Source organism: Lynx rufus, unplaced genomic scaffold (assembly GCF_022079265.1).
Source record: "Lynx rufus isolate CCGP_SWC_20201006 ecotype Redwood Valley unplaced genomic scaffold, mLynRuf1.p SCAF_17, whole genome shotgun sequence".
Taxonomy (NCBI): Eukaryota; Metazoa; Chordata; class Mammalia; order Carnivora; family Felidae; genus Lynx; species Lynx rufus.
In genome coordinates, this window is record NW_025814831.1 from 28,524,731 (window position 1) to 28,667,787 (window position 143,057).

At 40.2% G+C, this 143,057-nt stretch overlaps 2 protein-coding genes and 1 pseudogene across 5 annotated transcripts; 2 read left to right on the plus strand and 1 right to left on the minus strand.

Moving 5' to 3' along the window:
* Window positions 1–16,829: 16,829 nt before the first annotated feature.
* Window positions 16,830–25,349, plus strand: PROX2 (prospero homeobox 2). 2 transcript variants are annotated; one of them, XM_047079860.1, is made up of 4 exons: window positions 16,830–18,152; window positions 22,109–22,216; window positions 23,245–23,439; window positions 24,904–25,349. In XM_047079860.1, the coding sequence occupies exons 1-4, from the start codon at window positions 16,830–16,832 to the stop codon at window positions 25,087–25,089; spliced, it is 1,812 nt and encodes a 603-aa protein (XP_046935816.1). In that variant the 3' UTR covers window positions 25,090–25,349. The 2 variants fall into 2 exon arrangements, with proteins under 2 accessions (XP_046935816.1, XP_046935817.1); XM_047079861.1 differs by lacking the exon at window positions 22,109–22,216 and having other exon boundaries at window positions 16,830–17,582.
* Window positions 25,350–45,786: 20,437 nt separating this feature from the next.
* Window positions 45,787–121,059, minus strand: YLPM1 (YLP motif containing 1). Of its 3 annotated transcripts, XM_047080355.1 has the most exons (21): window positions 120,076–121,059; window positions 110,542–110,778; window positions 109,437–109,616; window positions 107,677–108,671; window positions 88,739–90,859; window positions 85,989–86,109; window positions 78,557–78,977; window positions 78,352–78,444; window positions 77,937–78,132; window positions 77,157–77,275; window positions 75,855–76,009; window positions 72,370–72,432; window positions 71,963–72,082; window positions 71,316–71,492; window positions 71,153–71,236; window positions 70,781–70,864; window positions 68,506–68,586; window positions 65,306–65,357; window positions 60,103–60,233; window positions 46,518–46,700; window positions 45,787–46,202 (listed from the first exon to the last, which is right to left on the minus strand). In XM_047080355.1, the coding sequence occupies exons 1-20, from the start codon at window positions 120,949–120,951 to the stop codon at window positions 46,554–46,556; spliced, it is 6,453 nt and encodes a 2,150-aa protein (XP_046936311.1). In that variant the 5' UTR covers window positions 120,952–121,059; the 3' UTR covers window positions 45,787–46,202; window positions 46,518–46,553. The 3 variants fall into 3 exon arrangements, with proteins under 3 accessions (XP_046936311.1, XP_046936312.1, XP_046936313.1); XM_047080356.1 differs by lacking the exon at window positions 78,352–78,444; XM_047080357.1 differs by lacking the exons at window positions 45,787–46,202; window positions 46,518–46,700; window positions 65,306–65,357 and having other exon boundaries at window positions 60,114–60,233.
* LOC124512644 (homeobox protein NANOG-like) lies at window positions 80,068–81,007 on the plus strand (annotated as a pseudogene).
* Window positions 121,060–143,057: the final 21,998 nt, after the last annotated feature.

A 143,057-nucleotide genomic window follows, 5' to 3' on the forward strand; every position in this document is an offset into this window, starting at 1 on the left:
GCTGGCCCCGAGCTTGGCGCCAGTCTCTCCTGGGACCCCGGGACACCGCGCCTTTCCACCTCTGCACTACCGGCAAAGAGAAGGAGGCTGGCATGGGCTTTGAACTCGGACCTTGGCAGACACGCCTGCCCTATCTTACACTTGAGTGGCCTTGGGCAGGTGGCATTGCTTCCTGAGCCTCGGGTTCCTCAGATATATATAAAAAAGCAAGAGTCACTTCCCGGCCTCCCTAACCCCAGAACAAAGAAGCAGCCCCAAGGAACCTCTAAAGGTTCCCACTGCCCTTTTACCAGACGAAGATCAGCAAGTAGCCTTACTTCTGCAACATCTCCTGATCTTCCCTCGTCCTGCTCAAATTCTCTCCAAGCTAATTGTAACCCCATACATCCTATGCATTTTGGAGGTGGTTCCTTAGTCACTCTATCCCTAGAATACAAACCACGAAATGAGGGACCTTGTCTGTCTTGTTCACTGCTGTATCTCAGCACTTGGAGCAGAGATTGGCATAGGTAGGTGTGTATTAACCATCCTGCGTGAAACCTTCAAAGTGAAAGCACATAGCACCACCACCCCTCTTTAGTTTTCCCTCCCCTTCAATGCCCAAGCCCCTGAATGGTCAACCGTATAGCTCACCTTCCTAATAGAAAAGGTTTCCTACAAGCTTTGGTGGAATTAAGAATGAATGAATGAATGAATGAATGAGCCACTAATGCCTGTTCATGTTGGTTGCTTCAGCTGAGTCATCTTGCCGGGTCCGCAGGCACCTTTATGGTGCCTTCACTCACCTAAACTCTGGAAGCTTCCACCTCAATCCTGCAAGGATTGGCAGAAGCCCTAACGAGAAATAGAGAAAACCTTCTTGCTCAGCTGCTGCCCCTGATCAAGTCTTCAGCATTCGTCACCTGGATTCTTTTAAAAGCTTCCAAAAGGGACCTGGGCCTCCACTCACACTTTCTCTAACCCATCCTCCATGTCAAAGATCCTTTTGAAACACACATCTAATCCTGTCACTCTTATGATTGAAGTTTTTCAATTGCTTCAACCTATCAGTAGGATGAAGTCCAAACTCCTCAGTTTGACCAGGCACCTGATAACCTGGCCTTTGGCTATGTTGTGATCCCCGCCCCCCTGATTTTCACTGATGTTGAGCTTTCGTCTTACCACACCACTGGCAATAGCCCCGGTGTGCTATTTCACTCCTTCCCATCTTGGCGTGGGCTGATCCTACCTCTTAGTTGCCTAGGGACTTCTAATCATCATGTGAGTCTCTTTTGAATCCCTTCCCTAATAATCAGAGTTAACAGATACCTTTTCTGTGCTTCCAAAGCATTGTGCCTGTGTCTCTCCTTTGCATTATAATGTCCTTTTTTTCCTGTCTCCTCTCCTGGACAGAGCAGAAGGAGGAGAGGTGACTCTATTCTTCTGAATCCTGTGCACAGAACACAGTGCCTGCTATGCTGTAGGTACTCAGTAAATATAAATGGAATTACTAAATACTGCCATGCTTATAAGACTTCTGGATGCAGCTAAAGAGTCCCAAAACAGTAATCCCTTGCAGGGTTTGCCGTTAGTATTTCTTCGATAGCTATGGGGTGCCTGGATGGCTCAGTCGGGTTAAGCGTCCGATTTGGCTCAGGTCATGGTTTCATGGTTTGTGGGTTCGAGTCCTGTGTCAGGCTCTGTGCCGGCAGTTCAGAGCCTGAAGCCTGCTTCAGATTCTGTGTCTCCCTCTATATCTCTGCCCCTCCCTCGCTTGTGCTCTCTCTCTCTCTCTCTCAAAAATCAGCAAACATTAAAAAAAAAAAAAGAGTGGAGGAATCTCAAATGCTGCTTCACTTTGTTTTAATGTTTCTTAGCTACTTAATTTTTTACACTTTAAGTAATTCGTTTGAGAGGTTCCTATCTAAAGTTTAGAAGTTCAGGCATAGATGATGTGTGGCAAAGCATTTCTCCTGGAGTTTCAGTGATCACCCAAGTTAATCTCAGATGTTACGGTTTTAGACACCCACATATACGTGCTGGTGCGCACACACACGTACAGCAGAATGCAAAGTCTGTCTCAGAGGATAAAGGTTGAAATCGATTTCCTTGAGACTCATAAATGAGCTTCTGTGAAGTCCAAGTTCCAACCCAATAAGCTCTCACCCTCTTCTGTATTTAGAGCCTCCTAGGACATAGCATCATCTATTAGGACAGGAGTTATGTATGTAAGTTCATAAACTTGTGTTTGTGGCAGAGTTCAAAAGGGAATTTATTTATTTTTTTACATTAAAAAATCTTAATTCCAATATAGTTAACATACAGTGTTACATTAGTTTCAAGTGTACAATATAATGATTCAACAAGTCTATATATCACTCAGTGCTCATTAAGATAAGTGCACTCTTTTTTTTTTTAATGTTTATTTATTTCCGAAGGAGAGTGACAGAGCGTGAGTGGAGGAGGGGCAGAGAGAGAGAGACACACACACACACACAGAATTCAAAGCCGAAGTCTGACGCTCAACCGACTGAGCCACCCAGGCGCCCCTAAGTGCACTCGTTTTTTTTTAAAAACTTTTATTTATTTTTGAAAGAGAGAGATAGAGGAAGAGAGAATGGGTGGGGGAGGGGCAGAGAGAGAGAGGGGGACAGAGGATCTGAAGTGGGCTCCGTGCTCACAGCAGAGAGGTCAATGCGGGGCTTGACCTCACAAACCATGAGATCATGACCTGAGCCAAGGTTGAATGCTTAACAGACTGAGCCACCTAGATAAGCGCACTCTTAATCCCCTTCACCTGTTTCACCCATCCTCCCACCCACCTACCCCCTGGTAACCATCAGTTTGTTTTCTGTAGCTACAAGTCTGTTTTTTTGTTTGTCTCTTCCCTTTGTTTTGTTTCTTCAATTCCACACATGGGTGAAATCATATGGTATTTATCTTTCTCTGATTGGTTTTATTTTACTTAGTATTATACTCTCTAGATCCACCCATGTTGTTGCAAATGGCAAGATTTTGTTCTTTTTTATGGCCGGGTAATATTCTACTATGTATACATATATATTTTCCACTATATATACCATTTATCCATTCATCTATTGGTGACACTTGCACTGCTTCCCTAATTTGGCTATTGTAAGGTTTTTTTAAAAAATATTTTTATTTTTGGGGCGCCTGGGTGGCGCAGTCGGTTAAGCTTCCGACTTCAGCCAGGTCACGATCTCGCGGTCCGTGAGTTCGAGCCCCGCGTCGGGCTCTGGGCTGATGGCTCAGAGCCTGGAGCCTGTTTCCGATTCTGTGTCTCCCTCTCTCTCTGCCCCTCCCCCGTTCATTCTCTGTCTCTCTCTGTCCCAAAAAATAAATAAAAACGCTGAAAAAAAATTTTTTTTAAAAATTTTTATTTTTGAGACAGAGAGAGACAGAGCATGAGCAGGGGAGGGCAGAGAGAGGGAGACACAGAATCCGAAGCAGGCTCAAGGCTCCTAGCTGTCAGCACAGAGCCCGATGCGGGGCTCGAACTCACAGACTGTGAGATCATGACCTGAGCCAAAGTTGGACACTTAACCAGCTGAGCCCCCCAGGCACCCTTAAATTGGCTATTGTAAGTAATGTTGCAATAAACATAGGGGTGCATATATCCTTTTGAATTAGTGTTTTCATATTCTTTGGGTAAATACCCAGTGGTGTGATTACTGGATTATCTGTTTTGTTTTTAATTTCAAAAGGGAATTAAAAAACATTAAAAAAAATTTTTTTTGAAACGTTTATTTATTTTTGAGACAGAGAGAGACAGAGCATGAACAGGGGAGGGTCAGAGAGAGGGAGACACAGAATCCGAAACAGGCTCCAGGCTCTGAGCTGTCAGCACAGAGCCCGATGCGGGGCTCGAACTCACAGACCGCGAGATCATGACCTGAGCCGAAGTCGGCCGCTTAACCGACCGAGCCACCCAGGTGCCCCTAAAAAACATTTTAATTGTAAAATATATATTCAAAAGGGTATATAAATATATGTGTATTATTTTTAAAAAAATAGTAAAAGGAATACCCACATTCACCATCCAGCTTAAAATGGAAAAGCCCTATGTGTCTTTCCCTGCTGGTCCCCCTAGAGTTAACCACTGCCAGGCTCAACTATATATTAACCTAAGCCCTCCCTTCCATTATAGTTTCTATACGCATGTGTCTTAAACTTTAAATTCATTTTGCCTATGTTTTAAATTGAGGAAAATATGTATTTACTTTCAAATTATATAAGAAAAAAATTTTGCTTCTAGAAAGGATAAATAGCTCAGTTATGAAAAACACAATGGAGGAGGCAGCCTACTTTAAATAACACACACAATATTCTTTTCTTTTACCTGAAATCCCCCAATATTCATACGTGTGGTCTGAACTACACACTCACATCCTTGTTTACATATTTTTTAATATTATTGACCAGATGGTAGATGGCTGGGCTATAGCCTATCTTTCCATCTTCTGGACTTCTTAAAATAGAGACTATATCCTATATTCACTTAGTATTAATCATAATACCTAGATTCCATCTATCTGTCCATCTCTCCATTAAGTTTTTTTAGCGTTTATTTATTTATTTATTTATTTATTTATTTATGTTTATTTATTTTTGAGAGAGAGAGAGAGAGAGCAAGCGGGGGAGGGGCAGAGAGAGAGGGGAGACACAGAATCTGAAGCAGGCTCCAGGCTCTGAGCTGTCAGCACAGCTGGAGAGGTCTTGACATTTTTCTTGCAGGTAAGAGCCCCCCAAACTAAGTATACAAGACTCGAATCTACGAACCACAAGATCATGACCTGAGCTGAAGTCACACACTTAACCAACGGAGCCACCCAGATACCCTTCTGTTCAATTGTAATTAATGATAATGGGTGGATGAAACTCAATAAAAATGTAGACATTGTTGGGCCTATTTTTAAACGTAATGTAACTGGGATCACAGCATCTGTATCATTCTGTGACTTACTTCTTTCACTCAACAGTGCGTTTTGAGGATTTACCCATGTTGAGTTGAGCTGTAGTTCATTGATTCTCATTGCCGTATATCATAACATACACTCCACTTCCCAAACTGAAGGAGGAGAAGATGGCAAAATTCAAGTGATGTCTGGGGGTAGGTGGATTTGGCCGGTGAGTTCTCCCCAGCTCTGTCACAGATGGAGGCTTTTGGCCCAGCAAACAGCCTCCCCAACAGTGTTTAGACCTCTGCTAAAAGGAGAAGCCACACAGCCACTCCTTCCCGCACAGCCAAGATGCCATATTTTGGTGCCGAGCCGGTTTTAGTATCCTCAGGATGCTTGAGGCACAGGGAGAATGATGTTCGCTTTGGAGCAGCCTCGCTGGGGAATTTGGAAGCAGAGGTCAGGAGCTCCCCGAAGGCCAGTGAGTGCAATGGGAGAAGCTGGGTAATTAAGTCCCCCAATTTTTAAGAAAAGGCAGAAGAGATGGCATTTCAGGAAGGTCTTCTCTCGGCTGGCTTTTCTGGGCATCTAAGTTGGGGCGGGGGTAGGAGATGGCATGGGGGGGTGGCAGCCAACCAGCTCCGGCCTCTATCTGCATATTCATAAGCCCCCCACAGCGGTTGGCTGCGCTAGGCAGCCCCCAAGGTCCCCACTGCCCGTGGCCGCTGCAGGGCTGGGTCTGTCAGATGGTGCCTTGCACTGAGAAGGGGTGGGCGGGAGGCTTCCCTCACCCGGCCACAGGCACCAGGCCTGCCTGGGGAGGGAGCCAATCACTTCCTGACCATGGCTCTTTGTGCCCCGGGCTGGTGAAGAGCGGGCTGCTCCATCTCCTGGGGTGGTAGACCCCACCTGGCCGCAGAGCCCAGGACTTGGATCTCCCTGAGGGCGTCTTCTCTGTGAGTAATACCGTCCCCTTCCATTTACCTTGCCAGAGCACTTAAAAAAAAGAAAAATGATGGAATGCTTCTTAAGAAAATTTTCAAGTATGTAGAAAAGTGGGGAGGCTAGCCTGGCAATACCCACCACGTAGATTTAATCATGGTTAATATGGTGCCATATTTGCTCCACCTGTTTTTGTTGGCAGAAGTATTTTCGAGCAAGTCACAGGCAGGACGGCAGGACTTTTCGCTCCTAGTACCTCACTCTCATACCCTGATACACATCTCCAGAGCACTTTTAAAACCCTCCTTTCATCAGGTTCTCACACCAGTCTTGAGTGATGGGATGATCTCATCCCCATTTTAGACAAGTGGAAAAGGCAGAAAGTGTGGCTTGAGGACAAATGGCTGTAGAAGAGCCCAGACCTCCTAACTCCCAGCCCAGGGCACCTGTCTGGGCCACAGGAGGGGATCTCACGTCCACAAGTGTTTCGCTAGATAGAATGAGACATTGCAGCCACTTTGTGACCTTGGGCATGTCACTTCACCTTGCTACGCTTCGGTTGCCTCATCCAACGCATGAAGATCTGAGGTTCCCTAGTACTGGTCTGTGATGTTTTCATTGGTTTTCTCTGCTGTCAGCCTAGAGCCTGCTTCAGATCCTCTGTCCCCCTCTCTCTTTCTGCCCCTCCCTCACTCTCTCGCTCTCTCGCTCTCTCTCTCGCAAAAATAAATTTTAAAAAAATTAAAAAAAAAAAAGAAAAGACATTGTGAAGAGTTTTTTTTTACAAAGCTAAACTTATTTGGGTATTATGCCCTTCCTCCTGTTTTTCTTAAAAAAAAAAACAAACAGGATGGTTAAGATTCTTTTATGAAATAAAAATGATGGTGGATTGTAGCCTTATACACTTATTTTGGGGGGCTCTTACCTGCAAGTAAAATGTCAAGACCTCTCTGGCTGGTCCAATTTTTTGTTTGTTTTCCTTTTTATTAATGGTTGACATCTAAAAGTCTGGAAACCGTGCGCTGTGCCAGATGATCCCTGAGTCCCCTGCAGGGCTAAATAAAGTTCCAGGGCTGTGGGGTCTCCCAGACCCGTCCTAGAGGAATTAAGGAGTGCCTATTGTCAGTGCTGGAGACGGCAGGCACGATGATCTGGGAGACCGCACTGTGGTCAATTCCCTTTTACAGATGAAGAAACTGAGAGGAGAAAGAGGCAAAGCTAACTTAGGTAAGAGCTAGTGAGTCTGATCCAGGTCTGACACCCCGTGGATCATCCTCACAGCCACCAATGACGCAGACCCACAGGGTTCTGACTTGGTTGTATTTATGCCTGTCTATGACGGGGTTGTGTGGACTGGGCTGTCGCAATGACCTCCTCTACCCATTTCCACCATCAGCCAATGCAGGGAGAACTGCTCAGGGCTGGACCAGAGACGGACAGGGTCATTCCCAACCCATACCCGCATGGGGATGATTCAGGGGGCTCCCAGAGAATGAAACAGAGATGAGGTTGGACATGAAAACACCTTAGTAAAGTGTGAAAATGCTATATGACCTTGAAATGTGCCCCCACCCCCACCCCCCGAACAAGTTTACATTGACAGCTAAAGTTTGCTAGGCCTGGTAAGTACCTGGATGAGAGGCTGTTCAGGAATACTGTATCATATATAATGTGTGATCACAGCATGAATCCCGGTGGTGGACCCCGAGACCCTGTGACGTCTGCATGGGAGAGGCTGTTTCAGGATAAGGCTTTTCCTCCATGTTTCTCCAATCATCTTATTGGTGGTTATCTGCTAGGCACAAGGCTGGTCCCTTTGGAATCCAGCCGGGTCTAGGAAATGAACGAAAGAAATTCTGCGAAGAGGAATGCGAAGTGTTCTCAACAAAAAACTGGCAGAAACTTTAACAAGGAAATAACAATAAACCTTCTTTCACAAATCTGGATTTAGCGTCAGTGGCAGCCATGAGAATGAACTGGCATCTCTTGGACTTTGCGTGGTGCGTTTTATCTAAGGCCCTCATAGTCTGCCTTGCTTTACTGATTGGTTCTCTGGTGGCCCTGCTGGAGTGTATCAGAGGCGTTCGCTGTTCCCTAAACGTGGGCACAGCACAGAAGGAAAGATACAGCCTGCACACTGCTGGTCTTACTTTAGCTAGGGCTCTGTGGGCTGCCCTTTCCCTCTGCCTCCTTGGGCAGAACTTTGGGAGATCTCAAGGAAGGTTTCTTGGAAGGGTATGGACTCTCAGGGAGAAGGGCTTCCCTGCTACGAAGCGATCTGTGCGGCTGAAAATTCCACGGACGTTAGCTGTCTTTTCAGCCGGTACCCCCCCACCTCCACCCCGGCCTCTTACCACTTCAGACACAGTTTCTTTCTTAGGCCTATTATTTACTTGAAATTCCACTTAACTCTTATTTTACGCTTCCTAGCTGTAAAATCCTACATAACTTTATAGTTATCTCACGAGCCCTGTGGTTCTGTGCTCGTTTGTAGCTCAATTTGCTTCTCTAGTGGAGTTTTGTATGTCTGGTGTCCAGGAATGTATACCCAAGAAAGAGTCAATGAGAGAAAATCCAGGCTTTGTTCGTTTGTTTTGTTAATTTAGTTAGTTAATTTAATTAGTTTTGTTAATTTTGTTAATTTTCAGAGCAGTTTTAGGTTTACAGCCAAACTGAACAGGCAGTACAGAAATTTCCCATACATCCCCTGTCCCCACACATGCATAGCCTTTCCCATAAAGGCAAGTTTTAAATTACCAAGGGCAGGGTGCCTGGGTGGCTCAGTCGGTTAAGCAACCGATTTCGGCTCAGGTCATGATCTCATGGCTTGTGGGGCTCATGGGTTTGAGCCTGGCATCGGGCTCTGTCCTGACAGCTCGGAGCCTGGAGCCTACTTTGGATTCTGTGTCTCCTTCTCTCTCTGCCCCTCCCCTACTCATGCTCTGTTTCTCTCTCAAAAATAAATAAACATTTAAAAAAAATTAAAAAATTAAATTAGCAAGGGCAAAGATTGCTTTTTTTAAATTACAAAGTGAAAACATACCCATTGAAAATATGGAAAATACCGAAAAGTAAAAAGAAAAAAATAGAGAAAAAAATTACCCATTAAAAAATTACAGTTCCATCATCTGTAAACAATTATTGCTAACATTTTAATATATTCCTTTTGCATCTTTTTTCCTTTGTATTTTCAAAAGCATTTTTCTCTCTCCCTACTTACTATATACTATAAAATAATGTTCTATAAACTCTTCCTAAACATGATTTTTTGAAAAATGATTACATAATATAGCATCACATAGATAATACCATACTTTATATTTAATCAGTTTCTACTCTAATGCTGGGATGATCATTTTTGATATAAATCTGTGGGTATGGCATCATTTTCTTGATTTCACTTCTTAGACATAGAATCATTGACTCAAATGGTATAAACATGTTTAAGTTTCATAATACATAGCACATAAGTATTTCCTCCAATAGATGAGAAAAATAAGCCAGATTGCTGAGAATCAGAGGTTCAAATGTTGAGATAATATTTCACCCACCATATTGGCAAAGGTTTAAAAGGCTGGCAATGCCCAGTGTTGGTGAGGATGAGGGCATATGTGTTCTTTTATAGATATATTGGTAAGAAAGAAAATTGGCTATTTAGAAGTATATATACAAACAACGCATGAATAAATCCTTATAAAATTTCAGTTAATACAGAAATATACAGAGTAAAAATCGAAAGTTCTTCTTCAGTCTCTCAACTCCACTACCAATCAGTTGGTACATTTCTGGAGGGCAGTTGAGAAATGAGTATAAAAGTTTAGGGCACCTGGGTGGCTCAGACAGTTAAGTGTCTGACTTTCGCTCAGGTCATGATCTCACGGTTCGTTCTGAGGCTTGCGTTGGGCTCTGTATGTCAGCTCAGAGCCTGGAGCCTGCCTCAGATTCTGTCTCTCCCCTCTTGCGCTCTGTCTCTCTCTCTCTCTCTCTCTCAAAAATAAATAAACATTAAAAAAAATTTTTTTAAGTTTAACACATGCCCAGTCTTTGATCCAGAATTTCTACTTCTAGAAATGCATTCTAAGGAAAAAATAGTGTAAGTTCTAAGAGATATAGACAAGACTGTTCATCCCAATATTATTCATAATAACAATAGCTAACACTTACCAGTAATTTATGATATGGCAGGAACTGGTCTAAAAATGGGTTAACTCATTGGATCCTTACAACAACCTTATAATAACAGCAGGTATTGTGGTTATTTCCCTGTTATTGATGAGAAAGCTGAGGTACAGAGAGGTCACAAAGCTAAGTAAGTGGCCCTAGGGATTCAAATCGAGGCAGTCCGGCTCTGCAGTCCGCACTCTCCACCTCCATACTATCTTGTCTATATTGCTACGCCAGTGACAACATAAGAAAAAAATCTGTCTAATCAAAAAGGAATTTGTTAAATAAATTGTGATATATACATACAGTGGAATATCATCAGCTTTTACAATGTTGTTACAGATGGGTATTCATTAACATGAGAGATCAAAAAAAAAAAAGGAAGTTATAGGACTATGTATTTATAATTCCATTTCAAAAACTGATATAATTAGGGGAAATCATGTAAGTTTTCTGTACACAGAGAAAAAAGTTTTGAAAAAATGACAAGCACCAAAATGTTAACTGTGAATTTCCTTTTCTTTCTTTCTTTCTTTCTTTCTTTCTCTTTCTTTCTTTTCTTTCTTTTCTTTTCTTTCTTTCTTTCTTTCTTTCTTTCTTTCTTTTCTTTCTCTCTCTTTCTTTCTTTCTTTCTTTTCTTTTCTTTCTTTTCTTTCTTTCTTTCTTTCTTTTCTTTCTCTCTCTCTCTTTCTTTTTCTCTTTCTTTCTTTCTTTCTTTCTTTCTTTCTTTCTTTCTTTTCCTCTCAATACATATCTATATTTGGGAAGTAAAATGACTCTTTATTGCTTTCATCATCTACGAAAAGCAGTAAAGCTATTTTTAAAGGGCTGTGGCAGTCGCTACTCTGTCTGTAAATGTGAGTGCGCTGCCAGTTGATTTTTAAACAGAAAGTGTTGCTGCTTCATATGCCACACCCCGGTGAAGGGCTCCGAGTGGCTTGCTGGCCCAGCACAGAGGTTTCCTGTTTCTCAGCTGCCCAGATGCAGAGTTTCCATGATTGTCCTACAGAGATGGGCGTAAACATCTCTGGGTGTCCAACCGCAGTGGTGTTTGGCTAGATTTCTAGTTTCTGGCCTCAAGACCTTCCCGCTGATTGTTGCTTCATTAAGCACACAGACTCCATATCTTACCCTAGTAGTTCTGCCTTCTGGAGCATACGGACTACATGGAACCTCAGAAACAATGCCTTAAATAACCCACAAGGGAGATTTGGTGACATCGATGGTTCTATGCCCTATCTATCTATCATCTATCTATCTATCTATCATCTATCTATCTGTATTGATTTTGTTCCATTTAGATGCTAGAAAGATCTGAAATAATGTACCTCTAATGAAGAGATGAAAATCAGTCTAAATGAAGTGCATACAGAACAATTTATTCAACTGAGTCAGCAAACATCTATTTGGAGATAACTGGCAATCAGGCACTACTTGGAGACACAAGGAGGGAGCTCACAGTCTAAAGGGGAAGATTGATTACTTCAGAGAGGGGGTGACATTTCAGTTGGATTTTGGAAAAGGAATAGGGGTGTGTCGGGTAGAAAAAGGAGGGCAGGGCTTTCCAGGGAGAGGGAAGAGTAAGGAGTAAGGGCAGAGACCTGACACAGCGCCCAGGACAGCTCAGTGGCAATGGTGAGTATTGAGGACAGTGGCTCCAGAGGAGGGGAGGCAGCTGCACCTTATATTCAACAGGCAGCTAGCAAAGACTGATTCCACGGAGGGGCATAAGCAGACCCACGTGTTGGAAAATTAATGCCGATGCCAATGTCACTGAGGAAATGGAGACGATCAAAAGGGAACTTGCACTCACTCTCGTCACCGGGGCACCCACCTGCCAGCACCTGTCCACGGACACTGCCTTCCTCCACCACCATGGATGAACCAAGGGTTCTCGTCTCTAAAATCGATCCCTTCCCATGTATGAAATCTTGCCCCCACCTTCCTACCTAAGGACCAGCTCCAGAAATTCTCCCCCTGTGGCCTACATTAACAAACTTTATCTTTTCTTAAAAATGTTTATTTTAGTTTTGAGAGAGAGAGAGAGAGTGCGCAAGCAGGGGAGGGGCAGAGAGAGAGGAAGACACAGAATCCGAACAGGCTCCAGGCTCTGAGCTGTCAGCACACAGCCCGATGTGGGGCTGAGACTCACGAGCCATGAGATCACGAGCTGACCCGAAGTTGGCGCTTAACTCACTGAGCCACCCAGGCGCCCCAACAAACTTTATCTTTATACGGCATCATTGCCATTAACCTATAGATATACTGTTATTCTTTCTATCTTGAGAAACCCTCTCTTGACCCCATCTCTCCTTCCAGCCACTGTCCTACTTCTCTCCTCTCTGCAAAACTCCTTGAAAGAGGTGTCATCGTTAATGTCACCAATTCCTCCTCTTGTCCTCTGCCGTAAATCCACTCCAACCAGGCTTTTTCTCCCTGGGCTCCACCGAAACGGCTCTGATCAAGATCTTGAAAGCCTCTGTGTTACTAATAATTGCTGTGTGACCTGACCTCTCCCGGCTCCTAGAAACACTTTCTTCACTTGGCTCCCGGGAACTCACACACCCCTAGATTTCTTCCTATCTCACTGCTTGCTCCTTTTGCGCCCTTTATTTATTTAAAAAAAATTTTTAACGTTTATTTATTATTGAGAGACAGACACAGAGTGTGAGCAGGGGAGGGGGCGACACAGAATCCAAAGCAGGCTGAGCTGTCAGCACAGAGCCCGACGCGGGGCTGCGAACTCACAAACTGCGAGATCATGACCTGAGCCGAGGTCGGTCGCTTAACCAACTAAGCCACCCAGGTGCCCCTCCTTTTGCTCCCTTTATTGATTCCCCTCTTACCCCAGGCTCTTCATGCTGCTATGTCCCAGGACTCGGATCTTGGCCCCCTCCTCCTCTCTGTCTACACTCACTCCTCGGAGCTCATCCATCTACATACTGACAGCCATCAACTTTCTATTTCTAGTCCAGATCTCTCTCCACTGACGCCCCAGGCTTATTTACCCCACGGCTTTGTCAATATCTTCATTTAGTTGTCTCATAATTGTCTCAGATTTCACATGCAAAACTGAGCTCCTGATATCTCTCACCAAACCCGTTCCTCTATGGTCCTTCTGACTCAGCTCGTGCCATCTCATCCTTCAACTCACTCAGGCCAAACGCGTTGGAGTCATCATCAGTGATACTTTATTTCTCTTTGCGCTCCGCATCCAGTCTGTTCGCAAATTCCACTGGCTCCACACTCAACATCTATACAGGATCTGATGCTTTGCTACCGTCCTGGTCCAAGACACCTCATCTCTGTGATTACCATCTAGGTCACTGCCTGGAGGCCTAGATGCCTAGAGCCTCCTAGGGCTGTTTCAACCCTTGCTCCCCCACCCCCGGCCTATTCTCCATCTAGTAAAGAATGATCCTTTTAAAACTAAGTCAGGCCATACTGCTTACAACCTTCCAGCGGCTCCTCATTTATCTCGGAGCAAGGGCTAATGTTTTCACAGTGGCCTTCCATTACTAACTTCGTATGTTATGCCATCTGGATCCCTCTGCATGAATGTGAGCTCCACGTGGGCAGAGGATTTTGTCTGTTGCCAGCATTTGAGCCACGTTTGTTGAATGAATGAATGAGTGTAGAAGGACCAGAGTGAGGAAAGGCTAGAAGCTGGGGGACCAGTCATGAGGTATTGGAATTGTCTAGGTAAAAAGTTGAAACCCTGAATCCAGAAACGGTAATGGGAAAGCAGTGGACTGTGGTTCAGAGCCATTTTTTGACCATAAGTGACCAGACCAAGTCAGTGGTCCGGGGAGGAGTCAGAGAGACTCCCAGCTTCCAGCTTAAACAAGATAGGTAGTGTGAGAGTTGAAGCAGAGGGGCAGTTACAGAGTTTGTGTTTGAAAATGTTGAACTGGGGCACCTGGCTGGCTCAGTCAGTTAAGGGTCTAACTTGAGCTCAGGTCATGATCTCGCGGTTTGTGAGTTCGAGCCCCGCGTCGGGCTCTGTGCTGACACAGCTCAGAGCCTGGAACCTGCTTCAGATTCCGTGTCTCCTTCTCTCTCTGCCCCTCCCGCTCACACTCTTTCACTCTCTCTCAAAAATAAATAAACGTTAAAAAAAAAAAAAAGAAAATGTCAAATTTAAGCAGGAGATGTTCACTCAGCAATTAGGATAACCATAACCAATCCCCTCTTCTTTTTGGAAGGTACTTAACTGAAAAAATACACAGCTTGTATTATGGTGAGTTTCTGTGGTTCAAATATCAATTCTGCCAGTTCAGTGGTCATCATTAGTTAGAAAACAGCCAACGGAAGCTTAATGAGTGATCCAGTTATGCTTAGCAGATGGTAAGAGCTAGTGTAAAAATAACTTTTCCTATTATACAAATAATATATATTCCGCGTCAAATGATCACAGGAAGTTAAAAAATGTTTCTCTCTCCAAGAGGTGGTAAACCATCCAAACGGTTGGGATACATTTTTAAAGTTAACGTGAATTAGGCAAGTTATCTGTTTTGTTTTAGTAATTTATAAGTGTCTTACTCAAGGCAAAATCCTTCTACGTACTCCGACCCACGAACCCGGCTTTCTTCCAGTGGCATTTTCCTTGTGACGGACTGGAGCCACCGCCACCTCCCACCCTCGGCCCCGGGCACCAGGAGGGACATTGCTCAGGGCGAGCTTGTGCCAGCTGTGTCTGCCGTGGTCTGGCAGCTCCGGGTGGAGGCTGTGTCCACATCCACATCCAGCGGCTACAGAAGAGCCACGTTTCGCCCCAGGTAGAGAATTCCAGGTAAATTTTAGATCAAAAGTAGGACGAAGCTAGTGGACCCTTTCCTGAAAGGAGTTGCGCAAGAGAAGCAAAAGGACAGGGTGCCTGGGTGGCTCCGTCGGTTGAGCGTCCGACTTCGGCTCGGGTCATGATCTCACAGTTCGTGGGTTCGAGCCCCGCGTCGGGCTCTGTGCTGACAGCTCAGAGCCTGGAGCCTGCTTCACGTTCTGTGTCTCCCTCTCTCTCTGCCCCTTCCCTGCTCATGCTCTGTCTCTCTCTGTCTCAAAAATAAATAAACATTAAAAAAAAGAAGAGAGAGAAGCAAAAGGATAGTGGGAATTTGTAGAGGAGAAATATGAATGTACCTCTTTGAGGAAAGGAAGCATCCCCTTGGCAGACAGAGGAGTCAGTCTCTTACACGGGTCTTTCCATCCGCAGGGAGGCAGCTGAAGTGTGGTTGTGTCAAAGGATTTGGAATCTCAGTAACTGAGAGCCACTCTGCGGCCTCGCTGACCCTTGGTTTCCTCATCTGTAAAATGGGAGAATTACACTGATTCTCAAGTTTGGTGTGAGGTGCAATGAGGTAACGTGTGAATGTTTTGTAAACTTGAAGGCCCTTAAACTTGCCATCTGAGGCCTCCTAAAGTACAGTGTATTTTGATACTTTGTGGGGGAAAAATAGCTTTAGGCAGCCTTTTCTAAACTAGCTGCCTCCTTCTTCCCACACCCTCATCCCAATTTACAACCCCTTATTGTGCTTTTTCTTCCTAGCAGATATCACGACGACCTGAAAATATACTTGTTCGTTCTCTCTCCCTGGGGGAGACGGCCAGCTCCATGAGAGCAGGATTCTGCTGGTCTTGTCCTCCACCGTCGCTCCAAGTGCTCAGAAGACGGCCTGATGCACAGTAGGAGCTAAGGAAATAGTTGTTGAATGTGAGCAATGAATACCTGATCTGATTCTTTCAGGAACAGGACAGTGTAGTGGTCAAACAGCTGGTTCTCAAACTTCGGTTTGCCTGTTTCAAATGCAGGTTCTCCCCTGCCCCCCAGGATGGAGGGATTCTGATTTTGCAGGGCTGGTGAGGGCTACTGAATTTGCTATTTTTTAAAAAAAAAATTTTTTTTCAACGTTTATTTTTATTTTTGGGACAGAGAGAGACAGAGCATGAACGGGGGAGGGGCAGAGAGAGAGGGAGACACAGAATCGGAAACAGGCTCCAGGCTCTGAGCCATCAGCCCAGAGCCCGACGCGGGGCTCGAACCCACGGACCGCGAGATCGTGACCTGGCTGAAGTCGGACGCTTAACCGACTGCGCCACCCAGGCGCCCCTGAATTTGCTATTTTGAACAAGTGCCCTGGGTGATTCTGTTGTGGCAGGCACTAAGGAGGTTACTCTGAATCAGACAGACCTTGTTTTGACTCCAGCCTGCCACTGACTAGTTGTGTGACCTTCCGGAGGTAACTCAACCTCTCTGGGCCTATTTCCGTAAGTGAGAATGACAACATTCTCAGGGATTTGTGACGAGAATTAAATTAGGTCATAGATGTAAAGTTCTTGGCATAATGCCAGCTGTGCAGTTAGCTGCTGCTATTACCTTTATTATAATTCTATCATAATTATGCCCCAGCAAGACAATTCCTCCCTGAAGGATCCCTCTTGGGAATCTCCTCAGAGTAGGGTCCCACCCAGCAGCACAGTATCTCATGGGAGCTGGTGACAGATCCAGAATCTCTGCCCCGGCCCCGACCTGCTAAATCTGGATCTTCATTTTAACAAGATCCCTGGGTTATTTGCGCACGCAAGTTTGAAAAGCACTGCTCAAAATCACATATGCTGTTTTCTCCCTGTCTCTAATTCAGAGTCTACTCAGGTTTGTGAGTTCTGGCATATCAGAGTCTGAATCCTTGACAGCTGCTTCTCGTCCTTCTGAGTGTGGAGGAGGAACCCCCAGCTCCCGCGAGGTACCCCTCTCGTTGAGGACATCGGGAGAAAGAATTCCCTTACAGAGCCACAACCGACCTTCTGAGCAAGAGCCTTGTGAGCCAGGGGATGGATCCAAACTCTGGCCTGCTTTCTCCTCTGTCCCGGACCTGTTCCCACCTGGCAGAACCCTGTATGGAAGGTGAAAGAAGCCCAGCCCCCCGAGAGCAAGGCGGAGACCCCCACTTTCCCTGGAGCCCTGTCCCCAGCTCTAGCTTTGCTGACCCTGACTGGTTTTGCGATGAGAACATCCAAGCAAAGAGGGCCAGAGTGGAGACCATTGTCCAAGGCATGTGCCTCTCTCTTAATGCTCTGGTGCCAGGCAATGCCCAAGCCAGGGACAGTCCGTATTGCCCAGAGAAGGCCCAGGAGCGGAAGAGGAAGCAGAGCCTTCCCACGCAGCAAGGCCCTCTGAAGCCGGGCCCTGTCGGAGACCATGGCAGCAGGAAAGGGGGCCCTCGGGTAAGAGAACAGCTCTATCAGCTGAAGCAACAGCTAAGGCATTTGCAAAAGCACATCTTGCAGGCTGCTGGGCCCGGGGACGCAGCTCAGGACCCAGGAGGCTCTGAGATGGACAAGGGCCCTCTAAGCGTAAAGCAGAGGAAGGGCTATGGATCTAGGCCCTGGGCTATGGACAGTGATCACCACCATCAGGGTTCCCGTGGGGACCTCTCCCGGAAAGAAAAACACAGAGCATCTGAAGTCGAATACCAGTCTGAGGAGCCCAGGTTCCTTCCTTGTGGAGCACAGGATTTGCTGGAGACTCTGAGGAAAGAATTGACCGGGGCCGTGTCCCAAGCTGTAGACTCAGTATTACAAAAGGTACTCTTGGATCCACCGGGCCACCTGACCCAGCTGGGTAGAAGCTTCCGGGGGCTTGTGCCAGAGGGTAGCAGCGAGCCCTCGCCTCCTGAGAGAGGTATCTGTAAAGATCTGTTTCCTTTTGCCACCTTGCCCAGGAGGGCCCAGCCACAGACTGGGGTCCTGTTGCGAAACTTATCATTGGCCACCCCTCTAGATCCTCCCAGGTGCCCTGTCTCTTCAAGAATGATCCCCAGACCCTATCAGGGTCGGCCAGCAAACTGTCCTCTGACTGTGCCTTCCCACATCCAGGAAAATCAGATTCTTAGCCAGCTACTGAGTCATGGACCCAGTGACCACTGGGATAGCAGTCTTCCCCAAGATTCATCTTCCCAAAGTCACTCCTCCCCAGAGTCTGCCCTGCGACCTTGGGGGACAGTCAAATTGCGACCGTCGGTTCTGAGCCAACAGCAGTACCCCTTGCCCTTCACTTCCCCTCGTTTGGAAAGACTGCCCCTTCTTCCCTCGGTGAAGGTGGAACAGGGCGGCCTGCAGTGTGCCCCGGATGTGCTTCCATTTTCTTCAGTCCACATATCCTTTACTAGTAACTGAGGTTCTCAGTGCCACAGCTCAGAGAAATGGGAAATCTGGAAGATGAAGGGAGGTGGGGACAAATAACTCCATGGCGTTTAAATAGCTTTGCTTCCCTGGCGGCCTTCTCACTGTAGCTTCCAGGCCTTCCTTCCCTGGGGCTCATAGTTTTTAGGTTCTGAGAAAGTGGCAGCCACATTTTGGGATTTAAGGATGCTGGGAAGATTCATTTACTTTCTTCTGGGACACATTGGATCCTACCACTACTGACTCTTTGGGTCTAAAAGAGTTTTGTTTTTAAACTCAAATGGGCTTCCAAAATATGGGCTTCCTTCTATGGAAGGAAAAACCCCATAATTCGGTTGTCAGCGGCCTGTACAGCTAAACAGAGAGAGGGAATGACCTCATCTGAAGCATGGCTCCCCCAATCCCTTGGCTGCACAGGCAGAAAAGCCTGCATTGTCTAGGTAATTCACAGGGAAGCTATGAGCGACTAGAAACTTCTGAGGCAGATGGAAAATGGGATGCTTTCCTGAGGGACTAGACTCAAGAGGCAGCTGGAAGGGGTAAGAAGACTTTCGTTTAAGGAACAGCTTCTAAGCTGCAGCTGAGAGAACCAGAGCTTGGGGGCTGGGTAGGTAGAGGGAAGGGGGGCCCCTGAGGGGAGGACTGAGGGGCCCAGGCTGGGCTGTAGGGGTCTGGATCTTATTGCAAAAACTTTGCAACCCTTAGGCAGACTCCACTCTTTCAAATAGTGTTGCCCAGAGTAACCCTCCCTCAGGATATTAATAGTTGTTAAATTAGGAAGAAAGCAGCTTGGGTAAATAGGAAGAAAGCAGCTTGGGTAGGTTATTTCTACCGGTGACTTAAATACTGGTTATTAAACACTGGTTATTTCTACTACTGGGTAGTTCGTGGGACTTCTTAGAGGCTTTAACATGCTGATGTCCTATGTGAAGCTCTAAGAGGAGAATGTATGCAGCCTCAGACTCACATGACCAAAGATCCTCTTCCAGCAAGCATCTCGTGGGAGTGAAGTTCCTGACGACATTATTTTGGATGTTGCATTTTTAGCGAGCTGAGCTCAACACCGCTGCTTCTCATAAGCGGACTGTAATTCGGCCTCCAGAGGTCAACGCATCTGTGGAGCTGCACATCCAGGCGTGAACGGTTGTGTCCTCTTGGCAGAGGGCACCGGGTGGGGGGGGGGGGTAGGGGGGTTGGGGGGGGTAGGTGGATTGTGTTAATGGCCGCAGGATGGGGTGGGACCAGCTCACTGCCACAAAAGGGTGGGCTCTTGTGTCCTAAATGCCACGAGCGCCCTCTGCCTGTCACGAGTGTTGAAACACCCCTAATGCTTGGGCACCGCTGCGTGCTTCCCAGGCAGGCCAGACGGACTATAAAACCAAGGCTAAGAACACCTCACCGGCCACTGCTGCCTCTTCAGGCAGTAGGAAATCTTCTTGGAGGTGTAGAGATTGCCAGGAAATCGCCCCGGCTGACAAAGGCTACCTGTCTGGGCCTTTGGTAAGAGGCCACTGGTTAAGACTCCCTGTTAAAGTCAGGCGGTGGCGGAAGAGCCTGAAGGACTCAGAGCCCAAAGATTCTCTGCTGTACTTCCCTTGGCGGGGGCATGCTGGTATTTCTGGGGGCACCTACTGCGTGCCTAGCCCCGCTCTGTAAAATGAGGAGTGGACTCAGAGTCTGGGGAGGCTGGGGAGGCCATCGACCGGGCCTGGCTGCTTGGAAAGATTTGGGGCTCCCAGGCAGCTTCCTGGTTCCCCAGCTGTCCCCTCATCCCTGTTGCCTATGTTCCAGCATTAGAGATGTGTTCCCGTCGGCCGGGAAAGCCACCGAGCGCCAGCACCCATTCATATTCCCACAACAACCCACGAGACAGGTAGAGCGGGAGTGATGAGACGGTAGGGGGCAGCGTTTGCTGCGCCCGTTCCCTGAGGTCGGCCAACAGTTCACAAGTGAGGGTCCACCGGCACTTAGCCACCATTCTGAAACTCCGAGCTCTGAACATCCCTGTGATTTCTCTCCCCTAAGGTGGATGGGAACATGTTTGGTGGCAAAACCCGACCTGCACTGGTTGGAGGCTATTTATAGACTATCCCACTTAGTGTAAATAGTCCTCCAATTTGCCGTGGCAATGTTAACGTATTGGATTGCAGACTGCTGCCACAGCCCCTGCTCTGGCCGTTAACTGACGTATGGTCTACGCACCATATTACCGTTGTAAAATAATAACTTCTGAAATCCGAACCCCATTTGGCCCGGCGTTTTGGATAAGAGGTTGTGGGCCTGTGTTACGTCACAATCCTCAAGCGGCCACTCTAGATCAGGTATCTGGGAGGCGGGGACAAGAGAAGCAAACTAACTTGCCCAAGGTCACAAGACAGACACATGCAGAGCCAGGATTCAAACCCAAGCACAAGTTTTAACTACTATACTCACATTTTAGAAATGAGGCCCGGAGAATATAAGTGACTTGCTCAAGATCACACAGCTAATAGGTGGCGAAATCAGTATCTGAAACTGGGTCTTTGGACTCTTAAATCCAGGATTCTTTCCACAGCATTTATAAGCCTTTAAGAAGGATAAGAAGTTGGTCCAGTGAGGCAAGGGCAGGGGTCTTCTGGGCAGCAGCCTGGATGCCAGGGCCAGTTGTAACTGAAAATCAGTTGGTTTAGTCTCCTTTGGCTAAACTGGCATGTCCTACTGAGAAGCCTTAATCGTCCTAAAGGTACAGGTCTCCGACCTGAGCGCCAAGGTTACTCTGTATAATGCTTCTCACCCAGCCCCAGGACTGTCCCTGGGAATGCTATGTGTTCTCGTGCAAGAACCTTTATTTCCTTCCCATGCTGGTGCCAGGCAGTCACAACACAGCTCCCTTCTCTTGTTAGAGGGGAAGCAATCTGTTCTCAGAGTGACGTATGGGTTGGAATATCATTTCCATATTTCTGTACGGATTAAGGCTGACCATATAATCACTCATTCATTCCTTCATCCAACCAACATTTATTGAGCACCTACTATGTTCCTAGCACCGGGCTAGGCATGTGGAATACAAAGATGAAAAGATAAGGTCCTTGCCCTCAAGGAGCTCACAGTCTAAATGGGGAGACAAACATGCAGTAAAAATTCCAGGGAGGTCATTGCTACAACAGAGGTTTGTACAAAAAGCTTTGATAGCCCAGGGTAAGGAAGGCCTCATTCAGCAAGGAACTATTTCACAGAGGAAGGGTGTCTGGGCTGAACTGGGAAGGGTGAGGGAAGCTCTGCCAGGCAAATGAGGAGCAGACACAGCCGAGAAGTTCAAGCTTCCTGAGCTGGAGCCAACTGTGCTCTTGTACTCAGGCAGGTTAGGTGTTCATTGGCTTAAACACTGCAAAGGGAGCTCCGAGAATAGAATGGGGACCATCTAGTGGGCTTGTCTCATTTTACAGATGAAGAAACTGAGGCCCAGAAGGGGAATGAAATCTCTGCGTGGGGCTTTGAAATCTGGGACAGACCTGCCATCTTTCCCCATCCTGTTCTGAAAGCACACACACAAAGTACAACAAACTGTATTTGATATCATAAAGGCTGTAGAACTTTCACACATCAAAATGTTTTTTAAATTCTGCAAATTTACTGTACATATATGGTATTGAGCATCTGGAAAGCAAAAGCTTTTTTCTTAGTTTTTAAGTAAGCTCTAGGTCCAGTGTGGGACTTGAATTCACAACCCCAAGATCAAGAGTCACTGGTTTTACCGACTGATCCAGCCAGGCGCCCTAAGAAAGAGCTTATCTGATCAGACAGAAGAATGGAACTAATACACCATTCGCCCAGAAAAAATGAAACAACAGAAAAAAAGAAACCGTCAGGAACAGGACAAGTCATTATTTGGATTAACTGATAAAAATCACATGATAAAGCGGTGTTAGTTTTCCTTGACGCTGAGATAAATCCAGGAGGGCCTAAATCCTGGTCACTTGAAGAAGGCCAAACTCATGTTTTTCTTCACACGCTACCCCAGCTCCAACCTGCTGAAGGCTTATTTCCCTGATGTCCAGGTAAAGTCATTCTTCACCTCTGAAAGCCTCTGAAAAACTCCCAAGAGGGAATGGTTTTGCCCAGTGGGAGGCAAGTCCTAGGTCATCTTATGTGCACCTCAGGTCCCCTTCATGTTGCTGATGGGATCGGCACAATTTCCAGTTCTGGGCTGAGACTCTGTATGAATAACTTTGGGCCACAAAGGTTGGGTATCTGAATTTTAAGCTTTTGACCTGTAGATATACAAACCCATGGGGAGGAAGGGTGGAGGGGAGAGAGAAACATTAGTAAATGGCATTTTTGGCCTAGTGTTTTATCTCTGCTGGGGAAGACTATGAAAAAGATAGAATACGTAAAGGGTTGGACATTGTCACATTTATATTCAAATTGCTGTATTTCAACACTGAATGAAGGTATGTAGACATCAAGCATGATGATAAGGAAAATCAAGCTCTGACAGCTGGAACCAGACTATGCCTGTTCCCTTACCCTGTGTGTTTGGGAGAGGGCAGCTAATACTTTGAATCTACTTCTTTGTGTTTTCCAGATCTTTCCCTCATATTCGGTTGCTTGGTTGACTCCTGCACCAAGCTCTGATTTTGATTCATTCTGCAACTCCAAGGCTGCAATGGCCTGCTCTCTGCTCTATACCCTTATCCCTTCCTTTTGCCCTTGACTCGGCAGAGAGCTCTGGGGCTGCTGTGCCACCTGCCCAGGTGCAGCAGAAGCTGGTACCACACTGGCTTTGACCCGAAACCCTCCCAAAGTCACAGTAGACACCATGGAAATCTTTTCATGGGTAAAAAAGTCATAAATATAGTACATCAAAACAGTATTTTCTAATCGGCATTATAGCTAATTCGGATTTTTCTGTGTACAAGTGAAAAGGCTAGGAAAACGGCTGTGACTTCTTTTTTTAAAGAAAGCCCTTTCTCATGGTGGCTGAAGCCATCCTTATTAAGCCCTATGTTGAAATGGAGGCTGAGAGTTCTGGCTCTGAGCACCTCATGGCAAACATCCGACCTGATGGGCCCTGTTGTTTGTACAGTTCAACCGCTGCATTACCTCCCAGATGATCAAGTGGTTCAGCAACTTTCGTGAGTTTTATTACATCCAAATGGAAAAATTTGCCCGGCAAGCGATTTCAGATGGTGTCACAAATCCCAAAACGCTGGTGGTACTCCGAGACTCAGAACTTTTTCGAGCTCTCAATATGCACTATAACAAAGGAAATGACTTTGAGGTAAGGAAAATCAAGCTCTGACAGTTGGAACCAGACTATGGGCCCCCTGAGGTCTGATGAGTGCCTTCCCTTTGTGATTGAGTTTTCGAGAAGACCTCCTTCCGTGTCTGTCCGCAAATCACCGAGAGCCAGGGCAGCCTAGGGCCAATCTCTGTATCACCCACACAGATGAGATTCAACATCTTTTAGGCAACAGGTAGATATCACAAGCTGAATGTACAGCCAGTTTTCATCTGAAACGGAAGCAGAAGCCAGCCGGGTGTTGTGCCATTTGAGAGTTAGTACTCTGTAATTGCAACTGGCCGTAACTTGCGGAACTTCTCCCCGCAGTGTCAGGAGACATCCGACTACATGCTACGCTGTTGCCGCACCCAGACTTGGCCTCCGTTATCTTTACAACAATTTTTGTTCATTTCATCATTTCGTTCTTTATTCTCACTTGATCAGTTTTATTTGTGGGCCTTTCACGACAAGTCACCTCAGATCCTCTCTCTCTCTCTGGAAATAATGAATAAGCAGTACTCCAGCTTCCGGGTCCTTTGGGGACCTCTGTGAAGGCACGCTGGTGGCACCTTAGAGGGTAAGGTGTAAAGGGTGAGCAAGTGGCCTAGATGTCACCGGTGAGTACTCCTAATCTAGACACGCATTTCCTTGTGTGCAGTGAACAAACAGCTCTGCTGGGCTGCCATTCTGTTCTGCAGGTCACGGACCACCCTTCCCTCGCCTTACCCCTCTCACGTGACTCTGATACTTCCAACGAAGGGGAGGAACGCTGGTATCCACCAGACATTCTGTCAGAACCTGAGCCTCCTTTCTGAGGCTCGTGGGGTCAAGGTGTGTGGACAGGGTGGTGGTGCCACATCTTTGCGTGTGGGGTGGCCATCTGGCACGCGGTGGTGGCAAGCCCTGGGCCAGACTGGGTTTGGAGGACTTGTGGGACTCCCCATCATATACGATGCCAGTCTGTGTCAGGGCCTGGAACATACTGAGTCCCCCTCAACCTGGTGCTTGACTTGGGAAGCAGGAATGGTTCCAAGTCTTTTGGATCCAACCCCAAAAGATGGTGGGATGAGGAAAACAGTTGTAAACTTGGGCGCATGTCTTTCCACATTAGGCACTAAGGAAGAGAATACTAAAAACCTTCGTTGAACCACAGATTTAATTTCGATCAGAGTCCGTTTCTCATTTACTGAAAACGCACCATTAGTAGAATCAGCTTCTCCTCCATAAGGAGTGTCCCTAATATGTTTTTTCCCAGGGCTGTCTCATGGGTACCATCGTTTTAAAGTTTGTATTTGATGAGAGAGCAGGGGATTCTGAGGGCTGCAGAAGTCGAGGGCCGGGAGAGCAGGGATGCTCTTATCAGCCCACCACCCCAGGAACAGGCAGCACTGAGATCTGCATGGTGTCGGTGCTTCAGAGCCTCATGTCTTTTCTTTCTTGTGGGTCTCTTTGGGAATGCAGGTCCCGGATTGCTTCTTGGAAATCGCCAGCTTGACGTTACAGGAGTTCTTCAGGGCTGTCTCCGCAGGGAAAGACTCAGATCCTTCCTGGAAGAAACCCATTTATAAAATTATTTCGAAACTGGACAGTGACATCCCAGAGATATTCAAATCTTCCAGCTACCCCCAGGAGCTGTTTCGGAATTAAGATCTCACAAAGTGAGGTGCAACTGATGAGGTCTTCCTGGGTTTGTCTTAAATGGCAGTCAGTACAGCTGTAGTCATATAAAAAGGGCATAGGGAGAACCACCCCCCCCCACATAGGCACTAGTACCATTTCTGATCATTTATTTCCCTTTTCAGAATCATCAGAGGTTTAATCTCAACTATAAAATATATCAACCACATGTAACAGCATGTTGGTAGCATACTGTAAAAGGAACACAACAGTTTGGAAGCAAAACTTAAATCTCCACTTCACTGTTTCTGGGTGTTGTGACCCTGGGAACTTGCTGGGATCACTGCGTCTGTAAAACCAGATGTGAGGATTAAAAGATAGTAAGTCCTGAAGTACTCTGTGAAATGTTACTCACTACACAAAGGCTAGTGTTTTCCCCAACTTGGCTTTCAGATAAAGTTACCTTTTGTGGGGTTTTTACAGATTGCTGGTTTTAGTTACCTATTTATCGAGCTCCACTTGTTTGCTAGACACTTTCAAATACATTAGCTTTAAGCTTTTCACCCTGAAAAGTAGATATTAGCTTCATTTGAAAAACAACCACACCCAAGCTTTGGAGCTGTGAGGTAACTTGCCAAAGTAGAAGGTAGGGCATTTGGGGTGGCGGGGACGGTCAGGAGTATGGAGGAACCCAAGCCCTTCCGAAGCCAGACTGCATGCTGGACCACCTCATGCTGCTCTGTGATTGCAAACAGACTACCATGGCCAGGAAGTATCCAGCACTGCTGGGACGCTGTCATCTGACAAGCCCTGCCTAGCACTCAGGAGTGCTTCATCACCCAGGATTTCCAGGCGCATTCCAGCATGCCCAACACCAACTTTCTGTAGGACGTGAGTGTTGCTGTTCATTCATTCATCTGCTGGGAGTTTATCAGCAGGACAGCCCAACTAATCTCTAGCTGACCAGTGCAACTGATGCCCAGCCTCTTACGTGCAGAAGAAACTGAACTTCAGACTTGGAAGCTTGGAAACAGCCTTAGGAGATATCTGGCCCACCCAGCTTAAATTAGGAAGGAGGGAACTGAGGTCCAGATAGGAGATCTGCACAGCCTGTGCATAGTCTCACAGACAATGAATGGCATAAATCGGGGTGAAACACAGCATCACACACAGAAACAGAAATTCTCCCACTCCATAAGGAAAGTACAGGCCATGGTCAATCTTTCACAGACTCAGGAGTTCATGAAATCAATGCCGCCCCCCCCCCCACTGGCCCAATACAAATTGTGACGCACTCTGAGTATCCAGGCGAGACATGTGCAAAGCTCAGTAACTGCATCTGTCCTGTGAGCTAGTCAGAGCCAAGTCTTTGTAAAGGTGTGTGAGCTGGGGTGGGGTGTCCTACAGAGTTCAGGCTCTGTCATTCCGAATAAGGGATGTCTGTGACTGTATTAGCTTCCTTGTTTCCCATCTACATAAAACAAGTTTCTATATTCAACTACCCCACTTCCTTGACTTTTTGGGTGGGCTGGATCAGAGGAGATAAAATCCCTAAACTATTGCTCGATGTATCAACAAAAAAAGGTACGAATAAAGAACTTTCTTTTGAATTTTCCCTTACTTCAAACAGCTGAGAGGAAAAACAAAAGTACTCAGCCCAAACTAATCTTCAGGTTGCTTTAAGGTTATTTGTAAGTGCCCTTTGATATATCCAGTTGCACTCAGATGACCTTTGCCATATTTTCTCCCAGAATTTTCCCTTCAAAAATGAAGGAATCTGCCAAATTTAAGTTTTAAGAGTAGGCAAGCATGGAGTATCTTGAGCAAGAACAGTTATCTGTGTTTGGAGACGGCAGAAGAACCCACTTCAATAACTATTGAAGATATTCATGAGAAACAATTCCAAGTTCACATGATTGTCTGATATGGAGCTGCCATTTTCCGTCCCAAACCTGAAATTCATTAGCGTGTGTTTTAAAGATTTAGCCACGCCACATCCAGGGCAGTGAACCTTGTCCCAGGGACCAATTAGATGAAATGTACATGCTCAAATTGAAAACATTTGTGTACTACAGTCCTTCCAGAAGTGTTCTCTAACCACTGACCTAAACACAGAAGAATGTATAAATATACATGCCTGCCAACATAAGAATTCTATCTTTGTTATGTTTTTCTGTTTCTACCAAGTATCTCTCTTTCTCTGTTGGGAACACATTCTGAGCCGTTTATTAAGTTCTTTTAGCTGTCATAACATGGCTAAAGATCTGGCCATTCTTTCCATTAAGGTATATGTGGGTACTGTTCTCTCCCAAATTAGACATTTTCAGACTCTTTCAATGGTAGACATATTTTTATGTCTAATGATCTAGTCTAATTTCATGGGTAGACAGTAGGACCTGGACTGTGGTTTATGATTTTGGCACCACTGGGGAGTTAATACCCTATTAATGATTAAAAGTAGGCAGTTAGTTGGCATTGCATGCAGGAAAAAGTTCACTAGGAACCCCATTTCAAACATGGCTTCAAAGAGGTACACCCAGCTCCAAACCAGATTTGCACAGTGAGGAGGACAAAGGCATCACCCAGGCATATTGATGGTGCCTGAACTGTTTCCTTTGCATCCAAGGAAGAGCAAAGCATAGGGGGTGGAGGTAACAAAGCAATCTTTAATAAGGTTCTGCACCTCAGCCCCATTACTACATGGAGATCTATAGGTCTTTGTTTTCAGTAACAAAATACAGAATCATCAGGGAAAAAAATCTAAAACAAGACATCTCTCGTATAACTTTTACATATGCCTTTAGAAAATATTTTTTAAGTTTACTCCTTTTGAGAGAGAGTGAGAGAGAGGGGGGAGGGGCAGAGAGAGAGGGAAAGAGAATCCCAAGCAGGCTCTGTGCTGTCAGTGGGGAGCCTGACATAGGCCTCGATCTCACAAACCTGAGCTGCAACCAAGAGTTGGACACTTGACTGTGCTACCCAGGTGCTGCTAGAAAAATTTTTTTTAAAAATCCTTATAAAGGTAGCTAAAATTTTGGTAAGCAGTTTCCTGGATGATATCATCTAAATTTTCATAATCCTTGATTCTGATTCTTTTCTTTGTAGTTTCAACTTTTTGCTCTGTAAAGCAGATCAAGTTTTATGATGTATGCATTCAGAACAAAATAGAAATTTAAAGAAACCTTTGATGTTTTCTATAGAAACTCTATTATGCATTTGCATAGATTTCACATAATGCAATTTCATTTTCTCAGGACTGAGAAATAAAAAACAATAATGAGGGAGTTATGGGTAAGAGAGGGATGAAGAACGCATTGGCTAAAGTAAGTTATAGTTCTACCAGGCTGGTGATTAAATTATGCACACTTGAATTTGAGAAGTGCTCTACAACTCTTAACAATTGCTTCAGGACTTGAGGCTCTGGAGGGAAAACATAAGCTTGTGAAAATATAACAAATGTAACACTTCTTATGAAAGTATAAAGACATTCTTGGCCAGATTTAAGTACATATAACACACACTGTAAGGAATGAGCTCTGATTACCTATTTGAGAGTATTAATAATGCATACTGTATCTTGGAGGTAGATCACGGTACCTAAGATTGAAAAATATGTATTAAGTGCTCACCTGTAGAAAAAGATAATTCATGAGCAGTGTATTTTTCAGGGGTATACAATTCCTATTGAAGTAATTCTCTCAGACTATACAAACCTAAGTATGCAGGAGTTGAATACTCAGTCATACTAAAAAGAAAACCCTCAAGCCCCTAGATGTTAGCCTCTAGAGGAAGACGGGAATATCTGAGGAAATGTCGAGGGCAGGTTGAGACAATGAAAACAGTAGAGGAACATCCACCCCAAGCCTCACCAGTTCACACATCCACCTACTCACTGAAGAATCTGCTCCTCCTTCACAAAGAGTCTTTCAGGTCGTTTGGTTTCTTACAATCTCACCCCTTCATGCTCACAGATTTGTTTTGCTATTTCCAAATTCTCCAGTCACCCCTCAAACATGCATTAGGTCCTAGTCTTCCCTTTGAACACCCCATCCCCTCCATTTACTGATTTCTGTGGCTCAGACTCCTATTCCTTTATAACAGCTTCTGGTCTGGAAATTTAGCTTTGGGCAAGAATGTTGTCTGTACCCTAACCTTTTCCCTACCTGATCCTCAGTTATCTAATCTGCTGCCCCACTCCCACCCTCACTTCCCTCTTAACCAATAGCTTCCTTAAGAAGAGATTTCAGTAAAGTGCATGAGCCTTGGAGTGTGGTTTCATCCTGGCTCAAGCACCTACCAGCTATGGACCTCCGCAAGTTACTCTCTCCGCCTCAGCTTTCCCATCTGTAAAATAGAGATAAAATAGTAACCTACCTCACAGCACTGTTCTAAGGTTTAGGTAAAATAATACATGTTTAGGTAAAATAATACAGCACATTCCTAGTGCATGTTATGTTATTACACAGCAGTCATGAACTGTTAGCAAAGTCATGAGTTTGTACTGCTCCACAGCTGAAAAAGAAGTCTTAGCTTAAGAATGGCATGGATGTGTGACATTATAGATGTAAAACATACTCTGAATTTTGTTTTTACTATAACCATGCAGTAAAATGCACTAATACCTGTGATGACAACATAGAACTTAGCTTCAAACTGAGATGTTAATGGTTTCTGAGAGGTAAAGAAAGTCCAGCTAAAAAAAAAAAAAAAGCCTTGTGCTATAAAGTCTCTATGCATTCCCTCATTTACTCTTTATAACAATACTCCTATGTTGACGTGTTTACTTGGCACATGACATGACTACTATTGCTATTTGCTAGTTGGTTACCAAAGACATTGACCTGCTTTTGTCTTTTACAGGCCAATACATTGCAGTCTAACACCCCCCTAACTATAAGCTTAGTGACTAAGACATTATTTCTAAAACTATTCAACTTGCCATCTTTCACAAATGTTTTTGGGGGATGTCTCAATGTCCACTGAATAGACTGTTTGGCTTGAATATTTTCTTAACTCCTGCACAGTTGTTCAAAACATCCTTGTTATTCCACTCCTTAGAAGATTAGATGGGTGTGTAGGGGGATCACATATTGACACAACCTTGGTTTTCCTCTCCTAACATTTAAAATCTATATTCAGGAGCACATTTCTATAAAGATAAGCTTACTTTTTTATTGCAATTAATCTGGCCTTTTTTCTGTTTTTCATTTTATCGTCATTAATGATGATCTTCCTCCTCTGCTCTTTCATGAATGTGGGATTTGTGATTATCTTTTTCAGAATATTTAAGGCTCTTAATGTTTTTTGGCTACTCTGTTCCCAAATAAATTGACTTTTTCAAATCCAGTGTTAGGAGACAATGCTTTGCTGAAGTCTTACTCTTTTAAATCCCTAAGACCCTAAGACCCCTAAGACAGTTACATCTAGTGGGATGTATTCTTTTTATAAACACCCCAAAGCTGCTTTTGCCAAATTACTATCTTGATGTTTAGACATTTCACTTCTCATCACATATCTCATTACTTCATCAGAGCTGAGCTTGCTGGATCCACCAGAGTTTTCCAACCAACCCACTCTAGAACTCTTCTCTCCTCTAGAACTCTTGCTAAAAATAATGTCAGAAATAAGAGTTTCCAAGAAAGACTGGGTTGCAGGTGTTAGAACAAACCACGCATGCAAACGGTTTTGCTAGACTATAGATTTATCAGCAAATCCTGGGAACAAAAAGTTTAATGACACTGAACTTACATTCCTAAGCACCTTAGTTTTGATATACTAGGTGCAGAGACAATTAAAATCCTCACGCCATGTAAATAGTAGATAGGATTATGTATCCTTAAGTTCTGGAGACAGCAATTACCTATAAAACATAAGTGAGGCGGATTTTAATATGTTGACAATGCTTAGAAGATGCTATTAAGTGACTTTCCATTTCTTTATTGTAGAATCATACCTATTCACTTCAAACATACCAGGGCATTTCTCTGGGGGACCGACAGTCTTCTGTTTCAGGAACTAGAAAGTTGCACCATTTATTGAACAAGTCTCAAATGTTCTAAAACTTGGCAGAAGAGGAACTTTTCTAGGATTGAGTCCATTGTTGTTATGCCAGAATTGGTGGACTTGCCCCCAAAATAAAGACCACTAATAGATTTTATGTTTTGGGGTATAAATTTATCATTTCACTTCCTTCACATAAAGTGACCATGATTTTCTTCCTCAAAACATAGTCCTTGAGAAACACACCTTTAATGATGATCACATAAGAAAAGTCACTTTATGTTGCAAAAGCTATGCTACCTATCCCCACAAAGCAGCAGTCCCCCAAAATAAAAAGTCCTGAACTCAAGCTGGTGGGACCACAAGCAAAGTGACTCATTCTGAATCCCTTTACAGTTCTTCAAACCCCACGTGGAACACTGTGTCTTGATCACAGTGGTGTTACATGAAACTATACAGGATGACATTGCATAGAACCACACAGATGCACAGACACACACACGCATACACATGAGTGTTTGTAAATCAGAATAAGCTCTGTGGAGTATTCCAATGTCAATTTCTTGGTTTTGAGACATAACTCTATATGACATTACCATAGGGGAAGACTTGGTGAAGGATGCATAAGGAATTCCCTGCACATTTTTTTTTTGCAATTTCCTATGAATCTATGATTATTTTAAAATACAAATTTAAAACAAAAACCACACAGCCCATGTAGAATCAGAATGTTTGACAGAGTTCTATTGAAGAACTGATGTCCCCTAAGCAAGAAGCAAACAGAAGTCCACACCACCATGAATGAGAGTGCTTCCATAAGGACACTTAAAACCACAACTAATTATCTCAATGCCAAAGCAGGTCAATTTAATAAGGTACCTTCTAGCTTTGTGATTAAATATCAATTTTCATTTTGTTAGGCTTGTTTGGTTCTCTTCTGCATACACAGATAATGAGAACTAGCAGCTAAATCTGCTCTCTTTGTAATCAGAACAGTCATAGAAAAATAGCCTCTCCCTTCTGCCCTCTGCACTTGTCTTCTCCCATCTGTGACCTCCTCTACAAATCAAAATTCTCCTCAGAACTTTCCAGTTTAAATAACACTGTACTGCAACTCATTTCTATTGTTAGGAACCTTCACCACAACTGGGAAGGTTGTGGCTTGTTTTCAGGCCCAGGGACACATACGTGTTTCACATTAAAAGACATTTTAAAATCTTGGCTTTATTTGCTCCCAATAAGCCACATTCTCCCTGTGCCTAGACTGTTTCTTTTCTGTCAAGCACCTTTGGAAACTGCATTAACTCTTTGAGGCTTATGGATTTTATTTTGCATTTAATAAGTTTTATTAATTATTATTGCTATTGGGGCACCTGGGTGGCTCAGTCGGTTAAGTATCTGACTCTTGATTTTGGCTCAGGTCATGATCTTACAGTTCATGGGATCGAGCCCCACGTTGGGCATTGCACTGACAACACGGAGCCTGCTTGGGATTCTCTTTCTCTCTCTGTCCCTCCCCCGCTCATATATGCATTTACTTGTGCACTCCCTCTCAAAATAAAAATTAAAAAATTATTATTAACAAGTATCCTTCCAACACCTCCAACATCTTCCACACCTGCAAAGTACTAACAGACCAGGGCCTTTGGGAATTATTATTAATGAACTTATCTTCATATGGAGATGGAATAAAATTAAACACTTCCTTTAGAACTCTGGTTCTCAAACTTTGCTGCACACTGAAACTCCGTGGTGGGCTTTAAAAATGACCAGTGCTGGGGTGCTTGGCTGGCTCAGTTGGAAGAACATCTAACTCTTGATCTAGGAATTGTGATTTCAAAGTCCCACACTGGGTGTAGAGCCTACTAAAAAAATAAACTTTAAAAAATTAAAAAAAATTACTGGTGCCCCAGTCCCACCTCTAGACTCTAATTGTTATGAGGTGTATATAGCTTGAGCCTTTGGAGTTTTAACAGATCCCCAGGCAATTCTTACATGTCAAGTTTTATAACTAACTGCTCTAGCATATGACTCTTCACGTGGAGCACTATTCGTATTTTGTAATTCTTCCAAACATGCACACATAAAGAGTAATCCTATGCTTATGGAATCTACCAGAACCTTACCAATTATTGGTTTAAGGCCTCCAATGTCAGCATGCTTCCCTGACAATAAACTTTTAGGAATGCCTTTCAAAATCCTGTAGAGGCCTTACTGACACACTCAGATTCACATGTAGTGAAAGCAGAAGACTCTTATGAAAAATAAAACCTCCCCGAAGTACTTTTTTTTTTTTTTTTAACAACCGACTTAGTCATGTTGGGTTCATAGCAAAACTGAGCAGAAGATACACAGATTTCCCATAAAATTACTTGCCTTCATAAAAGCACAGGCCCCCTCATTATTAACATCCCCATCAGAGTGGTACATTTGCTACAAACTGATAAAACTACATTGATACATCAGCATCACTTAAAATCCATAGTGTTCATTAGGTTTCATCCTTGGTGTTGTGCATTCTATGAGTTTTGACAGGTGTAAATGACATGTATCCATCATTATAGTATCATACAGAATAGTTTCATTGCCCTGGAAAACCTCTCTGCTCACTAAACCCTAGCAACCATTAATCTCTACTGTCCTCACATTGTTACCTTTTCCAGAACATCATATAGTTGGAATTACATAGTGTGTAGCATATGATTCTTCTTTCATTTATTAATATGCATTTATGTTTCCTCCATGACTTTTGATGGCTTCACAGCTCATTTCTTTTTAGTGTTGAATAATATTCCATTGTTTGGATGTACCACAGTTTATTTATCCATTCACCTACTGAAAGACATCTTGATTACTTCCAAATTTTGGCAATTATGAATAGAGCTACTATAAATATCCATGCTCAGATTATTATTGGCCATAGTATTTGAGTCCTTTGAGTAAATACCAAGGAGCATGACTGCTGAGTTATATGGTAAGAGTATGTTTACTTTTCTAAGAAACTGCCAAACTGGTTTCCAAAGTGGCTGCATCATGTTGCATTCTCACCAGCAACAAAGAAGAGTTCCTGTTGCTCCACATCCTCATCAGCATTTGGTGGTGTCAGTGATCTAGATTTTGGCCATTCTAACGGTATGTGAGGATACCTTGTTGTTTTCATTTGCATTGCCCTGATGACATATGATATGAATCATCTTTTCATATGCTTATTTTCCAACTGTATATCTTTTTGGTGACCTACCTGGTAAAGTCTTTGGCCCAGTTTTAAATTGGTTGTTTTCTTATTCTTGAATTTTAAGAGTTCTTTGAGTATTTTGGAGAATAGTCTTTTATCAGATATGCATTTTGCACATATTTTCTCCCAGTCTGTGGCATGCCTTTTAATTTTCTTGACAGTGTCGCTCATAGAGCAGAAAATTTAATTTGAATGACGTCCAACTTATCAATTCTTTCTTTCATGGGTTGTGTCTCTGGTGATCTAAAAAGTCATCACCAAACTCAAAGTCATTTAGGTTTACTCCTATGTTTTCTTCTTCTCCTTCTTCCTTCCTCCTTCTCCTCCTCCTCCTTTCTTCTTCTTCTTCTTGCTTCCTCACTCCTTCCTCCTTCTCCTCCTCCTTCTTTCTTCTACTTTCTTCTCCTTCTTTTTTTTTTCAGATGTTTATCTGAAAGAGACAGTGTGAGCATGGGAGGGGCGAAGAGAGAGGGAGATACAGAATCCGAAGCAGCTCTGAGATATCTGCACAGAGCCCGATGGGGCTCAAACCCATGAACCATGAGATCGTGACCTGAGCTAAAGTCAGACGTTTAGCTGACTAAGCCACCCAGGCACCCCTCCTATGTTATCTTCTAAGAGTTTTATAGTTTTATGTTTTACATTTAGTTCTATGACCCATTTTGAGTTAATTTTTGTAAAGGGTGTAAGGTCTATGTCTAGATTCAACTTATTTGCATATCGATGTCCAGGTGTTCTGACACCACTTGTTGAAAATACCATCTTTGCTCCACTGTATTGCCTTTCTTCCTTCGTCAAAGATCAGCTAATTATATTTATGTGGGTCTATTTTGGGATCTCATTTATGTTCCATTTATTTCTGCCTGTTGTCTATTTTGTCTTGATTATTGTAGCTCTGTAAGTAAGTCATGAAGTCAGGTAATATCAGTCCTTCGATTTTGTTCTTCTTCAGTACTGTGTTGGCTATCTTGGGTCTCTTGCTTCTCCATATAAACTTTAGAATCAGTTTGTCAATATCCACAAGAAAACTTGCTGAGATTTTGATTTGGATTGCATTGAATCTATAGATCAATTTGGGAAGAATTGACATCTTGATAATATTGACTCTTCCTATCCATAAACATGGACTATCTCTGCATTTATGTAGTTCTTTCTTTCATCACAGTTTCATAGTTTTCTTCGTATGGATCTTGCACACATTTTGTTAGATTTATACTTACGTATTTTATTTTTAGGGGTGGTAATATAAATGATATTGTTTTTAAGTTCCACTTGTTTATTGCTGGTGCATAGGAAAGCAATTGACTTTTATATATTAACCCTGTATCCTGCAACCCTGCTATACTTATTAGCTCCAGGAGTTTCTTTTGGATTTTCTATATAAACAGTACTGTCTTCTGCAAACAAAGACAGTTTTATTTCTTCTGACCAAATCTGTGTATCTTTTCTTTCCTTTACTTTCTTATTGCATTATCCAGGGTTTCCAATACAATTTTCAAAAGCAATGGTGAGAAGGGATATCTTTGCCTGGTCCTGATCTTAGTAGGAACATTAAACATGATGAAATGTGTTAGCTGTAGGCTTTTTGTAGTTACACTTTATCCAGTTAAGGAAGTTTCCCTCTATTCCTAGTTTACTGAGGGTTTTTATCATGAATGAGTATTAGATTTTGTCAAATGCTTCTTCTACATCTGTTTATATGATGTGTTTTTTTTTTTCCTTTAGCCTGTTGATGTGCAGGACAACATTAACTAATTTTTGAATGTTGCATACCCTCCCACTTGTTCATGGTGCATAATTCTTTTTATACATTGTTGGATTCAATTTGCTAATATTTTGTTAGGGAATTTTGCATAAATATTCATGAGAAATCTGTAGCCTGCAGTTTTCTTTTCTTGTAATGTCTTTGGTTTTGATGTCAGGATAATGCTGGCCTCATAGTATGAGCTAGGGAGTATTCCCTTTGCTTCTATCTTCTGAAAGAGATCATAGAGAATTGGTATAATTTCTTCCTGTATCCTGGGATACAGTGAACCCATCTAGGTCTGGTGCTTTTTGTTTTTGAAGGTTAATAATTATTGATTTGATTTCCTTAACAGATACAGGCTTATTCAAATTGTCTATTTTTGCTTTTTTTGAGTTTTGCAAGATTGTGTCTTCTAAGCAACTGGTCTGTTTCATCTAGGTTATCAGATCTGTGGGCAAAGAGTTGTTCACAGTATTTCTTTGTTACTCTTTTAATGTCTGAAGTCTATGGGCTCTTTAGTGATGGCCCCTCCCTTTCATTTCTGATATTAGTTATTCATGTAAAGAATGTCCTTTTAATAAAAGTTTTCATACCTAAAAAAATGAACTAGACACTCTCATGAGAAGTGGGTATTCCAGATTTCACCAAACCAATACTTTTTTTTTAAAGCAAGGGTACAGTATCAAAACCTGTTATTTTCCAGGATTTTTCAAACTAGTATTAAACAAGATGTGTAATGTGAGAAGATATTTTCATAGCACCTGTGAATCCAGTTGTCATAATTCCAAAGGAAGAAGAGAAAGAGTTGGAAAAAAGAACTTCATGATTAAGAGAGATAATCTTCCCAAATGACAATTTCCCCACCACTGAAACAGCACCTATTCCCAAAAGCTTAATGGTTTTGATCTATGTATGTCTACTACTTTGAACTTATTTTGCTTATCCCTATCAATTCTAAATTTATTCAAAAGACTGAATTCAAATGAGAGCAGCATAAAAACCTGGGTTTTAAAATACCAAGAAAAGAACTTCTTTTGATATCCCAGCCATTAGTTAGGACTCTTTCTAAAACACATATACAGAAAATTATTAGGAGGACATAAAAGGAAGAATTGTTTCCCTATGGCCTAATAATTAAATTCTTCTGTATTTTTCCTGGAAAATTTCAAACTATGTCCCAAAACGGCATTTACAAGAATGTTCAAGGCAACACTATCATGACAGTGAAAAACTGTCACAAATAAGAGAAATAATCTATGTTATACAGATATTATGGAATATACCCATACACATATGTATATTTATATATATGTATGTGTGTGTATATATGTATACACAGACATAAGGGTCTGCAGACAACATGTAAAGAATATCACTCATGTAAAAAAAAAACAATAAAACTATATCCTTATAGGTACATATATATGTGTATAAATGCACAGAAAAAGGTTTGGAAAGCCACACTCCAAAACGATAACAGTAATTACCTCCAAAAGGTTTGTTGCTCAATAGGGATTCTAGTATTATCTGTAGTATTTTAATTTCTTTAAATGATAAGAATGAACGAATTCGTACTTTATGGCTGAAATGGGTTTGAAAAAGATAATGCCCAAAAACATACTTTAAGAAATCAAACATAGCAAAAGTATACCCACCTTGACACTGACAGGTGCCAACAAAGAAGCTTTAATGACATTCATCCTCTTTCCCCAGTAGAAATAGTAGGAAGCAATGGAGAGTTGTGAGCAGAACATTCTGGTTAAATTCACATCTGAGTATGGCTGCTCAGCTGCTCCACTTAACCAAAGGGAATTCTTGCTGTCTTCTTTCTCTGGGATAGGTGTGTGCACACTATTTAATTGTGCACACACAAGGTGCTTACCTACCATCTTGATAAATGGAGGCACAGAAAGGATGTGCCCAAGGGGGAGGCAAAATACATGCATCCATGTAACAGCAAGCAGTGGACAAAAAATAACCTACTGCAAATTCAGCATTAGTGTATTATGTATATTGTATGTATTGCTATCTGCCTCAATGAAACAGAATTGCTCATTCCAAAATATCAGTTACAAGATACTGGCCAAAATATTTACATACTATGTATGTAGTAAACCTGATGTTTCTTCTCCTATGGACATCTTCTTTACAGTAATTGTCTTTCAGACATCTTTTATGGTGTATGTCAGAAGTCCCAAAATGATGGCCTGTTGGTAATATGTGGTCTCCATAGTATTTTGAAAAGGCTGTATCACATAAAAATCCAGCTTTCAACTTTATCTTCATCTGGTAACATTTGGTCTACCTTGCTTCATGGCAACCACTGGCTGGAGAAGAACTGTCTCACTGAGATAGGGCAAGTACCCTGCATCATCCCAGTCCCTGCCATGCCCTACTGCCTCCCCAGGCTGAGTCAGGTACCATTATCATTCTGCTTCCATTGTTGTTTTTCACACAGGAAAGAAAATGAACACTTGTACTTCTACATCTACTAAATGTGGGAAAACTAAAGATACACAGCAAAAAATGTTTCAAGAAAAATTAGAAAGAGGACATTTTTCCATGAGAATGAAGAATATTCCTACATGTCTAGTTTGTAAACAAAGTATGTTCCTGATGAAAGAACCAAACATGTATGTTCCTGACAAAAGAACAGAACATGCCATTATGAAACCATTAGCCAATTCTCACTTATCTTCCTGTCCATAGCAGGTATTTGAATTTTAATGCCTGGTTTATAGAATACTTATGGATATACCACCAACTGGAAGATACAGAGGCAGTGAAAAAGCAAACTCAAGAATTAGAGTTCTGTGAATTATACATATGAATTAATTTATATTTAAATTTAATCACATCAACTCTAAATATGCTTGTTGAGCACCAACTACACATGACAGGTATAGCATATTAGGTGTTACAAGGATGGAAGCGGAGCAAAATATAGATCTTGCCCTCTAGGAGCTTGCATATGGGAATGGGAAGAAAGAATGGGATGGGGAAGAAAGAACAGACAGGTATATAAGCTACTCTACTAGAAAGATAAATTGAGAGGAGACCATAGACCTACGGATGGATACCTAGATTGCTTCTGTATCTTGGCTATTGTAAATCATGTTGCAATAAACACAGGGGTGCATCTATTTTTCCATTTTCTTTGGGTAAATACCCAGTAGTAGAGTTACCGGGCCATAGGATAATTCTATTTTAATTTTTTGAGGAACTTCCCTGTTTTCCACAGTGGCTCCATCAATTAGCATCCTCATCAACAATAAGACAGTAATAACACTGTTTAGTGACAGATGGTGATCACACTAATTGTGGTGAGCTGTTGAATCATTATATTACCCACCAGAAACTAATATTAACACTGTATGTTAATTCTGCTTAAAAAAATTAAATATACCAAAGCTACATGCAAAAGAGAGCGAGCGAGAGAGAGAGAGATCATAGGACAAATCAAACAAAACCCTGTGAGAGACGGAAGGAGGGAGCAAAACAGGAAGCTCAGGAAGAACACAGCTTCAGGTAGAGGGTAGCATGTGAGCCGGGCCTTAAGATACAATTTCTAAAGGAAACAGGAAATTTTAGGGACAGCGCCTACAGCGTAGTGTGCATGTGGTAAGAAGGGTGGAAGAAGAAGCTGGAGGAGTAGTTGGGATCATGTTACTGACAGACTTAATTACCAAGCTGCTGAGTTTGTCCTTAATAAGATGGGTAATAGGGAACTTCCAAGTGAAGTAGGTTACGATGCTTGTCACTGGAGCTGGAACAAACGGGTTAGTTATATTACATAAGAAATCACAAATTACAGAACACAAAATTACTTCTAGGAGCCATCTGAACAGCAAAACATGATTTCCTCTACTCTGTTCTTACATAGTAAGTAATTCAATACTTGTCAAAATTTTAAGCTTCTGTCATTAAAAACATTAAACAATCTAACAAATAATAAATGAGACTTCAAGTGTATAGGTATACCTGTGAGAGTGCAAGGAAGATGATTTTAGAGGTAACCAACTGAATTGTATTGTTCCTGATAGATATGTTTACATCAGAATGCACTTTCAGGTCCACAGAATTTAGAAAACACACACATGTGCACGTGCACACAACACACACAATACTGGAGCATTCACCACCTTAGCACTTATGAAGGCCCTCAGAAAGAAGGTATCATAGTAAGGAAAAAAGAAAGTGCCGAGTCAGGGATGAGGAAACCCAAGTTCTAGGCTTGTTTCCCCATCAAGTAACTGTAAGACTTTGACCAAGTCAGTGGTCTTCTCTCGGCCTCAGAAACTTCATCTCTAAAATGAAGGGACTGGACAGGAATGAACCCTAAGGTCTTTCCAACCTCTTCTCTAAACATCAAGAGTTTCAAACCGGCAGCCTTCAAGTCTGAAATGGCAGGCGAACTGCACAGGCCAAAGCATTTGCCAAAAAACCCCCTACCAAACTAAACAGAACCCAAAATAGGTTCCTAGTGCCCAAACGCCGATTTCACATAAAAACCCTGATTTTTCACTTCTCTTGAAAACCCAGAAAATCTGGCAATGGCCCACGTCCCTAGATGGCCACAATCTGCTGTGGCTAAGCAGGCGCTGCCTCCCCTGTAACTGGACCTACCTTGTTCTCCAGTTGGCCAGTCTCCACCCTCTGACTCACTCCTTAGTTACCTGTCCGACTCTGAGTAAGTGTGTGACTACTGCCATGCTCGCGGGAGATAGCCTCTCTGTTCACTCTACAGATACATGAGCCATGCACCAAGCTAGCTAGATGCTGTAAAAGAAATAAACATTAGACATACTTAAGTCAAGAATTAGAATTCACTGTCAGAAGTAATAGGTGTGAGGGGGATTTCAAGTTATGGTGGAAGAGATTATTTCAATTCTTGAAATACAGAAGAGGGATCTGTAATCTAGCTTAACGTTGTCAAAAACAAGAATGTGAATATTTGGTAGGCAGTTTAAGCTTCTTAAGTAGAAGACTCAAAGTCAAGTCCTTTCTTATATAATAAACCATTAAATCTACAAACTCTTCATAGGATCACAAATGCAAGGTCCTGCTGGCGGGCAGAGGGCTGTGCCTAACTGCAGCTCAGCCCCAGCCATGGGGATGCTCGTTGACTAGGGTCTAATGAAAGCATTGGGGCCTAAGAAGTGAATCAGATCAGTCACTGAAAAGCATAAATATCCAGAGGTACAGAGGAGAGAGGCATAAGGATTTAACTCTCAGTTATGTGTGGCCCAGGGAATCATCAGAGTCTCTGGCCCTCTAAGATGCATCATGATTCTTTGCTTTGTCAGAATCCTATCATGCAGGGCTTTCCAGGAAACAAGGTCTGTTTTTGTCATTTCATTATTGTCATTTCTCTTGACAGGTCACCATTATGCTGTGCTGGCTCTCAAGCACCTGTCACTCTCTGAAGATGTCTATGTAAAGGATGCCATTGGTAGTATTCCTTCATTGCTAGAAATCAGGCAAGTACAGGAAGTGGCAGAGTGATGATGACATACGAAATTCAAAATTTATAAGAGCAAAGACAGCACGGATATCCATCAACGAAAACTTGGTATATTAAATTACGATAAAGACATACGATATGCTGCAGCTGTAAAAGGGAAAAGGGATGGAACGCTACTAAGCAATAAAAAGGAACAAACTACTGATACACATCATAACTGGAATGAATGCCAAAAGAATTACATCAAGTAAAACAAGGCCACAAATCCAATCCCAAAAGGTTACATCTTATATAATTTCATTTACATAACATTCTTTAAATGATACAATTACAAAAATGGAGAACAGATTAAAGTCTGCCAAGGATTAGAGATGGGGGTGGGAGGAAGATGGGGGTGGACACACAAACCCACCCATGTGATAAAACTGTAAAGAAATATACCTATACAATATATATCCCATGCCATGAAAAGAACAGAAATATAAATGAAGCAATTGCTAACATTTTTCAGCAAAGCTCCTTAAAATAAGAAGGTAACTTTGGGAAACTAAATAGGGGGGGAGAGAGGGAAAGAGAGCGAGAAGGAGGGAGAGAGGCAGAAAGGGAGAGAGAGAGAGAGAGGGAGGGAGGGAGGGAGGGGGGGAGAAAGGGAGGAAAAGAGACCGGGAAGGAGGGAAGGAGTGGGCGAGAGAAGGAAAGAGAGAAAGGAGAGAGAGGAGAAGGGGGGGGGGAGGGAGAGAAGAGGGGGAGGGAGACTGAGAATGGGAGTGTTCTATAGATGATCTGAATGACTTCTAAGACATACTATTAGAAAGAAAACACAAAAATAAGGTGCTTTGTGTAGCACTCTACCATCTGAGTAAACAAAAACAAAAATGTTAATAATCAACGCTTGTCCACAGAATTATGTCTGAAATGAAACAAAAGAAACAGGCAACACTGGTTGCTTCTACAGATGGGATGGGAGGAGGCTGAGGGTTGGGATGGGAGATTTTAATTCACTTGCCCTTGAACCTTCTGAATTTTATGCCACATGGATGTATTACTTATTCATAAAACTACTATTTTCTCTTTGAATATATGAAAATCAAGACAAATCAATGCTTCAGCGCTTTCACCTTTGTACACACCTGTTGTCTGGTAACTGCTTTCTGTTACTACTTATCCCCTCCTTGGTGCATATTAACTAACCTTTGCACCTAACCTCTTAAGATTCCATACTGGTTCGGAAAATCAGTTTCATTGCTTACCTGAAAATGCTTCCGAAGTATTACTCTCCCGACACACACACGCCACACCATTTCACATGGCATAGCTCAGTTTATAAGAGCTGGCTATAAAAGATGACAATTACCTTCAAGCCAAGTGAAAATGTCAAATTTCTAAAGCACATATAAGTACGAGTCAAAAACGAATTAACGATGATGATGACAGCTACCAATTTTTTTTCACCTTTTACTAGGTGCTTGGCACTGTGCCAAGCAGCTTACAAGCATCATCCATTTACTCCTCACTGCAACCTTTGCTAGGTGAGTTTTGTTACTGTCACTTTATGGATGAGGAAATGGAAGCTCAAATAGGTTAAATGAGTTGCTTAAGGTCACATGGCTTCTAAGAGAAGAACTTGAACTTGTACCAGGGTCCGTCGATACTAAGAATGAGGAATCATTCTCGTATGGCTTAGTAAAATTCACCTCAGTTTTGGTATTTCTAAACTGTATGTGAAGCAACTATATGGTCTCTTTGTAGCTGACAACCTGTTGATTTTACGGTCCCACCAGTAAGACAGGCTGTAGACACCACTATTACCAAAAATACCTGAAACTCGCACAGTCAGCAGGACAAAATACTTAACGAAAAAGCCTACCTTAACATAAAATACCTAAGAGAAAACCTAGTTTGAAAGTTTCAGCCAGTCCAACTCAGAATTTAATACTTGGTTTGCTCAATCAACAACTGGAATTCTTTCACAAAGGAAGTAAATCCAACCAGGAAATTTAAGACCTTTGTCTCTGTCAATAAACTTCTGAATTAATCACTGATATCTGACTCAAATATAACTTCTCAAAAATTATGTGAATCCAAGTCAGTGTCAACCAACAGAGAGTGTGTAACTGATGGCTTCTGATCCATGTAATCAATTACAATGTATTTTGAATATGCCAACTTAACCCTAAATAAATGATTTCTAAATAGAAAAAATTTCTGCATCTCATCAAGCAGAACTGAATCACGGAAATGAGATTTTTCACAATTTAAAAGGTCTGAAACATTAAAGATATGAGGAACTCTCCCCAATATCAGATTATTATTAAGACACCAGACACCACAAAAGATTTTAAATCAACTTGATAGGATTAAAATAAAAAATTTAAGACACATACCAAGCAGCTTTCGGAGATAAGGAGAACTATGTAAATAAAACAACAGTAAAATGCTAGCACATAAATGGAATCCAAGTTTGGTCCCCTGTATTCCAAGGACATCTCTTAATAAACTTAAAATATTTGTGTTATCAAGGTATTTTCTACCAACACGAAATTTCTCCAAGATATTCTTGGGTGTTCTATTCTGAGTCCAGTGATAATGCAAATTCAAGAATGTAATAGTCCTTTAGACTAGCAAAATCAAATATCAACTGACAGTCTCTATTACTTTCTTTTTGGGGCCTCATCTTTTTTTCATTAATCTTCTTTCATTGAAGTTATTTGTCAGACCAACTTCCGAAAGTAGCCAACATTCTATGTTTATCCCCTAAGGTCATGTTAATCTGTATCTTCTACAGATTGTTTCCTCTCCCCTTATCCCCTTTGGTATAAGATCACAGACACAAAGCCATGGCTGCAAGGCAAAAATATGGCAGGTTTATGGTGATTCACAGGTGATTACCACTTCTTATTTCATTGGCATTCTGAATACTGTTAGAACATAAAATGGTTAAGAAAACTAAAGTAAGACATTCTCTGTAAGAACATATACATCTCCAATGTCTTCTGAACTAGAGAACACATTCTGGAAATACTGTCTTTGATAAGAACAGGCATTTGGTAGATTCAAGTGAGTCTCTGTACAAACAATAATTCTATTGGCTATCTTGTGATGGACCGTCACTCAACGTCATAAACGCAGCTGAGAAAGACCAGTACATAGAAGTCTACTGTCAGCCAATAAGCAACCAAAGTTGTTAAATACTACAAACAGTAGGTGTTATTTAATGAAACAAATTACACGTTCAATATTGACTTGTTAAAAGCCTCTTACATGTAAACATTCAGAATTTCAGAGAAGATAAAAAGAACAGAAAGTTGTGAGGATTCCCGTTAAGTTGGTCTTCAGTACTGTAATTTCACGTTCTTGACACCCAAAGCAGTACTATTCGAATGCTAATAAATATCATCTCTGGTCACACGGTATTTAATGTAGGTCATAAAACTAAAAGGTTTTTGTCTGTAGCCCAAAAGCGAGTATTTCAAAATATTCAAGCCTTTTGTGAACACATTTAGAACTTGCAGAGTTGGATTACAAAGTGGAAACGGTGTTTGAGGAGGAAGGCTCTTCTCTAGGTCTTCTCTCATGCTAGAAAATGATATTTTTTTGCTTTGCAGAATAGAAGAGGGAAAAGAATGTTTTTCTGTTTTTAAATTGGAATGATATTTGGGTTTTAGCACCATATATTTCTAGGTTCCACCTGGTACTATCCACAAGAGGGGAAATTCTGTGCAGAAGGCCATGCTTTCCAATCATGAGCAATCTGGCAAGAACCTGAAAACTTGAAGGGCTTAAAGGCTGCCTGCCAGAGGGCTGCACATCTCCATACTCCTTCCCTGAAATCTTGATGCAAACATCAGTTAATTCAAGTTCAGCAATAAGGCAACAAGTTCCTGAGTTCTATGGAGTACATCAGTTTTGTCCACCAGGAGTCAAAGCCAGATGAGGGAAAAATAAAAACGTAACGGGGCATGAGGCAACAGCAAGAGGATCCAAGTAATAATAATAATAAAAAACAATAAAACATCATGCTACAGAACTGATGTGCTCCAGGGAACTGATGAATATTTGCAGTTGTCTCTACTAGTCTTCAAGATGCAAAGATAAAGAAAGCTATAAAACAAAGATTACGGAGACTTCCTTGTGTTTACAATATGTGCTATGTATTATATTGAGCTATATAATATTCTATAGGAAAGAGGTTTTGGGATGTTCGGCTAGCACGTAATTAGAACACACCATATTAAAAAAGCAAAAAAAAATAAAATTAAGAAAACGAGAGAAAGGGGCCCATGCTGTATAGCCCATGAATCTCATCGGCTTTATCGTGAAAGTTTATTGTTTTTAATCCTAGTACAATCAGCTACCAGTTACATACAGTAAAAAACAAAAACAGCCACAAAGCAATGATGATAGAGATAGTCTGTGACATTGTACAGTGGAGGAAATATTTTCTGTTGGAATCTTCCAGCAGACCCCCACCTGGCTTCAGCAGTTAAGCTATCACTCCCTCCCTCCCCAAAATCGTTAAAAAGAAAAATCAATGTCTTGCTTGGGTACAGCAAGATTCTAATACCTCTTGGGGACACTGGAGAACTTTAAAAAACTAAAGTGGTAGAAACAAAACAAAAACTGAAACGTGGAAGGCAAGGTGACACACAACGAAGCTCCATGAGGCCGTGGCTTCAGATCACCTCAAAGCGAACCACCTGGAAAGAAAAGAAAAGGCTGTCATGCCAGGAGATAGCAGGTAGAAAAGTTCAGTAGACTTTAGTATCTCAACACTCTACTCCTCAAATCTACAGAATCTAAGCTTTTCTCAAGTCTTACGTTAAGTGAGCTGAGTTGTAGAAAACTGCTCCATTTTCCAATACCTTGCACTGTAAATGTTGGCAACTAGCACATACTTAAAAACCAAAAAATAATACGAGAAGCATTTTTAGCAAAGCATGCTGTCTCCTTTATCTCAAACCCTTCAAAACAACCACACAGTAGAGGCTATTCATATGAGTGTGCAATCTTACCTTAGAGGAACAATGACTCCGTTCAAAAACTAAGTCTCATATATATTTGGTTCGATTGAGGGCTTTTTCAGCCAGGTGACCACTTTCATCTGTGATCTTCTCCCAATCAGTCTGTCCGACCACAAAACCTATGGCCCTTTTCCTATCTGCGTCCTTCTTTTCTTCCAGGTCTGCCCATCTCACCTAAAAAGAACACAGCATTAGGCTGGGCTTTAGGAAAAATAAATAAGCAAAGGGCCTCTTCCCTCGCTGGATAGTCTAAGGGGTAGGTAACTAATTTGAAACTAAGAATTAAAAAAACATTGGAGATTAACTGGGGAGAAGTGGAGAAAGCCACATGTCTTAAGCTACAGAAAGGAAACTCTCTAGTCAGTCACCAAGTCCTAACCCTTCCAGCCCCTGGAAAGTTCAGCTCTCAGCTCAGTCCTGGCCCCTCCATTATCCTCTGTGGCTCCTTTCTGGTTCACTGACCTCACTTCTTCCTCTGCTTAGTCTTCCTACCTTACATGCTCACTCCCTCCAATCCATCCTCCCAGAATGATCCCCAAATACACACAGTCATGACTCTCACCAGCTTTAAATCCGCCCCCTGCCTGAAGAATAAAATTCAAGCAATAGGTCCCTCTGGATCTGGCCCTTCTACTCTCCAGTGGCATTTCTGGGCAGTGCCTACAGCTTTTGTATAAGTAGTACACAATTATTTCTGGCTCTCAGAGCACAATGGGCCACTTCCCACCTCTGTAACCTTGCATATTCTAGCCTCCCTTCCTGAAACGTCTTTGCCCTAACCCTGTCCATCTGGCATGAGTCTAGTCATCAATCCTTGCTTTGTCTCTCTTGTTCTTTGCCAATCAAATAATTAACCATTGCTTCCTTAGAGCTACTTCTGGGTTTTGACACGTTTACTTTTGAACTTTCACACTATTTTGCAATGATCTACTTATAGACCTGCATTCCCTAATAGACTATGAATACCCTAGGTCAACTGAGTTTTATTTATCTCTATACAATAATTATTTCTTGAAATTTAATCTTAGAAAACAGGGAGAGAGTATTATCATTTTCATCCATGAGATAAAGAGATGAAGAGATGGACTCAACTGATATCATTTGGATATCAGTTATAATATTATAACTGTGGAAAAATTATAACTATAAATGCATAGCTCAGGGATATTTCTCATTGGCAGGTATTCTGACATTTAAAAATGTAAGGAGATACATTTTAAATTTTAATAATATATCAAATATAGATTCTTATATTAACAATTAAAAGAACAAGCAGATATATCACATTCTGCAAAAGTTGAAACACCTGAGAAACTATGAAACTGTGGACATAACACCAAAGTCTGCAGAGACTGTATTTTCAATATAGCTTGTGATTTATTCTCTGTGACAAGGAATGGGAACCAGAGCATGCATACTTCATGTTCTTCACACTGGACATGGAAATGCATCAGGGCTCTTAGAGGCACACTGACCTTCCGTATTACTATTTACCGGACTGGTAATGAATCCAAACAGCAACCACTCGGCCAAAGAGAGGATATGTAGTAATAGCAGTGGGGAAAAACTGATACCACCCAACTCTTTTTAAAGTAGATTTAGTGCGTGGAAAACCTAAATTTCCTTCATGGATTTTAGTAAAAAAGAAAAAAAAAGCCTACTTAATGTGGGCTTTTTATACAGACGTCTCTGGACTTCCTACTATGTATTTATGCTGATTATATTTATTTTGAGGGACTCATACACTCTCTCAGTTGCCCTTGGGATCAGGGGGATACGTTTAGCAAAAGATGACTATGGCTGAGGAGGATGAAGGATGGACAGATGGACAGACTGGCCAGTGAACAAAGAAATGTTGTAACCAGTCCATAGTACATCCTTGACACAGAGTTAAACACACTGGTCAGTGCCACCCTGAACAAACTAAGAGCTAATTTTTAAGCCTGCAGTATAAATTCTAAGTCTTTAAAACTCAGATAAAATAAAGAACACAGGATTAAAAGAAAAAGTATGTAATTATTTCTTAGATAAGCAATATGTTTTAGCACAAATGCCCACAATTTTAAGTTGAAATGAAAATGTTTTATTCGTATCGCTAATGTATACTGGTGCTGTATTATTTATTTACATGGTAGACTCTTCCACTGGAGGTCCACTCCTTAAGAGGTCTCATCCACAGACCTGACAGACATTCAACATTGTAGAATGAGTGAATGATTACCAAAACACTAAATATATAAGAAGCAGAATAGGGGCGCCTGGGTGGCGCAGTCGGTTAAGCGTCCGACTTCAGCCAGGTCACGATCTCGCGGTCCGTGAGTTCGAGCCCCACGTCAGGCTCTGGGCTGATGGCTCAGAGCCTGGAGCCTGTTTCCGATTCTGTGTCTCCCTCTCTCTCTGCCCCTTCCCCATTCATGCTCTGTCTCTCTCTGTCCCAAAAATAAATAAACGTTGAAAAAAAAAAAAGAAGCAGAATAATGACTTTCAATTAGAAATGGTTTCTTAAATGTCAGTGTCCGTCCTAATCTTCCTAGAGGTACTTTTACTGAGATTTATAATCTTTTTTGCCACTTATCTTAGCCATTAAAAAAATGTTATAATACAGAAAAATCTTGACTAACACTCAAAGGCTTGAGGTACATATATTTTATCCACTGTCACTAAAAGTATCTATAAAATGTAAATGTCCAGCAAATAAGGGATCTGTTCACCTTCTACAGATATCAAAGAAACACAAAGTCACCTTGACCTGCCATTTTATGCCCAAGTAAGCAAGCAAAATTTTTAAAAAATTGTATTTAAAAAACCTAGCCATTTTGGTAAAACTCTAGTATGATCAACTCTACATAACTACTTGTTACAGTGGACATTAATCCTAGGAACATATCTGGTATTTGTAAAAAGCTGAATTAAAGGAATCAAGAGACCCCCGCAAATGAATAAATTATGAATTCTGCATTTGTTGCTACCCAAAGGATCTCCTTGTAGTCTGATTTTCGTGAGTGGTTTGAGAGTTAAAAACTATTTGAAATGAGGATGTGAGGCAGGGGAGGAGAGACAATGATAAGCCGCTTAAAGAACTGGGATGTGGGGTTAAGAAGATGGCAGCAAAGTAGGAGGACTCTAGGCTCACCTCGGCTCATGAACACAACTAGATAACTAGCAAATCATCCTAAATACCTAGATATTGATCTGAAGACTGGCAGAACCAACTGCAACAATTAAAGGTAGAGAGGAGGCCACATCAAAGAAGGCAGAAAGTGCAGAGACAACAGTTTGGGAGAGAAATGGATGGTGGCCACTATGGTAGGCAGGGAGCAGTGGTGGGAGAGAAGGGTGCGAGACATACTAACACACTGGGGAGCATCCGGGGAAAACAAATTCCCACAGTAAGAGAGCAAGAGGGGCCAAATTTCATGATTTATGGCAACCAGCGTGGAGTTTTAAAGGTCGGCAGGCTTGGCTGGAAGAGAGCCCTTAGGGCACTGCCTTGTTCTTAAAGAGAAGGCAGGCAAACATACAGCATGGAAAGAGCGATCTGAAGAGCACTGGGGAGGTTACTTGCTCATCTCAGAGTATGTCCCAGAAAGACAGAGTTCACTGAGAGACCCCTCTGGGAACAAAGAAACTGGCCCGCGCCATTTCTCAACCCTGCCCCTCAGCACAAGCATAGGACTGCCCGTGGGAACCAGTGTAAAGTGCCAACACTTGCTACCTAACTTGCTTAAACCAAGCCCCACCTCCCTGTGCTCTGGTAGAACTGCCTCTCCCACTCACACTTGCCTCAGTCCCAGCATGGTAGGCTCCCTCCTCCAGAAGACCAGCCCAAACCCTTGCTCACAATGTATCTCCCCATGTAGGAACTTTCTGGAGCCTTGGTTCTGGCAGTGATGGTGACAGGTCTCATTTCACAGACAGATCAGAGCACATATAATTAAAATGCACCACATTATATAGTTAAAACACACCACATTTAGGCCAGGGACCAAACGTTGCCCACAACAGACAAAGAAAGCCTCTGCAGATGACTGGCCTGAAGGATAAAATGGCCAGGACAAAAAAGCAGAAGATACGCAAAACACACTGGACACACTCCCAGAAGCACCAGGCCCTAGGGAACAGAGGATACCACAAAGCAGAGCACTACAGGACTTCTTCTTCATAAGGCCATTACCCGTAAGAATAAGAGATATAGTTGACATTCCTAACACACAGAAGTAAGCACAGAGACTTAAAATGAGAAGACAGAAACTTACCGCAAATGAAAGAACAGGACAAGGCCTTGGCCAGAGAGCTAAGTAAAACAAATATTAGTAACATGCCTGATAGAACATTTAAAGTAATGATAATAAGGATACTTACTGGAGTTGAGAAAAGAGTGGAACACATGAGTGAGACTCTTAACACAAAGATAAGGAATAACAAAGATATGAAATAAATGAAATGAGAAACATGGTTAATAGAATAAACAGCAGGCTAGAAGAAGCAGAAGAATGAATTAGCAATCTAGAAGACAGAGTAATGGAAAGTAACCAAGCTGAACAAAAGAGAGAAAAAGAATTATGCAAAATTAGAACAGACTTAGGGAACTCAGTGACTTCATCAAATGTAATAACATTCATATTATAGGACTCCTACAAGAAGAGAGAGAAAAGGGAGCAGAAAACTTATCTGAAGAAATAATAGCTGAAGAATTTCCTAATCTGGGGAAGGAAACATATCCAGAACCAGGAAGCACATCAAAATCAACAAAAGCAGATCTACACCAAGACATATTGCAATTAAATTGGCAAAGTGTAGTGACAAAGTTTTAAAAGGAGCAAGACAAAAGAAGATAGTAACTTACAAGGGAAAACTTGTAAGGCTAGCAGGAAATTTTTCAGCAGAAACTTTCTAAGCCAGAAGGGAATGACATAATATATTCAAAGCGCTGAAGGGGAAAAATCTGCAGCTGAGAATACTTTATTCAGCAAAGGCTATCATTCCCAAGAGGAAAGGCAGTTTCCCAGACAAACAAAAAACTAAAGGAGTTCATGATCACTAAATGAGGCCTGTAAGAAATGTTAAAGGGAACTCTGAGTGGAAAGGAGAAACCAGAAGTGACAGTATAAAGGTAGGAAAGACAAAAGCAGTAACAATGAATTTCTATAAAATATCAGTCAAGGAACTCACAAACTAAAAGGATGTAAAATATAACAACATATACCAAAAACGTGGGGAGGAGAGGAGAAAAGAATGGGTTCAAACTTAAATAAGCATCAACTTAATATAGACTGCTATATTCAAAAGAGATGATATACAAACCTAACGGTAACCATATATCAAAACCATTAATAAATATGCAAAGAATAGAGACAAAGAAATCCAAATATATCACTAAAGAAAATCAGCAAATCAGAAAAGAGAGAAAGATAAGAAAGGATAAAAGAAAATCTCCAGACAAAACCACAAAACAAATAATAAAATGACAAATACATATTTATCAATAATTACTTTGGGGGTGCCTGGGTGGTTCAGTAGGTTAAGTGTCCAACTCAGGTCATGATCTCACAATCGTGAGATCGAGTCCCATGTTGGGGTCCATGCTGGGCATGAAGCCTGCTTAAGATTCTCTCTCCTTCTCTTTCTGCCCCTCCCTCACACATGCACACATTCTTCATCTCTCTCAAAAAAATTGTTTTGAATTTAAATGCATTAAATGTTCCAATCAAAAGACATATGGTGACCAAATGGATAAAAAAAAACGAGACCCATCTATATGCTGCCTACGAGAGACTCATTGTAGACACTTGCAGATTGAAAGTGAGGGGATGTAGAAACATCTATCATGCAAATGGATGTCCAAAGAAAGACCAAGTAGGGGCACCTGGATGGCTCAGTCAGTTAAGATCTGACTTCGGCTCAGGCCATGATCTTGCAATTCATGAGTTTGAGCCCCGCACTGGGCTCTGTGCTGACAGCTCAGAGCCTGAACCCTGCTTCAGATTCCATGTCTCCCTCTCTCTCTGTGCCCCCTCCCCCCACGTTCACATTCTGTCTCTCTCTCTCAAAAATAAGCATTAAAAAAAAAAAAAAGCACAAGTAGCAATACTTACATCAGACAAAATAGACCTAAAAAAGACTGTAACAAGAGACAAAAAACACTATATAATAATGAGAGGGACAATCCAATAAGAAGATATAACAATTGTAAATATTTATGCACACAACAAGGAAGAACCTAAATTCATAAAACAGTTAATAACAAATATAAAGGAACTAACTGATAATAATACAATAATAGTAAGGGACTTTAACAGCCTACTTATATCATTGGACAGATCATCCACAGAAAATCAACAAGAAAACAATGGCTTTGAATGACACACTGGAACAGGTGGATTTAACAGATATATTCAGAACATTCCATCCTAAAACAGCAGAATGCACATTATTTTCAAGTACATATGGAATATTCTCCAGAACAGATCACATATAAGTCCACCAAACAAGCCTCAGGAAATTCAATTAGATCAAAGTCATATAATGCATCTTTTCTAACCACAACACTATGAAACTAAAAGTCAACCACAACAAAAAAACTGGAAAGAGCACAAATATATGGAGGTTAAATAACACGCTACTAAATAGCGAATGGGTCAAACAGGACAAAAAAGAAGAAATAAAAAGGAAATGGAAATAAATGAAAATGAAAACACAATGGTCCAAAAACTCTGGGATGCAGCAAAAGTGGTTCTAAGAGGGAAGTATATAGCAATACAGGCCTACCTCAAGAAGCAAGAAAAATCTCAAATAAACAACCTAATCTTACACCCAAAGGAGCTAGAAAAAGAACAACAAACAAAACCTAAAATCAGGAGAAGAAAATAAATGATAAAGATTAGAGCAGAAATAAATGATATAGAAACTAACAGATCAATGAAAGCAGGAGCTGGTTCTCTGAAAAAAAGTCAATAAATTATATTGATAAACCTCTAGCCAGACTTATTAAAAAAAAAAGGGAGAGATGAGTCAAATAAGTAAAATCACAAATGAGAGAAAAGAAATAACAACCAACACCACAGAAATACAAACAATTTTAAGTGGATATTATGAAAAACTGTGTGCCAACAAATTGGACAACCTAGAAGTGGATAAATTCTTACAAACATATAAACTACCAAAACTGAAACAGGAAAAAACAGAAAATTTGAACAGATTGATAACCAGCAAAGAAATTGAATCAGTAATCAAAAAATGTCCAACGAACAAAAGTCCAGGACCAGATGGCTTCACAGGCAAATTCATTTAAAGAGTTAATACCTATTCTTCTCAAACTATTCCAAAGAACAGAAAAGAAAGGAAATTTTCTAAATTCATTCGGTGAGGCCAGCATCACCCCAATACCAAAACCAGATAAAGACACCATTAAAAAAAAGAACTACATGGGGCGCCTGGGTGGCGCAGTCGGTTAAGCGTCCGACTTCAGCCAGGTCACGATCTCGCGGTCCGTGAGTTCGAGCCCCGCGTCGGGCTCTGGGCTGATGGCTCAGAGCCTGGAGCCTGTTTCCGATTCTGTGTCTCCCTCTCTCTCTGCCCCTCCCCCGTTCATGCTCTGTCTCTCTCTGTCCCAAAAATAAATAAACGTTGAAAAAAAAAAAAAAAAAAAAAAAGAACTACAGTGAAGAAATGGGCAGAAAACATGAATAGACATTTCTCTAAAGAAGACATCCGGATGGCCAACAGGCACATGAAAAGATGCTCAACGTCGCTCCTCACCAGGGAAATACAAATCAAAACCACACTCAGATATCACCTCACACTAGTCAGAGTGGCCAAAATGAACAAATCAGGAGACTATAGATGCTGGAGAGGATGTGGAGAAACGGGAACCTTCTTGCACTGTTGGTGGGAATGCAAACTGGTACAGCCGCTCTGGAAAACAGTGTGGAGGTTCCTCAAAAAATTAAAAATAGACCTACCCTATGACCCAGCAATAGCACTGCTAGGAATTTACCCAAGGGATACAGGAGTACTATGCATAGGGGCACTTGTACCCCAATGTTTATAGCAGCACTCTTCAACAATAGCCAAATTATGGAAAGAGCCTAAATGTCCATCAACTGATGAATGGATAAAGAAATTGTGGTTTATATACACAATGGAGTACTACGTGCCAATGAGAAAGAATGAAATATGGCCCTTTGTAGCAACATGGATCGAACTGGAGAGTGTGATGCTAAGTGAAATAAGCCATACAGAGAAAGAAAGATACCATATGTTTTCACTCTTATGTGGATCCTGAGAAACTTAACAGAAACCCATGGGGGAGGGGAAGGAAAAAAAAAAAAGAGGTTAGAGTGGGAGAGAGCCAAAGCATAAGAGACTCTTAAAAACTGAGAACAAACTGAGGGTTGATGGGGGGGTGGGAGGGAGGGGGGGGTGGGTGATGGGTATTGAGGAGGGCACCTTTTGGTATGAGCACTGGGTGTTGTATGGAAACCAATGTGACAATAAATTTCATATACTGAAAAAAAAAAAAAAAAAAAAAAAGAACTACAGGCCAATATCCCTGATGAACACAGATGCAAAAATCCTCAACAAAATACTAGCAAACCAAATCCAACAATACATTAAAAAATGCATTCACCAAGATCAAGTAGGATTTATTACTGGGTTGTCAGGGTGGTTCAATATTTACTAATCAATCAATGTCACATCAATAAGTGAAAGGATAAGAGCCATATGATCATTTCAACTGATACAGAAAAAGCATTTGACAAGGCACAACATCCATTTGTGATAAAAACACTCAACAAAGTAGCTTTAAAGGGAACACACCTCAACATAATAAAGGCTATACATGAAGAACCCACAGCTAACATCATCCTTAATGGGGAAAAACAGAGTTTTTCCTTTAAGGTCAGTAACACTCTCACCACTTTTATTCAACATAGTACTGGAAGTCCTAGCTACAGCAATCAAACAACAAAAAGAAATACAGGGCATCCAAATCAGTAAGGAAGCAGTAAAACTTTCACTATTTGCAGACAACATGCTACTACCCAAAGTCAGAAAGACTCCCCCACGGGCACCTGGGTGGCTTAGTCAGTTAAGTATCTGACTTCAGCTCAGGCCATAATCTCACAGTTTGTGGGTTCAAGCCTCGTGCTGGGCTCCATGCTGACAGTGAGGAGTCTGCTTGGGATTCTCTCTCTCTCCCTCTCTCTCTCTCTCTGCCCCTCCCTGACTCACGCATTCTCTCTCTCTCTCAAAATAAATAAAATAAACTTATAAAGGAAAAAGAAAAGAAAGACTCCACCAAAAAACTGCTAAACTAATAAATGAAGTTAGTTAAAGTCTCAGGATATAAAACCAACGTACAGAAATCTGTTGCATTTCTCTAGACTAATAATAAAGGTGCAGAGAGAGAAATTAAGAAAACAATCCCATTTACAACTGCACCAAAAATAATAAGATACCTAGGAATAAGCCTAACCAAAGGAGTGAAAGACTTGTACTCTGAAAACAATAAAACACTGATGAAAGAAACTGAAGACAACACAAAGAAATGGAAAGACGTTCCATTCTCATCAGTTGGAAGAAAAAATATTGTTAAAATGTCTGTATTATCCAAAGCAACTTACACATCTAAATGTAATCCCTATCAAAATACCAACAGCATTTTTCACAGAACTAGGACAAACAATTCTAAAATTTGTATGGAACCACAAAAGACTCCAAATAGCCAAAGCAATCTTGAAAAAGAAAACCAAAGCTGGAGGCATCACAATCCTGGACTTCAAGTTATATTACAAGGCTGCAGTAATCAAAACAGTATGGTAACAGCACAATAATAGGCACAGATCAATGGGACAGGATAGAAAACCCAGAAATGAACCCACAACTATATGGTCAATTAATCTTCGACAGGGCAGGAAAGAATATCCAGTGGTAAAAAGACGGACTCTTCAATAAAACGGTGTTGGGAAAACTGGACAGCAACATATAAAACAGAGAAACTGGACCACTTTCTTTACATCACACACAAAAATAAATTCAAAATGGATTGAAGACCTAAATGTGAGACCTGAAACCATAAAAATCTTAAAAGAGAACACATGCAGTAACTGCTTTGACACAGGCCATAGCAACCTCTTTCTAGATAGGTCTCCTTAGGCCAGGGTAACAAAAGCAAAAATAAACTATTGGGACTACATCAAAATAAAAAGCTTCTGCAAGCAAAGGAAACAATCAACCAAACTATAAGGCAATCTATGGAATTGGAGAAGATATTTGTGAACGACATATCCAGTAAAGGGTTAATATCCAAAATATATAAGAAACTTGACACCCAAAAAATGAATTCAATTAAAACATGGGCAGAAGATATGAACAGACATTTCTCAAAAGACATACAGATGGCCAACAGACATATGAAAAGATGCTCATCATCACTTACCATTGGGGAAATGCAAATCAAAACTACAATGAGATATCGCTTCACACCTGGCAAAATGGCTAAAATCAGTAACACAAGAAACAACAGGTGTTGGCAAGGATGCGGAGAAAAAGGAACAGCTGTACAGTTGGTGGGACTGTAAGCTGGTGCAGCCACTGTGGAAAATAGTATGGAGGTTCCTCAGAAACCTAAATTCTAAAAATAGAATTACCCTACAATCTAGCAATCATACTACTGGGTATTTACCCAAAGAATACAAGAACATTAATTCAAAGGGATACATGCACCCCTATGTTTATAGCAGCATTATTTACAATAGCCAAATTATGGAAGTAGCCCAAGTGTCCAGCGATTGATGACTGGATAAAGAAGATGTGGTATATATATATATACACACAAACATACACAATGGAATATTATAAAAAGGAATGAAATCTTGCATTTGCAAAGACATGGATAGAGCTAAAGAGTATAATGCTAAGCGAAATAAGTCAGAAAAAGACAAATACCATCTGATTTCACTCATGTGGTGAATTTAAGAAACAAAAGATGAAAGGGGAAAAAAAAAGAAAGACAATCAAGAAACAGACTCTTAAGTACAGAGAAGAAACTGATGGTTACCAGAGGGGAGGGGGTGGGGGGGTATATTACAGGTGACGGGGATTAAGGAGTGCAATTGTCATGATGAGCACCAGATGTTGTATGAAAGTGTTGAATCACTATATTATACACCTGAAACAAGTATTATACTGTTATGTTAACTGGAATTTAAATTAAAACTTAAAAAAGAACTAGGATGTGCACAGCTCACGTCACTTTGTCCACCCAGCTTATGAAGTAAACAACGTGGGATCACATACTCTGTAGAGTAATAGTTATTTGACGAAAAATAAACTAGAGAAAAATATTTCTCATTTGAGATTATGCATTGTCACTGTACTATACCAAATTATTATTCTCAAGGAAGAGCTATTTCTTTTTTTTTTTTGAGAGCCTGTGCATACGAGCAGGGGGAAGGGGAGAGAGAGAGAGAAAGAGAGGGAGGGAGGGAGGGAGGGAGAGAGAGACAGAGAGAGAGAGAGAGAGAGAGAGAGAGAGAGAATCTTAAGCAGGTTCCAAACCCAGCATGGAACTGACACAGGGTTCAGTCTCACGACTGTGAGATCATGACCTGAGCTGAAATCAAGAGATGGACCATGATTAACCGAATGAGACACCCAGGCGCCTGCAGCTGTTTCTGCTTCTGTTGCTCCAACCTTAAAACTGGAATAGGATGAATCCATGCAAGTAGTGCCTGGGTGGAGCTAGGCACATATAGAATGCCACTAATCTCCCTTTCCCTTCCTCACAAGCCACATACACAGAGGTGGGCCTAGGGACTGTATGAAGTATTTAAAAGAGCTTTTGAAAACTGAGGTGCTTCGTAATGTTATCCAATGTCATGATGTGTTACTGGCATTTTTATTTTCTTACAACAAATACTCTTTTAATATTAAAAGTACTGAAGAAATTCATAAAAAAGAAATGCTGTGTAAAGATAAATGATACAGAACCTCATCTTCTTTTTTGTTTAGTAGAGAGAGAGAGAAGAGAGAGAGAGAGAGTGTGTGGGGGTATGGGGCAGGGGGGGGGGGGAGAGAATCTTAAGCAGGCTCCACACTTGGCGTGGAGCCTGATGACATGGGGCTTGATCCCATGACCCTGGGATCATGACCTGAGCCAAAATGAAGAGTCAGATACTCAACCAACTGAGCCATTCAGGTGCCCTAATACACAACCTCATCTTAATTAAGGAAATGCAAACTGAGATACCATTTTTGTTTTACTCATCAGATGTCAAAAGTTTAAAAGTTTGATAACAGCACCTTTGGTGCAAGGGTGGAAAAACAGGCATTTACTTACAGTGGGTATATAAACAGGTGTAACCTTTTTAGAAAACAACCTCACAGTATTTGTCAAAATGATAAATCACACTCTATAAGACTGCAGCTTTAGTGCTAAAAATCTACCCTAGGGATATACTTTCAAAACAATATGCATATGCACTATGACTTTCACCATAGTGTTTATATTAACAATAAAATGAAAATAGCCTAAGTATCTACCAATAAAGGGCTGGATAAATACCTCAACAACCAAACAATGGAGACTGGGCAGCTATTTGAAAAGAATGGTAGTTTGTATACACTTATATACAAAAATCAAGACATAGTTAGAAAAGGCTTATCTGGATCACACATAATATGGTATTTTTTGCTTCGTTATTTTGTTTTAAAAGGATATACATAAACGTCTATGTGGAAAGCCTATGCAATATCCTGGTTTCATTTCTCTGCTCCTTTTCACAGCAAAACTTCAAGAAGTTGTCTACCTTGGCTGTTCTATATTTCATTTTCCATTCCTTCTTCAGTCAGCTCCAAACTGGCTTGTGCCCTTCAACTCTCTAAGAAAACCTGCCTGATTGTTGATCAATCATCAGCAATCTCCATGTTGCCAAATCCAATAGCCATTTCTCTGCTCCCAATTTACTTGTCTTCTCTGTATCATGTAACAATTGACTACTCTTTACTTCTTGAAACATTTACCTCTACCTGAACTTTGAAATTCTGGAGTCCTGAGTTCTATTATCATTTCTAACTTAAATGGTCTCTCACTGAACTTCTCATGTTTTACTCTGTAATTGGACTTCCCCAGTTTTCTCTGACTCAGTAAATGGCACCACACACATGGAGTGCTCATGGCCAGAACCCCGAAGATTCACCTTTGAGTCCATCCACTCCTGGACTCTCTAGATCTAATCCATTAAGATATTCCACAGATCGTCTTCCACACTTTACTCTGTACTTAGCTTTTCTGCCCCAGACAAAACAGCACAAGCGGCCCCTTCAAACTCCTTTAAGGTTGACAACGTGCTAGCCACGTGAGATTCTGTTTTTCATTTTTTAAAGTACCTATACATTTTTAATCTGGTAACTTGTAAGGTCTGACTCATTTTTTAAAAATTTGTAATATGATAGAATATAAACTAAGTCACTCTAAAAATAGCATTCATATTCTTATCTGCCTATAACTCTCCAAAACCAGATGCCTAATGGGGCCCGTCCCCTATTGGAAATTATTGACAAAGTCTCTTACCCTCTTCTTCCCAGGCTCAGAAGCACGAGTGTCATAATCATCAGGGAGCTGAAGATAATCCTCCATTCTGCTGGCAATTGCCTCCCAGTCACGTTTCCTTTTAGTACCAGTTCTCAAGCCATCCAACTTGTCTGAGGGACAAACACAGAGCCGCAGCATTAAGGGAGAGTGTGAATTTGCACACAACACACAACTAAAGGAAAAGAAGTCTGGAGCACTGTCAGAGGGCACATCCACATTTTTGAGGGCAGCATCACTTGCAGATCCAACTATCTTCTTGGCGGAGATAACACCAAGTTCTGTGCAATTTCCATCGTTTATTTGATGTTCATACTGGCAGGCATTACGTTACGATGTTGGTTTAAGTAACAAATACAGGCAGAGTAAGGAAAGTCACTGGTCTCCTGGCCTCCCTGCCCCTGCCCCCCCCCCCCCAAGTCACACTTCAGCTCTCATGTCCTGAAGGAAAATGCAAAGACGGGTTTTTCTAAAAACTCTTTCTTCTCCTTTTTTTTATTTCCCCTTTGACACAATATTAACACCACCCATTTGATCAGTAATCACATGTGATACTGTGTCATACGAAAAGCAGGTAGTACCAACAACTTAATGAGCCAAGCTAACGTTTAAAGGTTTTAGATGAACGGTTCCTTGGGAACGGTTGTACGAGGATTTGCCGTTAAGTTAATGTTTCTGAGTAAGATGATTGTACAGATCGCCCTTTTCTTTGTTTATATTATGAAATGCTGTTGACCATTCTGAGGCTAAGAACTAGTCAGCCAAAGTGACCACATCTAAATTTTCTTTCTGAATCCTCAATCTGAGAGGGCTGGGTTTCCTAAGGGGCCCAAACTGTAACCACTTAAATGAATGGAGATTGCAGATTCAGAAATTAGGAGATAGGAGTTTAGGTGTCTGCAAGAAGAACACGCGATGAAAATGTGTAGTGTTTTCCATTGGTTATTAATACTGATTTTGAATTCTGTATGTAGAATATCATGAGCTATATATATTTTTAACTACATTGAAGCACTGAACTTTGGAATCATCTGCGGTTACACACACACACTATTATTAAGTCAATAAAAGAAAACCTACAAAATGTCAGAAATACACAATAACCACACCTCATTAAACTCCAAAAAGGGTGCAGAGTGTATTAATAGAAGTCTTTTAGGCACCAAGTTGGAGAGAACTTGATATGAAAAGAAAAGCACAATGGAAGCCGTGGCAGGAGGGAGGGGGAGTTTATGCTTCAAATGTAAAAGATTCACACACAACTAACTGTACCATACCATACAGGCTTCAAAAACCAGTAAGATTTCACATATTTGGCAAAGCTTTTATTTCCTAAAACCCTCCCCGATAAAAGCAGTATTACTGAAAAATCGTCAAGGCAAACTACAACACTGTACAAAACTCAATAAATTTTTATCATATTGCTTTAGAAAATTTTTTAACATGGATGAGTTCAACAGAAACAGTTTCCTAATCTCCTCTGCAAATCACATGCTGTACCAAATGGCTCTATTTTCATGTATGACAGGCCATGATATACAAATGCTTAAAGAAGTGACCCCTTGATTGCACAGGGATGTAGATTATGGTATTATAAACCCAATGAAGTCTCACAAACAATAGAACTGTTCTAGTTCAACAGTCTACAGTATTACCAGAAGAGTAGGTCAACAGACTTATTAAATACACCTCAGAGGATTTCCAAACTTAAGATCAACTTTGACGTTAACATACTTCAAAGGAATAATTTCGTATCTGAACCCCTGGAATGGAGCATGGCCAGGCAGCATTGCAGAAGGGCAGTTTGAAAACTGTAAGAACTGTGCCTCATACACTGGGTATGTGACAGGAGTTACAGACCAGGAGTCCCATATGTGTAACATGGAAGATCAGAAGAACATAAGAACATGAACTACTAGTCTGAACACCCTTGTTCGTAATGTTTAATTTGAAATTTCATTGTGCACACATGTTTAAAGCTTCCTTCTTGGGGCTGAAGAAAGGTTCATACCTCTTCCACATGGCATCCTGGAAACCCAAACACATAGACGTATGGCATAAGGTGAGGGAAGAGGAATCTGGGGTGTTAATTACAGCAGACGGCTGGTATCCCATACACTCATACTAAGGATTTTCAGAGGTTTCAATTTCAAAAATGAAGTTTTACGATGAAGATGAAGGTTTAAATACCCAACTTGGCAGGTCACAGAATTTTCCCACATCTTCAGAACAGTATATATTATTATAGCACAACAGAAAAATTTTGTAGACATACACGTATGCATTTTCTAAACATAAATGGTGTTTCTGAAAATCTGTTCATGGTAAACACACAAGGGTTATGTGCCTATATGAATAATAATTTCATTCCAACTGTGAAGAGATGATATTGCCTGACATGTAGAAGGCCAATACACAATAACTCATAAGCAGAGACAAATGACAGATGAGAAAAGTAAAAGTACTCGGTATGGAGAAACCTAAATTAGGGTAACAGTCTCAAACCTTCTTTCAGTTTCTCACAATTTGAGAAACCAAAATCACATCATTGGAATTTAAGTAGCTTCAGTGCTGAACCCCAGCATCCGACGTGGCATGTAACACCCACCCTTGCATTAGGGTGCCTGTGTCCCAGCTGAGAAGGAGCCAGTCAGGTGCAAGTGAAGTGGGCCACAGGCGGTCTTTAACAACTCCATGACACCGATGCTGGATGTATTTCAGGCCAGTTCTGAATCTTTCTAGAATTACACCACTTCCAATTTAACACTCAAACATTGGCTGAACTGCATACTGTACTTAATTAACACAGATCAAGAATCTGCAATGAGATTTAACCAGTTGCATGAAAGGTAAACGAGCACTTTCTCACTGGCAGACTCATTTGTAAATCAAAACGCCTCAGTTACACAGATTTATCACTTCTGGCTCAGTGTGTTACACTGATGAAGCTTAGTGTGTTTCCATCCAGCATAGTCATGTTACCAAAAGGAATTTACGAATGTTGGTAAAGTACCTAGAAAAATAAATTGTACCCTGTAATCAAATCTATTAAATTTGTTAAGATAAGGAAGGGCACTGTAAATAGGCTGATTCTCGGGTGAAGAGCCTCATGTTTTAGAGAAGAATCTTCTTCTCATTTGGCTCCATGGACCAATCTCAAAGAAGCAAAAGCACTTTCAAGAATGCTCACACTCAATTTGCCTTCCTCCACAGGTAGATTAGCTCTCAAAATAACACCGTGGTGCAAGATGCCAGTCATTACATAAAACATCACTGTCACTCTTACTAAAATAGCAGCAGCAAACATGTTAGGATTTATTTTCTAGATTCATTACTACACCTTCAGTGCCTTTAACTGAATAAGTAAATAAAAATGATTTAACAAATCCATTTCTGGAATTAACTGCCTAACACTCTCTCTTTAAGTTGGAGTGAATTTGTATAAAATATATTTTCTGAGAAGCAAATGGTAGGCCAGAATTTTTTCCAGAAATCAGTACCAAGTTTAATATCATATATTCTTGAATAGTCATCAGAGCTAAATTCCATTTTCCTTTCTCTTTAGAAATTAGAAAGAAAAATAGAAAATGGACTAGCTCAAGTTTAAAAAAGTATTATCCTAGATCATGTATTTGTAATGCCTGCGAACATTACACGCTTGGCTAAAATATTTATCACTTTTACAATCCTGTTGTCTCTTTATTATGATCTCTTTTTGCCCCAAAAGACAATTGCTATTTAGAGAACCAGAAGAAGGAAATGATCTTACAGTCTTACAAGTTATTCTCAAAGTACAGAACTTCAAACAGACTTAATCTAATATCACAATAAGCAGACCTAAGCATTATTATTTAAAAAGTAATTTGTGCCTGTTATTTTCCTACATATGTAATTGCACTTAAACATTTATAAATGCTTTGAAAGTTTAGAGGAAGAGATCATTGACTAGGATTTCCCAAGGAGGGAAAACTAGCATAAGAATATGTCAGTAATCACATATAACTTTCACATATGATACAGTAGAAAAAAATTCTAGACTGTGTAACAAAGTACCTCTCCCAATAATGTAGCAACAATGAAGTTTATGGAACTGCTTTTTACACAGGGCCTAGTGAACCTCAATTGCCCACGTGATCACGTGAGCAAAATAAAAGGCAAAACTTATGCGGTTGTGTGTAAAATGCACTCCTCTTACATCAGAAACACAATGTGTCCCCAACAGTGAAGCAGCTAAATGACGCAGATTTCTTCTAGGAACTTAAGATATTTAGAAGGCTACTTCAGTTTTGGAGTAACAGCATGATACCAGGAAGAGAAACGCAGAGACTGACAGTCATACTACATACATTAGTAAGGTCAATCTTCTAGAAAGTCCTCATCTCATTTTCTTAGATTATTTATTAATACATCTGAAATCGATGTGTTAAAGGATTCTCTTTAAGTGAGGTGAAAAAAGTAAACAAAAAAAAAAGTTTTGCAGTTATGACCATGAATGAAATATTGGGAGGAAAATCCACTGGATATGTAGGATGTTCTGCTTGACGGGATACCTCACGTTAAGCAACTCCAAGTTTTGATTTAGGCAATCATTTTAACCAGTTTACCTTGTAATCTGGCGCTAAAAACAACTTGAAGGAAACTTGACTCTTACAAAGCAGGCTCCTCAAAAACCTAAATTATAGATCTACCTCCCCGCACCCAGAAACTCTAATCTATTACACAAGGAAAATAACTGCCTTTAAATTAATGTTTAAACTTCAATATTTATTATTCCTACTACTATTATTACCCAAAGTATTCACAATCAGGTTCAACTTTGGCCTGCAGTTAAATATTCTTTTAAAAAAGCAGAAATCTCATCGCACCAACATTTCTGATTAATATAACAGAACGGATTTTACAAGTGACAGCATTTTGTTGCTAAATACATCATACTTCCGCTTACTCTAATACCCTGAAGTGGTACTGAAGGCAGTTCCTCTAAAATACTCTTCTTTCACTCTGTCCCAAGATGTAACTAGTTAAACAAGATGTAGCTAGCACAACAGACTGAGGACGTAAGGTAGGCCAAGAATCTTGGCTTAAAGCAGAAATTTGGGAGAAATTTGTTCTTCTTACAGCAGAAAGATCTATGACCATTACCATCAGGTATCACATATAAAAACAGGAAAAAGGAAATACCCACCTAGCTTGGCCTCAGATGTGTCCATCTCCCATTTGCTTTTCGGAATGTAACCCTAAATCGCACACAGAGAGAAGCTCGAAGGGTTAGAAAGAGACACATACATGCATATCACTGTTGAACTGGAAAAGCATTAAAACTGGGAACGGATTCAGTTTCCACTCACTAGTTACATATATATATATCTATATATATATATCCTTAGGGAAAACATAGTCTCATTATCTCTGAAGAAACTGAATTACCAATTCACCAAACTTCCCTGCCCAGATTTCAGAGTAGTCACTTCAGAATAGTATCATGAAGGCGCTTTGAGGCAGCTACAGTTCAGGACACCCGGCTGTAGTCTGAACAACAGGTAAACAGTAAATATGGAGAGGACGTACGGTCGTTTCTGTGCTAGTATTAATATCATTCAGAGTAGCAGAAGACTTCTAATAACTAGCTAGCTTATTTTCTAAATACAACTGCAATTCTCAAGTGATAGTAGCCATGAGGTACAAAGAGTGTTCTTCAAGACAGCTACTTTATATTTCAGTGTAACTTTACTCAAAAGAAAGAAGAAAACAATGGTATCACTGAACACAACTATGAAGTTCCAACTTCATTTAAAAATGACTCAACCCATTTACCAGTTAGATCTTACAAAGGCTGGTTTCACTCAATCAATGTGAGAGCATTTCTTCTGCGTCAGTTGGAACCCAGATTATTATTTTCAATGTCTTTTAAAATGATATTTTCCTATTATACGAAAAACCAGAAATCTCCATAGGCAATTTATATTTTATTTAATAAAATAACTGGGTAGTTTATTTCAAACAAAGTCCCATAAGATTTTCAAGTTTTCCAATGTACCTATTTAATTATGTAAGTAATCCTTTTCGTTTATTCACCTAGCAAGTGTATGGTGAAGATTCCTCTTTTCCTTCATTTGGACCCTGTTCTCAATTAAACCCTAACATACAGAGCTTTAATATTAGGACTTACTGTACAGAACAGACTCATCAAAGGTGTCAGCATCTTCTTGTAAGAACTAATATATCTACTACTGGGAATATTCAAGGTCATGGAACAGACTGCCACAAAGGTAAGGTGGAAAGTGTGTTGAACGTTTCATGACAGTAACTGTTGTGTTAGAGTACTGGAGCATCAGAATTCTTCCAGGAAATCTATAGGTTTTGTACATTTCTAGTGTTTAAGTCAAACTAAGAATTCACTTTCAACTTATTAGGTAGTACTTCAGGTTGTAAGTCATATCATCTTTCCCAAATACATTTCTAGAACAAACCAAGACAAAGCTATGCTGAAGTGATGGTGCTAAAAGTACTGATGAAATCTGTACAAGTGATATCTCAAAAATCATCTGAAAACCTTAAGCATCACTAGAATAATATATCTATAAATTCTGAGTCATATCTACTAAATTCACTAAAGCACTAAAGAAGGAAAAATATCATACCAATGACCCCCAAAAAAGATTCTCTTAACCAAGAAAAGTTTGGATTTCACCCAGTTGCATTGATCAGCACAGAGTAGAAAATGCCAAGTTTATTGAGAATTCAATGAAAATGGTCTGAATGACATGAGACTTGCTCTTAACCCTTTGGTTAAAATTCTCCAAGAATCTTTTACTGTTGGAATAGAACCCAATAGTAGAAGATCTGGATTCTGCATTTTTGAATGGGTTAAGAGAAGTTTTATAACATAAAGATAAGCAAAATGAGTATATTAATTTCCTTCTGCTGGAACCACCCTGTTCTTCCTTACAACTGTATCATCTTCTCACTGCTTGAAATGTTAGGCCATTTGGAAATAAAAGAGATAGTCCAGCAGGGTAGAGTTTTAAGGCTTCTTTGCCATGTTTCTGGTGTAAAAATAGAGTATTTACAGCGTGTTTCACTTTTCAAAATAATTAGTACATTCAATGAAAAGTTCCAAGCTTTGATCTACACCTACACAAATCAGATGTTATGAACCATGTCCTGAACTGAAATCTCCACAAAAGGAAGACGGAGCTTCAGAAAGCTAACATTATAGAATTCTCACATGATCACTTCCTAGTACACACGCTGCAAGGAGCTAACGAGGTCATTAGCCATATTCCAGAACAGCGTGGACCTTTAAATGAACTTCCTGCCTACATTTTAGATCATATATGTCAAAAAACAACCTAATTAAGAAAAATATTTTGTTTAAAGACAAAAAAACATACTGAGACTCAAATGCCATTATCTTTAAAGCTTATTTTTTAATCCGCATATGAAATCTAGGAATGTAGAGGTTGACACCATCTCTATGTACACACAGTTTCTTTTCAGAGTCCTCTGTATCACACATGGGTTTGATGGGACCACTTCTTAGAGAGTCTGTATTCTCTAGGGGTAGGAATCAGGGTTCTCGCTTTGTACATTTTCAGAAGAATATGAGAAGCAGCTTTAGCAAGGGCTGAAGTATTAAATAAAACAAATAATGTTTTGAATTAAAAAAGACACACTCTTTCAAGGCATTGCTAATCTCTGTGTCTCATTAGCAAACACTGAAAAGTAACATAACTCTACAGGTCGCGTATTTTTCAATGACAGGGTAAGGCAAACATCTCTACAGAAGTGTGATCAAAAGCATTTACAGTAGGTACACGGGAACTTTGAACTCACACTACAAAGCCTCTAATCAGCCTAAGCAAAATGCATTGCCTACACAGTCAAATCATTTTCCCCATCACTCAATAGGATAAAATGCAGAAGAACAAATCCAGCAGTCAGTGGCAACCCTCTGCCTCCTCATTCTAGAAGATCTTCTGCCTCAGTTGACAGAAACTCAATTTTGAAATCTTGTAGCAAAGACGAGACAATTATGCATATGTTGGGTAGGTTGTACCACATATCTGCTGGAATGTGAGAATGCCCTTTCATATGTAATTGATTTTCTTGAAAAGTATACTCCCCTAAAGCCACCCATAATAGATGAGTGACTAGGAGGGTATGTTTCTTAGCATTCTAAAATTTTCATGTAACAGTACAGTAGAAGGTTCTTTTGGTCAGGGGAAAAATAAAAAGTATCCAAAAATCTCCTTAAAGATGATTATGGAAACTTTGACCATTAAGGTGCATATCAGCAGCAGTAATCTGATCACAGATCTGAGATTAAACCCTTAAGGATTTTAATAGAGACACTTTGTTCAAAGTGGTTGGTCTGTCTCCTACCAGTTCGCTTTCCTCTTCCTCTGCATCTTTCTTTTCTTCCTTCTGTTCTTCAATATTTGCATCAAAATCTTCCATCTCTACCTACATTATCCCAATAAAAAGCAATGAGTTAACATTTAGGAAAATGTTGAGTTCCTTATTGAGATCTCAAACAAGCACAGGTGCCCAGAGCAAGGCAGCACAGACTCACTGTTACACCCTAAGGAAGCTTAAATCCTAAACTTTGAAACAGAACTTATAAAAGACAGAATGATATTCCTGCTTTTCGTTTTCTCGGGCTATCCATCTTTATAATTCCCTATGAATTTGAGAATAATAATCTATTCTAAGCTGATGATTACCTGTTTGGAATGCCTATGGATTACTAAGATTTCTTTCTAAACCTTTAGCAGGCATTTTTCCAATCAAGTAAAACATGTGTATGATTCAAATTTCAAAATGTAAGAAAGGACATAGTGAAAAGTATGATGATAGTAGCCTGGCCCAGAATGGAAGCAATGCAAACAGAGAGGAAATGGATAAGAAAAGTGTTTATAAGGTAAACTTGACAAAACTTGGAGCCTGACTACATGGTGGAAGGATAAGGTTGAAAGTTGGTAGGACAGAGAATAAAGAGCAAAGGGTAACACAGGTACTAAGAGTCAAGGTTTCGGCAACCAAGTGATTGGTGGGTCTAATTACTAAGATAGAGAATACCAGAAGAGGAACAGGTTTGTATGATTTACATACTGGATAGGCTGCATTTGAGATGCACTAAAGTAGTATATGTTTTTTGGTAGAGAATTTGGAAAACAATGGTAGAATTATAAAAATCACCCATAACCTCTCTACCAAAACGTAATTAGTGTTACGATACTGCTAAAATTCATTCCAGTCTTGACAGTTTAATATCAAGGGCACATATGTGGCAATCGAAGCTACCAGAAAGATTATCTATATCAAATGTGCAGAATGATAAGAGCCTAAGACAGACAGAGCCCTAAAGAACTCCAACATTTAAGGGCTGAGTAGCAAGAAAAGCCAGCAAAGGAGACTGAAACGGACGGCCAGAGAGGCAGGAGGAAAACTGGGAGAAGGTGGACTCACAGTAGCCAAAAGAAATATGTTGTCAAGAAGGTGGACATGGGTCAACTAAGTCATATGTGGCTGCAAAATTAAGAAACAGAAGTGAGAATTATCTACTGTCATGGAAATCTTTCATGAGAAAGTCTCTGGAGAATGGCTGGGGCAGAAACCAGAGGAAATGGGTTGAGGAACGACTTTGGGGGATAAAAACACATAAAAATACAATGATAACATTAAGTATAGAAAACCCTCATTCACAGGTTGTCAAAGCAAACAGAAGTACACAACTGATTTAAAAAAAAACAACAAACCTCTCTCTTCTTCCATGATATAACTGATATAGGCAAAAATTATCAATGAGTGATAAATCTTTTGAGGAACAGGATATTAACAAGGTATCTAATTACAGATTATTACAAAGGGATAAAGGTAGAAAAATTTGATGGATACCACCTGAACCAAGTGATCAACATTTCAATCATCAAGAATGAAATAAACTGACATCACATGGCTTTTAATATGATGCACTAAGGACCCCGCATCACTTATGTAGCATTCCTGGTAATGTTTAACTTAAAACTAATCATGTGGAAACACCCAGACAAAACCCAATTGAGGCGCGTTCTACAAAACAAATGGTCTACACTCTCGAAAAATTCTTTGTTTTTCTTGACGATGACATGGCTGAGAAAGTATTTTTTATATTAAAGGACCAGGTCCTAGATTTTTAAAAATAGCTCTAAAGCACATTATGGGAACATCTGGTGAAATATGAACATGGACTATATATGAGATAATTCAAGAAATTTAATTTAGGAAATTTGTACTACTTAATACAGTACTTTATCAGTATTAAATTTCCTGAATTTGATAATTGAGACTTCTAGTTCTGTTAAGAGAATGCCCTTGTTCTCGGGAGATACCTACTCAAATACTGTATTTAGAGGTGAGGGGTTAAAGGTTATGAGGTTTACAACTTAATTCTTAAACGGTTTCACAATAACAGTGATAACAGTAGAAGTAAGAAGACCTATCTCTCTGTGTAGAGAAAAATGTGGCAAAATATTAACAATCAGTAAATCTCAATGAAAGTTGAATAGGTGTTCTTATATTACTCATGCAACTTTTCTGTAATTTAAAATTTTTTTGAAATAAAGCAGGTGTAAAAAAAGGTCCCTTTTGCACTGCTTTCAAGGCAAAGGACACTTACCTCTTCAATAGCAGCATCTTGCAGCAGAGAACGAATGTCCAGACGCATCATATGACGAGGTGCAGTTTCCCAGTGGTCAGCCATCTGTTGAGAGATTCAGGAGGTCAAGTTATCTCGGGAAACTACTCCAAGAAAGACCAAGTGACCACCTAAGACAAATTTCACTGATACTGTGAAGTCTAACAGGCTACTTCCAGGAAGAGGTAGGCCACACCTCTTTCACTTAGATACAAAGGATAAGAAACATTTACTAAAGAAGGTAGAAAAGATTTTCTGAAAGTAAAGGAGATAAACAATTATTTCCAGACAACAGTGATCATACAAACAAAATGAAGTTTGGAATACAACACCTCCTATGTTTTCAAAAATCACCTTATTTATTTCTTTAAGCTTTCTTCCATGAATATTTCTCTTGCCACAAGTCTGGTTATCTGCACTCATTTCAGCCAAATATACCTAAGCAAGAATGAACAGTGATTAAGCAAACAAATGTAGCACTTACATGGTAACACAAAGTACTCTACAGTTCTTTTACCTCAAATCCCTTGGTTTTTGCTGCGCTCCAAAACTGGTCAAAATGTCTAACTCTGTCGTTGATGGCATCCAGGATGATAAAGGGGAAAAAGCCATCATCCAGAGTCTTTTTGAAAGTTTTGAACATGCTGGTCCGGTAGGTCTCCTCCATCTCAGCTTCATATTCATATTCCATTACCTAAGATACCCCAGAAGAGATATGGAGTTAGCAAAGACAAAGAATCTTCCTAAACCTCTTCCCTAGTTACCACCAGGATAGAGATAACTTTGTAGTCTTTCCTTCACACGTAAGCACTAAAATTTGTGTTCAAAAAAGAGAAGTCTTTCTTTGTCTTCAAAAAAGCCACATCACTGGGGCGAGCGGGTGGCTCAGTCAGTTGAGTGTCTGACTTCAACACAGGTCATGATCTTGCGGTTCATGAGTTCAAGTCCCGCGTCAGGCTCTGTGCTGACAGCTAGGAGCCTGGAGCCTGCTTCGGATTCTGTCTCCCCGTCTCTCTCTCTGCCCCTCCCAGGCTTGTTCCCTCTCTCTCTCTCTCTCAAAAACAAAGAAACATTAAAAAAAAAAAGCCACAGTACTCTCTGAACATGTTTTCCTTCCAATACTATTAATGAATCAAGATGTAATCTGAGAGGAATATGCCATACCTTCTTTTTCACTTTCTTTCCAGAATCTGGGTCTTTTTCTTCTTTTTCCACTTCAGTGATGAAGTAATCATCCAAGCTTAGGACTCTGGGTGCAGGTCCTCCAAATTCTACCTCTTTATCCTAAGAATCATACAGTCAAGAGAGTTAAAGAGCATTTATAGAATATATTAATGAACGTTAATAACAAAGTTCCTTCTCATGGCTAAATAATATGCAATCTCGTGGATTCAAATCAAGCAGAGGCAAAAATACCTGTTTAAGCAGAACAAAATGTTTATGGGATAGCATCTCCCACATGGGCCAACAAGAATGGATCAAATGAGAAATACCTGGATTGACACCATGCTGCTTGCATGAAGGCAAGTGACTAACAAAAGCAACCAATTCTCTGGCTTTCCCATACTCACTCGAATAAGTTTTGCAACATGTGTCTTTCCACTGCCAGGCAATCCTCTCATTATAACAACAATCTGAAACACAATGAAAAACCAAAAAAATCACTCAGAGAAGATATTTTTTACAATGAGGTCTTACAGTTAAGTGACCTATCATTCTCCGGATACACCATATGACAGACCATGAAACAAACCTTAGCAAATTTGAAAGGGTAGAAATAATACAAAGTATGTCTCTGAACATAACGGAATGAAATTAGAAATGAACAGTAAGAAAAAATTTGAGAAATTCACAGGTATGTGGAAATTAAACACCATACTCCTAAATAACCAATAGGTCAAAGAAGAAATTTAAAAATCAGAAAATACTTTGAGATAAATAAAAATGCCAAAACTTACGGGATGCAACCAAAGCAGTGCCTATAAGGAAGTTTATAGCTATAACTGCCTATATTAATAAGAAGAAAGACTCAAATCAATAACCTAACCTTCAGATACTAGAAAAAGAATAAACTAAACTAGAGCAAGCAGAAAGAAGGAAATAATATTAGAGCAGAAGTCAATAAAATAGAGAACTGAAAAACAATAAAGAAAAATCAATGGAACCAAAAGCTGGTTCTTTGAAAAGATCAACGTAATTGACAAACCTTTAGCTAGTCTAAGAAAAAAAGAGAAAATATTCAAATTACTAGAATCAGAAATTAAAGGAGTGACATGATTACCAACTTTATAGAAATAAAAAATGGTTATAAAGGGATACTAGGAGCCATTGTACAGCGACATATTAGACACCTCAGGTGAAATGGGCAAATCCCTAGAAAGACAAAGGGCAACAGAAACTGACCCCAGAAAACACAGACAATCTGAATAGATCTGTGACAAGTGAAGAGACTGATTGAGTAACCAAAAAACACTACCTACAAAGAAAAGCTCAGAGGCCCAGATGGCTACATCACTGAATTCCAACAAACATTTAAAGAACTCTTTACAAACTCTTCCAAAAAATAGAACAGGAAGGAACTCCCTACTCATTTTGTGAGGCCAGCATCTCAAATCAAGCAGATACCCTGATGCCAAAAGCAGACAAAACATCACAAGAAAACTATAGATATCTCTTATGAATATGGATGCAAAAATCCCTAAAAAAAATGCTGGCAAAAGGAATCCAGCAACATATAAAAAGAATTATACACCATGACTAAATGGGATTTATCCCAGGGATGCAAATTAACATCCAAAAGCCAATTACTGTAATTAATATATCATTATCAACAGAATAAAGAAAACAAAAATCACATATAAAAGAATAAAATCACACACATTAAAAAGCAAACAAACAAAATCCCAATTAATGCAGGGAAAGCATTCAACAAAATTCAACATTATTTCATGATGAAAACATTCAACAAACTAGGAAGGGAAGGGAACCCTCTTCAACCTGATAAAGGGCATCTACTGAAAACCCACAGCAACAGCATACTTAATGGTGAAATACTGAAAGTTTTCTAAAAACAAGAATAAACATAGATGTCCACTCTCCCCACATCCATTCAACACTGTACTGGAGGTTCTAGCCAGACAACGAGGGAGTTAAAAAAAGAAAAAAAGGATTCAGATTGTAAAAGAAGAAGTTAAACCTTCTCTATTGGCAGATGACATGACCTCATATATAAAAAATCCTAGGGAATCCACTAAAAATTAATTAGAATAAAAGAGTTTAGCAATGTTGCAGGATATAAGATCAATATACAAAAGTCAGTTTTAGCTCTATACAATTGAATAATACAAAAACGGAATTAAGCTAACTATATCAATAATAACAATAAAATGTGAATGGAAAACATGATCCAACTACATGCTGTGCTTTCTAAAGGAGACATGCTTTATTTTGTATTTTCAATTTTTTACTTAAGTTCTAGTTAGTTAACATATAGTGTAACATTGGTTTCGGGAGTAGAATTTAGTGATTCATCATAACCAGTGCTGATCATAACCAGTGCCCTCCTTAATACCAACGCCTATTTAGCCCACCCCCACCCACCTCCCTAAAGGAGACATACTTTAGATTCAAAGACAAATAGACTGAACATTAAAGGATGCAAACAAAGAAATCATACAAACAGACAACCATAGGAAAGCTAGAATAGCTATACTAATAATAGATGAAATAGACTTTACAACAATGACTTATATAGTCATATGTAGTCAAAATATTTGATGGAAATCTCTAGCATCAGTTTACTGAAACAGAATCTAAATATTCTGCAATATAAATTTAAGAACGTATGCATGTGACACTTGTCAGAATGGTTAAAATCAACCACACAAGAATCAACAGGTGTTGGCAAGAATGTGGAGCAAAAGGAACCCTCGTGCAGGGTTGATGCGAATGCAAGCTGGTGCAGCCACTGTGGACAACAGTATACAGGTTCCTCAAAAAGTTAAAAATAGAACTACCCTAGGATCTAGCAATAACACTACTGGTATTTACCCAAAGAATATAAAAACATAAATTCGAAGGGATACATGCACCCCTATGTTTATAGCAGTATTATTTACAATAGCCAAGATATGGAAGCAGCCCAAGTGTCCATCAACAGATGAATGTATAAATAAGATATGGTATATATATAACATACATTTATATATATATATATATATAAATACACACACATACATTTTTATATACATATATAAATTACGGAATATTATTTAACCATAAAAAAGAATAAAACCTTGCTATTTGCAATGACATGGATGGAGCAAGAGAGTATAAGGCTGAGTGAAATAAGTCAGAGAAAGACTAACACCTTATGATTTCACTCATATGTAGAATTTAAGAAACAAACGAGCAAGGGGAAAAAGAAAAGAGAAACAGAGAGAGACAAATCAAGAAACAGACTCTTATGTATAGAGAATAAACTAACAGTTACCAGAGGGGAAGGGGGCTTGGGTGGGATAGGTTAAATAGGTGATGGGGATTAAGGAGTGCAAGTGTTATGATGAGCACTGGGTGATGCATGGAATTGTTGAATCACTATCTTGTACATCTGAAACTAATGTAACACTATTAACTAACTGGAATTAAAATTAAAACGAAAGAAAACAAAATAAAGAACATAAATATTTGGGGGTCACAAGGAAAATAAGCCCAAATAAATCAAGTCTCCTAATTCTCCCTTTTTTTGTTCCACATACCATAGAACCAAATCCACTTCCCCTCCTCCCCTCTTCAAAATGCAATTAATGAAGTTCTTATGAATTGTTTTCTAAAATTTTCAACATCTTTTTTTGCCAAGCAATTAAGTTCTAATTTCTTAAATTCTATAGGGTAGGCAATTTATGAATTTATATGATGACTTGTAGATGATAAAATGCCTTGAATCTGATATTATTACCATGTCACAGAAAAGTAGAGAAATTACGTTCAGGGTATTAAAAAGATCTCCTGATAGCTTCTGATTTGCAAGAAAGCTAGTCAACTACACAGGACTCACTCTCTCAGGTCTGCTCTCTCGGCCAGGTGGTTTCAAAATATCATCTACGTTCTTAGATTCGGGTTTCTTCTCAACCCGTGGGGCTGGAGGTGGCTGGTGGCTTAGTGAAGGAGCTGGCAGGGGCATTCGTTCCTCTGGATAAGTTCTTCGTTCTCCTAGGATTTCAGCAATTGAACAAAATTACTATTTATATGGTAATTATTTAAAATTTTAACTCTCTTCAGTCATCCTAAGGTAATAAAATTCATGATGATTTGGAGGCCACTTCTAAACCTTAATCAGAGAAAGTTTAAAGTAATGTAAATTTACATTTCTTGAAATCAAGAAAATGAAAAGATTTAGGTATATGATTTTGGGCAAATAGAATGTTCTGAAAAATACTGACTTCATCTTTGTTTGTATTAAATTTAGGGAAAAAGTTAAGCAACAGGACATAGGAGAATAATACTTTGCCGATAGTCCCAAGTATGACTTACGGTCTGTCTATAACTTCTGGTTTTACAGTTTTTTTGTTTTTTTTTTTTAATTTTTTTTTTCAACGTTTATTTATTTTTGGGACAGAGAGAGACAGAGCATGAACGGGGGAGGGGCAGAGAGAGAGAGAGACACAGAATCGGAAACAGGCTCCAGGCTCTGAGCCATCAGCCCAGAGCCTGACGCGGGGCTCGAACTCACGGACCGCGAGATCGTGACCTGGCTGAAGTCGGACGCTTAACCGACTGCGCCACCCAGGCGCCCCTGGTTTTACAGTTTTAAGAACAAGAGTTACTAGCTTAGGAAAGCTTGTTCTTACAAATAGGTATGCATTTTTGGTTTAGGTGTATAACAGTGAAAAACAAAAAGCAACCTAAATGTCCAATAATAAGAGTCTTCTACTTTATCCACTCAATGGTATATAATAGAACCATTATTATAATAGGTTTACATACAGAAAAATGTTACATATCACTGAGAATAAACATGATAAAGAAATTCTATTTACACTTTGATTACAACTTCATTAATACATACGTGAAAAGAGAATGAGAAGAAACATACAAAATTATAGTTGTTGTGGTATGGTAGGAGGTGGGATTATAACTGATTTTGTTTCTATTTTCCAAAACTTCTTTAATAATACCAAAGAACAATTTGTGTTTTCTTTCATTAATTACATTGCTATTTTTGATGATAATGCTCCCATCTCTGATAAATCAGTGCATTCATTTTATTCTGAAAGTTTAAATCCACAGCTATAGGGGGAAACATCTCCAGTGGTCTGTATTCTCAACATCCTCATAGTTAATAAGGCACTTGTTCTACCTCCAAACATGGATGGTCCTTCGTAGGCTGGTCGGTCAGACTTCCGGTCGTAGGATGGCCTATCAAATCCCCCTCTTCTAGATGAGGAATGGTCTTTTTTGTCTCGATATGACTGAGTCCTAGAGGTGTAACAGGAAGTACTTTAGAAAATTAAAAAAAAAAAAATTACAATGCAATACCACTATCTGCCCAATTTTCTCCATGGGTAGCTACTACACATAGTCAATATTTTTATTTTTATTTTGCTTTTCCTTTTATTTTATTTTATTTTTTTGAGGGGGGAGGGGCAGATAGAGAGGGAGAGACAGAATCATAAGCAGGCTCTGTGCTCAGCACAGGGGGGCCCAACACGTGGCATGATCTCACGACATGACCTGGGCTGAAATCAAGATGCTTAACCGACTGAGCCACCCAGGTGCCCCACTTTTCCATTTAGATCTGCCTTGCACACAGACGTCTAAAGGGCTCATGAACTGCAAAAATACGTTGTTGACCTACTAATGAAGTAATGACTGTACCTTTATTGACAATACTATTTCCTTTCCTTACAGGCTATCTCCATCTCCCATTTAATTCTCTGGAATTCAAGCTCATAAAACTCAAGCATCTCGTTTCCTGCAGATTGGTCTGGAACTGCTTTTCCTTCTCCAAATTACACACACATGTATGAGAAGTATATACATCATTTACCAAATTTCCCTTAGATACAATGACTTTTGCTGAACTTAAGTCTATGGTAATTTGTACACCTGGCAAAAAGGTATTTTTCATAACACGTACCTATCATCTCGAGGTCGGCGTTCTCTATCAAATCGATCCCGGTCATAGTCAATAACACCACGATCCCGTTCTCGGTCTCTGTGTGTCTCTCGATCCCTTTTGAAATCTCGATGATCTGCCATGACGTTACTTTGACGATCAAAATAAGGCTCACGGTCTCTGTCTCTATCATAACGATCACGTTGGCCTGCATGTTCTACAAAAACAATTAGTACAAAGTAAGAGCTATATTCCTTTTCTGAAATAAAAGCAAAAAGGTGCAAATCTAACTTTAGAGCTAGTATAAATTATTGTCCTAAATTCAACTTATGAATCTTTCAGCTATATTAAAGGGAGGCCCAGATAACCTTATCAAAATCACATGATAATTAGGTCCTAAAAGGTTTAAAAATACTGATCTCTCTGGGACTCCTACCTGTCTCAAAAGTTGATCTTTCAGGTAGTGGATCTGGGCGCAAAGTTATTCTTTCTCCATAGGGTATCTGTTCAACTTTATTAGTGGACATATCTGGTGAACCAAATCAGGGATAAAACACTGTAAGAATGAAGCCTAAAGAAGACAAAGCTGAAGCTCACGATTTCCTGAGAATCCCAAATACAAAGCTGTCACCATTACTCACCTCGGCCATGGCCATAATCAACAGTCTGCTGCACTGGGGGTGGTTTGGACATCGGTGGCAGACCCATAGGCATTGGGCCAGGAGGGGGGATGGGAGGGTGAACATGTGGGGGTGGTAACACTGGAGCAGATGGGATTGTTCCAGGTTCTGGTTTAAATTCTGAATTCAGTCCTTGTTCATCATTTGTATCCCAGAGGCCATAGAAAGAATCTTCATCCCAGCGCTCCTGTTCCACAGCTGAGGTCTGTGGCTTTATTACTGGCGGAGGAGGTGGAGGTGGAGGAGGAGGCGGTGGTGGTGGTGGTATTGGGATAGGCGGCCTGGTCACAGGAACAGATGGTCTTGCTGGTGGAGCAGAGGGTCTTACAATTGTTCCTGGTGGTTTACCCATAGGAGGGGGTGGTCTATAGGCCCCTGGAGGCTGGAGAATAGGGTAAATGGTTTAGTGAAGGAGCATACCATCATGTTCTCACACGTCGGTAGAAATTAAAACCCGATTTTCCGTCCATACAAGAAAAAGTTCTTTTTCTTTTTAAAACCTTTTTGTGTCTTAAAATACACCATTGGAGGGGTGCCTGGGTAGCTCAGTCAGTTAAGTGTCCGACTTTGGCTCAGGGTGTGATCTTGCAGTTTGGGAGTTCGAGCCCTACATCGGGTTCTGTGCTGATAGTGCTGAGCCTGTTTGGCATTCTCTCCCTCTCTCTCTGCCCCTCTCCCACTAGTGCACCTTCTAGCTCTCTCAAAATAAATAAACTTAAAAAAATAATAATCAGGGGCGCCTGGGTGGCTCAGTCAGTTAAGCATCCGACTTCAGCTCAGGTCATGATCTCGCGGTCCGTGAGTTCGAGCCCCGCGTCGGGCTCTGTGCTGACAGCTCAGATCCTGGAGCCTGTTTCAGATTCTGTGTCTCCCCCTCCCTGACTCACCCCCGTTCATGCTCTGTTTCACTCTGTCTCAAAAACAAATAAACGTTAAAAAAAATTTTTTTTTTAAATAATAATAAATAAAATAAAATACACCATTGGAGAGAAATATGCAAATCATGTATCTAATAAAGGAACTGTATTTAAAATTTGAAAAATTACTATAATTTAATAGTAAGACAAATAATAGAAAAAAAAATCAGCAAAAAATTTGGAGATTTCTCCAAAGAAGATACACAAATGGCCAATAAGCACTTGAAAAGACACTCAACATCATTAGTCATTAGGGAAATAGATGATGGTTGCACAGCTCAGTACATTTACTAAAAATCACCTAAAATGGGCAAATTATATGGTATGTAGATTATACCTCAATTAGGTTATCAAAAATTGTCCTCGACCTTTCGTTAGATTGGACTGGCTGGCTCCTGCCATTGCGGTGGTGAGCCACTTCATTCCCATCCTTCTGACACTCTTACATCTGGAGATCTTCATATTTCTCTAAGTTCTTCCACCTCAATATGTAAACTGGGCCTTTCTTATAATCTTGCTCTCTTTTTTTTTTCCTTCTGCCTTCAGTTCAGCAACATGATTGTGGATCCAGTTCAGGCCCAGTGCCCTCCTTGCCCTGAAGCACCCAATTCTAGGGACTCTTCTCCAATGCCTGAGATTTATGGGCCTGAAGAAAATTATGCATCCTTGCATGTCATCTGCTGAGATACCCTACACGGAGACCGTCTCTCCTCTTCCTTCCTCCACGGTCTGCTTATTCAGGACAGCTTCGTTTCTTCCACCAGTCCCAGAGTAAAACCACTACCCACTTTTGTAGAGGAGAGCACAGTGAAGAAGGAAGATATGGCCCAGGGCAAGAAACAGAAGATCAGAACCGTGTTCTCTCAGACCCAGCTATATGTACTCGATGACAGATCCCAGAGACAGAAATACCTCAGTCTCCAGCAGATGCAAGAACTTTCCAACATTCCGAACCTTAGCTATAAGCAGGTTAAATCCTGGTCCCAGAACCAGAGAATGAAAGTAAGAGGTGGCAGAACTGGCCAAAGAACAGCAACAGTAGGACTCAGAATGGCTCAGCAACTGCAGAATACCCAGGCTTCTCTTCCTATCACTGGGGATACCTGACGAACACTTCTGGAAACCTTCCAATATGGAGTAACCAGACCTGGAACAGCCAGTCTTGGAGCAACCATTTCTGGAACAGTTAGACCTGGTGCCCCCAAGCCTGGAATAGTCAGCTCCACAACTGTGGAGAGGAATCCCTGCAATCCCAGATCCAGTTCCAGCAAAATTCTGTCAGTGACTTGGAGTCCATCTTAGAAACTGCTGGGGAAAGCCATAGTGTAAAATGCTTTAATAAATATTTTTTGATATTAGTTAATTAATTAATTAAATATTAATTAATGTTACTTAATATTTAGCACTTTATTAAAGTGCTAAGCATCTTAGTACCCAGCAAGTAATAGGTTTATTCCCAAAGTACTCTGTGAACACACAGCCTGAAGATGTGTGACATGATGAGTATATTATTCAATCTCAGTTTGGGCAGTGGCTGTATTACTTCTCTTACGATTTGTCTTTTAGGGTCCTGTATCTCTGCCTTGATATTGTATCCCATTATGCTTATTGTTTCAACTGAGAAGGTACGATTGGAATCTAATCGAAGAGGTTTCAGTAGCATTGGCTGCTATGGACAGCATGATAAAAGATGCTTCTGGCTACAAGTAACTAGATATAACACTAATTTGGATATCTTTAGTTTCTAGAATCCAACTTCAAGAATAGGAAGTAAAAATACAAAGACAAATGATGAAGGATTACTTGTATTTTCTGAGTTTGTGAGGCTTTACTTATTAGTAACCTCAAATGTTATGATGAAGGGTCAAACTATAATATGCTTCATTGGTTTCCTCTGCCCCCTGTGTTATTTTACTACAACTCCTAATTTCTTCGTTATTCTAGTTATTTGTAGAAAGAGGTTTTGTATTTTAATGTATCATGGTAATAGTATCAGTTTGGCTGGTTGGTTTATAGGTTTAAGTACAAATAAATAAAATACCCACTTAAAAAAATTGTCCTCAACACTATCACCCTCCCACCAATGTATCACCCTCTCTTTTTTCTCCTTACTTAAAAAGTAGGGTGCTAGCCACTTGAGATATAAATGTCCCAGGCCCACCCTACATCTACTGAATTTCTGTAGGGGGAGAGCCTGGCATTAATTAAAAACCAAAACCTCCATGGGTAATTCTGTTGTCTGGTTGACAACAGTAGTCTGTGGCAAGACTAGTACCAACACACAACATCAGCACCAGGAAACAACAAAACAAAGAAACTGAATGGGACATTTAGTAACCTCTCCAAGAGGAAGTGCCACTGTCGTGTGCAATGTTTGCATTTGTCTTCCCAAATCAATCACCGAATGTCAACAGAAATGTGTATTAAGGAGACAGTAGAATCTCTTGACAGATAGGTCCTATCTACTCAACGCTGAAACCCAACTGTCAAATTTTATTTTAATCTCTGCAAGCCTGATTCGAACACTCATTATCCTTTTCTCTTAGTTCGTTGTTTCTGGTTTGTTTTTCATTGACAGCTATTTTAGACCTTAGAGACCCAACAACATACGTTACTTACCTATTTACTCATGTATGGGCTGTACTTTAAGAACAAACTTTGGGTAACAAAAGGGATTTGGCCATTATGTAAGGAACATTGTTTAACTAGAGGTCACTACAACCCACAGTAAAAGACAAATGGTTGCTACCTAAGGGAAACATTTGATTGTAGCACTCTAAAAAATTGCTAATATAGGACAAAAACTATGGTGTCTGGAGTACAGCTATCCAGACCTGTTCCAAATATCTTAAGAACTCTTCAGATTATGTCTATAAATAAAAGTGTTTTCTTTACACTACACAGTGAAAGCAATAGATACATTCGTAAAAAAAAAAAAAAATCCCTACAGTATTTACATGAGAATTACTATCTACAGTATATTAAGAATGGGGCGCCTGGGTGGCTCAGTTCGTTGGACATCTGACTCTTGATTTCGGCTCAGGTCATGCTCTGACAGTCCTGGGGTCGAGCCCAGCATTGTGCTGATAGCACAGAGCCTGCTTGGGTCCTTTCCTTTTTCTCTGCCCCTCCCCCATTCATGTGAGTGCTCTCTCCCTCTCTCTCCAAATAAATAAACTTAAAAGAAAAAGAGTAATATAAATTGGTAAGAAAAAAAACCTTACAAGTCAAACAGACAAATGGATAAAGGACAAAAATAGAATTTTTACAAGAAGAAATATAATATGGAAAAATACTCGTGTTCACTATCAAAAATGCATATTAAAACATTTTATTAAAGCTACTAAATCGACCAAAAATATCAAGTAGCTGCTGCTTGCAAGGCTCTAGCATACATTTTATACAACTATTTAAAAAAAATGTTTTTTATGTTTATGTTTGAGAGAGAGAGAGAGAGAAACAGTGTGAATAGGAGAGGGGCAGAGAGAAAGGGGCACATAGAATCTGAAGCAGGATCCAGGCTCTGTGCTGATAGCTCAGAGCCCAACATGAGGCTCGAACTCACGAACCACAAGATCATGACCTGAGCCAAAGTTGGATGATTAACAGACTGAGCCACCCAGGAGCCCCTTTATACAACTATTTTAGAGAGCCATTAGCTATATTCCAGGAATCATTAAAAATGTCCTTATTCTGTAACTGAAATATCCTACTTTGGGATTTTGGGGATCTTAAAATTTAAGAAGTTATCTATGGGACCCGGGGTGGCTCAGTTGGTTAAGCATCTGACTTTGGCTCAGGTCATAATCTCATAGGTCGTAAGTTTGAGCCCCGCGTCAGACTCTGTGTTGACAGTTCAGAGCCCAGAGCCTGCTTCAGATTCTATGTCTCCCTCTCTCTCTCTCTCTCTCTCTCTCTCTGCCCCTCCCTAGCTCACGCTCTCTCTCAAAAATAAACATGAATTTTTTTTTTTAAATAAGTTACCTAGAGTAAGAACTTGATACAAAGACATTCACTGAAGTTATACTAATAATAAGACTGAAGGATTAGAAGCAAATGTCCAAAAGAAGTGGAATAGTTTTAATAAATTATGCATCAAAAGTAATAACGTATGTAGGAATATGAAAAATGTTTTTTATTTGTTAAGTGAATAAGGCAGAAATGTGGAACTATAATCTAGAGTTTCAACTATTTGCTAAGAGATACAAAGATAAAAGACACAGTTCCTATTATTAGGAGCTCTGTTTAGAAGGAAAGACAGACAAGGTAACAAACAAAATACAATAGGATAATGGCTATGACAGAAGCTTGTACAAGATGTTACAGGGGTACATGTGAAGGCAACCATCTTACCCAAGGGGAAGAGAAGATACAAAGCTGACTTCTAAAAAATGAACAAGAATTAACTAGTTGGAGAAGAGGATAAGAGAAAGAAAAGAAACTCTAGGTTTAGAGAACAACATGTACGTGCAAAGGCATGGGGAAGTTAAGAGTCTGGCACACTCGCACAGTTGTAAGAAGCTCCACGTGGAAGGAAGGCAGAGTGGAAGGGAGGAGAAGAGCAAGTAATGGTAAGCAGAGGTCAAGCCAGCTCAGGAGAAACATAAAGGGTCATGCAAAAGACTTTAGATTTTATCACGTAAGCAGCGGGGAATACAGCATTCTAAAGCGAGGGTGCACGCAACATGGTGAGATTTATGTTTTTAAATGTCCATTTTGGGGTGCCTGGGTGGCTCAGTCAGTTAAGCATCTGACTTCGGCTCAGGTCATGATCTCATGGTTTGTGAGTTCGAGCCCCACGTGGGGCTCTGTGCTGACAGCTCAGAGCCTGGAGCCTGCTTCAGATTCTGTGTCTCTCCCTCTCTCTGCCCCTCCCATGTTCACGCTCTGTCTCTCTGTCTCTCAATAATAAATGTTAAAAAAAAAAAAAAAATTAAGTGTCCACTTTGGCCAGAAGTCCCATCAGTGCCGCCTAAGGTGAAGTGTAGGGGTACAAAGTGGCACTAGAGAACTTTTTGGGGTGATAGAAATTTTGTTCTTCTTTATATTTGTCAAAACTCAAACTGCAGGCTTAAAATGAGTGGGCTTAAAGTGAGTTAAGATATGTAAACTGTACCTCAAAATTTGATTCAAAAATACAATAAAATAATCACTCTAGCAGAATGGAGAATGGATCAGAGGAGAATGAGATGGAGAGATGAATTGGGATGTTTCTGAAATAATCTAGGCAAGAACTGATGAAGGACAAAACTGAGGTTGTGGGGAAGTGGAGGACAGTATATTTGAACAATATTAAAAAGGTAGTAAAATCAATCAAAAGAATGACTGGATACGGAAGGGCAGGACACAGTAAACAGTTAAGGCTGACTTTCAGGTTTCCAGTTTGGGTGAGTAGGTGATGGTGAGGAGAAAGAACAAGGTTAATGGAAAATGATACTGAGGTCCATTTTGAATATGCTGAGTTTGACAGGAGACACATCCAGAGAGAAACGCTGGAGGCAGACAGATGCACACACAAGTCAGGAGATATGATATGGGGAGGCAACATCATGGTGGTCATTGGTGACAACTATGTAATCTGTTTCGTGTTAGACTATGTGTTATGATGAAAGGGCACACTGAAAAGTGAAGAGTTAATTTCATGAAATGATTTGGGTTTTCCCTCTCATTGTGTTGTTATAAAGTTATTTGCATGACAACATTTTTAAAGGTCATCACTGGCTTAAAGGTAAAATAACAAACAACAACAACAATGAACGCAAAACAAAGGGAGAACCTGATCGCACAAACCTTTCACAGAACTTTACTGCCTGAACTAGAGCATGATGTTTGATCCCTTCCCTAGCTGAGGAACCAGTAGCCCAAGGCAGTGGGGAGACTCTGAGGCTCACAGGAGGCGGGCTCATAAGGGGCCTCTGCACTGCCCAGATGAAAAACAGGACCACTTCAACAAAAGAGATTATTAGAAAAATTCTACACTTGTGTGAACATGAAGCCATGTAGCTCAGGTGTGCTTGGTGTATTTATCAAAACCTAGGGGGAAAAAGTGGCTGTCATACTTTTGACCACATTTAAAAGATTTTCAAAGGCCAATTACCATTAGCATTTTACTTTCCCCAAATTTACATTAAAAAAAATTTTTTTAACGTTTATTCATTTTTGAGAGACAGAGAGAGACAGAGTATGAGCGGGGCGGGGGGTGGGGGGAGGGCGGCAGAGAGGGAGACACAGAATCCAAAGCAGGCTCCAGGCTCTGAGCTGCCAGCACAGAGCCCGACATGCGGCTCGAACTCACTGACCATGAAATCCTGACCCAAGCTGAAGTCGGACACTTAACTGACTGAGCCACCCAGGCACCGCAAATTTACATTTTCTATAGAGGAAATTTATACCTATTACAATGGAAAAAAATCAAACAACATACAAACATACAAAGTAGGAATCATTTCATTTCCCGAGCACACGTTTTTCCATACCGGGTACATTCCAGGCCTTGAAGATGCATTCTGCAACCTCGAGTCCTGGGGTGGCAGATGGTCAGGCATCTGTGGCTCAGACCCAAAGTCTTTCATCTTCTGAAGCTGTTCTTTCTGTTCCCTGTGAACAAATAAAATTGCCATTGTACATTAAGGCATGTTTACTCCAGACCCAGTGACTACAACTGATATCAAAGACAAAGAGATCTTAAGAACCCTGTTCCAAAACCCTCTATGGTGCCCCCAGGGCATCTCCAGGGTAACACTCTCTTGCCTTTATGTAGCTAACTGACTAGTCTTCTACAACCTATAAATGACTATAAATTACTAAACCTATTCAAGGACAGGTTCCACAACCTGCCTCATTAGTCTATTCTAAAATAGCATCTACTGGTCACCTTTTTCTTTCATTGAACAAAAAGTTCTCTCACTATTTTCCTCGTTCAATACTCTCTCGCTAGATGAGAGGTTGCAAACTGGTGGCCAAATACGGCCTACAAAGTTTCTTGTTTGTTTTTTTTTTAATTGGCTTTCCCATCAGTTTTTAAAATCTGAATTAGCTGCTGTTATTTACGAAGCAAAATATTTCACATATAAATTCAAATTGTAAAGAGATTTGGTAACAACGGGTCTATGTCCCCACATGCCAACAATCAGCTGACCGGAGTGATGGCCGTCCACTTTAGATGAAGCGGGTTGCTATAGTCCTCACCACACTCGGTAGAGTTAGCCTGTCCCACTTTCACTCATTATAGTTACCTGTCTGGTTCTTGTGGGTACTTCAGTTTATGGCCCAGTGAGAGCTAATGTCAGTCTATACCTTTAAAAACAACACTTCATATTCCTAAAAAGGATTCATGGAACTCTTCATGCTTTTCTTGAGTTCTCTGGTCCAATCCCTTCCTTCCTTCCTTCCTTTTTTTTTTTTTTTTTTTTTGAGTTTTCCTTACAATGCCCACCATAAACAGGTGTACATCTACTACAACCTCTTTAGACTTTTTACAATTTTCTTCCTACACTGGATGTAGTGCCCCAAATGGACACAAACTAAGGGTCAAAAAAGTTTATTTTCTACCTCATGTAAATCATATTATGACTTCACACCAATACAACATAGCTTACTTGTATTCACCTATGATAATTCTTATCCATCACTTCATATATTTTAGTTATGCTTATGTTGCCTAGAAAGAGCTTAAAAAAAGGATGATGAAGAAGAAGCACCTTTTATCAAAAGGTTTTCTATACCAAGTAATAACGGATGAAAAGGAAATTTTAAAAAGAAAAGGAAAGAAAACTTGGCAGTTTGGGAACACTAACCAGCTTCGTGTTCTCCATAAACAAAACAGATTTTAGAGCTGGACAGACTGGGTTCAAATTCTGGGTTTGCCACTGATTAGCCAAGTGGACTTAACCTCTCTGAGCTTTAGTGTCATCTGTGAAGTAGGGTATGTCTACTTATCATTGCAGGCCTTTGAGATAAAAGGATCTGAGACAGGAAGACTGAGACAATGTAGGCTAAATTATTAGCACAGTGCCCAGCACATGGTGGGTGTTAAGTTAAAGGCGTCTGTTAATTTAAAAGTGAATGGTGTGGTAACTAAACGTTCTCTATCATGCTTTCCACATCTTCTTCACGAGTAATCTGGAAAAGTAAAATCTCTCAGAGCGTATCTTCTATAGACAGAAATCTGTTGTGCTGCCCGAGGCACCGGATGTTTCATCTTTACCTACAGGGATTTTTCCTCGTTGTACTTTGCTAGTCATAAAGCTTCAGTTATGATTTCAATCGGTACAATCCACAAACATAGACCAGAATTGAAAAATGAAGGAAACACAATACACTGGAATATGTTAAAACCTAACCATTAATTTATTTTCTCAAAACATTGCTCATTCCTAAGAACTTACTCAAAAAGCTTACAATCTATCAATGACTGCTAAATTCTTATCTCAGGACATAGTTGGTTTAGGGATTGAATGAACATACACAAAGTAATCAGTATTCAGTACAGTTCCTGGCACACAGTAAGCATGCAATGTTTCATCTTCTTCTTCTTTTTTTTTTTTTTTTAATTGTTACTCCCTGGGAAGCATTAGATAGATACTTATACAGAGGTGATTTTAAATCAAGAAATCCAAATTTTATTCTCCATTTCACAAAGAAAATATTTGATTATGTAGAAATAAGTAACATCCTCAAGTAGAGATATCTGCTTTTAGTTATAAGGAAAAGATAAAACACCCCAGAAAGAAAGTATCAGCAGTTAGCCAAATCTGAGGACGCTTTCAGGTAAACCATTCTGAGCTTCAACAGAGGAAAAACCTTACAGCACTTTCCAAAGTTTTATCAAAGATACGTGAATATGAAGTCTATAAGATCTAATACCAAAGAACAAAATGCCTCCTGGGGAAAAAAAAGGATGTTACATATGAGCTCTGTGAAATCCAGAGCACTGGAGAGTTGAAGTTTGACACTGAAACATGTACAGGCATGATATGTCAGCAACACATCTATAAAAGCCAAGAATGGCTACCAAACTTTCACATTTCAGGACATAAGCTTACAATTAACACAGTTCCAAAATACATTTCCTAACCCTAAAGCAGCACTGAATGGCCAGAAATATAAATTAAAATTTACAAGAACTTGAAGCAAAACGATTCCATTCACATACATCGCATCACTTTAAAAAAGAGCAGTCTGAATGCGGTTTTGACTAAAAGAAAATCTTAAGTAGTCAACTTACCGAAGCATTTTCAGTTCTTGTGCAGCTTTCAAAATGATTTCGTGCTGCCTCTGACTGAGAACCATTACCCCTCCAAGGCCTTGGTCAGAGTCTAAGTTTGTATCCGACCCCATCATTTCAGAAGAATGATGTGAGGAGGGCATATGTTCCGCCATGGGGGAATGTCTATCCACATCAGATGGGTACCATCTGTCTGACAACCGTTCTCTTTCCCAGTCCATTCTGTCAGGGATATAATCTCGCTTTTCCCGCCATGTATCTCCTCTTTCTGGATACTCTCGGATCCTCAACTCACCCCTATCACGAAAATCTCGATCATACCCATGGTCTCGATTTCTTTCTTCTCTCCATCTATCATCCCGATATCTATCCAAAGGTGGAAGAGGTGGGAGGGGTGGTAAAGGTGGAAGAGATGGAATATCCCGTTCACGAAACTGTGATTCTTGTTCATCCAGTGGTCTCCCATAATCTCTGTCCCACTCATTATCCAAATTTCTATCATACATATCCATGGGTCTTCCAATCCGATCCACATCCCTGTCCAAGTCCCTGTCCATTTCCCTGTTGTAGTCCTCATCCATATCCTGATCTCTCTCCCAATCATCCCACCAAGGGCCTCGTCTATCTCCATCATGAGATCGAGATGGTGGTGCTGAGAACCTGTCCTCTCTGTTATATGGGTCTAGTGTATCATCTTGATAGTCACGTTCGCATTCTCTCCAGTATCTCTCTCTATCCCAGTCATCAAGTCTTTCTCGTTCCATTGGAGCATTTCTACCATCTAATGGGAACTCTTCATGCCCTCTCTCTTCTCCATGATTCCATGGAGCTCTAGGAGGCTCATCTCGGTGATATGGATACATTTTTTCCCCACCATCTCCTGGTTCTGGTCTAAATGGACCTCTGTCACGACCAAAATCTGGTCTTCCCAGTCCCCTTTCCCTACTGCCAGGCCCTCGAGGTGGTCCCCTCTCCCTACTCCCAGCTCTTCGTGGTGGTACTCTTTCCCTACTCCCAGCCCTTCGAGGAGGTCCTCTCTCCTGACTGCCAGCCCTCCGAGGTAGTCCCCTTTCTCGGCTGCCAGCTCTACCCCGGTCCTGGCTGCCTTGCAGACCACCTGGCATTTTCTCCCGACTGCCTCCTGGCCTCACCAACCCTCTGTCCCGGCTGCCTTCTCCTCTGCTCATCTTCTCTCGACTGTCTTCTCGTCTACCCATCATCTTATCACGAAAGTCTTCTTGCTTGACCAACCCTGGGCCACGGCTGATTGCCTGACCTCGACCTCTATTTACTAGTCCTTTATCCCGTGTGTCTTCCATTCTGCTTTGCCCAGGACCTCTGTAAGATGAGCTGCTGCCTCGATTGCCTTCTAACCTATTATCTCTGTTATCTGGCCGAGGCAGCCCTTTATCTTGGTTGTTTTCTGAATGGGGCAGACCAATACCCAAAGGCTTAAAATCATTATCTGCAGTTAATGATGATGATGTTGTCACTGCTGCTCCTCCCTCCATCCCCCCTGGTTTTGAGGGAAAAGTAGATTGAGTAGGTACAGGTTTATTTGCAAGGGGTACAGGCTGAGTAACAGCTTGGGCTTTGTCCATTTGAGTCTCCATACTTTGAGAATTCTGGTCCCAATTAGAAGGCTCTATGGGCCCTTCCGAGACTTCGCTTTTAGGTGGCTCTTGTTGAGAGTCGCTTAGATTCTCATTTGACTGAGCCGCCTTGGCATCCTTTATATCTGCAGCAATGGAAAATGTAGCTGACTGCATTTTAAAATTCTTCTGCTGGTTACTATTGGTGTCTGCTAATGGTTCTTTGTTTCCTGAAAGAGGTTCTGCTTGTGACTTAGGTTGCTGCTGATGTTGCTGTCCAAAAGCTGGCTTGGGGCCTTTCCACTGTGGTCCACTCTGTCGAGGACTGAGGGATGTATTGGGGGTAATATAAAACTGAGATGCTGGCCCCCGGGGAATCATTCCCCATTTGCTTTTAGTGCCCTCTGTTGGGTGACCTTCATATCTGGGTCTTGGCCCATCGGGGCGATTTCCTTCAAAACGAGGCCCTTTGGGTCTCGGTCCTTCACACCTTGACCCTAAATCCTCAAATCTTCGAGGACCATCAAATCTACAAGTAAAACAAAAGATATTACTCAAGACAGTAAAGCAGAAAAAAAAATATTCTCCATGTAAGAATATTTAAGGCAATCTTGCCTTAGAATCTGTTTACAAAAATGACTCTTTCAGTCATTAAATAAATCCTGAGGTATCTATCTTAGAATCGGTATGCTAAAGTGGCAGTGCTCAGAAGGTCTTAGGACAGGCTTTGGAAATCATGTCAGTATTATTATCATCCACTCCAAAACAACTCCTGCAGCAAGTCACTGATACACTAAATTGTTAAAAAGCAATCATAAGTATTGTGACTTAGTAGACAGAAAAGCCCACTCATCTTAAATGGGGGAAAAAGTGCCACGGCTAACTCTGAGAGTACTTTGAGAATTAAAATATAACTAAAATCTAAGTAGGAAACAACTAACAAGATAATATAGGATGATTATAAATATTGTTGGAGCTAACATTATCACCTGGACTACTGGACAAAAATTCAAAAAGCCAGTAGCCAGCTATAGCTTAAGAATGTGCCCTGATATTTTAAAGTCTGGACAGTGCCCTGACAATTTGCTACGGACCCACTCGCCCATTCAGAAAATATTTACATTCCTTGTCTGTCTAGCTATACTACACCTAGGAGATATACAAATAAAACGTCATCTGTGCCTCAAAGGGTTTACAATCAAGGAGAAAGAGAATCTAAGTATAAATAAATGCCCAAAGGTGTAATGACAGAAGTCTATCTGCATACAACAAGGGCAACAGAGGAGCGGATGGTCAATTCTACCAGGGTAAGGGGGGAGGGGGTGCTGTCCAATAGAGGCTTTATATAATAGATGATGCTTAAATTAAGTCTTGAAAGACAAATTCTCTGAGGCCAGGCTAACAGAGTGCATTGGAGATAAGGGAAATGGGTGGCAAGGACATCTAAGGTTAAGGAAGCATTATGAGGAAAGGCAGAGAAACACACACCAGCAAAGCAGTCTGGAAGTGCAAACATGGCTCAAGCAAAAAGAGTAGGAAAGCTGGGAAGGGAGTGGAAAGGTAGGGAACAAAGAGATAAGGTAAAGAGTAGGCAAGAATCGAGCTCCAGAAGACCTTGTACACTCTGTGTGGCAGGGACTACTGGTGCTCCTCTAATATGCATTCCCCCTTTTCCTAAAGTATCTGAGCTTCTTCATTCTTAGCTGGACACAAAGCTAGCGAGACTAAAGATTCTCTTTCCCAAACTCTGCTGTAGCTAAAACTTATAGACATGTTCTGGCTGGGCTGACAGTGAAAATGACCGACAGCTTCTTCCGGGTTATAGCCTCAAAGGGAAGGGCACATCCTCCTCTTCACCATCTCCTTTTCATGCTGGCTCTGACATGGTGGTGAAGCATCCTGGACCATGTAGATAAGGGCAATATACTAGGGGATGAGAAGTAACAAATCAGAAGGAACTTGGATTCTTGACACTGTAGAGTCATCACAAAAGTGCTAAAAGAGAATAAGTCTTTAACTTATTAAAGCGTAGGACTTCAGATCTCTGTTACCACCAATGAATTAATTCAGCTGGGTAAGAAGTTAGGAATTACCTAATGAGACTTAGAGCCACTATAGATGGTCTGATTTTTAAAAGATTCCTCTAGCGGAAAACAAGCAGATAGGTAGGAGAAGTTTACCGTAGGTTGTTTCTACAATTTGAGTAAGTTAAAGTGAAGCCTGTTCTAAGGCAGTGACTGATATGAGGATGTAGAGAAGGAGATAAAAGTGAAAGATGTGAAGAAAGGTAAAATGGATAGGACTTTCTAACAAGTGAAATTAAAATGATAATAGAAAAGGAAAAATTTAGGACAATTCCAAGTTTCCTGGCTTAGACGACTAAATGGATGATGATGCCTTTCATGTTTTTAATGAGAAACAGAGAGTTTTTCTTTCATTTGTTTGGGAAATCAATGAAGAATGCTAAATTCAGTTTCAGGAGAATATTTATTTCCTATCCCTGTTGACATTAGGCTTTTTGCTGGTCTAGAAGTCTTAGTTTCAAAGGAAGAATGCTTCCATCAGGAAACACCACAGTAACTCCATTAAATTCAACTTGAGACTGCCACCTGGCTACTTGGGTTCTGAATAAACAGGCCAAGAAAGAAGTAACTACATTGGCTGGTAGTGATTGGTCCTGAGTTGCAAGGGGAAATTGGGTCACTAGTACACAATGAGGGTACGGAGGAAGATGTCTGGAACGGAGAGCCTCTAGAACACCTCTTAGCGCTTTCATGTCCTGTGATCAAAGTCAACAGAAAACTACAGTAACTCAATCCAGGCAGGACTGCCAAGAGCCCAGACCTTTCAAGAATGAAGGTTTGGGTCACTCCACTAGGCAAAAAACGAGGACCAACTGAAATGCATGTTGAGAACAAAGGGACTATGAAAGGTGTAGTGGAAGAATATAGTTATAAATACAAACTATGGTTACATGACCAGTTGCAGAAAGCAGGACTGTAATAGTTACAAATATTTCTTCCTTAATTTGATACTATATGTTTAAATACATACACATGTATTAGTTATATGTCCTTGGTTGATCGTTCTTTGTCATCCTATAACATTAGATGTATTAATAATAGTTAATTTTATATCTCAGAATTTAATTTTTTTTAATGTTTATTTTTGAGAGAGAGAGGGAGAGAGACAAAGAGAGAGAGAGAGAGAGAGAGAGAGAGAGGTGCAGCGCACAAACAGGGGAGGGGCAGAGAGAGAGAGAGGGAGACACAGTGTGAAGCAGGCTCCAGGCTCCAAGCTGTCAGTACAGAGCCTGATGAGGGGCTCGAACTCACAAACTGCAAGATCATGACTTGAGCCAAAGGTGGATGTTTAACCAACTGAGCCACCCAGGTGCCCCTATATCTCAGAATTTCAATTACAGAGTATCAAAGAGAGAATGTGAACCAGCTAGGAGAAGAATGAAGATTTTCCCAAAGACAAAAAGATGAAAGGGACTATATATCCTTTTCTGGGAAACAGGTAAGAATCTTTTTTTTTTTTTTTTTTTTAAGTTGTTCAGGGATAAATATTTCACATCAGATGAAAAAATCTCTTTGTGTCCCACCCTAATCAGAAACACATAAGGGAACTCTATGAAAGGTACTATAGGCTAGCCAAGTTGACACCACACAGAGTCACCACCAGGAATGTCAATATACATAAATTGACTATAAACAGAAAGGGGACCGCCAGCAAATGGTTTTTAAATTCTGGAAGACAAAGGGCAAACATGAGTGGTAACCTATGCAAGAAGAAGCTGGAGTTTAGAATGCTGGTAGAAGGAGATACAATCAAAACGGGGCTGGTCTGCCCACAGAAACCCAGGGAGAGTCAGAATTCTCAGATACCAGAGGTGCTGGGGAAGGACAGGGGTAAGACTTGGGGCTAAAAATGTGTAAATTAAAATCTATATTCAGAACCATCAACTAGACTTTCTCTGGGATGAATGTCCCTATATTCTTGAATCCGAGGGTCCTCTAACATTGGCAGTTCTCTGCCCTACCACATAAGCAAGGCCTGAATCTGCTGACTGGGCGCATCAACAGTTGATGAGCGCCTCATATGCACACAGAGCTTCCAATTAGCTTGTCAGTGACCCCCGCTCTTAAATATAAATGGACAACCAAGGATCACTAGAAACTTGAGGAATGTCTCCAAAATGGAAGGAAGAGACCAAAGGTAAACGGGTCATAAATCTGGAGAAAAAACAGAGATAATGCAAAAAACAGAAGATAACTTTTAAAAAAACCCTCAAATAATATCCTCAGAAAGATTCATAATGAGATACTGTAAATATAAATCAAGAATAAAACTTGATCAGAACCAAGAAAACTGCACAAAAATTTAAAAATTCTCCAAATAAAATGCAATAAAAAGATTAGAAGTATCTCAGAAAGTACAATCAAATGAAAAAGAGACAAATATAATCAACCCTGCAGGTCCAAAAACCTACTAATGAGGAGTTCCAGAAAAACAGAAAACAAGAAAAATAAAATTAATGAAGAAATAGAAAGATTTAAGAGTTAAAAGACTCTAATTTTCAGACAGAAAAGGTCTAGCTTAGTAAATAATAAGTATAACTATTAAAACTAAACAAACAAAAAAACCACTATAAAATTTTGGAATACCAGGAGGGAATAAAGTTTCTAGCAATAGGGAGACATCATCTAAAAAGGAAGAGAATCAGAACAGTATAGCACCTATATTGACTGGCAGAAGAAAATAGAACGGTGATCCTAAACTTTTGAGGAATAATTATGTTCAACTTTACTATACAGTACATAAATGGTGTTAAACAGTATGGTACTGGCATACAAACAGACACACAGATCAATGGAACAGAACAGAGCGCCCCCAAATAAACCCATGTGTATATGGTCAATTAATTTATGAAAAGGAGCCAAGAATATAAAATGGAGAAAGGACAGTTTTTTCAATAAATCATACTTGGAAAAGTGAAGAGTCATGTAGAAAAGAATGCAACTACAGTGTTATCTCACACTGTACACAAAAATTAACTCAAAAGGGACTAAAGACTTGAACGTAAGGCCTGAAACCATGAAACTCCTAGGACAAAACCTAGAAAAACACCATAGGTGTAAGCTCCTTGACACAGGCCTTGGCAATGGTTTTTTGAATCTGATATCAAAAGCAAGGAGAATAAAAGCAAAAATAAACAGGTGGGATGACATCAAACTATAAAGCTTCTGCACAGCAAAGAAAACCATCAACAAAACGAAAAGGCAACCTACCGAATGGGAGAAAATACCTGCAAATCTTATAACTGATAAGGGGCTACTGATCAAAATATACAAAGAACTCCTATAACTCTAGCAAAAATACAAATAATCTGATTTTAAAATGGGCAGAGGACCTGAACAGACATTTTCCCAAAGACAATGTACAGATGGTCAAGAGACACATGGAAAGAGACTCATCATCACTCATCAGCCAAGAAATACAAATCGAAACCACAATATCACCCCACACCTGTGAGAATGGCTGTTTTCAAAAAGGTTAGAAATAATAAGTGTTGGCAAGGATATGGAAAAAAGAATCCTTGTATATTGTTGCGGGGAATGTAAACAGGTGCAGCCACATGGAAAGCAGTATGAAGGCTCCTCAAAAAAGTATAAGTAGAACCCTCAGATGATCCATCAATTACACTTCTGGATATTTATCTGAAGAAAACAAGAAAACTAACTTGAAGAGATATATGCATCCCATGTTCACTGCACATGAGTTACAATAGCCAAAATATGGAAACAACCTAAGGGTCCATCAATGGAAGAATGGATAAAAAAACTGTGGTGTGTGTATACATATGTATGTATGTGTAACACAGACACACAAACACACGGATATTATTCAGCCACAAAAAAGAATGAAATCTTGCCACTTATGACAATATGGATAAACCTCAAGGGTACTATGCTAAGTGAAGTAAGTCAAATACTGATTTCTCTTATACGTGGAATCTAAAAATAAATAGATAGATAGATAGATAGATAGATAGAGAGATAGATAGATAAAAGCCAAACTCATAGATACAAAGAACAGATTGGTGGTTGCCAGAGGCAGGAGTGGGCATAGGAGAAATGGGTGAACTAATTTTGTTTTTAGTTTAAATAAATTAAAAAATTTTAAATGCTTGACTTTAAAGTCTATACCCAAATTATAATCAAGTGTGAGGTTAGAATAAAAACATTTCAGACACACAAGACTCAGACAATTTGCCTCCAAACCACAATTTCTTACTAAGTTACTTGAGCATGCACTCTGGGAAAAAGAGGCACTAAACCACAAACAGGAAGCCATGACATTCAGTAAACAGTGAATCCAATCCAGGAGGGTAATCAAGGGAAATGCTGGAGTAACAGCCATATGGCAGATCTTGAAAGCAACCAAGCCGCCAACCCAGCCAGGTGAAAAGCAAGAAGATGCATAAATATGGGAGAGAGATCACCTCAAGAGAAAAAGAGATGGTGCTTTTGGGACTAGGGTTGGAGAATTATTTTAAAGATTTTTCAAGAAGACAATTGGAAATTCTAGAAAAGTCATTACACTAAAGGAAATATAATTATAACACACTGCTTATCTCTACAGTGGACATTGTTTACTTATCTAAAAACAGTGACATGTATTAGACATATGGGGTTAGAGTAGTGGAAGAAGCAAATCTCTGTTAGAACTGGGAGTAAATATATAATGTTTAAAATGTGGAAGTTCAAGAAAGCAGCAGCATATTTTTTAGTGACAGGAAGGTAACTACCAAAAGAAACAGCTAAAGAATGAAAAGATGTCATTAGAAAACACATCTAGGGTGGCTTGGGGCAGTGGCTGGCTGTTTTTCTTGATTTCTGAAAACTATGTATGTACCACTTTGATAAAAATGTAAAATGAATTTAAGTGACACAGAGAGATTAGCCCTAACTGGGAGAAAGAAGAGCTTCTTCTGAGACTAGAAGAAGAAAGATGAGGATAATAAGGTAAGGTAAACACAAGGGTGGGAAGTGAGTTTCACTGGGCCTGAAAGTCTCAATTTCCTCTGGGAGGCAGGAATCTAAATTAAAGATACAAAGCGAAAGAAAAATGTTTGTGGAGACAACAGTGCAGATGGTCTCTGCACAGCAGTGAAGGCTTGGCACAGCTACTGTTGGGCACAGGGACAGGAGCTGACTAGAGACTTATCAGAGGACACACCACAATACTAAAGAGGGAGACCACTTATCTACTTATTTAGCTATATATGATACTGTTTCAGGGCTTGTGAGGGTTTCGTTCCATTTCTTGAAGTGCCATTTATTAATTCAAAGTGCCTGGAAAAACACCTTAGATCATTAAAGTTGTGTAAAACCATCTGCTTTGGATTCAATTCAGCAATGATCAGTTCATGGAAGTGCTAAGAGGAGACTATTCTCCACAAGGTAGAGTCAGTAAGAACCCTTGTCAACTCGTTACCTAATATTATAATCAAATTTTGAATATAAACAAACTGCCTTCCTAACCAATTTGTGAATGCCTTGAGAATTTCATCCATAACTGAGACATTCCAGCATAAGTAACAGTTACTGAACATCTGTCAGGCACTATGTTAGTGCTGGAAATAAATGGATACTTAACTCAAGGAGTTCATAGTCCAAGGGAAGAGTGAGACAGGTAAACCAACGATTTGATTTACTTAAAACTTAGAACATAACTTGATAAAACGGAACACGATGGCTGGCCTTGTTTACAGAGGTATCCCCTTTGTCTGACTCACCAAAGGATTTCAACACATAATTACTGAAGTGCTCCCTGCACTAGGAATTAGTAAAGCAAAAACTGGCAGGAAAGAGAACAAAGAGAAGAGCACATATACAGAATGGCCAGAGGGAAAGATAAAGGAAGGAAGAGGCACTAAACGACGTACAGATAAGGAAAAGAGAACATGGTGACAAGGTTGTAAAAGGTAATTAACTCACTACTGCAAGCCTCATGCCTGCACATATAATATGCAATTTCCATGACAGGATAGGGTACTTTGCTTTCAGATTAAATTGCTGATCAACAGCCAAGGGTCATCATTTTATTTTTATTTTGGGGGTCAGAAAAAAACCAACTGAAATATACTTTCAACACTACATATAAATGGCAATTATTTATCAATACTGCACTTTCAAATTTTCAAAGTTCAAGGATGTAACAAAATGTTAGACTATCAAAACCTTTTGTATTCATAAAAGAATTTTAAAGCCTTTGGAATAAATATATTAAGAGATACTCAATTTTAAAATATGCACAAAAATTAGCCATGTTTACATTAATACAATGAAATGCTATGACCTTTTTAACATATAAAAACATTTGAAATAAAGTACAAACATAGCATATATTCACTAAATACAATCACAGAAAAACACATATATTGCCCATTGGTTAGATGAAAAGTAAAACAAATATTTGGTGTTTAAATATTTAGAAAATTTGTATACAGTTAGGTATTTCATAAACTTCTAAAAAACAAAAACCCTAAAGCTAGGTATGAAAACATTAGAGGTATGTATAAAAATTTCACGATTTAACATAAAAAATAGACCCCAAGTGGGTATAAAAACTTAAGAGGTATGCGCAGAAATACAAATGTCTTATTATCACAATATTTACATAAACATACTCAAATCAGCTGACCATGGGAATTACAAAATATTAAATTCTGGAGTCAAATTCCTGCCCTTTTAGTTTTCATGCAAGATGATTTTTCTAAGTATTTTCTAATATGTATAACTAAAACCCTAAAGTCAAAACTCTCCCTCCAAAAAGTAATTGCTATAAATAGGAACAACCATGGCAAATGGAAGCACAGAGTAAAATTGTATTGTTTACAGTCCCTTGCTAATCCAAATAAGACAGCTACAGAATAGAAGAGGTCCACAATTATAATCCGAAAACCAATCAAAAAGTATGTATGACCAATCAGGAGCCTAGATATTACAAAGATGTCAATTCTTCCACAAAATGGTCAACAGATTCCATGCAACGCTCATCAAAATTCCAGCAGGTTTCTGAAAACTGACAAGCTGATTCTAAGCATTACATGGGAAACAGAGAGGACCAAGAATAATCAAGACAATCTAGATCAGGGGTCAGTAGACCATGGCCCCAGGGCCAAATCCAGTTAAGAGTGATCTTTTACATTTTTAAATGTGAAAAACAAAAGGAAGAAAGAAAAATAAGTGATAGAGACCAAACATGGCCTGCAAAGCCTAAAAATACTTACCATCTGGCCATTCACAGAAAAAGTTTGCCAACCTCTGATCTAGAAACACAGAACTGGAGGACTTACACTAAGAGGTATCAAGATTTATTACAAAGCTACAGTAATTTTTTAAAAAATCTTTTAAAAGTGTTTATTTTGAGAGAGAGGGAGTACGAGTGGGGGAGGGGCAGAGGGAGATGAGGAGAGAGAATCCCAAGCAGGCTCCCTGCTGTCAGCCCAGAGCCTGATGCAGGGCTTGATCCCATGAACTGTAAGCCAAAATCAAGAGTCAGACACCTAACTGACAGCCACTCAGGCGCCCCTAAAGCTACAGTAATTAAAACAGTATGACACTGGTACAATGATAGAGTCTAGAAACAAATCCATACATATGGCCATTTGACTCACAATGAAGATAGCATGAAGTAGCAAGGAAAAGATGGGCTGGGGTCAACTAGATAGCCATATGAAAAATAATAAACCATGATCCTTACCTCATACCTCATTAACAAATCAATTCTATATGGATTGTTGATTTAAAAATAAAGGGTAAAACGAGACAGAAGATAAAATAGGATAATATATTTATGGCCTTGGGGTAAACAAAGATTTCTTAAACAGGACACAAAAAAGTACTAACCATAAAAGACAAACGGATCGATAAATTGGACTGCTAAATTAAAATCAAGAATTTCTATTAATCAAAAGACACCACGGGCGGCTGGTGTCTCGGTTAAGCATCTGACTTCAGCTCAGATCATGAAAGCACAGTTTATGCATTCAAGCCCCACGTTGGGCTCTGTGCTGACAGCTCAGATTCGGATGCTGAAGCTCTGCTTCGGATTCTGTGTTTCCCTCTCTCTCTGCCTCTCCCCTGCTCTCTCTCTTTGTCTCTCAAAATTAAATAAACATTAAAAAAATAAAAAATAAAAAAGACACCAGGGGCATCTGGGTGCTCAGCTGGTTAAGCCGTTAAGCATCTGACTCTTGATTCTGACTGAAATTATGATCTCAGGGTCATGAGTTGGAGCCCTGCATTGCATTGGGCTCCTTGCTGGGTGCTGGGCATGGAGCCTGTTTAAGATTCTCTCTCACTCTGCTCCCCCATCCACCTTGCATGTGCACACACACATGCATACTCTCTCACCAAAAAAAAAAAAAAAAAAAAAAGACACCATTAACCCTTGGGGTTCCCTCTGGGTTCAGATCCTAGTTTTAGAACGTTTTTTTGTTTTTTTTTTTTAAGGTTTCGTTTGTTTGTTTTGAGAGATCACACGCACGTGTACACAAGGTGGGGGGGAAGGCAGAGAGCGAGGAAAAGACACATAATCCCAAGCAGGCTCTGCACTGTCAGTGCAGAGCCCAGTGCTGGGCTCAAACCCACGAATCATGAAATCATGACTTGAGCCAAAATCAAGAGTCAGATGCTTAACCAACTGGGCCACCCAGGTGCCCCAAGAACTGTTTGTTTTTTTTTTAATAGTTCTATTATACTCATACCTGTCAGAGAGGCTAAACTCAACAGCACAAGAAACAACAGGTGTTGGTGAGGATGCAGAGAAAGGGCAACCCTCTTACACTATTGGTGGGAATGCAAACTGGTGCAACCACTGTGGAAAAGTGTATGGCACGTCCTCAAAAAGTTAAAAATAGAACTACTTTGTGATCCAGCAATTGCACTACTAGGTATTTACCCAAAGAATACAAAAATACTGAAATGTATTCAAAGGGGTACATGCACCCCCATGTTTATAGCAGCATTATCAATAATAGCCAAACTATGGAGAGAGCCCAAATGTCCAAAGGTCCATCAATAGATGGATAAAGAAGTTGTAGTGTGTGTGTGTCCATATAACAGAATATCCCTCAACTATTAAAAGAATGAAATCTTGCCATTTGCAATGAAGTGGATGGAGCTACAGAGTACCATGCTAAGCAAAATAAGTCAGCCAGAGAAAGACAAATACCATATGATTTCACTCATATGCGGAATTTAAGAAACAAAACAGACGAGCAAAAAGAAAAAAAGAAAGACAAACCAAGAAACAGACTCAAATACACAGAACGAGCTGATGGTTACCAGAGGGTAGGTGGGTGCGGAATGGGTTAAATAGGTGATGGGGATTAAGGAGTGCACTTGTGATGAGCACCGGGTGGTGTATGAAAGTGTTGAATCACCACATTGTACACCTGAAGCTAATATTATACTGCATGTTAACTAACTAGAATTTAAATAAAAACTTTTAAAAAATAAAAAATAAACAGCTCCATCATAAGGATTGAAACTTTGTGACTTTTCTCTCATAGGCTTCCCCAAGAACAAAGAAGCTTTACTCCTTAAAAAACAGAATGAAACTTACATTATCTTGCAATTACTATATGGGTCCATTAGAACCTTTCATAAATCTAAGACACATTATGGGATCCTAAGTGACTTTTTCTCTGAATCTTAAAGCATTCTGCAATTTCCTTACCCTCAAAATCATTACTCATCATTACTTATCAATTATCCCCATCTATGCTAAAGAAGATGAAAATACAAAGACAATGAAGGAATGATGGACTCGCCTAAAGATGAGGCAAAAGTGAAATAAGCTGTCACCTCACCCCGCTTTGTATTGCCCAAAATATTACAGCCTACTTTTAGGCTTCACTGAGTACAATTGAGAATTAAAAATTTTTCATTTCCTGACTATAACAGCAGAGAAAAGTGAGAGAGAAAGCTGTGTCCAAATCAAAAAATAAACACAGACACAGAAGGACTCTAAGCTCTAATAAAGATGTGACATTGATCATGTAAGTAAAATCTCCAACTGTAAGTCCTCAGATGACAGTATCCTAGATGAATATTCTCAAATTCAAGATTTGATGAATGAACAATATATTTCTAAGGACAGAAAGGAAATGTAGTACTATCATCCACTTAGTTATTAAACTGCAAGGATGTCACCACATAATATTTTGTGCCAAGAACCTGGACCATTCTGCTTTGCCAGAAATTCAAGTGACAGGATTATTTCATCTTTTATGTTTATGTTTTGTGCCAAAATTTACCTGATGCAGGGTTTTGCTCTTCTAAAATTTTTATTAAAATTTTGAATAAGCAGTTTTTCACTATCCCTTTGTTACTTCTGTACATTATTTGTAAAATTACTTTAAAATTTCAAAAATAAAAATGGCCCACTGGATCTAGGTGATACTTTTTTTGGCATACTGAAGATAAGAAAGAAAAAGGACTGCACAATGAGAAAACAGTCAAGACAATCTAGACACAGGATGCTATCTCGTGTACATAAGGAACTCCTACAAATCAGTAAGAAAAAATCATAACCCGATAGAAAAATGGGGAAAAGATTTCAATAAGCATCTCGTAAAAGAGGAAATCCAACTTAACAATAATCAAATGGAAAAAGAAGTTAACCTCATTTGTCATCAGGGAAATACAAATTAAAGCCATAGTACAATACCACTAGACATCCACCAAGATTACTGTAATTTAAAATTTTAATAATACCAAGTGTTGATGAGGATGCAAAAAACAAACAAACAAAAAACCCCAAAAAACTGGAACACAAAAAACCTGCTGGTGAGAATATAAATGGATACAATCACTTTGGAAAACTGTTTGACAACAACTACCAAAGCAGGACCGCACATACCCCATGATCAAGTAATTCCAATCCTTTGTACATTTCTAAACAAAATTAAATACACACACACACACACACACACACACACACACACACAGATGCACCTAAAGGGACACATACAACACCAAAAGACACAAAGCAGCATTCTTCATAATAACCAAAAAACTTAAATGACTATCACTATGAAAACAGATAGACTGTGGTAAATTCATACAACAAAATACTGTAAAGCAATGGGATGAACAAACTACAGCTGCACAAACATGGATAAACCTCACAATAACATAATGTCGAGTGAAAGATGCTAGACTCCACCGAGTATGTACAGTATGATTCCATTTATACAAACTTCAAAAATAGGCAAAACTAATCTATGGCATAAAAAATCAGTATAGTGATTATCTTTGGGGCAAGGGAAAATCAGAAGGGGCATGAGGAGGACTTTTCAGACACCAGTAATTTTTATTTTTTGATCTCGGTACTGTAACATGAGTGTGTTTCCTTTGTCAAAATTCACTAAGCTGCACACCCAGGATTGTGCACATCTCTGTATGTTACTCTTCAATAAATAAGTTTTACGATTGAAAAATAAAAGGTTCTAGGAAACCAACATCCACTGACCTAATAGATTCTTGGAGCAGGGCAGTCTTCTAGAAGACTTGATGAATCCAACAATACACACACATACACACAATTTCAAAATAGCTGCTCCAGATGCTCAACAATGTAGTATGATATTTACACATGATGCAGGTCTATCACTTGCCTTTTGGAAACCTTCAGTTTTTTTAAACAGCAGCCTAAATCTGGATTTTGCAAAAACTCTATCTTAACAGTGGTTATTTAAAACTTCTCTTAAGTTTATTTATTTATGAGAGAGACAGAGACAGTGTGAGTGGGGAAGGGGCAGAGAGAGAGAGACTGGGAGAGAGAGAGAGAGAGAGAGAGACAGAGACAGAGACAGAGACAGAGACAGAGAGAGAGAGAGAAAGAATGAATGCCAAGCAGGGTCCGTATTCCCAGCACAGAGCCCGATGCGGGACTTGAACCCACGAAACCGTGAGATCATGACCTGAGTTGAAACTGAGAGCCAGACACTTAACTGACTGAGCCACCCAGGCACCCCTTAATCGTGTGTTATTTCAATAGTGTGTTATTGGTAAATCAGTTATCTGTGTTCTGCATTCTTGTTTTTCTACCCAGCTGTGTTAAAAAAAACAAGGCAAAACAGAGTGGTTTACCGTATCAGTTATGTGTTTATAGCAAACTCTGGATTCAACTAGTAAGAAAAATTCACAAGTTTCCTTAATAGTGTGGATTATTTCTACCTCATTCTCTTTCATTCACCAGTGTCCACTGATATGTTTTTTTTACTTACACAAGAGAAAAAAGAACTATGCTTGGGAAATAGTCACAAACTACACTCAATATGAGCCCAGAGAGCAAAAGCAGAAGAATAATAGAAATGGAAATGACATAAGCTAGACTGGGGGAAGGTTTTAAAAAGAGGGTAGATGTGAGCAGGATCCAATTCAAAAACAACAACAAAAAAAGCCATCCTTATCTAAGCTGCAGGCGAAAAAGCTGGAGCGGAACATACATCTAAAAGCAATGTAATCAATGTTTCTTAAGATTTCAGCAGGCCAGAATGTTGGCCCAAACCTAACCAGATGACGTGTAAAAACCAAGTCTTAGAAAAAGAGAAAAACAAAACAAAACAAAAACTGCACAAGTTCAGGATGAGAGAGACCTGGTTTAATAACAGCTAATGTGAAAAAGACCAGGGAAGCCAAATGGGTGTTAAGCTCAACATAAGCCAACGCTGTGAGAGTGAGGACCAACAAAAGCAATTTGTTTAGTTATCCATTTATGTTCTTCATAGCAAAGTTGGTAATGGGTTCTATGGCTCCCTGCGTCTGAAGTGTTTGCTCTGAAGGAGACTGACCAAAGGCCCTTCACAAGACAATGAACAACGTAGCAGGAGGAGGCTAGAACCAATGTTAGTGTGAAAAGAAAAGAAGAATCTGAGTTTATGTGACGGCAGAGAAGAGCAGGTAAGGCAGGATCGGGGAGACAAGAGCGTGGCGTTTAAATAACTGTAGGGACACACTATAGTAGGGGGACAGGGTAATTCATTATGTGTTGCACCACAAAGGCAGATCGAATCAACAGGCAGAAGTGACAGCAACACATTCAGGTTCACTCAATATAAATAAACTTCCCCCAAACCTGTCAACACCTTATATAGTGGTACGCCTGATCACAGTGCCAGTGTTTAATCAGAGGCCATCAACCACTTGTCACAGGAAGTAAAATGAACTTAAATGTGGATCAGAAGGCCTTGGATTCTAATTCTATCTCAACCATTTACTAGCTACGTCATCTGAGGCAATTCATTTATAACCTCTCCAAATCTCAGCTTCCTGTCTATGTTTACTTCATGAGATCACGGAGAAGAATAAATCAGGTAATAAGAAGTAATAGTAATAGGTGCAAGACCCAGGATGACAGCACCATATGCAGCATATATACGAGTTGCTACAGAGGAGATACTGCACTAGATAGTTGCTAAGATCCTCCTAGCACTGAAATTATTAAGGTACCTTAAGGCAAGAAAAAACTTAAAATAGGTGCTAAATTTACAACAAGATTTGGTAGGCAAGACAGAAAATATTAATATGAGAGAAAAAAAGAGAGCAGGAAATCTGTTTCACAAGGTGTTAAGAATGTACTTTTCTGATAGCAAATTAGTCACCAGATCTAAAAGGCAATGCTTAATCCAAGAGATAAGAATACAAATTAAAAAGTTACACATTCCAAATAAATCAAGACTACAAAATGCACTTGTAACACTGACAGTATGAATATCACTGAATCATGGCATGAAACACAGTGCTTAACTAATAGTGCTTTCACTTTGGGGACTCTCCGGACTCTGCTCCCACTGGGTGTGGACTCAGGCTCTACTTTCCCAGTTACGTGATATTGAACAAATTACTCAAACTGCTCAGTCCCAGTCTGTAAAGGGTAAATGTAGGGTATGAACCTGCCTAGTTCACAGGCTGCTGAGAAGATTCCATGAGATAACATATGTAAAGCCTCTGGCAAGGCTTCTGGTACCCAGAGGAACTCGTGTTAATTATGTGTTGCACCAAAGTGGCAGATCTAGAACAGGTAGTAGTTACAGCAACACATTTAGGTTTAACGCAAGAAATAAACTGTCTAGGAAACTGTCAACACCTTATACGGTGGAGTTGCCTCGCCTCTAAATAGCTTTGACTTTGGATGGAGTTTTGCACCATGTTGTTTTCAGAGTTACAAATTTGGGGAACAAATGATATATTTTGTTTCCAAAGGCTGAAATTAAGTTTAAATTAAAAATGATAATGTAGATACATTGACCCTGAGGTGAAAACTTAATCAACATACTAAGTGGAAAGAGCACGTTTACAAGACAACATACTCAGTACGATCGAATTTTTCTGATGTATATGTTTTTAAATTATTGTTTCTAAATGGTGAAATTAGGGGACTTCCTTTTTAAAATGTTTTTCTGTACTATCTAGATTTAGTATAAGGAATATGTATTTCTATCACAATTTTCAATTGGAAAAAATACGATTGAAAATGTTTTTCTATAGGAAAATTAACATTTAGGTCAACTTGGGTAGAAGAATGCTCTTCTATAAACTTGAAAAAATGAATTTAACACTTTTTAAAAAGCAAAGAAGAAACTCAGAAACTACTAGTTAATTTTTCTGTGTGCTTTTCTAAATAAAAATGTGGTTCAGACAAAAGGAAAATATCTCCCAGATTAAGTGAAATATACAGGAAATAAGCTCCATGGGGGCAGAGATTTGTCTGTTCTATTATATTCACTGCCATAAGCACAGAGCAGGAATCAATATTTGCTGAGCAAATGGATAAAAGTCCTATTTACCCTTACACTAAATTTTGTTACTTTATTTCACTAGAATATTGGCTTATTCATTTTTATCTCCAACAGCTAGCATATTATCTAACAAAGAGAAGTTACCAATTCAGTTATTTGTCAAATTAAAAAAAAAAAGATAAATAAATTTAATAAATATTACTTTTATAGCTAAAAGGTCAATAAAAAATTGGTAAGCATTACTCTGAAACATGACGTTCACCCTGAATTATAATCTTTACATATAGAATGAAAGCAGTGACATCAAAGAAATGGGGCATGTTACTATTTCTAGATTTTATTATGTCACATCGAGTAAGTGAACAACACTAACATTATTAATTGTAAACCAGGAATATATATAAAAGTACAGAGAGAATATAAAAATCATATAAAAAAAGCTCTTTATACCAAGGCCTACCCAGCCTAAATCAACAAAAAAGCCAAGCCAAACCAACCAATTATCCAAACAAAGGCAGACCTACCTTGGGCCTCTTGGGCCTTCCAAGTAACTGCTTCTAGGAGGATCTGGAAGCAGTCCACCTGACCTCACTGGCATGTCCTTGACTGCAGTGATTGGCTGAGATGGAGCAGCTGAAGACTCCCCAAGTCCTTGCTCAGATGAGAACGAACTATATGGCAGAGTAGACTTGCTCAGAGGGGCTTTAGAATTCACTTGTTCTGATGGGCTAATAGCTGATTGCAGTGGAGGATGGTAGGTTGAGGGTGGGGCTGAACCAAAAGACACAGGAGTGGGAAGCAGTGCTGGTCTAGGTTTCTCTGGAACCTGTGAACTCTGAGAACTGGAGGCGGGTGGAACTGGGGCCGTTGCTAACTGAGGAGGTATCCCTTGTGGAACCCCAGGGGGAGGTAATCCTGGAGGAGGTGTGGCTAAAGACAATGGTGGGAGGGGCAGGACAGGTGGAGGTGCCGCTGAGGAGAGAGATGGTGGGGGAAGAACCGGTGGGGGCCCTGCAGAAGAGAGGGAAGGTGGGGGAAGAACCGGTGGGGGCCCTGCAGAAGAGAGAGATGGAGGCATCACAGGTGGGGGCACAGAGGTTGGGAGAGAAGGTGGCATCACAGGTGGGGGCATGCCAGGCGGTGGCACTGAAGCAGGCAGGGCAGGGGGCATCACTGGTGGTGGCAATGATGGAGGCAATACCGGAGGGGGCATTGTTGGTAGAGGTGGAGGCATCTGAGAATATGGAACAAAAGGAGGTGGCATTGACATGTTCCCCATATACTGGTTCTTCATGTTCTGAAATGAATTGACTTTCTCCTGGAGATAGGTCTGAGTCGCTTTCATATGTCCCTGCCATGTTTTCCACTGCTTCTCATACTCCTGAAGCTGATCTTTATGAGGATAAGAATGGAGCTGCTCCTCCCACAGCTGAAACTCCCGCTCCCACTCTTGGTAGAGATGTTGAAACTGTTGCTGCTGCATCTCATAATGCCGCAGCTGCACGTCTACAGACATGGTCTACGAATAAAGGGGTAACAATTATTCAAGACATTCATAGAGGAGAATTCATCAAAAGTTAAAATATTAATGAATCCAGGGCATTTGAAGTCTTAGGAAATTAAAACCCTAGAGACTTTGGGACACTAAGGATAAGCTTGTTACATCTCTTCAGTGATGATCTTTCTTCCTTTGACTCGTTTCTGTAAGTTATCACCGAGATGGAGAAATCAACTAAATACCAAAGCAAATACCTATCTCAGCAATAATTACTTTTCAGGTTTTTAATATTACCGTGGATCATTTTAAGAACTTGAGAAATGATCCATTATTATAGACACACAGACACAAGTTTGTATCTTCAAGATACAAGAAAAACAAGTATCTTTTATGGTGTATTTCCTTAGGTTTTTATGGTGGTTGCTTTGATCTTTCTGATGGATTTTGGCTTGTCTGTCACTGTAGTGATTTGTAGGCAACCTGAAGCTATCTGGTAAGAATCTCTGGCTCTTAAGATCCTCAGCAACAGTGCTCTAACATCCACCTCAGCTGACATGACCAGGAGACTCCACAATACCTGCCCCACCCCAAGAGCATTTCCATAAAACCATACTTCCCAAATCCCTGGTGATGTGACATGTAGCTAACTACCTGGGCCCTCCTTGGAAACATCTATCTGTCAGTATTTAGCATCCTTCCTTCTTCATCTTAAATCTCTCTCAGGAATAAGAACTCCTTTAAATGACTTGGGGCAACTTCCCACGTGTCAGCGGAGGAAGCACTTGCCTGCATGTGCGGCGGCTGCTGTATAATCTGCTGGTACTGTTGCAGGATCTGCTGTAACTGAGTGTGCTTCTGCATTATTCCCTGATACTGGAAGCCGACTCGATGTTGTTGGTGCTGCTGCCAGTGTGCTGCCGCGGCCTGCAACTGTTTCAACCGGGCATCTTCTTCCGGGTCTTCAGACTACAGTTAAGAGAGAATATATTCTTATGTAAGTAACAAATCAGCAACAAAACTAACAAGAAACCTGAATATTTTACAAAGTAGTATACTATAAAGTCCAGAACCCCTACAACCCTGGCTGACTGAGAAAAGCTTTTATTTTATGTTTAGATAAAAGACCTGGCTCTATTTAGACTACGGGTTACAAATACTAATACAAAGGAGTTTATAAATTCCACAGTCTTCATTGGAATAATAATCCATCCCGCTGACCCTAAGTAGGGCGATCATTTCCCCCAAAAAGCAAATTTACAGCTATGTCCTTTGCCCTCTAGGAGAAACCTTTTTCACGTTAGCCACTTTTCACCAATAGACGACAATGTACTCATTATGGCTCAATAAAGTTTCCACACGGCCTCTGGGAGAAAAGGTGCCTTTGGATCAAAGTGAGAACTTTCCATGTGTCAGTTAATATGTTAAGTGACAAGGATTATCACATTTCATGCTTCAACAGCTCTGTAAGATAGCTACCACCCATTTTGCAGATGAGGAAATTACAGCACAGAACAGTTAACTAACTTGTGCAGAGTCACCACCAGCAAGTGGCAGTGCCTCGACTACAGCCTGGGCAGTCTGACAACAGAAGCTGAAGCTCTTAAACACTGCCCTGTGCTGCCAGTATGAAAACACCCTGGTAGCCCGTTAGTCCTTAGAGACTCTCAGTTCAGAAGAGTGTCTAATTCTTTATTCACTGAAACCATGAAAAAAATGCCTTTTCTAAACTTGATCAGGCATTCAACTGATTATTCCGTAACAGAATTCTACATGTACTTAAAAAAAAACATACATAATAACATATATCCGTTTTGACAAAGGTATATATAAATGAATCAGGAAAAAAAGCTGAATAATTTAGTAAACACCAAGTAATTAATTTTATGGTTACCTGGGGTTCCTCAGGTGGGAGAGGAGGTGGTACCTCCTCATTAGGAGGTGGTAACGGGGGCTCCTCAGATGAAGGGGGTTCTGGTACTTGACTGGTGGCAGGTACTGTAACTTCTTCTTTTACTGGCTCGGGGGCATCCTTTGCTAGGACAGGACCTTTTTTGTGTCCTGGCAAATGTACTTTTGTCCTCTGCTGCAAACTAAGCAGGTGCTGTCGATACCAATACTGCTGCTGTTCCTACAACAGAAGCCATTTTTAAGAATTGTAATTAACAATCCTACATATCTGAAACTCAGTGTTGACAGAGACCTGCGTTGGTATCTGTGTTCACAGGTCTATATGTAAGAAAAGGCAAAGCTGGACTGAGAAAGGCACATAAGTACACAAGATCTTTCCATTCCTCCTCTAAATTTACACATTTAAGTTAAGCAAATATATTAATTCAACATACTTCTCTACTCTCTCAACACATACGCTTTTGGAAGTGAGAGCAGTCTTTTTGATAAATGCTTTCAATATTCACAGCTGCTTGTTTTTAATCTGCCATTACTTGGTGTGGATTTATCAAGGAGTCTTGTAGTTAATGAATATAACCAAGTACTTCTGTCTCTTCTCTGCCTTCTCTCTCTCCAGTGCTCTTCTCTCTTTTAAACACCTGTTATATCCCAGTTATATACACATAAATGAGAATATACTGTGTTTTAGAATGCTATTTATTTTAAATTTTTTTTTTCAACGTTTTATTTTATTTTTGGGACAGAGAGAGACAGAGCATGAACGGGGGAGGGGCAGAGAGAGAGGGAGACACAGAATCGGAAACAGGCTCCAGGCTCTGAGCCATCAGCCCAGAGCCTGACGCGGGGCTCGAACTCACGGACCGCGAGATCGTGACCTGGCTGAAGTCGGACGCTTAACCGACTGCGCCACCCAGGCGCCCCAAGAATGCTATTTATTTTAAAAGTCTCAGCTTTGTCTTCCAAATTATACTTCCAATAATTCAATTTTCTGGAAGCTTGTTTTATGCTTCCACTTTAAAAAAGTTACAACAAAAACAAGTTTAATGCAGAAATAATTAGAAAATACACCTGATCCTCATTATTCATGGCTTCCATATTTGCAAATTTGCCCACTTGCTAAAATTTATTTCTAACTCCCAAATCAATACTCAGGAATCTTTGGCTATCATTTGTGGACATGCGTGGCAGAGCAGTGAAAAATCTGAGTTGCCTGCCTTGCACATTTCCTGCTGTGACAGAACAAGGCCATGCTCTGCCTTTTTGTTTGGCTCTCATACTGTAAATAAGTGTCCTTTTCATGGTCTATTGAGGACCACATTTTTCAGATTTCTGTGCTTTTTGTTGGTGATTTTGCTGTTTAAAATGGCCCCAAGTATAGTGTGGTGTGCTGTCTAGTGTTCCTAAGTGCAAGAAAGCTGTGACTGATGTGTTTAATACAGAAAATCTGTTGTAGATACTAACTTCATTCACACCCATGTGTTATAGTGCTATTGGCTGTGAGTTCAATGTTAATCAACAATATACATTAAATAAGGTGTCATTAAACAGGAACACATATAAAACAAGGTTATGTATTAACTGGTTGGTGAACATGAGACCAAAAGCTCATAGGAACCTAACCCTGTATTTCCCCTGGGAGCAGTGGTTTAGTATTCATTAATTCAATGTTCCTGGTCACTTTTTTTGCCAGTGTTCCTGGCAACACAAATAAGGAGAATCAACTGTACAAATAAGCAGTAACTGATGAATTAAATTCAATAAAAAATCTCACCACGCAGACATAACTACAGGATCTTCATTTTCCCAGTATTCATTATATAACTCCCTATGGTTACAAGGTTGCATAAGGAAAAAAGTTGTCATAACACTAAAATATTCACTAATGTAATACCCTTTATAGTTCCATAATTAACAACAGCATGCATTTCTACTATAATTATAAAGGTGCAGGATTTTACGAAAGTGATGTTGGAGAACTTTGGAACTCATTACTGATAGCTGAGGATCTAGCCTAAGTCCTGTCAATTACAACCAAAACATTTTTTAGAATAAGAACTGCAAAAGAGAAGGACATGAATATTAAAGGTTGAAAACAGCTCCTGGGAAAATTGATAAACCCCTACATTTTTTTCAACATATCCAAAACCAAAATACAAGATGATATATAATACTGCCATACGACTTTGCAACAAAAATTATAGTACAGAAACCAAATCAACACCAGTCTTTGTTCATTCTAAGACTCAGCTATTCCTAGGGCGCCTGGGTGGCTCAGTCATTTGGGTGTCTGACTCTTGATTTCAGTTCGTGAGATTGAGCCCTGCATCAGGCTCCGCACTGAGAGTGGAGCCCGCTTGGGATTCTCTCTCTCCCTTTCTCTGTCCCTCCCCTGCTCACACTTTCTCTCTCCCTCTCTCTCAAAATAAATAAACAATAAAAAAAAAAAAAGACTCAGCTATTTCTTATGATTTTGGGCTTTGTTTTTTAAGATTGTGTTCCAAGTCAAATTTTTTACTTTTTACAATAAACTTTTGGTTCCTGTGTTAAATGGATTCATTTTCCTTAGATTCAGGGGAATTCACCATCTTTGGATAACCAGGATTTCCTACATTGTTAATATTTTATTGTACATCCTCTTTAATTTCCCACATGCAAACAAGATGCATAAAATATATACATAATATATACTCTTTTCTCACTAAACATAATGTTTTGTTATCTGTTTTTTCACTCACAGAATAGAATTTTCTTGGGAGAGAGTTGTCTCATGTTTTTCTTATATCCTATCTGGTGCTTACACATACTGCTGGAGCACAGGAGAACGTCAACAAATGGTTATTGATCAAATGAAGATCAATAACCATTGATCTTCTAGGCCACTCCTTTCTATGACCTGAACCTTGCTTCAAACCATTGGGAAGAATAAATTCCATCTCACTAACTACATCTTGCAGTCTGGGTCATGATTGGGCCTTTCTGTTTTTAATTACCATGCACATAATCATCAGCTCCAGGGATATAATTACTCTTCCTATTAAACATAAAAACAAAACAAAAAAACAGGACACTGACCATGCAGGTGACAATAATGTACCATTAAAACATTTTCAACTTTCTTCCACTATTTGATGAAAACAGCAACAGTCTTATCTTTCAGCTTAAAAATATTAATAAACTCAGTCTCTTTCAAGCAGAAGTTAAAAGTTTCCTTTAGTTTTTAGTTGCTTTGAAAGCATCGCTAAAAGATACAAAGACACAAACCACCTTACATCAACTAGAAGCCAATAGCTACAGACTGTACAAGACCTAGATTCTAAATCAATTTATACCCATCTTATTATCAATGTTTCCTAGACCTAGTCTAGGGTGAAGAACCTTGTTGGAGGGGCACCTTGGTGGTTCAGTCACTTAAGCATCTGACTCTTGATTTTGGCTCTGGTTATGATCTCAGTTTGCAAGATCAAGCCCCACTCTGGGCTCTGTGCTGTCAGTATGGAGCCTGCTTGGGATTCTCTGTCTCTGTCTCTGTCTCTGTCTCTGTCTCTCACTGCCCCTACCCCACTCACGGTCTCTCTCAATATAAATAAACCTAAAAAAAAAAAAAGAAAAAAGAACCTTGTTGGAGCTTGAGTAGTTGTTGATGTACTGATAGCATGCATTGTAGGTCAATTTCAATTTCTACTTCATATGAACACAATAAGCAGAAGCCAGATCTAATTCAATCTTAGGACTAGGCTTTGGCACATTTTTAAAGCTCTACAAATGAGCATCATTCAGACATGTCCTCAGGGACTCCAAAAGAAGGGTGTTTTTAGCTCTATTGTAGAAAGGAATAAAACCTGTCTGGACTTCCTAATGAAGCCAAAGCCAAACTAGTGGTCAGTTCTTCTGGTTGTTCCATCGTATCAGACAACTCCATCTCACATGGGATGTTAGTTCATAGGTAGAGGAAAATCATTGCACATGTCACATTCAAGAAGAGACTGAACGAAGACAATTAAAAAGGATGTAAGAACTATTTGTCACAAATATCATTACCAAAAAAGATGCGAATTTATTCAACACTTACTGACCATTTGCTGGTACAGTAATGAACTATGTGCTAAATGATTTTCCAAGCAGGGAAGTATAAAGCAAGAGAGTGTGTGAGGTGGGGAGGGGAAGGAGAGACACAGAGAGGGAGAGAGAAAGGGGGAGAGAAAGAGAGAGAGAGAGATGTTTTAGAGATTAATTTTAGAAGGTTGCCTTTCCTATCCAGGTTATTATAAATGCCTATAACACTAAATGTCCTTTGTCTTACATCCTAAAGCAAGGGGTAGGGAGAAATCTGGTAAAATAATGAATTGGTTTTCCATCTTTTAGATTTATTTAAAGTGTTTATTTTCAGTATTCTTGAAGTGCACATTCTACTCCAGGAATCTTAGTCCCATCTAAAAAAATTAAAAATTAAAAAATAATGCTCCTTTACTTCACCTCTTCCTCCAGCTACTGCCCTCATTCTCTCTCTCTCTCTCCTTCAGTCAAACTTCTTGAAAGAGTTGTCTATACTCACCATCCCCATTTCCTCACCTTCCATCACTCCTCAAATCAATGCAATATGGCTTCAGTCACTATGAAACTGCTCCTGCCAAGGTCAACAATAATCTACATGTCAGTAAATGCAAAAGATAACTCACGGTCTTTATCTTGCTTGACCTCTCAGTGGTAGTGACACAGCTGACCACTCCCTCCTCCTAGAAACAGTCTTCTTTGCACTTCCGTGGGACTGCACTGTCCTGACTTTCCATCTATCCACTTGGTCTTTCTTCTGTTGGTTCCCCTAGATACTGAGACTCTGCGGGGCTAGGCTCAATATCCTTTAAACTCTATCCTCACTCTACACACACTCCTCAGGAGACCTCAGGAGGAACTAACATCCCATGTGAGATGGAGTTGTCTGATACGATGGAACAACCAGAAGAACTGACCACTAGTTTGGCTTTGGCTTCATTAGGAAGTCCAGACAGGTTTTATTCCTTTCTACAATAGAGCTAAAAACACCCTTCTTTTGGAGTCCCTGAGGACATGTCTGAATGATGCTATTTCTGTGCCCCAAATACCATTTTTATGCTGATGACTCACAAGTCTATCATGTCTCCAAGGTCTCGATTCTAGACTCTAGACCTGTATCTAACTTCCAATTGGACATCTCCATTTGGAATCATGTGTCTCAAGGACCTCAAACTTAGTAGGTTTAAAACCAAACTCATGCTTTCCCCTCCTCCCCAGACCTGCTCTTCCCCCTCTTCCAGGTTTTCCTATTTTATTAGTAAATGGGACTACCATGTACCTAAGCAGTCTATTCCAGAAACTCAGGAATCATCCTTGCCACCTCCCTTTCCACTACTACTCAATCTCCAATTAGATTCTAGTATACAAATACTTCTCCAGTCTTTCCACTTGTCTCTATCTCCACTATTTACCATCCAAGTCCAAGCCACTATTATCTCTTGTCTGGATTATTCTAAGTGCTCTCTCTAAATCACCCTTGATCTTTTCAATTGCACTCTCCACACTGTAAGCACAGTGAGTTTTCAAAAATGCCAATCTGTCACATTTGACTGTATAAAATCCTTCAATGTCGTCCTACTTCCCAAAAGTCCTCATAGGCCCACCCTGATCTGGTTTGTGTCTACCATTCACACCCTGAGCTTTCAGTAAGCCTTACTTTAAATGCTATCTGGATAATTCCCACTCATTCTTCAGGTTTCACTTAAATATCACTTACAAAGGGAAACTTCTTCAACTCAGTTACAGCTCTCAGCTATATCCAATCATTTACAAAAATATTTGTTCTTCACCTACTATGTGCTAGACCCTGAGCAGGGCACTGTAAATACAATGGTGAGCTTAAAACAAAAAAGCAAAAAAAAAACCTCACCTTTTCCCACTCCTCATCAAACAGTCTAGTGATATTTTAGGCATATTTTACAATTCCACAGCACATTGTGCTGCTCAGAATTACCTATTAAATGGCTTGTTCTTCCCATTGGAACAAGTCAATGAGGGCAGGTGCTATGTAAATTTTCTTCACCATTTCATCTCTGGCACTAAACTAAGGAAGGTACTTGGTACATAGTTGCTACTCAATAAATAGCTGAATTTTAAATAAATGACTAAAAATTCTAATCAAAGTCAACAGCTTTACCTAAATAAGTTTTGAGAATAAAAGGATAAAGTCACAATTTATGAAATAAAGGCTAGTATGCACTTTACCTAGCCAGTCCTTTAAACATACAGAAAAGTTAATGCTTCAAAAAAGATACATTCCATTAAATCATCAATGCTTTACTCTGAAAACTAGAAATTAAATGGAAGCATATCAAGCACTTATCCTGTCTTTCCTATACCAACCGTATTTCTAATTAAATAGTCCTAATTTATGAAAGCTTTTCTTTACAGAATTCCATATAGAAAATGAAGAAATGACAGAAAAAAAATTACGTTATAATCTTTAATGGAGAAATAATTTACTCAGGCAGAGACTATAATGGATGAAACATTAGAGGCAAAACTGATGGGAAGGTTTACAATGGAGGGACCAGACTGTTCCTCCCGATCAATCTTGGCACCACTAATAGTGGGACAACCAGGCATTGTGTGTCTCTTGATGGGATGCAAATGAAGCACACAGGACCATTCCGGTTATGCAGCACACTTGCGAAAAGAAAGGTGAACTTAAACCTAAGTTTTCAGAGTTTACCAGAACTGTGAAAGAGAATGCAACAGCTCAAATGATTGGAAAACTATGAGACAGCAGACAAATCCAGAATGCAGGACATTCTACAGGACCACTGAGATAGATTTCTCAAATTCAATGGCATGGGAGAGAAAAAGAGAATAGAAGAGACTGGTCTAGATCAGGAGTTCTCAACTGAGGGTGATGTTAACCCCCAAGGGATATTTAGTAATGTCTGGAAACATTTCTGTTTCCCACTGGGGGCTGCTACCGACATCTAGTAGTTAGAGGCCAGAGATGCTGCTTACACATCCTACAACACACAGACTGCCCTCCACAACAAAGAATTATCCTGCTTCACAGTGTCTATATTGGATCCTGATTTGAACAAACCAATAAAACATGACTGAGTCCACTGGGGAATTTTAACATGGATGATATCAGAGAATTATTTTAAATTCCATTAGTATGATGAGATAATAGGGGAAGTCTAAATGGGTCAGGTATTAGATGATACAAAGAAACTGTTGCTACTTTAATAGGTGTTATGATGTATTTACCTAAGAAAAGGTCCATTTTTTTTTATGAAAGATGACTAAGAATGTAGGGATGAAACAACATGAGATTTAAGATTTGTTTTAAAATATTTCAGCAGCAATAATAATAAAAAAGTATAGATGAAGTAAACATGATAAAATCTTGATAGTTGGTGAATCTGAATGATGGGTATATAGGGGGAACCATGCCATTGTCTCTACTTTTGTGTATGTTTATAATCTTTCACCATAAAAATTTCCAATGACATATTCCAAAAGTAAAGTATAAAGCAAAGAATAATACATGTGCAGAAGGGTTCATTGTAAGAGATTGGCACTGGCATGAAGAAAACCTTTATAATCTAATAAATCAAAGTATCCTAAGTCTAGAACATGATAACTTTGTAGCACTGTCCTAGGTGCTACAGAAGATTAAAACATGAGTGAGATAGTCCCTGTCTGCAAGGGACTTACAATCTGAAAAACAGAACCAAACCAGGTGGGTGAGCTCAGGGATGGCTTCAAAGAGACCTGACATTTGAGATGTACCTTTAAAGCAATACAACTATCTAAGCAGGGAGAGAGGGCTGAGGAAGTTGGGATGAATTCTAGACAGAGGGAAGGAAGCCTAAACAAGCTTACAAGGTCCTTCTTGGTCCAACCCCCACACTTCTCAAGTCATCTTCCACTTTTTTTCCCCGGATCTCCACAAAAAACCGGAGGCAATGAATACTGAAAGCATTGAAAGAAGTTCAATACAAACAAGGGTACAAAGGCAGAAAAGCAAAACCAGGAAACCAGTGTTCATGGTATTTGTATTAAGGACTGGTCTGATTCCTCCTCCTTTCCCTCCAAAAACAATTCGTTTGTCTAGTAAACAGGAGGATACAGACGTCGTACTTTGGCTTGGACTACCTCTGAGAGTGTTTGACAACAAAAGCACTGGTAATTTCAGAATGGGTTGGGAACGGGGGACAGAAATGTTGTCTCTATTATAGAGGAATCTGAGGGAAATAACCTGGTGGGATGGTACTAATTTGGTATAAGCCAACAGAATCCCTTCTTCTATTTTACTCCAGCATTACAAGAGTTTTCTCCTGATGATGTGCCAAACACAACATCTTGCTAACTTAAAACAACTTACTTATGTTCTTAATTTCTAATGCCAAACCACCACAAAATTAGAGTACCATATCCCTATTTTTTGGTAATCTTTTATATGTAAATCTCAGCTTGTAGATTAAAAGACTCCTTTTTCATTAGGGAATCTAAGGTGGATTAGTAATTGCTAAAAGTGTCTATTTCAAGAAATCATAACAAGCTATCTACTCTTATCTATAACAAGTTATCATAACAAGTTATCTACTCTTATCTACAAATTATCTATCTATATTTACTTTAGTTCTGTCTTTTTTCTTAAGGGAGGAACTCATTTATTACTGCTATCCTAGATATCTTTGCTCTGTAGGAAGAATCACTTAAAGAAGTTTAGAGGAACAGCTCTCTCATAAAGGAAGAGATATCACTAACTTTTTTCCACCTTGGCCACATTCCACAGCAGTTACTCTGGAGTGAATGGTAACAGTGCAATGCAGCAAACTGGCTATATCTTACAACTTTAAGTGATGTGAGAAAAGGATGTATGGGTCCATTCCTCAAATTACCAAGATACTCCCAAAAGGGTAAAAGGTGAAGAGACTTCCTATGGATTGCATATGTATCTATAAGCATAATTAGGATGCTTCTGTTAGAACATGACTTCATTCTTCATTTGCTAACACCTTGTAATTCACGTAGCTGAGAGCTATCGGTGGCCCCCTAAATAACTTTTTAAAGAAGCTAACTGGCCATAAGGTTCATATGCACTTCAGGTATCAGCCCTTTGGGAAGCTTCTTTTTTATGCTGCCTCTCAAATGGCAATTTGAGTTTAAAATACAATTTTAAAACAAAGCGCTTTGCGAGAGCAAAAAAATCTAGGAGGTCAGTCAGAGGAAACCAAAGAATACATCTGAGAAGTAACTCTTAACCCACCTCACTACTCCATGGTGTTTAGGAACATCTTCAAGAACTGTTCTTTTAATAATCCACATTTAGCTACTTGAAAAGCTGGGATGTCAGACTTCTGACTCTCAAGGAATCCTTTGGAGTGTAAATTAGCTACTCATTGTGCTGGAATTAGCCTAAGCACTGGTTAAAGCACTGAGGCCTGCTCACTTAGGGCCCTCTAGGTGAAAGATGCAGTTCAGGCAGATGCTTTCTTACCTGTGGAGTCATTGTTGAGGGATCTGGCTCAGGGGCAGCTTGCTGCTGTTCAGCACTCTTGTTCTTGGCCCCACTCTCCAAAGGCTCTTGCTGGACAGTCGTCTTATTCCCAGAAGGGGCGGACGGTGGTGGTGGAGCTAATAGTTGGGATTTAGCATGGCCCTGGGAGGGGCGGGAAGGAGATGCCTGAGAAGGGGGCAAATAGGACTGGGAATGGCTCAAATAGGATTGCGAGGAGGAGGAAGAGGAAGAATAAGAGGGGGTGGGCGCCAGGTAGGATTGGGAAGGTGGGGACTGAGAAGGGGACGGCTGAGCGGGAGGCAGGTAGGGCTGAGACGAGGCCGGGGGATAGTACGAGGGTGGTGGCTGAGGTGGGGGCATGTAAGATTGAGACGGGGGCATATATGACCCCGGCGGTACAGGGGGAGATTCAGGGGGAGAATCCAGCTCCATGGGAACCAAACCAGGAGACCCGTCTCGTTGGTGGTGGAGCATCTGGTGTTTGTACTGCTGCTGCTTCTGATAGCTGAGGGCCGGCCCAGGTGGCGGGGGCATCGGTGGCGGCGGTGGCTGCCAGTCCCCGTAGCCGCCCCCCGGCATCACCGGCGGGGGCGGCAGGGGGGGCGGAGGAAGGTGATGGGGCTGGAGCACGCACTGCATTTGCTTCTGGTGCATCTGCTGCAGCTGCTGGAGCTGCGCCAGGTGCTGCTCGCGGAAGCTCATGAAGCCCGAGGAGGAGGGGGCCGCGGGAGTCGTCGAGCTCGAATACCCGGGCCCCGGCGAGGCCTCAGGAAGCGCCACCGGCGGTGGCGGCGGCGGGACCGGCGGCGGCGGATAGTGGCTGCTCCCGCCATACCGGCCCCAATTCGGGTACATATCGGAGAAGGCGGCGCAGGGCTCGTCCCGGCGCCGTTACTCGTCGCAACCGACCTCCAGGAGCTGCGGCGGCGACAGCGACAGCCGGAACTCGCGGTGCCTACAGGCCCCGGAGCGTGTAAACGGAGCGCGCCAGTGCGCCGGCGCTACCGAGCTGGGCCCGCGACCGGGAAGGCGGGGACGGCACGGGGGCGACTACGCCTGCGCAGTAGCCACCGAGAGGAGAACAAAGGCGAGATAGAGCGACCCTTTGCTTGGAGACTCTCGGTTGCCATCTTCCTTCGGGTTCGGATAATGTAGGCGCGAGTAGAATGTTCTCATAGAATCGAGGAACCATAGAGTCTCACAGCCGAAAGCGGTGGTAGAGATCGTATCGCTCCACGGGTTCATTTTTGAATGGAAAAAAAAAAAGGTTCCATTCACAATAGCAACAATCTCAACAACAACAAAAATGCCATGAAACAAGTAGCAATAACTCTCATAAGAAATATGTAGAATTTATATGAAGAAAACTACAGAACCATACAGGATCATATCCGACGGGGATAAGTTAGACTTGAAATCATGGAGAGGCTTACCATGATCCTGAATGAAAAGAGGAAAAATTGTAGAGATGTCAGTTCCTCTCAAATTCAATGAATAGATTCAGTTCAGTTCTAACAAAAATTCCAATTAGGAACGAATCTGTGAAGAATAGAAACATTCTGAAGACAGAACGTAAGACTACACCAATATATGGTGCACACTTACATGAAAGGTAACATCTGCAGTTATTGTAAAAGGTGAGAAATAGAATTCCTTAGAATAACTCAACACATAAAAATTCACGTTGGGGAATCTCAGCTAAAGCAAAGATAGCAAAAACCAGATGCAAAGATTGTCTAGAGAGGGTGACCTAGAAAATAATCCAATCTGTCAGCAAAATACTCAACTTTGGCTTGAGTGAATTACTGAAAAACAAGGCTGATACACCCTGAATTCTGGAAAGAAAAGAAGAACCTAACTCTGAGAACACTAAGTGTGTCAGTGTGTCAGTCGTGCACCACTTAAAGATTCGACCTTTCTTCCATCTTAGCAAACCCAGATCTTCGCCTCTCTTAGGAGGTGGATGTGAGTAGAAAGTGGGGCATCCAAGGATCTTTCAGAGGGGAGAGCTTTTCATTCTCTTTTTACTTTTTGAAGTATACCATATATACATGAAATTAAACATCATAAGTGTACAGGTTAGTGAATTTTCACAAACCAATCACACTGTGTAACTAGCACCCAGATCAAGAAACAGAACATTAGGGCCAGGTCAGATGCCTGCCCTTGTGCCCCTTCATCTCTCAAAAAGAGAAGAAGAAAAGAAAGAAAGAAAGAAACAGAACATTATCCAACTCATAAACCCCACTTACTTGCAATTTTAATATTTGCTATTGAAATTCTCTTTTGAAAAATATAAAAATACAAGTTATTTACCATAGTAATAGCCTAAAGGAGAATATCAAATGATCATTGCATTAGATGAAGAAAAAGAATATGATAAAATTCAACATCCATTCATGATTTTTATTTTTTTTAATTTTTTTTTCAAATGTTTTTATCTGTTTTTGAAGGAGAGAGAGAGAGCATGCACGGGGGAGGAACAGAGAGAGAGGGAGACACAGAATTCAAAGCAGGCTCCAGGCTCTAAGCTGTCATCACAGAGCCCGATGCAGTGCTTGAACCCACGAACTGTGAGATCATGACCTGAGCTGAAGTCGGACGCTCAACTGACTGAGCCACTCAGGTGCCCCGCCATTCATGATTTTTAAAAAGCTTAGCAGACCAGAAATAAAAGGGAACACCCAAATCTTATGAAGAATATTTACTTATTTTAAAACAATTTTTAACGTTTATTTATTATAGAGAAACAGAGCATGAGAATGGGAGGGGTAGAGAGAGGGGGAGACACAGAATCCAAAACAGGCTCCAGGTTCTGAGCTGTCAGCACAGAGCCTGACGTGGGGCTCGAACCCACAAATCACGAGATCATGACCTGAGCCGAAGTCGGATGCCCAACCGCCTGAGCCACCCAGGCAACCCTGAGTATTTACTTATTTTTAAAGTTTATTTATTTTGAGAGAGACAGAGATAGCGCGAGTGCACATGCTCACACACGCGCGCGCACACACACACACACACACACACACACACAGGGCGGGGGGGGAGGGGCAGAGAGAGAGGGAGAGAATCCCAAGCAGGCTCTGAGCTGTCAGCACAGAGCCCAACACGGGGCTTGATCTCACAAACCATGAGATCATAACCTGAACTGAAATCAAGAATCTGATGCTTAACCGAATGAGCCACTCATGTGCCTTGCCGAAAGCCAAGCTATCCAACCAGCCTGACGGCAGGGCCTGGGCAGTGGACGGATTGGGACTGCATGGCGGCCCACTGAAAGTGAAGCTTCTTGTACTCCTGCTTTTATGTAATTTGGCCTTAGCATTGGTCAGGGCAGCCACCCTACCAATGAAAGTACCTGGGGATTTGTCAGTTGGGGAATTGCCCACGACAGGCCCCCCGGGAAAAGAATCATTGGGGAAAGAAATAAGATTCCGCAGGGAAATTTTGCGGCCCTACATCTAGCCCTTGCCACCCCCTATAAAGATTCCTCTACCTAAAGGAAGGATAGCCCCATACATTTCCCAGCCAAGGAGGGGACAAATGGGTTCAAAATCCCCACTCTGGGAACAAAGGAATGTATCTATGGATACAAGTTACTCCAACCCCTAGGCCCACGTGGCCCCCAGGAGGCATTCCAGATGATAATTGGACCTGGTGGGTTAAGGTACAGAATGGTTCATTAGTTCCTCCGTATACATTGTCTCTCTGGGAACGCATAAGGCATGGGTTCCCAGTGCCCTCTTGGCTCCCTCCCAGCACCCCAGACCAAAGCGCATACCTTTGTTGCTTGTACTGCAAATGGTTCAAAGGAACAATTAAGAAGTCATATCCCAGGGTGCCTGGGAGGCTCAGTCGGTTAAGCGTCCAACTTCGGCTCAGGTCATGATCTCGCGGTCCATGAGTTCGAGCCCCGCGTCGGGCTCCGTGCTGACAGCTCAGAGCCTGGAGCCTGCTTCGGATTCTGTGTCTCCCTCTCTCTCTGACCTTCCCCCATTCATGCTCTGTCTCTCTCTGTCTCAAAAATAAATAAAAACATTAAAAAAAAAAAAGAAGTCATATCCCTGTAAATGTTCCACTTGAGGTGTTGAGAGATAGATGACCTTTCATGAAAATAGCAGGGCAAATGCTTTATAGACAAACATAGATACATAATGAAAATAATATGAAGAAATTAATCAATAAGCAAAAGGCAGGAGGGAACGTTACAAAGAAATAACCATGAGGTTCCTTAATGGGTGATTACACAAAGGAACATTTTTAGAATTAGGTAAAGCCGAGAAACATAGATGACGCACGCTACAGGGAAATTGCTAACAAATATAATGCCACATTTGCCACAATAAAGCGGCCAGTCTAACACATTGCTGTTGTCTGTGTCCACTTGTTAGTTTCACTGACGCCGTTCATCCTTCGGGACCCCCTGGACCTGCTGGGGCTGGACCTCAGCAGTGCCTCAAGAGTATTTTTTCTAATGTTTATTTATTTTTGAGAGAGCGGGGTGGGAGGGGGTGGTACGAGAGGCAGAGAGAGAGAGAGAGAGAGAGAGAGAGAGAGAGAGAGAGAGAGAAACCCAAGCAGGCTCCACGCTGACAGCAGAGAGCTGCAGGGCTCGAACCCACGAACCGTGTGATCATGACCCGAGCCAAATCCAGACACCGAACGGACTGAGCCACCCAGGTGCCCCAAGAGCACTTATTTTTAAACACTACGACAAACATCATACTTAAGTGTGAAACGCTGCAAGTTTTCCCACTAGGATCAACAACAGATGCCCACGACCATCACATCTGCTGTGGACTGAATTGCGTACCACCCTCTCCCCGCCAAAAATGTGACTTGGGAATGTGACTTTACTTGGAAATAAAGTCGTTGAAGATGTAATTAGTTAAAATGAGATCATCCTATAGTAGGGTCAATCCAATATGACTAGTGTCCTTATGAGAAGATGGCCATGTGAAGACACAGATATGCCCACGTGATGCTGAAGGCAGAGATTGGAGTTATGCAGCTGCAAGCCAAAAAGTGGAACAGATAGAATTCTCAGACACTGACGGCGCACGTGTAAACTAGGATGACCATTCTGAAATACTATTTGGTAGCATCTACTAAAGCTGAACAGACACATGTATGGCCCAGGAATCCCACTACTAGGCATATAATGCCGCAATAATGCATGTAGATGTTATACAGAAGGCATGTTCACAGCAGCACTCCTTGTAATGCCTGAAAACTGGAAAGCAACCCAAATTTCCACCTAGATGAGAATGGATAATGGAATTGTGGTATATTTATACAATGGAATACAGAACAGTGAGAATGAACGAAGTATAACCACATGCGACAACTCAGGTGAATCTCACAAACATAATGTTGAACAAAAGAAGCTAGGCAAAAAAGAATATGTCCTGTATGCGTTCACATATATAAATTCAAAAATATACAAAATTGATATGTAGTGTTAGAATTCAGGATAGACCGTTGGGGTGAAGAGATAGTGACTGAAGGGGGGCGTGAAGACGTCTTCTGGTAACGTTTGGTGTCTTGATCTGGGTGCTGGTTACATGGGTGTGTTTAGTTTGTGAAAGGTTCATCAAGCTGTGCCACTTAGGATTTATGCACTTTCCTGTTTGTATAATTCAATGAATGTACCTAAGAAAACCCTGAAAGATGGAAGTTCAAGAGAATATTGACCATATAATTGGCTTTACATATAGTTCAAAAATAGGCAAAATGAAATTGTAATGTTAAAAGTGACACCAGTTGTTGCCTTTGGGGAGAAGGAAAAGGGTAGTGACTGGAAGGGGGTACAAGTAGGGTTTCTGAAGTGCTAACAATGTTCTATTTCTTGAGCCAAATAGTAATTACACAGATATTTGCTTTGTTAAAACTTATTTAGCTGTGTGTTTATCCTTCGTGCTTTCTTGTTTGTATGATGTACTTCACTTTTTTTTTTTTTTTTTTTTTTTTTTTTTTTAAGTTAAAGAGGTGCCTGGGTGGCTCAGTCAGTTAAGCGTCCGGCTCTGGCTCAGGTCATGATCTCACGGTGCGTGGGTTTGAGCCTCGCGTTGGGCTCTGTCCTGACAGCTCAGAGCCTGGAGCCTGCTTCAGATTCTGTGTCTCCCTCTCTCTCTCTGCCCTCCCCTGCCTGTGCTCTGTCTCTCTCTCAAAAATAAACATTAAAAAAAGGTTTTTTTGAAAAAAGGTGGGAAGGAGAAAAGTGATATTAGCAGAAAGCTGAGAAAGATGAGATTAGGTGGAGGGAAGTGGAAAGGTTTCAGGGCATAGTAGGTTCTAGCTGTCGTGACCACCATCCCATCTCTCAACCACCATTCGTCTTTCAGCACCTACTTGGGAGACAGCACCTTTGTTTAAACAGCCCATTCCACATTCTTTCTCCTCATTGTTTCAAGATAAAGATCCAATTGGGCATTGTTTGAGATGCGATAGAAATCCTATGCCCTAGATTCTTACTCTCAGGGAACGAAGATATAGTTGGCTACTCAAACCTTCTAAGGCTGCACGATTTTCAAAAATCACAGCCGCCTTTATGATACAGAACCCCTATCTATACCAGTAAAAGAAGCTTCATTGTGTAATGCTCTCCTGGTGACATTTTAATAACACTGATTTCACATTATGTGACCAACCCCAGGCCAATTTTTCAGAGATAAATTTTTACTAATCTAGCATGAAAAAAGCAAATAACAATAAAAATATAAAGTGCTCTGGGGCATCTGGGTGGCTCAGTTGGTTAAGAATCCGACTCGATTTTGGTTCAGGTCATGATCTCAGGGTTCATGAGTTCAACCCTGTGCTGACAGTGTGGAGCCTGCTTGGGATTCTCTCTCTCTCTCTTTTTCTCCCGCCACCCCTGTGCTCTCTGAGAGAGAGAGAGAGAGAGAGAGAGAGAGAGAGAGCGCTCTTATTCAAAATGAACTAAGGGATGAATTAAAGCACAAATCACACAGAAGGTTTTGTGTAGGAGATTCCAGAGGGGGTTAGCTCTTAACTGTCAATGCTGTCATAGTCAACTTGCATGAGTCTTCTCTGGAATATTTTATAACCCAGCTATACTTCTGTCTTTTATGTTTCATTCTTGCTGTTGCTAGGGGGACTTGAGTGAGGGCTGGGAGGTAGCACTTGATTGGTTAGTGGTTTGAGGTCATATTCTGATTGGCTGATGGCTTACATGCCATTTTGAGGAATAAAAATCTCTGCTAGCTCGTGCAGCATGTCCTGTTCTAAACAACAAGATCTAGAGGCAGATCATCTACTGTTGGACCTATGCATCCTTCGGCAGGCATTTCATAAGGATTTTGGATGGTGTCTAGACTTAGAGTAACCTGGTCATGTGTAACCTAGGCAACGTTAGTGTTTCTTCCCCTCCCTATTACCATGGAGTCATGTTCTCATTTTATCCTAAAGAAACCCATAGGTGTTCCTATGGAATCCCAATTGCCATGTAGACAGTCCTTTCAACCATTCCCAATGGATCACAGTTTAGGCGAGCCCGGACCTTGAGGATGGTTGTGTCCATTACAGTTCTTTGGATGTTATCCATAGCAACAGCTGCAACTTAAAAAAATGTATTGAAAAGATACTGTGGAAGTCACAAAATAGACCAAAAGGTCATTTAACTAGATCTAGCAGTAGGAAGAAACCAAGGCAGGAGCTATTGTACCATCAAAGCTCTGAATTCTATAAGAAACAAAGTTCAACTCTTTCTTTTTTTTTTTTTTTTTTACACCTTTAGCCATTCAGTGCCTTTTCAGATATGTGGGATGGCGAGAGGAAAGATCTGGAAGAAAGAGCCTCCAGTGTCCCCCTCATCTTCTATAGTGAAAAGGCTGGGTACTTTGATCTCATCATAGCTGCACACAATTGGGGAGAATGTAGCACTCCAAAAACAGAGCAAAACAAAAAAGTTTGGGTGCTGTTAGGAAGGAGGAGTGGATGCGGGCAAGCAAAAACAACAAGCATTCACTACCCTGGACCTCTGTTGTCAGGCAAATATTCTTAAAGACAGGAGCATAAAAAGGAGTTAGGCAGTATAGATGAAATGCAAAAAGAACATCACCAAGAAGATCTTAAGAACAAATACAGGCACTTTTAGCAAGGGTAAAATTGCGAATGACTTTAAAACTGAATAACTCATGTATTAATTAGGATGCAGACTAAGCTGCTGTAACAATGAGACACTGAGGTATAGTGGCTTAAACAAAATAAAAGTTTATTTTTCATTTATACAACAGTTCAGAGGTAAGCAGCCCAAAGTTGTAGTCTTCAACATAAAGCTTCCGCCTCTAGGTTCAAAGTGGCTGCTCTGGCTCCTGCCATCAAATCTGCATCTAGCTAATAGGCAAGTAGATGGATTAGGGAAGCAGACGTTTAAGGAGCATGCCTTTTAAAGTCATGACCCAGAAGTGATACATATCACTTTCAGTTACATCCTGTTGGCTATAACTTAGTTGGTTGGCTCTGCTTAGCCTCAGGAAGGTTTGGAAACCAGATAAAACTCATTAGATATATTATTAAGGGAAGATGAAAGAGTGAATACTGGGGACAACTGGCAGTATCTGCCACACTGACGACACCAAGTTCTAATAAGGCTGTGGAGCAACAGAAACTCTCATACACTGTTGATGGGAATACAAATGTGAACTTAAAGAGTAATTTAACAGTATCTAACAGAACTGAAGACACATAATGCCTTATGACACAACTTCACTTCTAAGTATATATCTTGGACTAGAGATACTTTTATACATATGTACAAGAAGGCATGTAAAAAAAAACCGCAGCCCTGTTTGTAATAGCAAAACTTGGAAACTCAAAATCTAGAGGAGACTATCTAGAGGAGAATGGATAAACAAAATGTTTAATATTCACACAAATTTCATGCAGCAATTAAGGCGAATGAAGGACAGCTAAATGTATTAACATGGATGAATCTCACAAACTTAATTCAGAAAAAAAAAGACTATACATAATAGGAATATACCCAAAAGAACTAAGGCAGAGATGCGAAGAGATATTTGAATACCCATGTTCATAGCAGCATTATTCATGATAACCAAATGTGGGAGCAACCCAAGTGTCCACTGACAGATGAATGGATAAACAAATGTGGTTTATACATACAGTGGAACATTATTCAACCTTAAAATAAGGAAATTTTGACACATTACAACAGAGATGGATCTTGAACATTATGCTAAGTGAAATAAGCCAGTCACAAAAGTACAAATACTGTATGATTCCACTTAAATAAGGTACCTAGAATACTAAAATTCATGGAACCAAAAGATAGAATCATGATTGATAGGGGCTGGGGGAAGAGGAGAATGGGGAGTTGTTTGATGGGGACAGAGTTTCAGTTTGGGAAAATGAAAAACAATTCTGGGGTTGGTTGACGGTGATGGTTGCACAACACGGACGCACTTCATGTCGCCATACTGTATACTTACAAATGGTTAAAGTGGTAATTTTGTGTATTTTACCACATTAAAAAAAACTTCAAATGATTTCGTTTATAGGCAGCTCACAAACATACACCTTACAAACATATTGTCAAGGTATTCAAACAATGGGTAAAACTATAGTGAAAATCAAGAGGATGACAAATACAAACACAAAATCCCGTTACCTCAGAGGTGGGGTGGAGTTGGGAGAAGTGAATGTCATCAGGCAGGATTACAAGGAAGGTTCAAAGTTATGGGTAATGTTCTTTTTCTTAAATTGGGATGGGGTGCAAAGGGGTTCCATCTTAGTAATCTTTTACCTTAAATATGCTCCATATGGGCCGTATTTTATGTTATATTACATTTCATAATTCGAAGGCATATATATTTAAATATATAACATAAACCTATACCTTCAAATGCATATATTATATATTTTAATGTGGAAAAATTAAAGGCGAATGGAGAAATATTAAAGTGGGTTAATTGAGGAAAAATTAGAAAAAATTATTAAGACACTTGTTCTATACTCTAAAACGTAGCTTCAAGTTGTGTAATCCCACCTCAGTCAAGTGTTTGAGAATTAGGTGTAGTGAATACTACTGTTTGCCTGCAGAACATCCATTTCCTTCGTTCTTCCTTCTTAATAAGATTCCAATGTTGTTCAGGTGTTCACATCTCCCATTATGTATCTCATGTCACTCAGAAAAGCCAACCATCTCCAGCCCTAAGAGTAGGTCCCAATTAGTTTAAGTCCATTGTGATTAGATCATCCCATTGGCATTTACTGGGAGGTTCTGTAGGAACCTAATCAGCATGTGATATTTCTTTGGCCACCCAAGGGTTGGCATCTGCCCAAAGTTGGTACAATCATACTGAAGCAAAGGATTTTTATTAAGTGATTGGGAAAGAAGCCCTCTTTCCTTCCAGTGGATGCGAACAAGGAGCTTCTGGCTGTGATTGCTGTTTGCAGCCAACTGGGGGCTTTGATGGCAAAGCCAACAGAAGGCAAAGTTGGGAACTGAGGGATGTAGAGCTTCAGATCTGATTGTACTGCGCATAGAGCTGCACTACCTTTGAAATTCCTGTTATTGAAGATGCATCTCCTTATTGTTTGCACTGAAAGCACCCTAACTGAAACCCGGATATATACTCTAAGGACACGTATGGAAACAAGAGTCTCAGATACACAGTTGGGCCCCATGGAAACTCAGAAACTCCACTAGGCACTACAAGAAGGGCCGCACCTGTGGGCCTTACAGAGATCGGAATGTGTATCAGGATACAAATGGTGCTTGGGACCCAAAGTAGATGTAGCTGTCACTCCCTCAGCATTAGAAAGTTCTTGATCAATTCCTACCCCAGGACTGGTGTTAGATGCACCCCTGCTTTTATGTATGGCTTCTACTCTGGCTATAACTGTTCAACTCTTCATGTCTTGAGACCTAAATTCCCCCAAGAGAGGATCTACTTCCTTAGGCAGAGGTACTAAAGTACTTAGGTATCTTAGCAGGTAGAGTACGTAGGAGGTACTTCCTCCAGTTTTGAGTGCTCCTCTCCTGTCCCAAGTTAATGCTGGCCTTCATGTTCTAGATTCCATCCCTCGATATTATTCCGTCACTTACCTTTTCTCTCCACTATATGTGTCACTTATCTTTTTCAGTACTTTTTATTTTGAAAAATGCCAAACCTACAGAAAAGTTGTAAGAATAGTAAATAAGTAAGAATAGTAAATAAATAGTAAGAATAGTAAGAATAGTAAATAGTAAATAAACACCCTCTACCATTCATCTAGGCACACATTGGTTAGTGTTTTCGTACATTCTCCCTCTTTCTCCTTCTTTCTCATCTGTTTATGATCTATCGTATCTATCTATGCATCCATCCATCTTTCCCCAAACCTTCAGTTACTTGAAGATACTGTGACCCTTCATACATAAACATTCAACGTGTATTTCCTAAAACAAGGGTATCCTTACATGTATCTACTATATAATGTTCATAAGGAAATATAACATAAATATAATTGTATTATCTAACCATCAGTCCATATTTAAATTTCCCCAATTGTCCTAACAATATCCCTTATGGCTTCTTTTTTTCTTTTAACTCAGAGTCCAATCAAGGATCACACATTGCATTTCATTGTCATGCCTTGTTAGTCTCCTTTGATGTAAAATAGTTCACCAGCCTTTTTTTGTCGGTCTGTCATGACATTGACATTTTTTAAGAATCCAAGTCAATTATTTTGCAGAATGTCCCTCAATTTTGGATTTGCCAGATAGTTTCCTCACAATTAGATTTAGGTAAAATAATTTTAATTTGGGAGAGAAATATTACATGTGTAATGTATCCTTTTATATCTATCACATCATGATGTACATTATGTCAGTTTGTCCCCTTAACAGCAACATCAAGTATGATCATTTTGTTAAGGTAATGTCTGCTGAATTTCTCTATTGCAAAAAAATATGTAACTAATTTGTGGCATGATACTTTGAGGCTCTGGAAATATCTTGTTCCCCACAGTTGTTCACCAATGGTTCTAGCATCCACTGGTGATTCCTCCCTGAAACAGTATTACAATGGTGATTGTTAAACAGTGATTTTATATTTCTATCATTCCTTTTACTTAATAGTTGTCACATTCCTATGTACAAAACTCTCCAATTCCATTGTATTTGTCTATTCTTTTTTTAAAATTTTTTAAATGTGTTTATTTATTTTTGAGACAGAGAGAGACCGAGCATGAGCAGGGGAGGGGCAGAAAGAGGGGGAGACACAGAATCTGAAGTGGGCTCCAGGCTCTGAGCTGTCAGCACAGAGCCCGACACGGGGCTCGAACTCACGGAGTGTGAGATCATGACCTGAGCTGAAGTCGGACGCTCAACCGACTGAGCCACCCAGGCGCCCCTGTATTTGTCTATTCTTAGTATCTTATGGACTCACAGATTCTTTACTAAAACTCAGTGTGTGTATCAACCTGTTGTACATCTTAAATTTACACAATGTTTTATGTCAAATATAGTTTAAAAATCAATGTGATAATCCATTACTGTCATTATTAATTTCGATAATTAAACTCTCAAATTTGGCCAGCATGAGCTTTTTCAAGCTGGCTCCTGTGTCTTTGCATAAGTTCCCATCAATTTTTGAGCAGTTCTTTGTATTTTTCTATAATTAAAATATTTCCTTATTATGGAGAAGGACCACAATGCTGACATCAGAAGCTCCTGAACTACCCCCCTCCCAGGGACACACAGAATGTACACACAAAGCAATTCCTTCTGAGAGAAGTCCAGAAACTAGCTGAGTGCCTATTACACATCAGGCAAATGGGAAACACTCACCTAAAACAAGGTAGGAAAGGCTGAGACTTACTGTCGCCATGAAGCTCATCCTCAGCATGGTGCCATACCATTGGGAGGGAACCCCTAACTCCCAACTTCTTCCTCAGGAGTGAGGGGTTTGGACCACACATCTAGTGCCCCAACTGTTAAGGCTCCCACACCAGGAACAGATCCCCAAAACACCCAACCCTGAGCAACACAACAGGGCTTGTGTCCACGAGTCCCACAGAGCATAGCAAACAAAGCAGCAGTTCCTAATGGGAACGGTTAATGGGAACGGGACTTCCTTTGATAGTTAAACTTTCACTTCTCACTGTGTATTGCTTGGAATCTTGTCTATTTTTTATTGTACTAAAAACCACATCACATTAAATTTACCACCTGTATCATTTTCAGGTGTACAGTTCATAGTGTTAAGTATATTTACATTGTTGTGCAACAGATCTCTAGAACTTTTTCGTCCTGCACAACTGAAACTCCATATCCGCTAAACACTAATTTCCCCTACCCACTCTCCTCTGCACTTGGTAACCATGTTTCTACTCTGTCTCTGGTTTTAGCTACTTCAGATACTTCATGAGTGGAATTATACGGTATTTGTCCTTTTATAATGGGCTTATTTTGTGTTGGACAATGGTTGATACTTATCCATGTTGTAGAATGTAACAGGATTTCCTTCTTTTTTAAGTTTGCATAATATTGCACTGTGTATTTACACCACGTTTTCTTTATTTATTCATCCATCAATGGATATTTGGGTTGCTTCCACCTCTTGGTTATTGTGAATAATGCTGTAATGAACATGGGTGCGCAAATATCTCTTTGAGATCCTGCTTTGAATGCTACTGGATATATACACAGAAGTGGGATTGCCAGATCATATGGTAATTCTATTTTTGATTCTTTGAGAAGCCATTATACTAGTTTCTATAGTGGCTGTACCATTTTGCATTCCCACTAACAGTGACAAGTGTTCCTTGTCAGATATTGATTGCATCCTTACCAACACTTGTTATTTTCTGTTCTGCTGATAGTGGCCATCATAATGGATGTGAAGTGGTATCTCATTATGGTTTTGATTTGCATTTCACTTATGATTAGTGATATTGAGCATCTTTTCATGTGCTTCTTGGTTATCTGTGTTACCTTCTTCAGATAATTGTCTATTCAAGTTTTTGCCCATTTTTAAATTGAGTTATCTGGTTTTTTGTTGTTGAGTTGTGGAAGTTCCTTATAAATTCCAGATTTTAATCCCTTGTCAGATGTAGGATTTCTAAATATTTTCTCCCATTTCATATGTTGCCTTTTCACTCCATTGACTGTTTCCTTTGAAAGAAGGACTCTTCAAAATTTGATGGGGTTCCATTTGTCTATTTTTGCTTCTGTTGCCTGTGCTTTTGGTGTCGTATCCAAGAAATCATTGCCAAATCCAATGTCCTCAAGTTTCCCCTCTATGTTCCCCTTTTAGTTTTAGGTCTTATGTTTAGGTCTTAAATCCACTTTGAGTTAATTTTTGTTAAAATTTTTATGGTGTAGGAGTCATTTTTCCTTCTTTTGCATGTGGAGTTCCAGTTTTCTCCATTACCATCTGTTGAAGAGACTGTCTTTTCCCAATTGTGTAGTCATAGCACCGTTGTCACAAATCATTTGGCAATACATGCAAGGGTTTATTTCTGGGCTTTCTATTCTGTTCCATTGGTCTATATATCTGTCTTTATGTCAGTATAACACTGTCCTGATTACTATTGCTTCGTAGTGTGTTTTGAAATCAGGAATTGTGAGGTCTCCAACTTTGTTCTTCTTTTTCAAGATTATTTTTGCTATTTGGGATCCCTTGAGATTCTGTATGAATTTTAGCATTGTTTTTCTTTTTCTGCAAACAAATGTCATTGGGATTTTGATAGAAATTGTACTGAATCTGTAGATTGCTTTGGGTAATATGAAGATTTTAATGATATTGAGTCTTCCTATCCAAGAACACAGGATGTCTTTCCATTTCTTTGTATCTTCTCTGATATTTTTAGTAACGTTTTGAAAATTTCAGTGTACAAGTCTTTCACCTCCTTAATTAGGTTTACTCCTAAGTATTTTATCCTCTGATGCTACTGTAAACTGGATTGGTTTCTTAATTTCTTTTTTTGAATTGGTCATTGTTAGTATATTAAAATGCAACTGATTTTTCCATGTTGATTTTGTATCCTGAAACTTTGCTGAAAGCAGTAATTAGTTCTAACAGTTTTAAAATGGTTTCTTTAGTACACCTGAAACTAATGTTACACTGTGTTAACTAACTGGAATTAATATAAAACTTAAAAAAAAACAAAAATAGGGGTGCCTGGGTGGTTCAGTCAATTAAACATCTGACTCTTGGTTTTGGCTCAGGTCATGATCTCACGGTTTGTTGAGTTCAAGCCCTGTGTGAGGCTCCATGCTGACAGCACACAACCTGCTTGAGACTCTCTCTCTCTCTCTCTCTCTCTCCCCTTCCCTCACTCATTCTCTCTCTCTCAAAATGAATACATAAACCTCAAAAATAAAATTAAAAATGGTTTCTTTAGGGTTTTCTACATGTAAGATCACATCATCTGTGAACAGAGATAGTTTTACTTCTTTAGATGCCTTTTGTTTCTTTTACTTGTCTAATTATTGTAATCCAGACTTTTTAACAGGTACTTTATCAGTTGATATAGGCTAAGTTATACTACAGTAATAAAAACAAACAAAAAGCCAACCAAAATCTCATAGCTTGAAATAGCAAATCCTTATTTACCATTCACTCTAATATTCCCATCATTAGGCTGGGATCTAGGCAAAGCAAGTTTCCATCTCTGTTTTCATGACTGTCAAGAAAAAAACAGGGAGCATACCTAATCACGCAGTGACTGTTAAAGCTTCTGTCTAGAAATGAATAGGTCATCTTCACTCACATTGCCACACCTAACTTCAAACATGGTGGGGGACAGTAGTCCTGCCCTGGGTCCATAAAACACAGAAATATTTGCCTAACAGCGCAAACAACTGTTACACTCTACCCTTTTAGTTACCAAATGTTGACCTCACTTCCTCACTTTCCTTACCAGAGGCCAGATATACACAACCCTCTCCATCACAAAGACATTCTCAAAATCTTATCTAGTCGTGACATCATGTTCAAAGCCCAGGATATCTAGGTAAAGAACAGCAGTCTCCACAGCAGGGGGTGTATATGTAGTAGTATCTTTATCAGGAGGTACAGCTTTTTTTTTTTTTTTTTTGACTTAAAGACCTATGCACCAAGACAATGCAAATTATCTGGCCTCATATACCAAATATACAATTGGTGGAATAGGAACAGGACAACCACAGTAAACACTCCCATTCAGAAAAGGAAAGAAAAAAGAACACATAGAAATAACTGGTCTCTGGTTGAGCATCTGACTTGGGCTCAGGTCATGATCTTGTGGTCTGTGAGTTCGAGCCCCACATTGAGCTCTGTGCTGACAGCTCAGAGCCTGGAGCCTGCTTCAGATTCTGTGTCTCCTTCTCTCTCTGCTCCCCCCACCCCCACCCTCCACTCGCACTCTGTGTCTGTCTCTTTCTCAAAAATAAATAAACATTAAAAAAATTAAAAAAAAAAAGAAATGACTGGTCTCTAGCAATGCTGTCTACAAGATAAGCCATGGAAGGGCACCTTAGTTTTGGGACAAAGAATTCAGAAAAAATAAAAGGACAGCCAAAGGTATACAAGGGAAATGCTTAGAAAAAAAGAAAAGAGAAAGCAGAGATCCTGTTCTCAATATCAGAAAAAATAGAATTCAGGCCCAAATGCATTAAATGAGACAAAATGGATACATTATAATGCTAAAGGCTACAATTAAAATATATCAGTTATGAAAACCCATGCACACAACGATACAGTAGCAACTTTTATCAAGTTGAAACTCTAAGAAGTACAAGGAGAAACAGACAAAATATACTATTAGGAAACTTTAAGGTATTTCTCTCAGCTTGAGTCAGATCAAAGTAAAAAATAATAAGGTACTGAAGACCAAAAAACATGCAGGTAGATCTTATGGACAAATACCAACCTTTTACCCTGATAATATCCTAATAATAGAGATTGTGCCTCCTTTTCAAGTGCACATGGAACTTTCATGAAATTGACCACATTTTAGGCCACCAAGAAAACCTCAATAGTTTCCATCTTGCATATTCAAGCAGCACATTCTTTTTGCATGTCTTTTTCCATCTTTTAATTTACTGAAGTATGATCTACGTACAACAAAATGCACTCATTTTGTGTGCATTTCAAGGCATTTTGACAAATCAATATATCCAAGTAACCATCACAATAAAAATACAGAACATTTCCATAACCTCCCCCCCCCCAATTCCTTTTTAATCTGTACACAGCCAACCCCCACCCCCACCTCAGGTAATAAATGGTTTACTATCACTATAGATTAGTCTTTTCTAGAGTATAAGTGGAATTACAGTGTATTTTTTGTGTCTGGCTTCTTTTGCTCAACTTGATTTTAAGGTTCATCTATGTTGCTGTATCAGTTCATTCCTTTTATTGTTAAATAGTATTCCATTGTGTGAATGCACAATTTATCCATCTACCTGTCCATAGACACTTGAGTTGTTTCCACTTTTTATCTATTATGAATGAAGATAATAAACACTGATATACAAGTCTTTGTGTGAATATTGTTTTCATTTCTCTTGGGTAGGTTCCCTAGAAGTAGAACTACTGGGTTGTGTGCTAAGTGTACAACCTATCATTTCTAGCTGTTCTGTGTCATTCTGCTTTAGGTGTGTTTTGTAATACCACACGGCCACAAGATTTAAAAAACAACCAACCGGGGCACCTGGGTGGCTCAGTCGGTTAAGCGTCCGACTTCAGCCAGGTCACGATCTCGCGGTCCGTGAGTTCGAGCCCCGCATCGGGCTCTGGGCTGATGGCTCAGAGCCTGGGGCCTGCTTCCGATTCTGTGTCTCCCTCTCTCTCTGCCCCTCCCCCGTTCATGCTCTGTCTCTCTCTGTCTCAAAAATAAATAAAACGTTAAAAAAAAATTTTAAAAAAACAACCAACCAGGGCGCCTGGGTGGCTCAGTCAGTTAAGCATCCAACTTTGACTCAGGTCATGATCTCACGGTTCCTGGGTTCCACCCCCATGTCGGGTTCTGTACTGACAGCTCAGAGCCTGGAGCCTTATTCAAGTTGTGTCTCCCTCTCTCTCTCTGTCCCTCATCCACTCATGCTGTTTCTCTCTCAAAAATGAATAAACAGTCAAAAAAACTTAAAAACTATCCAACCCGTGCATTCGTCTTAATAAGAAAACTTACCTAGTCACATTCATCATGAGAACTGTGCATTTGGACTTTTCTCTGCCATCTTACTTTATGTTTTCTATTTACCATTATTTCTTCTTTCCTTCCCTCGTCTGAATTTTTTTCTTTTGTGATTTACAGATAGTGAAATGTTGAAATCTCCAGTGGTGCAGTCCAATGGGTTTTGACAAAAAATTTTTTTTATTTTTATTACTGAGTTTCCTTTTTCTATTTTTTCTCTCCATTGGTTGAAGAGACATACATCCTATATTAGTTAGGATTAGGCTTGACTATACAACGAAAGTAAAACCCAGGTCAGCTTTTCCAATGTAGGGCAAATATGATCACTCAGTTCCAAAGCTTACATTACCTAACAATTCTCCCACAGAGAAAAAGAGCAACTCAACTCTCCAGTAAAAGCTCTGGTTAAGGCTGATTGGCTTGCGTTTGATCTCCCAGGGTTGAAATAATCACAGCAGCAAAGGGAGTAAGAATATTTTCATTGGACCAACCAGGAGGTGAAACATCCATATTATGTGTTGGGGGAGGAATGAGCCACAATCTAGTCCTATAATAATGGTTTTCTCTAAGAGGAATTCTGTTAGCAGAGAAGGGAGGGTAGGAAAAGAATTATTTTCAGAACTTTTTCTACCCATATATGTATACTGCCATATAAGTTTACATATTTTTGTGGTTTAAAACAAAGTAAAATAGGTATCATGCCATACCTAATTGTTCTATAAGTTGCTTTTTTATTTTTTATTTAAAAAATTGTTTTTAATGTTTATTTTTGAGACAGAGAGAGACAGAGCATGAATGGGGGAGGGTCAGAGAGAGAGGGAGACACAGAATCTGAAGCAGGCTCCAGGCTCTGAGCCGTCAGCACAGAGCCTGATGTGGGGCTCAAACTCACGGACCGTGAGATCATGACCTGAGCTGAAGTTGGACACTTAACCGACTGAGCCACCCAGGCGCCCTTATAAGTTGCTTTTTAAAAAAAATGTTAATTTATTTTTGAGAGAGAGCATGAGCCGGGGAGGGCCAGAGAGAGATGGGGACAGAGGATCTGAAGCAGGTTCTGTGCTGAGAGCAGAGAGCCCAATGCGGGGCTTGAACTCACAAACCATGAGATCATGACCTGAGCCGAAGTCGGAACGTTTCACTGACTGAGCCACACAGGTGCCCCTCTACAAGTTGCTTCTTTTTCTTTAAAAAAAAAATTTTTTTTAATGTTTATTTATTTTTGAGAGAGAGAGGGCACGAGCAGGGGAGGGACAGAGAGGGAGACACAGAATCTGAACTAGGCTCCAGGCTCTGAGCTGTCAGCACAGAGCCCAATGTAAACCCACAAACCACGAGATCATGACCTGAGCCAAAGTCGGACACTCAACCGACTGAGCCACCCAGACATCCCACAAGTTGCTTCTTTTTCTTAACATTAGGTCGTAGTTGTTTCCAGGAAGTAACATAGCTCCTATTATCATTAATTGTGGTAAAATATACATAAAATTTACCATTTTAGCCATTTTAATTTTTTTAAGTTTATTTATTTTGAGAGACAGAAAGAGAAAGAGAGAAAACGTGAGGGGTGGAGGAGCAGAGAGAATCCCAAGCAGGCTTGGTGCTGACAGATGGGAGTGAACTCACAAACGTTGAGATCATGACCTGAGCTGAAATCAGGAGTTGGACACCTAACCAACTGAGCCACGCAGGCACCCCCATTTTAGCCATTTTTAAGTGTATAGTTCAATGTTTTTAAAGTGTATTTACATTGTTGTGCAATCTCCACAACTCTTTTTATCTTGGAAAACTGAAACTACATACCCATTAAACTCCCCATTCTCCACTCCCTCCAGTCTCTGGGAACCACCTTCCTACCTTGTCTCTATGAATTTGGTTACTGTTGGTACCTCACATAAGTGGAATCACAGTTTTTGTCATTTGGTGACTATCTTATTTCACCTAGAATAGCATCCTCACGGTTCATCCCTGTTGTAGCATGTGTCACAATTTTCTTCCTTTTTCAGGTTGCATAATATTCCATTGTATGTATATACCACATTTTGGTTATTCATGCATCTGTTGATGGACACTTAGGTGGCTTCCATCTCTTGGCTATTGTGAATAGTGCTGTGAACACGGGTGTGCAAATATCTCTTCAAGATCCTGTGTCAATTCTTTTGTATATACTCAGGAGCAGAATCGCTGAATCATACGGTGATTCGATTTTTAATTCTTTCGGGAACCACCACCCTGTTTTCCATAGTCACTGTACCATTTTACATTTCTAACGGTGCACAGCAGTTCTGATTTCTCTACATCCTCGTCAATACTTGTTTATTTACTTATTGTTAACAGCCGTCTGAATAGGTGTGAAGTGGTATCTTCTAGTGATTCTGATTTGCACTCCCTAATGATTAGTGATATTAAGCATCTTTTCATGTGCTTGTTGGCCATCTGTGTATCTTCTTTAAAGAACTGTCTTTGAATTCAAGTCTTCTGCCATTTTTAAATCTACTTCATTCTTTAAAAAAAAAAATTTTTTTTAATGTTTATTTTTGAGAGACAGAGAGGCAGAGCATGAGCCGGGGGAGGGGCAGAGAGAGGGAGACACAGAATCCGAAGCAGGCTCCAGGCTCATAGCTGTCAGCACAGTGCCTGACATAGGGCTCGAACTTGTGGAACTGCAAGATCATGACCTGAGCCAAAGTCCGTGCTTAACTGACTGAGCCACCCAGGCGCCCCATCTACTTCATTCTTTTTAAATGCACGTGACATTCCATAGTATAGTTGACCCTTGAACAATATGGGTTTGAACTGCCCAGGTCCACTTATATGTGGATTTTTTTTTTGATATGGTATTAGCAACATATTTTCTCTTCCTTATGATTTTCTTAACATTTTCTTTTCTCTAGCTTATGCTATTGTAAGAATACAGTATAGAATACAGGCAATAAACAAAACACACTTTTATTGACTATATGTTAACAATAAGGCTTTCAATCAAGAATAGGCTATTAGTGGGGCACCTGGGTGGCTCAGTCGGTTAAGCTTCTGACTTCGGCTCAGGTCATGATCTTGCAGTCTGTGGGTTCGGGTCCCGCGTTGCGTTCTGTGCTGACAGCTCAGAGCCTGGAGCCTGGTTCAGATTCCGTGTCTCCCTCTCTCTCGGCCTCTCCCCTGCTCATGCTCTGTCTCTCTCCATCTCTCAAGGATGAATAAATGTTAAAAAAAATTAAAAAAAAAAAAGCCCACTTAAAAGTAGGCTATTAGTAGTTAAATTTTGGGGGAGTCAAAAGTTATACTCAGATTTTCAACTGTGCAGAGCATCAACCCCCAACCCCTGCATTGTTCTAAGGGTCAGCTGTGTAGATGTAACATAGTTAAGATCCTCTTGACGGAAATTTACATTCTTTCCAATTTTTCTCTATTACCAACAGTATAGTAGACACCCTCCTAGACACTTCACCATGTGTGAACGTTTCTTTACAGATTTATACTTATGCACTTATATCACACTGACCATGTATTTTAAAGAAAATCACCTGTATAATACCGATAAGTAACCAAAAAATAGAATCTGGGTCTCACCGGGTATCTATAATTTTTGGTCAGCCATTTGTCTTAAGTTTGAGGGGCTGCCTTGCACAGAAATCCATAATTTTAATGTAGTCACTTACCAACCTTTTCTTTTATGGCTTTTACGTTTTCTACCTTACTTAAAAATTCTATCCAAAGAGAAGATGCATTTTTTTGTGTTTTTTTTTCCTAAGACTTCCATAGCTTAAAAAAAAAAAAAAGTTTAGATCTTTGATCCACTTGAAATATCTTCTCATGAAGGATATGAAGCAGGAATGCTAAAACTTTTTTCAAATAGATAGCCAACTGGCCATAATGATAATATAATAATCACTGACACTTACTGAACAACACTTAACTTGTGGCATGTACTGTTCGATTTAATCCCACTTTATCAGGCTTGTTTGGAGGATTAGACAGCACATTGTTCAGAGGAAACAAGGAAGACACCACGTGGTTATGTAGTGTGCCCAACTCATACAGAGTATTAACTGGTGGAATCCGGATTCTAACTCCAGTAGAATTACTCCACACTATTTGGCCTTCCAATAAAATTTCTTTTTCCCACAGATTTGAAATACTACCTTGATAATACACCAACTTGCCATAAATATATCAATTTATGGACTTTCTATTCTATTTCAATGATCTCTTTGTCTATTTTTACGCTACCTTGTGATCATTTAAAACATCTAATCACGTTATTCACCTTAATCACATTTTTAGTTTAATTAATTTAACTTCCTGTTGACCTCACATTCAAGTCCAAACCCTTTAGCATGTCATATAAGGCCCCCTCCCAGACACCTCCTACCTCTGGAGCCTCAGATACGGGTATAGATCTCTTTCCCTATATTCTAATTAGAAAAACCTTCTGGTAGTTTTCTGAGCAGGCCAAGCAGTCATTCCATTAGCATCCATGTCTCCATGCTTTTGTTCATGCTTATGCTTCCTACACCTCAACTTCTTTACTTCACATATTGGGCAAGCACCTGTTCGTTTTTTAAAAAGTCTGTTTTAAAAATGTTTATTTTTGAGAGAGAGAGAGAGAGAGAGAGAGAGAGAGCAAGCAGGGGAGGGTCAGAGAGAGAGGGAAACACAGAATCCAAAGCAGGCTCCAGGCTCCGAGCTGTCAGCACAGAGCCTGACGCGGGGCTTGAACTCATGGACCGCGAGCGAGATCATGACCCGAACCGAAGTCGGACGCTTAACCGACAGAGTCACCCAGGTGCCCCAAGCACCTATTCATTTTTAAA

Bases quoted from the DNA above. Each gene is read 5' to 3' on its own strand.
- PROX2 (XM_047079860.1), top strand. From the start codon at position 16,830: ATGGATCCAAACTCTGGCCTGCTTTCTCCTCTGTCCCGGACCTGTTCC. The intron at 22,217-23,244 runs GTAAAGTCATTC...TTGTTTGTACAG, and splicing joins CTTATTTCCCTGATGTCCAG to TTCAACCGCTGCATTACCTC. The intron at 23,440-24,903 runs GTAAGGAAAATC...TTGGGAATGCAG, and splicing joins ACAAAGGAAATGACTTTGAG to GTCCCGGATTGCTTCTTGGA.
- YLPM1 (XM_047080355.1), bottom strand. From the start codon at position 120,951: ATGTACCCGAATTGGGGCCGGTATGGCGGGAGCAGCCACTATCCGCCG. The intron at 110,779-120,075 runs GTAAGAAAGCAT...CTTCTGTTGTAG, and splicing joins CCTCAACAATGACTCCACAG to GAACAGCAGCAGTATTGGTA. The intron at 71,493-71,962 runs GTATGGCATATT...GGGGTATCTTAG, and splicing joins GAAAGAAAGTGAAAAAGAAG to GTAATGGAATATGAATATGA.